Below are 133952 nucleotides of genomic sequence, written 5' to 3'. Positions count from 1 at the left end.
TACTTTTGGAGTAGAAATTCACTTCCAGAAGTGTTACCACGTGCACCAAGATCGTACTTCCCTCCTTGGGTTTGTCCATCTCCATTGATGATTAAACGGTGTTTGGACATGTACTTCGAGAATTGATAGAAGAATAGGGTTTTGATTTTCAAGAAGTATCTCACAGGAACTTGTGCAGCATATAGTAGCAATTTTCTAACATTTAAGAGGATTTCAATTTTAACTTTTCCACAAAAAAAGAAGAGGATTTTAACTTAATCATTTGCTGATCATGATGTTTTTTTTTTTTTAATTTTTGTGTGTGTCTAAATCCCAATTTACGCAGGTGGGTATTCGAAAGAACTTACCGATGCAAACGTGTTTTGACAATTCGGCGTGACTGGATCATTCGGATGTTACAAATCCTATCACAAACATCAAAATGAAAATTTCCAAATGTACAGTCTCTTGGCTGACGATTCTAAGTTCTTTTCGTCTTGTTCTTCTTACACGTTCGGCTGTTCTACCGCACGTAGTGTCATGCTTTACCGCGAAAGAGAAGATTCCCTCGTTTGCTTCAAAAGTACTAGCCTTCCATTTTGAGAGGGCCAGCGGGGGTGTCCATAACAGTGTTTTTATCGTTTTCCTTCTCTCTCTTTTTTTAGGCCAAAGATCGGATCGCGATGCCCAACTCGACAACCTCTGGCACTATTATAGAAATCTCTCACCCACTTACTGAATATCCAATTTGATCTGCATAACTTCGACCACACGGAAGATCTGGGGATACCTTCCAGAAGAGGCAAACCCTTCGTTCCAACGCATAAGCATCGTGACCACATTCGCAAACGGGTCGATTAACGTAGTCCCTTCTGGCAAGCGAGGTTGATTGGTTTCCCAGTGGATCGGTCCATGACATAGACCCCGAGAACCGAATCGGCGGCTTCTGGTCTTCGCCAATTCTTACCGGTTCTGGAAACCGACCAAGCTCCTTCGTCAACTGTAGAATTCGAAAGAAGAACAGATCTACTATATGGGATAGAGCCCTGTCCTCCAAACACGATTTGGGTCACGTGGTCGGGTAGGTGACCGGGGAAGGTGATCTTTTGCAATTGCAGAACAATCCATGTTCCTCCACGTTGGGCTCAGTAATTCACAAGGTCTTGTTGGACTTGGAAAACAACAACGTCCGGCCCATATTTCGGCTACCGAACCTTTCCATCGTGCTCGCTTTTCTCGATTCTCCTATGCAAGGTTCTATGGATGGTCAACCTGACATTTGCACGTATGAAGATAGGCTCAACGTGTCGAAACAAATGGACGAGAATTCATAAATAAAAGAACGTGCGGGAATGGACAAACTTCTCGAACAAAACATGGTCATTAAGAAAAAGCCAACGGCGTTTAGACCATAAGCCCGTCGTACCTACATAGTTAGTTCCAACTATAGAATAGGAGAAGACGGGTGGAGAAGCGAGTTTGAAGCTTTGGTATTGATTCCTTTCAACAGCGCCCCCCAAATGCACAACCTCAAAAGCCGCTTTGCCTTAATCTTACATTTGATCTTGTTTTAGAGGAAAAAGATGCTCGTTTGACTCAACACGGTCACCCCTCAAGATGTTATCATAAGGATCTCATAGCCGTTCTTGAACATTTGACTTGAACGTGAATCCAAATACATTTACGGATTCCTTATGACCCTGTAAATGTCGATTGCTGCAAAGCACAACTATTACAACCATATGCTTTGTGGAATTGCTCGTTGAATATTTTCTCGGCCGTGGTTTCTCAATTTGGAAAACATCTCAAATGGGAAAGCTCGTGCCTCGACTGGAAAATGAGGAGAGGATATTTAGAGTTTGTACGATGTTTAGAATAGCATATGAAGAAGATCGACTCTATCTTCCAAGTCTCAAACTTTATGAGAGGGAATTATTTTGGTGTTTACACAGTAGAATCAATCATAGTAAGTTGACTAAAAAAATTCTCGATTTGACTTTGATGAGTAATTTTGTTTTTGGTCGAATAATTTAATGAGGGCTTCGCCCTTTCTCACCAATGATGAGTAGAGACTCACCCCACACATTGCATGACAACTTCTGTCCCAATTCATCTCATTGTTGACTATGGACTTATTATGATATAATCGCGAGATAGATGCTAAAACTTTAGTCCCGTGCATTCAGATCCTAAGACTTACAATTCTGTATCTAGTAAATGACTCGGAATGTCATCGTAGTTGCAAGTTATAAGATTTGAGTGAAAGGAATATTAAGATTTAAACGCGAGAAATTGATAAGTTTTAGGACTTGTTTTATGATTTTCATCACATGTCCATCATGATAACCAATTTTGTTGTGATTCGTCTAAGCTTTTTTTTTAATTATTTTTTTTAATTCTTATGCTTTTTTCTTGTATCTATTTTCCCTTTTTTTTTATATCTTTTTCCATTTTAAAATTGTCGATTTTTTCAGGTGTGGCGCTTGGTAGACACCACATTTACGCCACGTGTATTAAGAACATAATTAGAAAGCCACGTCGGCATCCTCCGTTCCTCAAATTGGACAAATTAAATGGAGGGGCTTGTTTTTTTTTTTTTTAAGATTTGATTGCGCTTTTTTGAAGGTTTTAGAATTCGATTGTACTTTCGCGACAAATTTTATGGCTTTTGATGCGCTTATCTCACACGAATGTGGTGCACAAAAACTGTCATTTTTGGGCCGCATCTATTCTGGTCCATCATTTTGGGCGTAGACCAGAACAGCTTACAGCCTTATACCAGTTGGGCCTGGTGTCCAATATGATGGTTGCCTTATTTGTATGTTGGGATGACATTCTTAATCGTACTGTGATGTTTCCGGATACGAATGAAATGTTACTTTGACAAAAACTCCACTGCTCGTTCATTTAGCGGACGATTCTATTGTTCTGTCACCCGATGACGAATAATAATTCTTTAGTGCCGGAAGATTTCTGAAAGAGTTGGCAAATGTTAGAAAATATATTGGTAAAAAAGAAGTTTTCGTTACTTGATTTTTCGATCCACCGGTCATCCGGTTTCAAGTACGTTTGCTGATTGATCGAAAATAAAAAGACAGCGCCGAGGTCAAACATATCGAAAACTTATATGAGATGAGCTCGGGTTTGAATGATCAAGCTTAATTAGTCGGGCTCAAATTGAGTATCATCTCTTAAATGTTCGAGCAGATTTAAAGCACGAATATTGAACGATCTCGATCGGTTGCACCCGTACTTAAATCAACCCGGTCGGTTCAACTGGGTACGATTCCCGCTCTCCCATCCGATCTTCTTGACCCCGATATAGTCCCGATTCGACAGCATGTCGCTCACGAATTTTGCTACAAGAGATTCAAATCTCGGAGACGTAGGATAAAGAAAATTTTGTACCTGGATAACACGAGAACACAAACAATATTATTAACCTGGAAGAAGCAGTACATTAACACGCACCTAAACCTATGTGATTAACATAACAACCCACACGTGGAGAGACATCCAGCGCACGCGCACACGTCCAGTACGTGTTTCTGCGGGTCGGGAGGCTTATGGTCCGTAGCTTGCGATCCACTCCTTCGAATAACATTCATTGTACGTAATTCACATGAAAGTACTAAACGAAACAAAATAAAAGTCGGAGGTACTAAGATTTCGAGATGAAGTGGCTCGAGAAAAGCAAGAAATGCAACCCACCGAAATCAACATTCGTTTCATTCTTCCATCTTTCCGAGAGCTCAAACTATTAAACTTTTTCTTTTGTCGAAAAAAAAAATCGATTCGTATAAAAAAAGAAGAGGTACATAACTTCAACATAAAGATGCAAATTTCACAAAATAAGTAAATCTGAAAGGTAATTCAACTTGATACAGCCTATAGAGACTCGCTCATTCCACAAACCACGAATAGTGGCCGATCACCAAACCTCACATCATCATCGGTAATAAGTACACACTGAGAAATCCGTCTCTAATAGTTACGGCTTTGCGCGCCTAGATTCGGCATACCCAGTACCATTACCATATAGAAAACACAACAACATCAATATGTCGAACTTTTTTTCCTTCCCTTTTATTGGCACTATGATGCACAAAAATCTAGGGGGGTTACTATACTTCCAAATGCATGTATTATGATATTGACACAATTTACCTTAGCCACCAAACATTGAACCTATATTAATGGAATTAATTAATTTCAACTTGGGAAAATTGACTTTGCATAGCTTCAGGCTCACGTGAGAACTCTCGAAAGAAACAAAGGAAACGCAAGGGACGAGGAGTGGATTGGAGGTCGCTTGGAGGTTTCCCCTGCACTGCCCGCCGCTTACCTGGAACTCCTCGAGCAATGTCTCCAAGAGAAAAACGAAATCAAGAAAATATGTCCCCTTTTGCCAATGCAACTTGTAATTGGTTAGGGCGTAGGGATTTTTCCAAGTGACAGGGATACTTGTGGATATGATAGATTCAATTAAGCTGAATACATGCTTATAAGACTGTTGGGTTACGTCTGGCGATCGGGATAACGATTGAGATATGACGGGACAAACTATGATTAAAATGTCCCATGGATAGTAGCTGTGGACATACTTAATCCTATGGACAGTTTGGTACACTTCCTAATAAGATTGGATATTAAAAAAAAAAATCATTGAATTAAAAAAAATTGAAAAGGAAAAAGAGTAGATCTAGGGATTGTGGCACTAACAGTGACCGCCAACCTCGCCACTAGCGCACCTTTGCATCCGCCTCATAGCAATTGATGTCCGAGTCGTGGGCGATGCCAAAGATATCCAGCTTCTCCGTCACCATCTTCACTGTGCTCCTCGGGAGGTCTTTGTCCTCTTCGTGGTTTCTTGCTTCCTCTTGATAGAATATTTAACTATTAAATCACGTGTTTATTTAACATCTCAAGTTTATAGAATAGTTTGTAGTGATCCCAGAACATTTTTCAACTTAGAATCATTTTCAAACCCCATTTGTCTCCTCAATTAAATGTGATCACCATTTTTACTAGGCAAAAAGATCAGACTAAGCATGAAGGGAAGTAATGTAATACTTAAATATTAAACCACGCATTCTCTAATAGTTGATAGTGGTCTACAAAATCTCTCACCTTCTAAGATAGTTTGATTAAGCAGCATCGTAATTATTAGGCTATGTGGTTAAACGTAAATAGAAAATCAGAGATTTGTATAGTTTTGCTTGAAGGAAAATTATCAAAAAAAAATCCTAAACCTATTGCACTTTTGTCAATTCAATCCTAAATTTTTTGCATTGTGTCAATTCAGTCTAAACCTCTTTTTGTGTCAATTCAGTCATAAACCTTTTGAATTTGTGTCAATTCACTCCATCCGACCAATTTTATCTAGCCGATGCTAATGTGGACCTAGCCGGCACTGTCGTTGGGCAAGCTCGGCGTCGCCCCGATCTAGCGAGGCCGAGCCTCGCCATTGCCCAACCATGGCAACCTAGAAGCTCATTTTGGCTTGCAAGGTTCGAGATCACAATTACCGAGCATCGACAAGGCGGTGATTGAGTCGCTCCCTTTCTTCAGGTTTTCCTCACTCGGAGAAAGGAGGAAGAAGATAGACAATAAAAATAAAAAAATAAAAAGCAAAAAAATAAGAAAACATAAAATTTTGAAAAAATATTAAAAAATTGTCACCTTAGCATCGGCCGATTCCACGTCAGCCCGATCAAAGTTGGTCGGATGGACTAAATTGGCACAAATACAAAAGGTTTAGAACTCAATCGGCACAAAAAAAAAGTTATAGTACTGAATTAACACAAATACAAAAGGTTTATGATTGAATTGGCAAAATTAAAAGGTTTAGGACCGAATTGGCAAAAGTGCAATAGATTTAAAAAAAAATTGAACAATTTCCGTGCTGCTTGACAATTAGTATTGTGTCATTGTTGCGAAAGTGCAAATTCTTTTTTTCCGGAATAAGCTTTAAAATCTATGAGGAGTCATCGAAGAAGCAGAGACAAACCGATGAAGTCCTAGGTTTGACTCTCGGCGACCACGTCTTGTAGTACTTATATGGTGGTATTGGCAAAAACCCCCACCACCTCTAGGAATTGCACGTGAAAAACCTCGATTATAAAAAAATAATAATTAATATCAGTTTTGTTTTTCCTTTTGCAAACCGATGGGAGATGAGATGGATATTTAAGACATCTTGCATACTTAATTTTGCGCATGTTCCAATTAAGATGCACGGTAGAACATATCGACAAAAGTTATGACTGCTTGTGTGCGAAATTTATCCTCAACAGGCGGTCAACAAAAAGAAAAGCCGTACCTAAAAGAACACTTGTAAAGGAGTATCAAATTCCGACCCCCAAAAAAAAAATGAGTATCAAATTGACTCAACTGAAAAGCAAAGGAGGACAACTTTGAACTTTCAAGTACTTTACGAACGAAAGCATGAAATTAACATAAACTCCAAAAATACACCAAGTAGTGGTCTGGTCCAAACGAAGCTGGAGACCACATTACGATAGAGACAACTTGCGAAAAACCTCACATTTAATGACAAGATGATTGCCATGTGTGGACTTTTAGGAGTTCCTGAAGTAGGTCTTGGGATGGAACATACATATCTATGGGGATGGATATGTCCTAGACATTGACCCGTCCCTGGAGATTCTGGAGCTGGAACAGCCAGTCATGGCGGAGGATTGGATTCTGATCCGATACGCCAGCGGTTGGTGACATGTGCAGTTCGAACTGAAGTGTCCCTGTCCTCGCACCAGAATCTTCATTTACCCAACTGTCCCAAACATGGCCTCCTTGAAAACGTGAAACATCAAGCAAAAACCCTAGTTTAAATGATGCTTCCTGTCGCCAACCAGTTGCCCTAGTTTGGGATCACATGTATCATATATGGAAACTAGACCACCAGATTGTTCTTTTTTTTAACCAGAATGTATCTGGAGATTGACTTGCAGAAACAGAAATAATTGATATTGCTAGCTCGAGATAGTGACGTTATAAATGAATCAGAATGATTGGTTTATGGAATTAGGTCACAAGCGTGTATAAGTACTCAACTAAGTGGATTTCCTACTCAAGCACCCGACAAGATTATGTGCATCACTTTTGTGAATCCGGCTTGTGTACTCGCCATTGAAATATTGCTCTACTCTCTTATTGCAGCACAATTATGCACTGAATGTCCCGCCAACTAGTATATGCATGAATACATCGCGTCGGAATGAATTTGATATGAACCTCGCTATACCGTAGCACTACACGTTTGACCACCACTACTCTCGAATACAATCATGAGATTCTAATGCTTTTGGCACGACCTTAAAAGCCTTTACAAACTCCATTGTCGTAGATCGAATCGAAAACTCCCGCTTTTGACCATGATTCACAGAACACCACATCGGATCCAACAAAATCCAATCTCTCAAACTCGGGACTGAGGTAACATTGCCGGGACCATGTCCCCCCTCGCTTATTCTAATCCTCTTTGCCTCTTCTTCATCAAGCAACCCTCCTCTTTTCATGCTCCTTCAGTCGCACACTTTGCCACTTTTCTAATCCTCCCTCCCATCCCAGCTAATCCTTGATAACTTAAATTAATCAAAGCACGAAAACTTATGAATCTCTTACTTTGATACCACACCTAAGCATCAATCAAGCCACATTCACTGCCCCTGCATAGAAATATCTGCCAAAGCTTTGTATTATTCCCATGCAGAAGAAAAAGAAAGAAAGAAAGAAAGAACGCTAACTTTCAAGAAAGCCACTCGTTCTCTCCCACTCCCTTCAAGAACCTGGCCATTCTTGTATAAATACTTCGCCTTGCCCCACCACATGACTTCAAGCTCTGCGTCGAGCTTTTTTTCCTTTCTTCAGATACCCCAAGAAAAGTGTCCTGTCTAGGGCCCAAATCATATTATAACACACATAATCTATAGTCAGCCATGGCCGAGCTTAAGCAGTGCAAGTCATACAGCAAGAGGACGGGCAACGGTGGCCTCACGAGGAAGTGTGCGTCGTTGGTCCGGCAACAGCGGGCCCGCATCTACATCCTCCGCCGCTGCGCTACCATGCTCCTGTGTTGGTACATCCAGGGCGACGACTAGTCCAAGCCCAACCCAACCCAACCCTCCCCTCCTCTATATAATTTCCCCACTCTTTAACCTAATTAATTCATTCATGATATATGTCTTTCAGATCGTGGTCGTCGTCGTCGTCATCATCATGGGGTTCCTTTCTCATGTTTTTAAAAAGATTAGAACAGTGTTCGATCTTCTAATACTCGTCGGAGAGCTTCGTCGGTCCGAGGATGCTGGCAGCAGTCCCGGTCGGTTCAGGTGGCCTTTATGGGTGTGCCCGAGACATGTCTTTTCTCCTTATGCCGTGTTGCGCCTGTTTCGCCCTTTTTTTCGGACTCGAAATGGTGGAAATCCATTAGGGTTGCGTTTTTGGGCACGCGTGCGAAGGAGAGATTTAAATTACGGTGCGCTCAAGCTTTTTCACGAACCGGCTGGACCGAGGCAGTTATTCCGGAGATTTGATGGAGCTGATGTGAAGTGTTATGTATGTGTAACCTTTCTGTATGTGGATGTCGCATGTTATTGCACTAAGGGCTTAATGGAATAAGGGTTGTTACGTGAGAAGTCTTTCGAGGAACTGATTTTTAGCCCTCTTTCAGTTTTTGTTCTCTTCCTGAGAGAAAAATTAAGGATCTTGATTGACCTGATTTATAGTGTATTGGAGGTAACTCGTAATAAATGTAACGTCCGAGGTTCTAATAAGATGCAAACGTGAATGGACTATCCTTTTTTGAGAAAATTCATTGTGCGATCTCTTTACACCAACATCATTTTCACTCACTCAGTCACGTTGCGTGGATTTTTTTTTTTTTTTCGTGTAATGATCCATCTAATGTAGCTACATTTCTCCTTTTTCCAACCGTAGCTTATTTCCATATCGGCAATGCAAAAAAAAAATACCACAAGAAGCCGGAGGCGAGGTTGTTACGCGGGTCACATTAACGAGCATCCAAAAGATATTAGTTGAGCAAATACAATAAGAAAATGTCGACTCGAAAAAGTCAATTACACATGTCGCACAAAAGTTTGCACAATGCAATTTTGCTAACTTTTTGTTGATTGGATTGGATAGTTAGGTAGGGCTAGGGCCGAAGGACCCTGTTAACTTTCTTGTTATCACTTCACAAATTGGGTTTGCTTGGCTTAAGTTTTACAAGCTAAGGGGCAAGTCCTTTTGGACTATTCATGTGACAATTCAAAATACCTCTTTTATTTGGAGGAAATTATCAAAGCTTAGAGGTGCTGTGAAGTCTCACATCAAGCACCTTATTGGGGATGGGGGCAACGGCTAATCTGTTGCACGATGAATGTCATTTGTCTGGAGCTATGCTCAGAAGGTTTACTAGCAGAATGGTGTATGATTCTGCTTTGTCTATTCAGTCTTAAGAATTTGCAGATGTTATTCAAGGCCACAGCAGACTTTGGGCACCAACTAGGCCAATTGATCTGGTTGAGATGCAAGCTGCTCTTTGAAGCTCCATGGTGCCAAGCCAAATCCATCAGAGTCTCGATCGTGTCATACTACAACAATATTCGGTTGCTAGGAATCGATGCTTACATGACTCTTCCTTCTCTGTAAATGCTAGCTCAGATTGTGTAAAGCATAAAGGAAGTTACTAGAGGAAGGCTTACTTGGTAGTGTAGGTGTTGAAAAGAAAGTAAATGTGGATTGTTATAGAGCAATATGGTGTAAATGGGATCTTCCTGAATATTAGGTAAGCTCTTGAGCACGTAGCAGGAATTACCCTCTCCTGCTTTGGTTTAATTGGAATGAAATTCCGACAATTTGCGAAGAAAAAAAAATCCGTAAACTGGGTTGTTGTTTTTCAATATATAAATCTGAGTAATTCAAACTTTATACTGCACAACAGAATTTATTTCCGTTTTCAATTGAATTTTGCTGTTCATAATTAGAACTTTACAGAAATAGTACAAGAGGGTATTGGAGATTTTCCTGGCCATTAATTGGAGATTCAACTTCAGGTATCTTTCCTCCAGTATTCGCCTGACCTGCTTAATCTATAAAGGTTCATCAAATTTGTAAACAGAAGGTAATTTCATTCACATTTTTTTTTCTGCGTATCAGCCAGCATATGATACAAACAAATACTAAAGCATCTCAAATTTGCAAAGCCAACCCTATGTAGGTCTCGAAAATGGCGAAACCAATTCTCAAAATAGCACCATACGTGTCCACTCCAGTAGCATGTATAAGTGATTGAGGTGAAAATACATACAAACGTGTACACAAGGATGCAAATTCCAGAGCAGTCCAGTGGCCATACAAGAGACTTCCCAAGGCAAAAAACGAGACATCTTATGAAGTCAGATTCTATGATCCCATGGAACGGAAGAGGAAGCTCATTTTCTTTTATCTGGAAAGTCCAGTCCTGCGCGGCAGTAGCAACAGCAGCATCATGGAGAGTCAACTCTTCGATTTCCGAACATCACATATCATTCCAATCCTTAAAGAGTAACATCATGTATAAAGTAACATTTACTGCCGCGATAATGGTGAGCATCCATAGAGTACGGACCAGTCTCTGGACAATGATCTTAGTTCTAGATTTGTTTGTTTTAAGCGCTAGCTTCACACTAGAGCTAGCATCGCTATTTGTATCTACATTCATAGACACCTCGACGTCCTGATTATGCATTTTTGCTGTTGGTCGTATGACAGCACTACCCCTGCTTCAAAGTGAACACAAAAACCAGTTAGACTTATCTCAGCATCTATAGAAGGAAAGATTAAGGAAAGCTTGGCACAATAGGAGAAATTATGTGAATGTGAAAAGTTGAAGTTTGCGCAAGACATCATGAAAGAATGTAAGTATGATTATGTTTGTTCTTAATCACCTTACTACTGGACCTTTGTCACTTGAACGCATAGTAGGGCCATCCAAGCTTTTCTTGATAAGGTGCATTGTTCCTTCCGCATCCCAAATCTCTTCATAAACGAAGTTTTCATCTTCATTTTTCTCTTTCGTTGCTCCACCAGACAGATTAGACCTTATGAGATGTACGCAATGGCCAATATTCCCACAAATCTGATGCCAAAAGCTCTTGCTACTAGTTGGCCAGAAGAGGAGAGCAAGAAGAGTTGCAACAAACAGCAAAAGGTACCTGACAACATCCACAACTCTCAGAATGAGAATTAGAAAGCGCAACTGGAAATCACATTGTCACGGTGAGATAAGATAATTACCAGATGTAAATGTGAGTCTGCATAGGAAGAAAGCAGAGTTGAGTTAAAACTGCTGCTTGTGGATCGGACGCAGTCGACATTGTCACATTAGTAACAGACAACAGCATGAAAGATGGATGTAAGTTCCCCTGCTGCCAACTCACAGTTCCTACAGTGTGCTGAATGCCGCTGTCCATCAGATGTTATACGCTAGATGCCAAATGGGTAGTTCCAACCAAATACCATGGGCTTACCTCCACAACATTCCCAAACTTGGCTTTATGTACCACCATGCATTGGTCATGATCATGGCCTGATAGAACAAGCACCTACAAAAATACTACATGTGAGTTTGTTACCAAGTATAAATAGCTCCACTCTATTTTACAAGCTATAGCCTACATATTAACATGACCTTTCATCTAAGAATAAAAAAACCCTAAATGAATTACTGCTGTAAGTCACCGAGATCATGCACAACTCATCGTAATAAGCCAAAGAAACGAATTAACTAAAGCTTTTTTGGGTTTGGGCTGTAGGACTCACCCCCTCCCCAAGAAAACATAACCCTCACGAGACTGCTCGCTAAGCTCAAGCCATTTACCTTAAATGTCTATGTCTTTTCCTTTTTCATTTTTCTTGAGTTACTTTACTGTTTCCTTTTTCTTTTATATGCATATTTACAAGATTACTTTATCGCATCACTGATTCGATAGGAAATACATATCTAAGTACATTTATAATTTCCAGAAGTAAGACAACCTCTGACATATCTTTCTTTCATTTTAAGTGAAATATTGTATAATAATTAACTTTGGCGTCTTTTGAACAGACGAGACTTCATGAAAAAACTAAAATACATCACTAACTACAATTATTTCAGGGGGTTAATACCCTTAAAAAACCCAACTTGAGGTCCAATCCCAATTCTGCCTGGAACTTTATTTTTTCTAAAAAAATATCCTCAACATTCACTCGAGTTCCAAAACTGCCCACGCATCCCAAAATCGCCACTGGTTTTTTCACTATTATCGACATTCGGAGGCTGCCGTTGTTCCATTAATTAGGTGAAGGCGATGATGGAGACGCAGGTTCCGATAATGAACCTGATGTTGATAATCTTGAAGACACCAGTGGCAATTTTGGACACGTGGGCAGTTTTGGGACTAGAGCAAAAGTTGGTATTTTATTAGACAAAAAAGGTTCCAGGCAGAATTGGGACCTGAAGTACAAAACATTTCTACTTATTTTACTTTCTATAACGACTTATTACTTGGTGTTCGTGCTACATGCATATATAAACAAAAACCAATTAAACCCTTTAGTCAAGTACATTGAACATCCCTACGCCCCGTGCGTCCACCAGAAAAGAAAATAGAATTATAGCTCCTTCACACACCTGACAATTTGAAAAGGTAAACCCCTTAACCTTAAGGTGTTACAATTTCGAACTAAAGTACGAGACCAAAAAATCCACAATTCGGACGATTACAGCTTGAGACCCAAAATCACTTGAATCCTAAATTTTGATTTCCTGCATTTAGATCCTAAAACTTGCCACAATGTCCACTTTAGTCCTTTGTTATCCCCATTACCTTTTCGTGACAGAAAATCTACTTGGCATTTTTAGTTAACGGTCACCTAGTATTGCCATGATAATAAAGAAAGCCACGTGGCATTTTCCATGAACTTAAAACTGACGGAGTTAATGGGAAGACTGAAGTGCATCGGAATTGCAAATTTTAGAACTTAAATGCATGAATGAAAATTTTAACAGTCAAGTGCATTATCGTGACAAGTTTTAGAACTTGCCTTTGTAATTGTCCCATCCACAATTAGACCGGTGCTACCACAGATATGCATTAAGAAAAACTATTTGAAGGCCAAGTTACAAAAGATTATCTCATCTCAGATCTAGATAGCAAACAAAATCCAACTTACAGGTTTGACCAAATCCAGCAAGTAGTTAGATGATTCCTCAGTGATGTAGTTCTGGTACCTGTATCACTAACTGTCAGACTGATTATTCCTCAGTGATGAATATTCTGAGCATTGTAAGAAGCTAACCGAGAGGCTTACGCTATTTCTTGATTTCCAGTAGTTCGCCGGATCCTCTGGAAATTAAAGAGATTTATGTTAGTTCAAGTGCCAAGAACCATCACCATGATAGCATTAAATATGGACCCACAAGACTAAATCTGGACCGTACTTCCCAATTATCAAAAGCTCATTGGCTGACCATAAAATGCCCACATTGATGTGGCATTGCTCTTATAAGACCAGGCTGGTAAATAGTCCAAGCTAGAAGTTTTATGGAAAGAGACAACGCAATACTTATGCTACCGATGCTGCACATACTTTGATTGATTTCCTCTATACAAGAATCAGCTATGCTCACCTGATTGATGACCGGAGAATTACGATTGGGTCCGCAATAAGTCCAGTCACGCCGATACAAAGGAATATGAGTTAATAAAACCCTCGGATTTGAGTGTGAACCTAGGAAAGTGCAAATAATCTTGAGAACTCTTCCCAAAACGGATGGAGTTGAACTGTCAAATATTTCACTAATCATCGAAGGAAATAACATACCCAAGGAGACATTTTTAACCAAATCCCAAGATGATGAAGCCTTTCCTTCTCGTTGACGCCCTGCAAATGAGATACTCCACTGCCTTAACATAATATGAATCTAAAGGAATGGACCCATTCCAGAATGCTTTAGTTGCGTTGCGAAGTACCAAAAAAAAAAAAACAGCATGCATTATGATGCAGATGAGGCTAGGTAGTTCATATTTCACAAATTGTCTAAGAGAGACATTTCTTAAGTATATAAACTGAGATTATGCAAGGAAGACACATACTTGTATACAGCAAGTTATGCTAATTCAGGTCACTAGTTTTGAACTTTCAATCATATGGAAGAAAGCATAATATAAATTAAAACCACAAAAAAATATCTTCATGTACCATCTAATGTTTGGGCATCTACAGCAATAAAGTCCACTTTTCCAACCGTGAATCGGTGATTTTTCTTCCCAAATTCTCTTTCATACCAACTGAGAACCTGAAAATGGAAAATGAGTAAAAGCACGAACCTTTTTTGGGGTGGTGGGAGAGCAATACATAGACAAACCCTATATAAAGCAATACATATAGCCTTGATTTTCCGTTACAACCTGACGACACCAATTAAAGTGCCTCTCGTCCAGACTAGACATGGAGATGCACGTCACTCAGAACTCTATTACTGCTACTACTAAAAATGCATAAGAGCGACTTATTGAGATACCTCTGGCTTATGGGAGTGAAGGCTTGCATAACCAACATCATGGTTTCCAGGAATGTAGTAGACTGGACATTCTGTGTGCTTATCCTGAGTTTTGAGATCAAAGATATGCTTGAAGCGGTTCGATGAATCCTCCCATCTAATAGGGTAAAACATGTGAATGGCCTTTCTTAAGAAAAAGTACAGAATTGGAAATTAAATTACATCAATCCAATAAAAACAAGGCCGCACGAAAGAATTCTGTAATTTCACAGTGGGAAGCTCTATTAAGTTTACTCCAAAGGTGAAAAAAAAAGGACAGAACTGAATGTACTTCAGCAGCAAGATTTGTGCTCTAAATGTTAAGGGAATGAACAGATAAGATCTGTGTGGATCGCCAGAATCAGTTCTATATAAGGTCCCTTGCCTAAATAGCATGTTCATATTCCCAAGTGATTCTGTCGTATATTATATACGGAGTTGTAAATACATGAAGCAATTGATTTTTTCTAATATTCCGTAAACCTTCATACTTCTACAACAGAATTCAAGGTAGGATAGTCTAAGTAAACACGACAAGGAAATAAGCCAAATAAATAACATGCTGGAGTGGTGCACAAGTGCAAGCATTCCATAGTGAATGGTGATTAGCGCACACAACTTTTTCCAAAAGTAATACAGAAAACTACAGGCATTACTCTTCATCAGACAAATATGGGCCTCCATCAAAATAATCACCCAAAAACAAAACCACGTCGGGTTTGAAAGGCAGAATGGAACTCAAGTAGGCTCTGCGCATAAACAAATCCGTATAGAATTGCGCCATCTCCAAAGCAAAGGATTTAGGCGTCAGGCCGTGAGACGTTCTATCCATCAGCTGGCAACACACAAAATCAGTATGAGATGCAGGGGAACATGAACCGACACCGGCAGCAACAAATGGAGACACAACTTATGCAAGAATACCTGTGGATCAGCCAGAACAGCAACTTTGACATAGCTATTCTGATCTCCGACATTACCCATCTGAGATTAGCACAAACAGGACAATCTTTCACTATGTATTCGAGCGTTCTTAATCCCTAAAGGTAACCCAAGTATTTCGCCGAACCAACTATGTTCCGATCAACTAGGCATTCACACATGTTGAGCATCTGCAATATCTAATACATTAACTGCAGATTTACCTCCATCCCACAGTCAATACTTCTTACGAATAGTCAACCCTCGTTGCTCGAGTGACAAATTGGATAGATTCATACGGCAGTACTTTCAACTTCCAGCACGAGGCACTAAAGCATTGAATTTGATGTCTGTTATGAAATTAAACTTGCCCTCCGTAAAAAAAGGAGAAAACTTTCGGCGATTCCAACAGCCTAGCCAAGTAATTGAGACATATCGAGCTCGACGCAACTAACGGGTGCGCGACGATTGGTGAAACATACAATACGAAGCCTTGCATCAGGAACGGAAATGGAAGAAGCAGAAGAAGAAGAAGAAGAAGAAGAAAAAGAAGAAGAGGCACCGTGGACGTGGAAGGCGAATTGAGATGAGGCCATGAACAAGACCCGAGAGAAGGGACCCAATAAGCCAACATCTCGCCGTAGAGCAGACTGATCGCCCACGCCACACACAGCAAGCCCGTCAGCTCCGCCTGCTTCATCTTCTGTCTGTCTGTCTGTCTCTCTCTCTCTCTCTCTAGAGCGTTGCTGTTTGGAACCTGAAGCTCGAAATGGTAGCTTCTGGCATTCTGCCTTCCTCCTTCGATGGCAACAATCACGAAATTAGAGTCTGAGCTTTGACCTCCCTGCCTCCTTTGGGATTTGCTGCGGCCTAAATGCAATCGAAATCTCAAGAAATGGTAAAATTTTTAATTTGTGAAATCAAATTTGTAATATTTATATATTTTATTCAATGTCGTTTTGGAATATTTTCTCTTTATCTCAATAGTATTTTGCAAGTCGTTTTAGTCGATGTTAATTATTAAAATGCTAGTATGTTATGGTGATTATGCGGGTACGTAAGCAAATTAGTTAGTGCCTAATAAATTTAAAGTAATAAATAATCGCTTGAAAAAAAATAATCTCCGTAAGTTATGCAGAGCAAAAGCGGAGCTTTATTATCACACATTGCATCAAGTGTTCTGCGAAATATTTACCAACCTCGCCGTTACCTTAGGGTGTGTTTTCAACTTGTGATGATCAAAATGAATCGAGGCGGGGAGGACCGGCGGCTAGGCGAGCTTACCAGCGACCGGCAAAGATCGTGGGCGAGCCGAGCCACTGCGGGGATTGGATTGCAGCAGCTCGTCAGATTGCTCGCCGGTGTGGACAATGACCCGAAAAAGTCAGGTCCACCGTCTTTTTCCTGCAAGTTCGCGTGTAATGCTCCGATCGTTGGCCTCTCGTTTTGAAGTCTTCAAGGAAGACCCGTCATCATCTCTTCACTCTCCTTCTCTATCACCGAGTCTCCGCAGTATTCTTCTTCCTTTGGTCTTTCCCACTTGCCGTGACTTCTCGCCTCGTATGGAGTACGCAGTATGTGGGGACGTGAGACTCGAATAAGGCACGGGGAAATGATTGAGCAGTGCATGGATGTGATCGTGCATGTCAGGTTTCGTGTTGTAGACGAACGATGGTGATGTGGGTGCCGGTGGCTGCGGCTGCGGACAGTAGTGCTCAGGGGATGGCGTCGGAGCTCACTGCTGTCGCTGGAGATTGCCGGTGCTGGGCCGGAGAAACGCATGCATTCGCTGGAGCGGCTATGGGAAGGCCCGGGCGCGGCTGTCGGCGTTGGCTTGCCGTGAGCTGCTTTGATCCAGACATGACGGAGCTGCCGTGGGGACTCCGCCGGCACATGCTGGTAGCTCCGGCTGCGACAGGACTGACCAGGGCGCGACGATGGCGCCAGATCTTCCCATTGCCTCCGCCATAATCATTTCATTGCGCCCTATTGAGTACGCCCATTATTATCCAAATTCTTTCTTCCTACATTTACTCAGAGACGGATCCAAATTAGGCTAAAAATGTATGTGATGCATAGCCTCATCTGATCAAAGAATGACGATCTTTCCTAATTTAGAACACCCATGTGCTTGGCCATCTTCGGACATATGGAACTGATCGTGGGCTTGACCGAATTGCACGCTCTTGTGATCTTATTCCAGTTCGTTTGATTAAGCTCCGAACCTCTCTAGGCCAGTCTAATTAGGATGCAACTCATAACGGCTTATTACTACTAAATGCTCCAATTATGCAAATGCAAATTAAGTTTCAATTTTGTTCCGGGGGTCGGGATCGATCCCTAATTTTCTTGCGCGACTGAATAACCGAATGAGCTCATCAAAAATTACGTGTCGACAACAATCTAACCGAGGCACTTGATTTGCACCAACAAAAAATTTTTAGGGTTTTTGATTCCGTTTTTCCTGATTCGTAATTTATGGTTTTGGATATGAGCAAGATTCGTTTTCACTTCGACCAAGGTCCTCTTTCTATACAGGCAAAGATCACTGCTATAATAGGTTCTCCGTTGCGAAATAAAAAAATCTTCGGATAGAACTAAAGGGATAAGTACATTACAAGGGCTATAACTTTTGTATGGTGCTCACTTGAGTGCTATAACTTTTTTCTTGCTGATTTGAGTGTCATAACTTTGAAAAATCAATCGCTTAAGTGCCGTCGATTACATGGACACCGGAAAACCGACGTGAATATCAGAAAAACTGACGTGGCACCGGCGAAACGACTCTTTTGAATATTCTAATGTACACGTGCATTTTTTTCATAAATTTTTTTATTTATTTGCAATTTTTCTTTTTTACTTTAGTTTTTTCTTCATTTTTTGCTCTCTTGGCCTGCAACCCTAGGGATGAGGGCCATCGCCGCCCCGTCGGCCCAAGGCGAAGCAGCCCTTGCCCCCGGGGTTGTCGATTGTGGCCGGCGAGGGTTGCCGGTGACCCTCGCCGGCCAAGGCGTTAAAAGCAACAAAAATAAAATAAAAAAGAAAAATATCAAAATAAATAAAAAAAGATAAATTTTCAGAAAATATTAAAAAAATTTAAAAAAATCACGTGTCGCCGAAAAATAAATAAATAAAAATAAAAAGTCCACGTAGGATGATTCATCGGAAATGGCACTCGGGTTAGTGATTTTCCTCCGATGTGGCACTCAAATAGACAACAAATATATATATAGCACTCAAGTGAACATCGTACAAAAGTTATGGCACCGATAGTGTAGTTATCCCGAACTAACTAATTAGTCGATTGAGCTCCAACTAACTAAAAACTTACTTGAGAGGAGCTCGAGTTAGTAAGATCAAGCTTAATCGAGCTCAAATCAAGTATATGAGTGTTGCATAGTGGAGCCTAAATATCGAACTTATCTCGATCAGTTACACCCTTAATCGTAGCAGTTTGGTCGGTTCAATTTGATACTATTCATCTCTCCCGTCCGATCTTTTCGGGGCCGATATAATTCCTATTCAACCACTCATCACTAACGATTTGCCACTCCTTGCGATGCTCCATGTTTGAGAGCGTTTTGGAAGAAGGTGATCTATCAATTCCTCATCGGTGATCGGAAGAGATCATATGAACCTGAAGTTTCAGGTCCCCGGCACAGAATCAAAAGAAATTTCATCTGGCAACTATGAATTTAAGCCCATTTCAGCTCGTTCTTGAAAGATCGAAGGAAATTTCCGACTACCTTACTGAACAATCTGCTTCAAGTTGTCAAGCGTCTGCTTTTACTGAATCAGATACCGGCGAATTTGGATTTGATCCCATCTACTTCTTGTAAGAGCTTCGTAACGACAAGGTAGAAGAGTTCTAATGGATCAATAGCTTCTTTACATCCTAAGGAAAGAGCCAGGGTGAGTTGTGTTCTTCATCAGTTGAACCCCTTCTCCAGGTTAATAATACTGGACTGGTCTTCTGCTTTTGAAGCTCTTTGAGGCCTTCCCACTTACACTCTTGTTCCTTTAAGTATGCATCAACAAAAGAATTTAACATCATAGCAATTACAGTCGTTTCATCTAATCTACTGCTCCCGGTATCGATTGACAGAAGTTATGTATAATCTGGAAGATCGTCACATATTGTTGCTACACTACCCGTGTCGTTCCCGTTGAGTTCATGTTCATTCCACGAGAACAGAGTCATGTACTGTCAAACACAAAGGAGAAGATACACCCAAACAAATGAAATGTTCTGGATTGTCAAAACACTCCTTCCCAACTCATCTCCTTCACTTTCTTTATTAACATAATACAGTGTGCGAGCAGAGCAGAGCATCAAGGGACAGGGCACATGGTGGACAAAATCAAATCGTATAAAAGTTTGCTCATTACTTTACAGTAAACATGTCAAACGTTCTGTGTAGGGAAGTGTACCGTGACCTTACCTCTTACAAGCTCTGACATCCCCTTTTCCTTCAATGTAACCTTAAATTTGTATAACTCAAACCAAGCTGAGTTCGCACCACAAAAAAATTTGCATCGAAGCCATCCATCCTTTGAAGTGTGTATACATTCTGGTAAAAACATGTAAAGAAGTAGGGAAGAGTGATGGTCCTCGAATGACATTATTTACTCTCCAACTGCCTAGAGCTAGTGACCGAGTCGCTGAATTACACCTCCTTTCCCCTGTACATGTCCCCAGGAAATACATTCTCTAGTCTACACAAGCAAGTTACACGTATAAGAACTGAAAAATCTGCAGCAACTGCATTCCATGATATTTGGGCTGCTTTGGCGCCAAGTTCTTGCAATTTAATAAGATTCACTTCCCATTTGGGGTCAGTGAGTTGATGCCTACATTCTTGAGCCAATCCACCACTTCCTTGATGGTTGGCCTCTTGACAGGGTTGTCATTCACGCATAGCATTGCCACATCGAGAACTTGCAGCATCTGATCCTCGAATCCCTTTCCTCTGAGAAGAGAGTCGAAAATTTGCTCCTGTCTCCCCTGCTTCCCCATTTCATGCACCCACTTCACCAACTCTCTCGACTCTTTTGGCTTCGACACATCTACAGGTCGTTTCCCTGTAAGCAACTCCAACATGACCACCCCAAAACTGTACACATCGCCTCTTAACGTGGCTATCCAAGAATGAGCATATTCAGGGGGAATATAGCCCAAGGTACCGACGAGCTCCGTGGTAACATGAGTATGATAAGGAAGAATCAATCTGGACAATCCAAAATCAGCTACATGTGCTTCAAATTTCTCATCAAGAAGAATGTTGCTGGATTTGATGTCTCGGTGTACGATGTGCGGCTCGCATATCAGGTGCATGTAAGCCAGCCCGCAACTTGCGCCTTGGGCTATCTTCAGCCTAGAGGGCCAGTCCAGTTGAGCCGGACCGTCGCTCTTCTCATGCAACCAATAATCAAGACTTCCGTTCTCCATGTAAGTATATATAAGTAGACGAGAACCTTCATGGATGCAGTAACCCTGAAGGGCAACCAAATTCTCATGCCGAGCATTGGAAAGAACTTCCACCTCAGCTTTGAATTCCTTCTCCATAAGGCCCATGTCCCCTGAGAGTTTTTTCACAGCCAGCTTCTCCCCGTTCGGCAAGATTGCTCTGTAGACCAAGCCAAAGGCCCCACAACCAATAATATTTGCCTGGTTGAAGTTGTCAGTGGCTGCCAAAATTTCGGATATTGTAAGATCCTTGAAGTCATTCATGTTGTCCTGGAACACTATCACCAAGCTGGTGTCCTTGTCAAGCTCCCGAGCAATCCCGAGAGTGGAATTGATTGAAATGTTGTCCAAGTCGGTATTATCAGTATCCCTTCGGGGACTGATTCTTCTCTTGCTCAATACCCACAAGCCAAAAGTGATCATGAGACCCGCGATAAAACATGTCCCCACAATCAGACCAACGATGAGCTTCTTATTTGGGTGTTTACGTGGCATAGAAGGGAGCTTGGGTTGACTATTACAAGTCTTATTCTGTACGACTTCACCACATAATCCGGGATTTCCCATAAAGCTGGAATTAGGGAAGGTGTCAAATTGGCCTCCTGTTGGTACCGGCCCTTGGAGGTCATTGTCGGCAACGCTGAACGAGGACAAGAAATGAAGACCTTTGAGGGATGCAGGAATTGCTCCGGTAAGTTCATTAGAAGAAAGGTCTAGTTTTTCCAGGTTCGTAAGGAGACAAATTTCATTAGGGATGCTTCCCGAAAAATGGTTGTGATGGAGGTCCAGAACATGCAGAGATGTCAACTGGCCGATCTCAACTGGAATAGGACCGGTGAGGCTATTGTTAAACAAATAAATAGCAGGTGGGAGATTCGAGAGTTGATTATACTGCTGATTGGTCGCATTATTCGGCATGACAAAGACCGGCAGCTCGAGATAAGTCTGGTTCAGCAAAGCAATAGGATTAGCCGATGTCAAAGCCAGTGAACGTGTCAACTCAACCGGGAACCCGCCGCTCAGAAGGTTACTTGACAAGTCCAAGTAGAACAAATTTGGCAAGCCAGCAAACCAACCTGGAATGGTACCCTTGATGAAGTTCTGCGATAAGTCCAAAACTTCCAAACCTTTAAGCCTATTCAGCCAAATGGGTACTTCCCCTGTCAATTGGCAACCACCTAGGGCCAAAATCTGAAGACTTGGGAATCCGTCTGAATGAATTATATTATCATCTTGAGGCATGGCTTCGCCCCCGCCCCCGAAATTCATGGACAGTATAACAGCACTAAGGTTCTTCAGATTCATCAATATGCTGATCGCCCCGGTGATGTTTGACAGGGAATTGTTAGAAATCGATAAGAAAGTCAGCGATTGCAGCGAGAGTATCTCCGGCGGGATTTGCCCCTCGAGCCTATTAGTGGCAAATCTAATCGCAGTGAGTGATTTACAAGAGTAAAGGCTTGAGGGCAGTTTACCGGTGAAGTTGTTGTCCCCGAGGTCGAGCGTCGTGAGCTTCTGCAGCCGAGAGAAGTCGAACGCCGAGATATCTCCTCCCAAGTGGTTGACCCGCAGGATCAATTTCTTGAGGCTAACACAGTTGTTCAATGAAGAAGGCAATGATCCAGTCAAATTGTTGATATAAAGCAGCAAATACTCAAGCTTGGCCAACTTCCCAATACTGGCAGGTATGGAGCCACTGAAATTGTTGGAGTACAGAAGAAGAAACCGGAGATTGCTCAAATTCCCAATCCCATCGCCAATCGGTCCATTCAATCGGTTCAAATGCAGAGAAAGTTCCACGAGGGAAGTAGCGGCGTACAAGTCGCCGGGGACCTCGCCGGTGAGCGAATTGAAGCCCGCGCGGAAGACCGCCAGGTCCGAGCAGCTCCCTAGCCCAGACGGGATCTCGCCGCTTAGGTTGTTGCCCGAGAAGTCGAGCGAGCGGACGAGGCGCGAACTGTTGGCCATCGCGGGGTCACAGATCGGCGAGGGGATTGTGCCGGCGAGGCGGTTGTCGCTGGCGTTAAAACTGATCAGGTTCCAACCGAACTGGAAGATCGAGGGCGGGATCGCGCCGCGGAAGGCGTTGCTGGACAAATCCAGGGCCTGGACGGCGTTGTCCCGGGGAAGGTAAGGGATGTCGCCGGACAGCCCGTTGAAGCTGAGGTCGAGGACCCGGAGCACGCCGAGCGCAGCGAAGAAATCGGCGGGCAGGGCGCCAGAGAGCCTGTTGCGCGAGAGGTTGAGGTGGGTGAGGGAGGTCAGATTCCCGAGCGATGGCGAGACGGTGCCGTTGAGGAGGCGGCCGGGGAGCAACAGGCTGAGGACCCGCCCGGTGGTGGGGTCGCAGAGGACCCCCTCCCAGCCGCAGCAGTCCGGGTCGGCGGCCCAATTGAGGGGGTCGGCGGAGGGGAGGGGGGAGACGCCGGAGAGGAATGAGCGGAGGGCGTCCCGATCTGAGGGGTCGCAGGCGGCGGAGGAGGAGAGCGCGTGGCAGGCGAGGAGGAGGAGGAGGAGGAGGAGGGCGAGGTGGCAGAGCATGGCTCTGCGGGAGCAAGGCGTGGTGGGTCCGGGGGAGTCTGGCCTCATGGGGGAGGTGTCATGGATTGGAGGAAGGGGTGGTGGGGATGGTGGTGATGGTCGTGGGGGGTGGTGTGGAAGTACAAGATGCCGGAGTCGCAGAGAAAAGCCATTGACCACAGAGACAACAGAGTGTCGAGAGAGAGAGAGAGAGAGAGAGAGAGCGTGTGCGTGTGTGTGTGTGACGTTGATACAAACAAGCAGCGATAATTAATGAATTGAAAAGGAAAAAAAGAGAAAAAAACCGAAAGGGAAAGCGGGATTAAAAATCTAATAATGAGATCGGGGAAGAGACGAAGAGAGAGAGAGAGAGAGAGAGAGAGAGTGTCTCTCGTGAGGCGTTTACTTTCTGGGGCGGCTGGCAGTGGCGGGTGCGCGAGTGGGGATGGTGGACTTTCTTCTTGTTTTTCCCAGAGGATGAAGATGATGATTGATGGATGACATTACCCCCGCCCCCCCCGCCCCCTACCCTAGTGATAGAGAGAGAGAGAGAGTGTGTGTGTGCGCGAAGCCTGCAGAGACTCCCTCTGTAAAAATTCCTCCTTTTTTCTTTCCTTTTGTCCTTCTGCAGCGGTTTCTTTTTTACACGGTGGCCATTTTTGTCTTCTTCCTTCCCAGTGCAGACACTGTGGATCTCTCTCTCTCTCCTTTCCGCTCCGTGCGTTAACTCCCATGGAAATTTCCAGCAGAGAGCTCGGTCCCTAGATTTTGAGTGTCCGTCAACCTATCACTGTTGAAGACATAATCTTACTGTGCTCCACGCCTCGATTTGCTTCTGGTCCCCGTACGCCTGAACCCCCTACGGGAGCAGATGGAAGCGGGATTTCGGACGTGTTTCCACGTTTAAGTCGGGGTTTTCGTCCTCTGAATTTAGCGGGTTTTTTCGCGGTTTATTATCGGGTGAGCAAAGTCCTCCTTTAACGGCTGCGGGCCGGCATTGCTGGATTGGCGAAGCAGCGATGCCGATCCGGCTGAGAAAATTGATACGTGACGCCGATGCGGCACCCGATTAAGCGCCGCACGGACAAAAAACCAAGCACCTAATGAGTAAGAAAGGGCGGGAGAGAATGAGACGAGAGAGTGAACAATAGCGTGAGCCTCACACGAAGAGAGGTAATGGGGAGGTAGGGGGTGTCTCGACTTGCCCTATGGCCACCGGCGACGGTTGCCTAGCCCTCATCAATGGCAAGTGACCACCCCGATAGGGTCACGCAACTCTTGTCGTGGCGGTGCGAGACCCTGGCAAATGACGGTGCTCGGGATATCACGAGCCGTTGCCTTCGATAGCGACATTCACGCGACCTTTGCTGGTGGGAGGCGATATGATCGTCGTGGGTAAGCAACATGATAGGACGCTGTATTGCTCGAATAATCAAATAAAGTCTAACTAATGAAATCTAATGTAATGCCACTTGAGGCAAATATTTAAGAAATGAAGGGAGTGCCCATCGCGGGTGGCAATGACAAATCGATGGAGAGCGCAATACGATCTCTTTAAGTCAACGTCAAGAAAATCACCCGCATCAACTACCAAAGTTTGATTTTGACCACACTACCAAAGTTTTATATCTTCAAAGCACCTCTTTACTTCGATATTACTACCCCTTGCAAATATTCCCAAAATCATGTTAGAAAATTGGTCGGTCCTCCCGCCCGTCTTCTTTGTTTTTTTTTTTTTAATTTAATTTAACAAAAAATTAGATTAAATTTATATTTTTACAAAAATGTCCTTAATCGGTCGGGAAATTTAGTCGAATATCGGGCCTTTATTTAAAACAACCATAGCCACTTCAGGCTCTTCTTTGAGACAATAATGACACTTGAGCCTCTTATTTAAGACTAATATAATCACTTCATGCCATGATTTGAATTAAGATCCATTCCATGTCTTTATTTAAGAAAATAATGGCACTTTGGATTTTTTTTTTTTTTTTGAATTTTTCCCCGAAACTTTGAAACATAAAATAGTAAACCCATAAAATAAAATAAAAAAAGTAAAATCACGACATGGGCATTTGGTGATAGAGCCTAGCTTTATTCCAGGGGGCTGGATCACTACAGACCATATCTTTTCCAAATCTCCCTTTAAGTATGCGATTAACTAACATAATCATTTCTTTCCCTAGTGGTGCTTTTGGAATAACCCAACTTTTCAATTTTCCCTCCAATTTCCTGGAGAATATGTGAATTTTTTTTTCATTGACTAGAAAGATTATTTAATGGAAGGGTTTCTGAGCAACTTGTCGACAGATTATGGGATGATGATCAGATTGTAGTACCTAACAAGATGATTGATTAGTGCTCTGTTTTTTTTTTTTGTTGCTTTATCGTGCATCTTTTCTGAGTGCTCTCCATGGACCGATCCGGGGGCGTGAAACGTGTACCTTAAACTAAGTTTGTGGACTTTGAGGATGTTTTATGGCCATGGCTGAGCTATCTTTGCTTCTCTGACATTGGAAAAGATTTCGTATAATATACGTCCCACTTGCGATTTTTGGGGGGGACTGTGGATGGTCAAACAAAAATTGTAAAGTCAACAGTAGAGCTTAAGCATTTTGTTTTGTTCGGGTCGGGTATCTGGCGAGTGGTTGATCGCCCGCGAACAGAATATACATTCGTATGTAAATCCGGTCGGTTTTCGAAATACTCGAATGTAAGCAAATCTAAATTAGTCGGGAATACCCATCGCACCCTTGATTATATCTTAATAAAGTACGATGTCAACCGGATGGAGAGATGATCCCTCGTTCCCTCTGCTTCTCTCTCGAGTCACACCAAGGTCGCTATTCGATCAAGGCGACCGAAATATAATTGGTTTGCAGCATCGCCATCTCGTCCATAAGTTAGGGTTTTTTTTTTCGTCTGAGATCGAAGTCAACCGAAATCGTTCGGAGTGATTTGCAAGTATGATCTGAATCATCTGTCAATAAACTTAGGGAAAATGTTAATCTCCTGCTATATTTACTTTTTTTTTTTTCCTCCATTTCCTTCCTATGAATGAGAAGCAAATGACCTCTTATTCTTTTTCATTACAAGTGGCAAGTTCTAGACCCGAAGTGCGAAAGTTCGTGGAAACAAGAGCAAGTGGTGGGGTTATCCGAGGGGTCATTTCACCTGGTGATTTCACTCGATTTAGAGGTTTGACTTTTTGCAGTTCAAGGCATTAAAAAAACTGTGGGGGTAGACTCATCTGGAGAACACGGGATGGGAATGACCACCCAAAGTTGAGAGATCTTTAATTGCACGCAATTAATCAATGACGATGATTTATTATTCCTTTATTTTGTAAAGACTAGAAGGGTTTAATTACATTCTACGTTTCGCGGTTTGCTGAACGGGACATACGACCTTGGTTTGAATGCGCAAAAAGTTATACTATTCGATATGATATGATAGAAACTCGATCGTGGCTCGATTCAAAGATCTAGAACATACACTGCACCCGTTAATGGCTTCCTTGCCATGCGATCACGGTCCACCACACTCAATCACTTTTTTTTAATTTAATTTCTTTCAACATTACCCGAACATGAAATTCCCCCTATAAAATGGAAATGATGATGATGATGATAATAATAATTACAAGAACGAAGTCGAAGTTTGCTTTTGGTTTTTCGGACAATTTTTTGTATGTACTCACGACATCGGAGGTTGGGAGTTCCTATCGTGTCATGGATGAGTCGAGTGTCAATTGATCGCGCTTGTCATTGCGAAAATCGGGCGTGAATTTGAGTCGAGAACGGTGAAATTTTTCTGGTCCAAAGGCAAACGGGTCAAAATAATGGACCGTGGCTCGTTCGTTTGATCATCGATCTAGGCGAACATTGGCCTCAGACGTGCGTGAAGTGTTTCTCATTTGACTCGCTCAAAATAGGTGTCTGCTCGCGAATCTTGACCATCATCTCCTTTCAATAGAAAGCACGCGACTGGATTGCTACGGTCTTAGCTACTCTGTTTTTTTTTTTTTTTTACTATCATTTCTACAAGTGGCCCTACATAAAAATAATGATTAATACCATTAGAATTCCTAAATTAATACATCTGTAACAAATTTATTATAGTTATTTTTTTAACCATAAAAAATTTCACATTTGTACACCTATGACAAATTTTACCGCCAAATTATTTTTTTTTTTACCAAAAAAAATACCCCAAACTAGTACACATGTAATAAATATACCCAAAACTAGTTTTTGATCACCAAAAATCTCGAGCTGGTACACCACTGACAGATTTACTCCAAATTAAACTTTTTGACTAACAAAAATCCTCTCTTGGTATGCATGTGCCAAATTTACCTCTCGCTAGTTTTCATTAAATCGGATTAATACCACGAAAAATCCTAAACTAAAATATCTGTGACAAACAGAGGGTAAAAACCCAAAACCCATACACCCGTCAACCGTCACGTATCATCCAACTTGACAATTTAGTGAGAGTAAATTTGTCACAAATATATCGATTTAGGTTAAATTTGTCACAAGTATCCCTATTTTGGATTTTTTGTGGTAAAAAAAATAATTTGTGGTAAATTTGTTACAAATATACTAATTTGGAGTTTTTCGTGATATTAACCCTAAAAGTAAACCCATCCATCATCCTGGCAAACCGGTAATTTTCACAAAAGGAAATTGCCAATCTAGAAAAGTAAAATTAAAAATAATCATATTGAAAGTTAGGACTCGAAAGACTCGATTATGAATGATGAGAACGGGAAATCAAACCGGCTTGTTCCCGAATCATCGATTCGCAATACCTAGAACCGGGATCCCCGCTCGAGCAAGCCGATGATTCACAATACCTAGAATCAAGATCCCACTCGAGCAAGCCGATATTCGAGCTTTGAAATCGAGAACCAAACCGTTTCTCTCCGAAGTCGGCCTAGAACCGTATCAATTAGGCTGGATTCTGGGTTGAATCAGATCCGGTGCTCACTCCCAAGCAAAAATCGATGGGATTTGAAAAGTTGGTGAATGGCGTGAAGAGAACTGTTGAGGGTAGGCCCGTAGGCTGCAATGGAACATGGGCTCCTCGAGCCCTATCCAAATTATTTCCATGACAAGACAATGTGATTTATTCTGGAAGGACAATAGGACGTCATCTTGCTTTGTGAGCAATACTAACATAGTGGCTATTGCTGGGCAGCCGGCTAGTGGCAGGGGATGGCCAAAAAGAAAGAACAAGATTCCATCATCTAACAAAGATCTTACCTAAATCCATTTGGAGCCAGCATCCTAGTAGTTTGATATATTTTTTTTTTTCGAAAATACTGCCTCCGAGCTTGCCGCCTAATATTGTCAATTGCTATAATTGTTCTCTTCTAACGATGGCAACATGAGTCCACAACCCATATTTGACTCGTTTTTAATGATAGTGGGTCATAAATGGGTTGTTGAAACAAATCAAGTGGGTCATAAATGTGTTACTTAGAATCTTAACGGGTCATAAATAGATTGGCTAAGATAACTATTTTACGTGAGTTCGAATTTTTTTAAAAAAACTATAAAAAAAATTATTTTAGCAATATATATTTAAAAATGCATAAGAAATAATTTTCTCTCAACTTGATTTTAATAATGAAGGTTTTTAATAATATGAGTTGGATTGGGTATGGGTCTGTAAATTTTGTATAGAATGAAAATGGGTCAAGACGGGGTTAAACGGGTCAATATGGGTTGGACCATTTTCGACCCACGCGAACTGACCCACCCATTTAACGGTTCTATTATCTTCTTATTGCAAGGAAAGTTTTGGTATTTTTTCCACAAAAATAGCTGCTACCTAAGCGCCGCCTATGGACAAATTAAGTGAATAATATGCTCTACAATCTATAATCTTATATATTAAGTGAATAATTTATGTATAGACGTGATCTTCTGTGCATTGGCGGCGGCCATGGGCGAGGCTCGGCTACTGATGGAGGAAGAAGAAACGGGAATGAAGAAAAATAAAATAAAACAGAGAAATGTGAAATATAGAACACAAATAATATAAAAAATTAAAAAATTAAATTAAAAGTTAAAAAAAATTGAGATGGACAGTTCCGAAAAGTGTTTTCACTTATTCGAATTTCGAAATTCACTTTTCATTAATCGTAAAGTGTTTTCTGTTAATTAAGTCATTTTTGAGAAACCAAACTAGTGAAAGTCCGAAAAAATCAATTTTCGAAAAACACTTTTACCGAAACAAACGCACCCCAATGGTTGTCATCAAAGTGTTTTCTTAGCAGCATCGTCATCATCATTATCTGTGCATTTGTGGGAGGTTTTGCAATTAGTTTTTGTCTTTGAAGTGTTTTTCTTATCCGTACGTACATGTGTATGTATCTATTACTAGTATCATCATTATCATTATCAATAGTTATGTTAAACATATCTCAAACTTAAATTGAGTGCTTTTGTGGAAGAGGGTTTTCGTGCAATAATGAGGTACAATAAATTAATCGAACTTTTATATAGATAAGATACTCTGTCTTTATGTCACTAATATTATCTTGTATATAGAGATGGATTTTTGTGGAGTATAATGTAGCTTTCCACTACGGGAAGAAAGCATTGGTGCATCGTGGATCAAGAGGTGAAGAGCGACACGATGTGATATCACTTGAATATAATATTTAACAAAGAGACCAGTGCCCCAGATAATACATGAACTCCATGAAATCTTCATTTTTCTTCCTTGGATAAATGAGAAAATTGCCCGATCAGTTCTAAACTTATCACACGGCTGTCAATTCATTCATAAAATTTTTTAATTCTGCCAATTTAATTCCAAATTTCTATGCGAAATCCTAACGTAATCCTTAATGTATGATTTCATATTCGCCATCGCAATTGCAAAAAAGAAAAGTCCCATAGTCATTGTGATTGCTTCCATTTCCAAACTTGGTCCGATGAAGTTATTGGAGAACTAAAGGTAAAAGTACAAAAAAAAAGAGTCATAAATATTGCATTGATATTAATTGGGTAAATCTTTTCACATTGATATCAATTTAGTCCACCCGACCAGCTTAGGCTAGAGATTGCCGACGTGACTTAATCTTTAGATGTTGTTTTGAATCTTTTATTTGTTTTTTCTTTCTTATTTCATTATGGCCCGCGAGTCTCACCGTGGCCTAGCTGGCCATGGGGAAGGTGGCCCCACCAGCAATCGGCGAGGCCATGGCAACCTTCGTCGCCTTACCCATATCCGGGCGAGGGCCGACCCTCGTCCGAGCTCAGTAGAAAAACCACCAGAGCTTAGTAGAAAAAAGAAAAGAAAAGAAGGAAAAATAAGAAAAAAATTTATAAAAATTTATAAATTTTTGGAAAGCTTCTCCTCGTCTTGGATCGACATCCTTGGTGCTGCCTTGGCTAGGGATGCACAACCCCAACGAGCATAGTCAAGGTCTTGCGGTCTCTGATTGACGCTCACTAGCTCCGGTAATACCCGCCCTCTCCTTTTTTTTTTTATTCATTAAAAAAAATACTTCATTTTAATTTTTTTTTTTACGAGAAAGTACCACAGTACCAACAAGGCAATTATTAAGACAGTATTTGTTTTTTTAAACACCTTGAGTAAAATAATCTTCGATATTATATCGAGAATCGATTTTTAGCTTTTTTCTATTTGAAAAAAATGATCCATATGTTCGAGATGAATTTCAAGCCTAAGAAGATTAGGGAATTTATTAATGCATTTTAACCACTATGACACATATTGTTCGCATGGTATCTTTTCCAAATGAATAATTATATGACTCAAAGTGAGCCCGATAAGGAGTCGATCCTTGAATTAGCCATCAATCGATTGATTTTGGTTCCAAGCCAATTCCTTAAAGAGGTCGGTCGGATCCCGGCTCCAAAAACTGGAATTGGCTCTCCATGGTAGATTGTTTCTTAGACGTGGAAACTACTCCTAAGATTTATGGTCCGATTCATCCCTACCTGCTAATCCCAATAATGACATCGTCGATTTCTGCCTTTGGTAGGCATATCACCAAATTTTGTGTAGAAGGTGAAATATACGACAACATATGGATGCTTAATTTCTGTACTCAACGCTTCACTATTTTGCAAAAAATGAATAATTTGAAATATATTTTTCTGAAACGATTGCTTGTACCGTTTATAAAATAAATCAGCGATAAATATGTTCATAGAAGATATTGAGACATAAATAATTAAAAGAAACGAAAATATTTTTTATTGACTAATTATTTTAACCAATATAAATATTTAACGAAACATATTTGAAATTATTTATTTTTTGCGAAACATATAGAGCATTAAAATATTATTATCATTATTATTATTATGTATATTTGACCGTATGAAACTCAATGAGGAAAATAATTCGAGGGACCTGAAGAGTCAAGTACGGAATTTGATGATGGACCAAATCCAACCAATCTTCTAACATAACCTCGGAAGTCCAAAACCCGTATTCGGATACATTCCTCTCCCCCCCCACCCACCTTCAGAGAGAGGCGAAGAAGGGAAGCCCTTTCGTGATCGGCAAGTTCTCGTTCGAAATGGCGAAGAGGAAGATGGAGTGGGCCGCCAGCGGGACCCACTTGCGAGGAATGCCGAGGAGGGTGGTGTTCATGGCCGTCGGAGCGTTCGCCAAGGCGGTGGCGAACCTCCTCAACACCACCACCGTCCACAACGCCGACACCCTCCTCCGCCTCGTCCGCCACCGCCCTCCCGGCGTCCCTCTCCTCACCGTCAGCAACCACATGTCCACGTCGGTACTCAGTCCCTTTTCCATTTTTCGTTTCACCATTTCTTTGTTGTTTGTGAAGTCGGGGTAATGTCTGTTGGATTGCTATGTGGGGCGCCTGTTGACGAGTGGTGAGTTAAGTTTGGCACCGATAGATTGTATAATCGATTGGTGAAGAGTCTGCATTGGACTGTCGGGAATTTCTGTAGTTGTTAGCTAACGAGCCTCGGTGAATTCATGTACAACCGAAGATGGAAGGTTGCTCGCATTTAGACCCCACTGAGGAGCTGCATTTGAATTGTATTGCATAAAATGAGCAATCTTGGCTCAGTTGAACTGTGGATCTGTTTGCTGTATCGGAGCTTTAGTTTAACTGCTCGTTATTGATTCCTATATGGTTGTTTTACATGCTATTGGTTCGATTTCATAAGGAGACTTCAATGAAAGTTGCTTAACTCAAGGGTGATGCCCATGATTTGGCACATGTTTTGGAAAATTAAGGTCGATAAATTAGGGGGATTACTATGGTAGTTACAGCAATGTCATCCTTGCGTGTGATGCCAAAATGTGATAGCACCAATTAGTGGTTGGCACGAAGCTTATTTCAGTTGTTGTCTGAATGTACTCTTTCATTGTATTAGCTGGCTATTTGTCTCGAGGCTTTTATCTAATTGGTTCAGGTTGGACGATCCTGTGATGTGGGGATTCAAGGGATTTCCCACCATGGATGCAAGAATGGCCCGATGGGTACTAGCTGCTGAAGACATTTGCTTTAAAAATGCAGTGCTCTCATATATTTTTCGACTTGGTAGGTAATATGTTGTTACTTTTGATGCTCTTTGAAATAAATTTTCGTTCCTATACTTTTAAGTTGACGTTGTCGGTTTCTTGCTCCTATTCACGGGGAGCTTGCTTGGATCAACGATATAACAGTAGCTGACTCTTACATTGTACTCGAATATAGTTTATATCAGCCCTGTGAATGTGCCTAAGATGCTTCGTTTCCAGAAGAAACTTCATTTCATTCATAGGTTGCCAACCTTTCTCTTCTGAGATCTGCTTCCTTTGTATCTTTCTAGCTGGCGATGTTGACTTCAATGGGAACTGGATAAGTATTGGCATGAGAGAGAAATTTGGAGAACTAGAGAACACACTTAGTTCCTCTCTCGGTAATTTGTTGATTAAGTTTTTTTCCTGCCAGAAAAAAGTCTCTCCCTCTCTCTTCCCATCCTCAAACTTCTTTGGCAAGCTTTTTTCATTGATTTTTTTTTCAACTTATGTTTGAGGGGATCGCTGTTCATTCCTCCACCTCATGCAAAGAACGAGCAAATAATGCAACATACCTTAACCTTGCCTCATGGATTTTCAAGGGTGTGGCCTGATGGTCATTGATTCACTATGGTTGTTTTCTGGTGCAAATGACAGTTACTTCATAGATTTGTATCGTTAAGCCTATAAATACTTCTTTTGATCTCAATAATAATTATGCTCTTTTTGACCAACGACAGTATCATATGAAAATTGCAGCACAATGGTTCTTCAAAGTAGATGTCAAATGAACCCAAGCTGGTCCTAGAACAAAAACTCAAATGGTCATGATTCCTTACATTCAAACCCACGTCAAGGGGAAATTTGTCTTATCTTAATTTATTTCTCCTTCTTTCTTCAATACTGGCTTGGTTGTTCGGGATGTACAAGAATTGGGCAAAGCTGTTGTTGCCATGGTCTTACAGAGGTCTTATTCAGATTGTAAACTTAACTATTCTGCATGTGTGGCTAGTCTTGCTGACATATTGTTTTTTGGCTTATGGTAGATAATATCGCGAAAACTCTTTACACATGCCTTGTTTCTTAAGTAGTCAACAATGCAGGGAAATGCGTACCTATCACCAGGGGTGCTGGTATATATCAAGAACACATGAACGAAGCTCTTGAGCGATTAAGTGATGGAGAATGGGTATTTATTTCTCACGTCCCCCTCAAGTGTTATTTATAGTTTAATTATCCTTCAAGTATTTAATACCCTGTCAAGTAAGATGGCTGATCTGTGGACTTAATTTTATGTGTACCTGGTCAATGAATGTATCCGAGACAACTTTCATTATGATGCTTTTTCAAGAAGGTATATGTGATTGCTGAGGTTTTTCACTAGACTGAGTATGCATACATACGATCAAACTCTTAAGGTTTGCCTATATGTCCAGGAAAGAAAATCAGGCTCTATTGATTATTAATTTTCTATGTGTTAACTAACGGATGCAAAAGGCAATTAGTTGCCTGTTGTAGTTAAGAAGGCAATCTTCTGCATAGTGCAGGCATTAAGGAGAGAAAAAATGTTTTGTGGAGCTTTTCTGTATAGCCTATATCACTGCACTATCAATAATGGTGGACAAATATATTTTTGATTTCTGTGATTTTTAAACTCCCTCTCCCCCCAATCACGTGCATCTACGCTGGTAGCCTTACTGAATATATTGCTGATCTGCAGTTGCATACATTTCCAGAAGGAAAAGTGTCCCAAGAAGATGGACCTATACGACGATTAAAGTGGGGAACTGCTAGTCTAATTAATCGAGCCCCTGTAACTCCAATAGTCCTGCCGATCGTTCATCATGGACTTCAAGAGGTAATTTGGAGATTAGCGTGGAAGTAGTGATTGTGTACCAGTCTATTGCATGCACCAATTTACTAATAATATATCAGGTCAACTTGTTGTTCCACCTGTTAGGTGTCTATCTATGCTTCTCAGTTTCAGTGATGAGACACATACACCTTTTTGTCCCTGATTCACTTCTTCTACTGATAGAATATCGGTCCTTGATAATGATTTCGTATGTCAATCTGTTGTGAGGACATGGGCATGCTTGACTTGTTGTTCAGTGCTGACATAAGGAGTTCATTGTAGTTACTGTTGTTGCGCATTATCTTCAAAACTTAGGAGTTATGCAAACAAAATACTAGATGGTGATATCCTGTGCTGGGGGCTTGTATTTCTTGGAATACTGAAGGATCACTTTCACGTAGCATCCAACTTCGGCTTCCGATCCAGACACATAAGGGAGAAACATTATCAGTACATGTGAGAGCGTACTGATCACAGATCAATTTCTATTAGCTTCACTTTCTAATTTTTTGAGATTACCTGGCTGTTAGATGAGCAGCAGACCTCATACGCCATATTTAGTGTTGCAACATCAGGATTAAATGAATGTTTCTGTTTTTGTCAATATTTCTCTCTCTGTCCCTTCTTTGACGAATTTGGCCTGTCTAATTGCAAGAAATACGAACAATATGCGCAACAACAGTAACTAAATCTTTAACAATCAAATCAAGGTGGACTGATAAGCACCATCTGACAAGAAATACGAACAATATGCGCTGTACCCTGCCATTGCCCAAGGATATTAACAGATATATCTGTTGTGAACTTAGGGCTTGCCTAGATTAATTTTTACTTATTGCTTAATCGAAATCTTTCGGTGACACTCACTTTGTGTTCTTTCAATGCGAAGTACCTGGAAGCTTTCACAACATATAAATGTTGACTCGTACTTTGGTGGGAAAAGTAAAAAGTTTTGCTGAAGCGTAAAAAATTTTGCTCTTAATGAGAAAGAACCCTTGTTTGACTTGATATGGTTGATTTGTTTTTTGGTTTGGACATTGTTTCCTCATTGATTTTCAAATTCTTTTCAGGTTATGCCTGAAAACTATTTCCATGGCAGAAGACCTCTTCTCCCCCTATGTAATAAAAGAATTAATATTGTTGTAGGTGAGCCAATTGAGTTCAACCTTCCTAAAATGAGGGAAATGGCAATAACTACTTCTCGTGACTTTTCGCTTCCTACTTTGGGATGGCCTAGTGCATCTCCATGTGGACTTGATGAGGCAGCACAGAGATCTCTGTATAATGCTATATCAGATCGAATTCAAGCTGTTATGGAGAGCTTACGCATTTTTGGTAAAAAAATTTTAATGCCATAAAATTAAGGGCTGCCCCTTTTTAGTTAAGCCCAGCCAAATGAGTTTTAACAATTCGCCGGAATTTTGACGGCACCGGTATGTTCCCTTGCAGTTGATGATAGAATAAGAATATTTTTTCCGTTCATTTTGTCTGTCTAATTTATTCATATACTTTAGTTGTGGCTCAAGAAGCGGCAGATTCTTTTTGGTCATGCCTTCTAAATTATGGAGTGCATCAGGCTAAAGCTCCATATTGAAGGATAGACAAAGCATGTCTTGAAGAAGCGGGCAACAAATCTTGTTCTACATTTCTATCTTCGTATGTGCTCATTTTAGATTTCAAAATTCATCTCCATATCAATCTCTTGTACTGCTTTTTCTAGCTATGTGTTTCGTCCAGTGTGTGATATTCTACGTGGATGAAATTTGTTTTCTGAATACCTGTTGTTGAGCAAAAGTTCGCCAGAACTCATGTCTTCTGCCCTCAGCTGAAGTTAGATGCTTCTAACTGTTCTTCTGCACGGTAGGTCAATGCTTATCGTGGATGCATTCGGAAGCTTATCGTAGATCACTCGCAATATTTAGTGCAATGATCAAGCCCATGATTTCTTTTTAGGTGCGGGCACATGATTTGGGACCCTTGTTTGGGACTTTTTGCAAATGCGGTTTGTTGGGTGGCTTTGGTTTCATGTTACAGAACCCTTTGGTTATCATAGCACAAGGGAATGAATGCATGCTTGAATTCAAAGAACAGATGATTCAGAATCTCGTCTCGTCTCACTTCAGCTTTAGACTCTTCCCTGCAGAGCAGCGAAAAGAGAGAGGCATTCTTGCATTGGAAACTGGTGGGATTAGCTTTTACCTCACCCCCTCGCGTTGCAGTGCCATTGAAAAGCTTAACTACTGGCACTGGAAACTGGTGGGATTAGCTTTTACCTCACCCTCACGTTGCAGTGCCATTGAAAAGCTTAATTACTGGCAAAGAAAAATCCAGAACTGAGAGCCAGAACCGCCACATGATTAGGTTGTGGGCACAGAGACTGTAGTTTTCAGTAGAATGAGTGGTAGGTGAACCTTGTTTTTCTTCCTGAAGAAGCATTGTGGCGGCGTTTCACTGTCCTTCGATCATTGTCCATTGACATCTACCCAAATTTTCCCAGAAAGTTTTCACATCGAGGTTGGTGCCTAAAAACTGGAAAAAAAAGAAGAAGCAGCTTTGCTTTATGAGCTGAATCATTTGATCTGGTATCCCCCTTTTCTTTATCCCTATCCCTAAACATGGTTGTTGGCTGCACGTACAGGCTCGCTGCCATTGCTGCCCCAGATTTTTCCTTCAAGAGGGAGAGAGTTGAAAAGGGGCAAGAAAAGATAAACTTGGTCATGGGTGTCTTAAATGCCACAATTGTTTGACCTGGTTGTGGTCATTTGTTGCTTGGAGCTGGTTCTTGGTTGTGGCCCCTTCACAACTCTGCTGACGCGGGTATTAAGTTGGCGTCCATCAATAAAGGCTGGTGAACAGTCAATCTAGTCTTTTCTCGTGAGCTTAATCAAGACTACACGTCATCATCCGCCAAACCAAACCCAAAAATTGAAATATAAAAACAAGATACAAAAGCCCTATTTAATTACTCTTTTGGCCACCACTCCTCCTCCTTCTCTTCCTCCTCCTGCTGCTTCCCATTTGGAGAATTCTGCCTTGAGGCGCTTGCCGGCAAGGGCCGGCTGTTGGGCTTTCCTTGCTACGGTGCTTCCGGCAACAGACGCTTTGTTTTCCTTGTTCTTTTGATAAACCCAAGATCATCATTAGGCAAATTATCTAATTAACCCTAAAGGGTATCCAAATTTACCAACACATGGGAATAAAGAGCCTTGATCCTCCCGCCACTCTACATTTGGCGAAGCACAAATTGGGGTGGCCGGGTCCCTAGGAGGAAGAACAAACAAAGTGACCTGGATGGGGGCCTACAAAAGGAAGAAAAAAAAAAAAATCCCCTCTTCCCAATGTTCTGGGGTTCCATCCATGCCATTGACTTAGCACGTGAGATTTGGTACAAGGCCATGGAATCCGAAAAAGGGGCATCGACCTCAACCGGCCATGACGAAAATGCAAGAACCGTTCGTCGAATCGACATCAGCCCGCGCTCGAGAAAGCACGGGGACGCAATGCGGGTGCCACTCACCTGTGCCGAGAACCGTCCCTCTTGGGCCGGGACCTCAGCGGCTCGGCCGGATCGATTAAGTACCGCGAGGAGCCCGAAAAGATCTATTTCCTCCGCATTTCGAGTTAATTATTTTGCGAGAATAATCGCAACACGCATCGACCCGCGTCATATAATCCATCCAACGAAATGAAAATTACAATCAGCAAAAGGGCAAAAAAGAGAGAAAAAAAATTAAAAAAAAACAAGAAGAAGGAAAAAGTGACGGGGCCCACATGAAATGTATTGAAGCTGAAGGGTCCAAATCTCTACGGACGACGCCATTTGGAGGTGCCTGCAGCACACGGAAGGTCGCATCTTCGGAGCTTTCCCGCCTTGACGCCCCTCTTCTCTCTCCCCTCTTTCTCCTTTTTTGTTTTTTGTTTTAAACTTTTTCTGCCCTCCCTCGTCCGTATATAATTAAGGAACTTAAATAGATTTGTAAGATTTTCAACTCAGGGGCAATCCCCGTAATTAAACGCGGCGGCAAGGGCGATTCGGGAGCGTTCAAACAAAGTTTGCCATTTTCTCGACATTTTTTTTTTTTAATAAGAAAGGTTTCCTGACCGTTTTTGTTTTCTTCTGCAAAAAGGCAGAAGAACAAATCGGACAGCTCCAGATTGAATAATGTTAATAATGATTTTTTTTTTTTTTTATTTCTTCGGGGTTTTCCACGTTTTCTCCTCTGGTCACAGTTATTCACTGCTTTCCACGGGACGCCTCTGCCCTCTCCCCCTCTTCTTCTTCTTCGATCTCGTTTCGTTTTTAAGATCTGAAAGGTAAAAAGCCCGAAACTTGCGTGGACACGGACGCCATTAACGACGCCATTACACTCGTGACTATCTACCCCTCTCTCTCTACCTGCGTCGCTGTTTGAGGTGAAGCTGATAGAGGCTCAGATGTCAGATCTCTCTCCCCATTCCGCGGAAAGCTTGCTTATGTTGTACCCCTTCCGTGGTTTCCTTTCTATTCTCCTTCTTCTTCTTGTTGCTTTTTGTTTCGTTTTTCAATCTCGGAGCTGCTTCAATGCTTGCATTTTGCACGGCGATTCTCGTCTTTCCTTGCGCGCAGACGAATCTCGCCACGTGAATGGGTTCTTTCCTGCTCGTTTTGGATTTGGGAGTCTTTCTGCTTTCTTCTCCTCCCTTAGCTCATTCCGTGTCTGTTTGCCGGTAATGCGAATGAATGGCGTCCGCGGAATCTGCGTATACGTGGATCTTCGATGACTAGCTGGCATCGACCTCGTTCGTCCTCATGGGTTCTCCATTTCCGTGTCTTTTCGGTGGGATTTGAGTTCGATTTTACGGTGCTGTGTGGAATTTTTGGTTCGCGTCTTCTTTGTGGAAAATATTGCCTCGCTGCATATACGGATGGTTTTTCTGTCAAAGATGGTTCTTTTAAGCTCTGGAGATTATTAGCTGCGGTAGTTATAATCTGAACCTCTGTGTTTTCTGTTTAATTTGCACTTTAGAGTGGAAGCAACTCATAAGCAGTTTGAATTGATAAGCGAAAAATCATTTTTGGTAGTTCCAGTGTTTCCAGTCCAAATAATATACAAATTGTTCGGGTACCAAAACAAAAGCCTCTCCTATAATTTGATAATGTCGGAACTTATTATCATGGTTGTTCTAGGGATGTTTCTAGTGTTCGCTTTTTAGACTTGTTTGAGTAGAAAAAGAAAACCGAAAACTGTTTCGATGACAAAGGAGCCTTTCATTGTGCAAATTCTGATCCTTGTATATTTACATCTGCAGTCTTTATTAGGCTTTTCAGGAGCTTGAATGTGTCAAGAAGCAACAAGGAACTGTTTGGTCATTTGAAGAAGAGAATGGGAGGCGTTCTGTGAAATGACAATTGATACGAAGACAAGTATGGCACAGAGTTTCAGAAGTAACAGGTCTTCTTTTAGCTCCCTTATTGGAAATGAAGGATCCCCTTTGCACAACTCAGCTTTCTCAACTGGAGATGGCTATGACAGTGATGGCTCCAATTTTGCACCCCCGTGAGTTACATGCATTTTTTTTAACATCTCACTTACTGAACATGTATATTGCCTCATCCTGCAACTCCAGAATCATTTGCGGACTTCTTGGCCGTTCACTATTAGCATCCTTTTCTCATTTTCTATTCTTTCCTTTACAGCCAAAACGACTGGGATTTTGTTTAAGTTGAGATGATTGTTGATGCAACATTTATTACGATAGAGAAATGATGATTCGATCCATATGTTTTGAGAAAAGAAGTGTTGATATACTTGATATCACTGTCTACATTCCGACAGCTTGCTGTAGGTTGGCATTTAATTCATATTAAATTATCTCTCCGGCGCTTAAACTGATTTGTATATATTTCATAGTGAATCAAGTAACCGTGATTTCGGTGGACATTCTTAACAAGTGCATTATAGTATTTTCTTTTCTCTTCTTTATTTTTGTTTCTCGACTAGACTCTTTTGACGGTTTTTTTCCTCCTTTACTAACCTAGTTATATTAGCTCTTACAAGGCCTGTGAATTTTTAGGAGATAAATATGAATCGCGCTCATTCTCCTTAGTAATTCTATGTTCTCTCCCCTGCAGCACACCAACTACTCTATCAAGGGCTATTCCACCCGAGCTTGCTGGCGCTATACCCTTGTTTGATAGATTTCAGGTGCTTAACCGATTCTTCTTATTTATCCCTTTTGGTTGTGCCTTCTGATAATCAAGCAAATAATTGCCATTTTCTCTAGGTGGAGGGGTTTTTAAGGTTGATGCAGAAACAGATTCAATCTGCCGGAAAACGTGGGTTTTTCTCAAAGAAATCTGTGGGCCCACAAGTTCGTGAAAAATTTACTTTTGAGGACATGCTGTGCTTCCAGAAGGTGAGCATGTGTGGTTTTGATAATAGTACATACTTTTAGGTGATATGAACCCATGGAGAGCTAAGTATTAAAGTTTGCAGGATCCTATACCAACTTCATTACTTAAAATCAATAGTGATCTAGTGAGCCGAGCGACGAAGCTCTTCCAGATAATCCTGAAGTACATGGGCGTTGATTCATCAGATAGACTCTCTCCACCAAGCTTAGATGAGCGGATTGAGCTAGTCGGGAAATTGTATAAACACACATTGAAGAGATCTGAGCTCCGTGATGAGCTTTTTGCTCAAGTTTCAAAACAAACGCGGAATAATCCTGAGAGGTGTAAACTTTATCTCCCATAAAAGTTTAAATGTTGTTTTGCTTGATTAATTTCACTTTCAGCTAAATTTGCCAAGTTTAAATTATTCCAGGCAACATTTAATTAATGCTTGGGAGCTGATGTACTTATGTGCATCTTCAATGCCTCCTAGCAAGGACATTGGTGGTTTTTTGTCCGAGTATGTCCATAACGTGGCACATGGTGTCAGCACTGATTCCGAAATCCAAATTCTTGCATTGAATACTTTGAATGCTCTAAAGCGTTCTGTGAAGGCTGGCCCAAGGCATACAATACCAGGACGTGAGGAAATTGAAGGTCTTCTGACAGGCCGAAAGCTAACAACCATTGTATTCTTCTTGGATGAAACTTTTGAAGAGATTACATATGATATGGCAACAACAGTGGCGGATGCAGTAGAGGTACTTTTGGAGCTTATGAATTTCTAAGTAAATTGAATGTCGTACAGAAATATAAAGAGATAATTTGATGACAAATAGGAGGAAACATCATTGAACCGAACTCGTTGTTAGTGTTTTTACATATGAAACTGGAACATGGTTGTTATTGGCATTTCCTTGGCGTCTATAAGCAATTCTTGTCTTTAATACAGAAAGAAATGGCTGTATAATTGCTACCTATTATGCTGGACAAGTTCTTTTTTGGGAGCCTTAAATAACATTTACCGAAAGTTAGATATTAGGCAGCACAGCACCGCTCATTCGTCACGGTAAACAACCATCAATATTGAGAGAACTGAATGGTTCTGGTGATAATCACATGGTTAACTTGGAAATCAACATGAAATAGATGCTACAGAAATCAACCTCCCAAACTTATTTTTGTACTCCAAAGTGTCAGAATTCAGCTGATTGGTCTATATATCTGCAAATAGCTTAGAAGATTACTGTTATGGTATGGATGCAACACTTGATTTGATTGCAATCGTTAGCCATATTCTCATTTCCTCGTTGTAAATTTAAGTTAATCTTGGGTGATATTGATGGGAGTGCCTTTTCTTTTCTGTACTTACTCATCCTTTTCCTCTTCTGAGCTTTTTAAGCATGGTAATGATCCAATTTTGTAACTGCTTCAGGAGCTTGCAGGGATTATCAAACTGTCAGCATACTCTAGCTTCAGTCTTTTTGAGTGCCGCAAAGTAGTTACTGGTTCTAAATCTCCAGATCCAGGCAACGGTGCGTACTCTGATCAACTGTTGCTTATTAAGCACGATTAATCAAAGTAGCTATCTGATGTTTATTTTTGGTTGTTTAGAGGAATATATCGGGTTAGATGATAACAAATACATTGGAGACCTTCTAGCTGAATTTAAAGCAGCGAAGGATCGGAGCAAAGGAGAAATTTTGCACTGCAAATTGACATTCAAAAAGAAGCTTTTTCGGGAGTCTGATGAAGCCATAACAGATCCCATGTTTGTGCAGTTGTCCTATGTTCAAGTATGGTATCCAACCATTAAATTATCTTTTAGCTTTTGGAGCTACTTTTAGTTTCTATTTGACGATGGTAAGGTTGCATCTCTTTTTTTGACGAGTCTTTGCTACTTCATAACAGTTGCAGCATGACTATATTTTGGGAAATTATCCTGTTGGAAGGGATGATGCTGCGCAGCTTTCTGCATTGCAAATTTTGGCTGAGATTGGATTTGTTGGTAACCCTGAATCATGCACGTGAGTAATAATTTTTCCATATCCTTTCTAACTAAAAGCCCTACTGCACATAATGTATGCGGTATTGCTTACATTTCGTTTCTAGTTGATCTGCGTATTTTTGGATCAGCAAGCTAAGTGGAACTTTAAATGGATTTTCCGTGTCTTAAATTTTTAGCCACTTGATGAGTCTTCACTTTGTAACTTCAATTTTCTCAGTGATTGGACTTCCCTTTTGGAACGTTTTCTCCCTCGACAAATTGCAATTACCAGAGCAAAGAGGGAATGGGAGATGGATATTCTCTCACGATATCGGTCAATGGTGAGTTAGTGGTCTAGATGAAGCTCTTCAACTAGAAATCCCTTGCTGTCCCATCCCTTGCCCTCTGTCACTTCAAAAGCTTGATTGCTTACCTGAATTGAATGGCTCGCTTTCCTTTTCTCTTCTTCGGCTTCTATACAATTGCTTAGTTATATTTATTGGGCATGCTTAATACTTAAATTGCATGTGTAATATACAGGGAACTCTTGTCTTACCAGCACTTTAACTTCTTACTTATTCTTCATGACTATTGGCTGTTGTATAGGAGCATTTTACAAAGGATGACGCAAGGCAACAATTCCTGCGGATCTTGCGGACACTTCCTTATGGAAATTCAGTTTTCTTTAGTGTGCGCAAGATTGATGATCCAATTGGACTCTTGCCGGGCCGTATCGTTCTCGGCATCAATAAGCGTGGGGTATCTACCTTGCCTTTGTGTTGATGCTCAGAATCAACTTATCTTTCTGGTTCTAACGTCCTCTTGATTTTCCTTGACTTGTACACAGGTTCATTTTTTTCGTCCAGTTCCAAAAGAATACTTACATTCTGCTGAATTACGAGATATAATGCAGTTTGGCAGCAGCAATACTGCTGTTTTTTTCAAAATGAGAGTTGCAGGAGTTCTCCACATATTCCAATTTGAAACAAAACAGGTTCTAGTGACTTCTTCCATTTTTTTTTTCTTTCGGTGAATTGCATATTTTCAAGTTCCTATGGAATCCGTTGTTCCAAAGATAGACTGCTAAATCTTTGTACTTCATTTTCATGCAGGGTGAAGAAATTTGTGTTGCTCTTCAGACACATATAAATGATGTCATGCTGCGACGATATTCTAAGGCTCGGTCCATAGCTAGCGGTTCTGTAAATGGGGATACTTCTAATAATTTAAAGCCACCTAGTGTGGAAGTTCATGAAAAACGTGTGCAAGACTTATCTAAAGCTCTGGAAGATTCTCAGAAGAATGCTGATCAGGTAAGCGGCTAAACATCCTACATACAGTAATTAATCACCCAGTTGTGTTTTCAATAACAAAATAATTGGAGTAATTTTTTCATTGTCACTATAAGAGCTATATTTAGTGCTTTACTAAGGGCTTTTTTCTATGGGTTCTTTTCCTTCCTCTGTCTCTTTTTTCTGTGGGGATGATGAAAGTGTGCTTGTAACCTCTCTCTCAACGAATATGATAAAGCTGTACCTTGTGAAATTCTAGTTTGTCAATTAGCAGCCCCAATAATTATGTAATTTGATAGCATTCTCAGCGATATTCTTAAGGGCATTAAAGGCTCTCTATGCGGCTAGCTTGGCATGATGGACTGCTTGTCTATTGCATGTGATTTGTCTGCCTTTCATTATTGTTCCGTTTGACCCATCAAAATTCAGATTTAGTGTATTAAAAAATGCAGTCTATTAATTGAAACCCCATTCTACAACTTTCCAGTTTAAACTTTTTGCAAAAGAGCCCTCCAATTAGGGGTAAATGGCGAAATAAAATCAGTGTGGGAACAATCCCAGAATCCAGACTTGTCAAGTTCCTTGTTAAATTCCTTAATAAATGGAAACGACTCCGATTGATCCAAAAACTTTTCACGAGATATATTGGGATCTTCCAAACATTTTTTGTGACAAGCTTGAGTTCTGTTTCGAACTACAGTATTCTGTAAAAATTATGGAACGCCACAAGATCAAACTGAACAGCATAATTCATTACAAAAAATTTCCCATAACCCAACATAGAAACATGGAATGCACTTGCAAATGTTAGTTTTGCTATCTGTACTTGGTACCGTTCTCATCTTTTTCTTTCTCACTGTCATGAAAATTCATATGGTTTGCTGTCTTATTAGTTGCTGGAAGAATTACGTGAAAAGCAAAAGCAAGAAGTGATCCTCCAGGAAGAAATGGAGGCTCTGAGAGATTCTTTGAGATTGGAGAAGCAAAACTTAACTGAAATGACGCTGGACTGTGATAGGCTAAAAGCTCTTTGTCATGAGAGAGACTCATCTCTTCAAGTACAATTTGCTTGCCTAATTATCATTGTGGTTTTTTCTCTTTTTTCTTTTTAATAAGTTCTTTTGTCTTTCAGGCTGCAATCTCAGAGAAGAGGAGCTTGGAAGCAAAATTGACCAAGTTGAGCAGTCAAGCATCTGAGAGTACTGAAAAGAAAGATTTCCTCTTAGCAAATAATCAGGTATGGAGATAGATTACTCTGGTTATGAACTGAGATCCAACACTAGTTATCATTTATGAATTGTTATGGAAAATGGTGGATGTTACAAATAGGTGGTGCAAAAACTCCAAGAAGAGCTAAAAGCGCGTGATGAGGAGGTACATGAAGCAGAAGAAAACATTAAGAGACTGGTAAATGAAAAGGCATTGTTGGAGCAGAGAATGTCTAGACTGGAGAGAAAAATTACTGATGAGGTGACACCTTCTATAGTGAATCTTAGCTCCACCATTCTTATTCTTTTTCCTTGGAAGATGTCTTGACTAGTTCCTGCAAATGCAGACGGAAATTCTTAAGAGAAGCTTTGAACAAGAAAGGAAGTCCTTGAAGCTTAGAGTGTCTGAACTTGAAAAGAAATTGGAAGTGGCTGCAAGAGATTTGTCTACATATGAGGCAGCTCTTTCAAATAGAAACACAGAGCTAGCTGCCTTACAGAATAATCTAAAGGAACTCGAGGAACTGAGAGAGATGAAAGAGGTAATTAATCTTCACTCGATCGTTTATCACGAGTACTATTTTTCCCCGGCTACTTTTTGTTGGAATATATAAATATTAAACCATGCCTTCTTCTATCGCCTTAAGCTTTTAGAGCAGTTAGGCGTGGTCCCATCAAATCTTACATGGTATCAGAGCAGGTGGTCCCGAGTTCAAATCTTTCCAGGCCCCTATTTGCCTCCCCAAATGAATATTTCCACGCTTAGTACTAGGCAAAAAAGACCAGACTAAGCGTGAGGGGGAGTGTTGGAATATATAAATATTAAACCATGCCTTCTTCTATCAGCTTAAGCTTTTAGAGCAGTTGGCTGTGGTCCCATCAAATCTTACACTTTTTATGTTCGTTTCTTTCCGATATAACTTATTTCTTGTGTCATTGAGTTGAAAAGAGATTTATTATTTACAATGACGCTCCATCTTCCAGGATATTGATAGAAAGAATGAGCAAACAGCTGCCATCTTGAAAATGCAAGGGGCTCAATTAGCTGAGCTGGAGGTCCTTTATAAAGAAGAACAAACTTTGAGGAAACGGTATTTTAACACCATAGAAGGTTTGTTTGCCTACTAAACCTTCTCAGTTTGGCTTGAAGGTCATTAAATAGTTTTTTTATTAATGAAAGTCTTGCAACTTTATTATTCATGTGTGCATAATTGGTTTTGGAATGCCTCAGATATGAAAGGCAAGGTCAGAGTATATTGTCGATTGAGACCTCTAAATGAGAAAGAGATCATTGAAAAAGAAAAAGATGTGCTCACAAATGTGGATGAGTTCACCGTTGAACATTCGTGGAAAGATGATAAAGCAAAGCAACACATATATGATCGAGTATTTGATGGCATGGCGTTGCAAGAAGAGGTGTTTGAGGACACAAAAGTAAGTCTTGATGCTAGTGTATTTGTTGAAATATGTGTATGTATGGAGCTATGCTATTTAGTAAGATATATGTATGCTTAACCTATTTCCTATGTTGCAGTATTTGGTTCAATCTGCGGTAGATGGGTACAATGTATGCATATTTGCATATGGTCAAACTGGTTCAGGAAAGACTTTCACAATTTATGGATCTGACAGCAATCCTGGTCTCACTCCTCGGGCTACTACAGAACTTTTCAAAATCTTAAAGCGTGATAGCAACAAATTCTCGTTTTCATTGAAGGTACATTTAGGAATGCTGCTCAAGCAGTCAAACCTAAGTTCTATTGATTTTGCTTCTTGTGGGAACATGCGACTTGTTGAATCTTGAGAATATATCATATGTTCAAGTGATGATTCACTAGTGGCCCTAGTCCTCAAATACTTTATATGATGTCAATGCCAATTTATAGGCCTACATGGTAGAGTTGTATCAAGATACGCTCGTGGATCTTCTACTTCCAAAGAATGCCAAGCGCTTGAAATTGGACATAAAGAAAGACTCGAAGGCAAGTGAAAAATAACTGGATTTGGTTGGTTAATTGGTTATCTTTTAATGGAGTTAGTGGTAATTTTGGTACTTCTAATTTGCAGGGCATGGTGTCCGTTGATAATGTCACGATTGTATCAATCTCAACAATTGACGAACTGAGGAGCATAATTCAGAGGGGATCTGAACGGAGGCATACTTCTGGGACACAAATGAATGAAGAGAGTTCCAGATCTCATCTGATACTTTCGATTGTCATTGAAAGTACCAACTTACAAACTCAATATGTTGCACGAGGAAAGGTATCGCAATAATTTATCATCTTTGTATGTATGGTGTTTACTTGTGCAATGTCAAGTCCTTTTTGCGAAACTTGGGAGTTTTACTCCTTTGTCTTTTGGATCTGAGTTTGGGTTTTAATAATTGTAAATATTATAAAGTGACACTGCGAATCTTCTGCAGCTTAGCTTTGTTGACCTTGCTGGGTCAGAAAGAATTAAGAAGTCAGGCTCTTCGGGAAGTCAACTTAAGGAGGCTCAAAGTATCAATAAGTCACTTTCTGCTCTTGGGGATGTTATCAGTGCTTTATCTTCGTCTAGTCAGCACATACCATATAGGAATCATAAGCTGACAATGTTAATGAGCGATTCACTTGGGGGTAATGCGAAGACGCTTATGTTCGTCAATGTATCTCCTGCCGAGTCAAATTTGGATGAGACTTACAATTCTTTGATGTAAGTCTTTATATTTCACTATGTGCTTTTTCGCTCTCTTTAGATGATTGCTTACTTATGAAATAATCATTTACCAGATTGTCCTTTCTAGTAAGAGCTGGGTGGTGTATGCAACTGTTAGGCGTAAATTCTTGAGCCAAAATTGGTGATCACGATTGCAATGTATTGTTAGATTGTTTCCAATACCTGTGTATAGACTGTTGGCCAAAGACTTGTTGGCTGCTACTTCTCTACTGGCTCTTGGTTTGTTGTTTTCCCTTTTTAAGTTATCTAAAAAATCCTGACAAAAAAAAAAAAGTCTAACAATGTTCCTAAAATATGCGTGTTCAGGTATGCATCAAGAGTTCGGTCAATTGTGAATGACCCAAGCAAGAATGTCTCGTCAAAAGAGGTCATCCGTTTGAAAAAACTGGTTGCCTACTGGAAGGAGCAAGCTGGGAAGAAAGGAGATTCTGAAGATCTCGAAGAGATTCAAGATGAACGACCTGTGAGAGAACGGACTGATGGTCGTCATTCCTTGTAGTGTTTTGTGATGGTTGTAAGAATAGCATGCGGAACAACCTATCCTGCAAGTCAGATATTGATTATGAGCCACTGGAAGGTTAATTTGTTGGCTTTCAGCCCCGCTCAGTGACCGGTTAAACTGACTGCCTCCCGCCAAACCATCTCACAGCAATTCTGGCCCCAACCCTGGTGACTTTTGACTGGCCTAAAGATAATCTGTATAGTCAAGAATATCGTGTATATATTTATTACATTTGCCAATTGGATATCTAGAAGCTAGCTGGTTGTCTGTAGAATTTAGTTGGTGAAAATTTTGTACTTCAGGATGGTGAGACCACCAATGTATTTATTGTCAGAGAGAATGGTGTTGATTGTAAGATTGCTTCTGTTTTTTATGCAATGGCGAAATTGTCAAAAACTGTTGATTTCCTGAAAGCTAATCAGCTTATATTGACGTGATGGGGGCATACGTAGCATGCCTACGCTTGTTCACACATACTTCATCCACATTACGAGGTTCAGTTCTGTAAGACAGCGATTTATTAGTACTCAGAGCAAGTTTCCAAGTGTAGAATTTAATGAATGCATCAAATGTTCTCGTGGCATGCTTTGGCAATCATGTTATTCATTTTCACAAGATTCTCAGACCTCTGAACAGGTTCTCTGCGATGATGTTGTGTATTAGAACAGGGATTGCATTTTTCATCTTGGTTCGTGCTCTCATACAAGCTGGCATCTGTTATCTTGATGAGACCTGCTCTTGTTTTGATGGGCTATCGTTATTTCTTCCTTGTAACTGGTTCTAACTGGTGTAGGCCGAAATGTTTCTGAATAGGCACGAACCCTTGAGCCGCTCACGTTCATGCATTATGTTGCTGCTCCAACACACTCAAGAAAAGCAACCTACCAATCACTTCAGTAGCTTTCTTAAATCAAAGATCACGCGTGGTGGCAAGACACTAGAAATTACAGAAGCAACTGGGCAAAACATCACCGGCCAGGCTTTCGGCCCTTCATTTCTGAGAGAACGAAACGCACACGCCACGCCCACTCGCGTCCTCAAGAACGCGACTTGAGCCAAACTTTCCTATTGGATGACGAACGCGATGAAGTCATGGAGGCAATATGGGCGTCGCGAGACTGAAATTAGCCTCCCGTGCCAATGCAATTTCCCTTAAGAAACGCAGAAACTTGTCCACGAATGCCTTAAATAGTAAATGAGTCTCAATCACGGCCCCTCCTAGCCCTAGCAAGCGGGTCCTACTGGCTGCATGAACACAAATCAAGGTTCAGGAGATGGGACCCACATGTCATCCGAAATGGCAGACAAACAAGAACCGTGTCGAATTTCCCAAATCACCCATCTGGGTTCAATTCAATTCCAACCCTTTAAATAATGAGGATTCGAAAAGAGAAGTCTTTCACAGCGAAAGGAAGAAGATCCCTTTTGGTTGTGAGAGAAAGCAGAGAGAGAGAGAGAGAGGGGGGAAAAATGGTGGAGGGACGGGTTCCTGCAATAGACATTCAGGATTTTCCAGGGCAATATCAGAAGCTGAGAGAGGCATGTGAGGTTTGGGGTTGCTTCAGGATAGTAAACCACAAGATTCCACTGGAGCTGATGTCAGAGATGAAGGCAGTAGTGAGGTCTTTGCTTGATCTTCCCTCTGATATCAAGAAGAGGAACTCAGACGTGATAACGGGAAGTGGGTACATGGCACCCAGTGAGAAGAATCCTCTGTATGAGGCTCTGGGACTCTATGACATGGGCTCACCTCAAGCTGTCCAAGCGTTTTGTTCTCAATTGGATGCATCCCCTCACCAGAGGTGCCCTTCCTCGTACTCTACACCCCTTCCCCATTTCGGTTGTAAGAAGTTGATTGACTCCCTCTCTCTCTGTCTTTAGCCGAAGTGGACTGAAAAGTTGGTATTTTTCTTGAATGCCTTTCACATTGATTCAACTTGTGTAGAGATGATAGCATATGCTGCTGGTTCTGGTAGTGTAACTGATTGCTTGTGCTGGCTCATCTCGACATTAAAGCGTCAGGTGATCTCTAGGACTCATGACAATTGTGGATGGTCTCTAGGACTCAGGATAACAATTCTCATTAGTTTCTTGATTGTAGATGAGGATGGTTTTTATAGTCATGTCCATCAAGTTGGTTGCCATCAGGGCTTAATCTGGAGTCATCGGACAAAATAATGTTTCGAAATCGGCATTGACAGGCTGGATTTATGATAAAGTCATGGGCTAGTCATAGACATCATATCGTTTTCTTTGGTAATTTGGTAGGATGGGTTGCTATTCATATTATCTCAATTCTCAGTGATGGTGCTATTTAGATGGTTTTACAGCTTATTTACAGAAAATGGTAAATCGATGTATGCTTATGTCAATCTGTCTGAACAGTGGTTTCTTTCTTATATTTTTATTTAAACCCTTCTTTTTTAGAGAAATAATAGAGAAGTATGCCCAAGCAATACATGAACTCATCATGGACATCGGGGCAAAGCTGGCTGGAAGCATGGAACTAGACAGTAAATTGTTCATGGAATGGCCCTGCCAGTTCAGGATCAACAAATACAATTTCACTCCTGAAACTATTGGGTCTTCAGGGGTCCAAATACACACCGACTCCGGATTCCTGACCATTCTTCAAGATGACGAGAACGTTGGTGGTCTCGAAGTGATGGACTCATCCGGCGCGTTCATTCCAGTTGATCCCTGGACTGGTACATTCCTCGTCAATCTAGGAGATATGGCAAAGGTAAGCACTTCATCATTTCTTTGATGATTCCATCGAAGATCTCAAAAAGAAGAAAAAAAAGACAAAGAATTGGCAAAATTCGAGGGTCCCCCCATTGCGTTGGCCAGATTGGAGGAAACGAGAACATCATGTTCCCTCATAAAAAAGCCCTTTATCCCCTATTTCTATGGTTTTTTGTATGTAGGTCTAAATTAGAGCGAATAACAGGTCTCAGAAACTCGATAATCAGATGTTTAGATAAACCTGTGAAGTGAAGTCATAAGCACCGATTACTGGAACTTATATTCAGGTTATTCCAATATGAGATGTAATGTCGTATTATGTAACCATAGCAAATGAGGTTGAAGTGCAATTTTCTTTCATAGATTTTCTCAGATTTTTCATTTGATGTTCATGTGTTGTTAGATATGGAGCAATGGAAGGTGGTGCAACGTAAGGCACCGAGTTCAGTGCAAAGAAGCGACGATCCGAGTGTCAATTGCTACTTTTCTTCTGGGACCGAGGGAGGAAGTTGTTGAACCACCTCGAGAATTTGTGGACTCCGAGCACCCGCTTCTCTTTGCTCCTATTACTTATGAGGATTTCAGGAAACTAAGGTTCTCCAAGAAACTTCAGGCAGGTGAAGCTCTTGCGCTTGTGCGTGCTCTATCCTGAGCAGATGTGCCGGAGCTGCTGAAAGTTTACGGTGAAATGATGCCATGTCAATAAATTGCAAAGGTCCCCACTGATAAGAAGGAATTCATGTCAATGAATGCTATCAGCTTCACCATTCTTGAGGAACATTTCTAATTGAAGGCAATCTTAACTTCACCTGTAGCCTTTTACTTGCATACGCAACATTATGCCAATCGAAAAGTAGAATGACAAGTTGCTTTGCTCTCAGATAGATTAGCTGTCTCTCTTTCTGCTGCATCTTCGTTTCTGTTGCTTCCAAGAACGAAATCAGATATACTGGTTCAATCACATTTTCGAAAAGTGGTTCACTAGAACCGTTTAAGACAACGTTAATCTCACGTGTCTTTCGTCGAACCGCGTCTGTCACGTTGGCAGCGGAACAAGTTTAGAGAAAATTTTCGCCCGACTTATCTTTAACTAAGAGCCCGAAGATATTAGTAATCACCGGCAATCTCTTTTCATGTTTGAGAAGAAAAACAAGTTCTGTCGAGGCAAAACGACCATATTTGTCGATTGATACTTTCATCAGGGTCTTGTGGCCTTATGAGAACTTCAGAGCTAATACCCAAGATTGTGAACCACAAGATCCCATTGAAGCTGAGGGCAGAGATGAAGGCAGTAGTGAGATCTCTGCATGATCCAACCTTTGACTTGTAATGTTCTGCTTTAATCCAATGTACTGTCAATGTACATGGTTCCTCTAATCTTGTAGAGAGACAATGGAGAGCTATGCCACGAGCATTACAAAACCTAGTCCTGGACATAGCAGCACAACTAGCATAGACAGTGGGATTAGGTGGTGAGCCATTCAAGAAATGAACTTGCCAACTCAGGATGAGCAAGTGCCAACTTCTCTCCTGAGGCTCTTGGCTCTTCAGGAGTCAAGTGCATACAGACTCAGGATTACTCTCCAACCTTCAGGACGACGACAATGTGAGCAGTCTCGATGTGATGGACTCCTCCGGCTCGTTTCTGGCCCTCGACCCTTGGCACGGTTGGGCAAATTCGGCTGTAGTTTGTTTCAAAAGCCTGCTCACCGTCCTGTTGTTATGGTTTCTTAAGGCAACTTTGAATAGTCCGCTACTCTCAAGCGTGTCCAAGCTCTTTAGTCGTTTGCAGAACACAAAATTGTCACAGGAGATCAAAGCGCAATATTTCTTCATACCTACAAGATTTGACCGATATTTTGTCTGTCGATGTTCACTATTGGACTGCAGATATGGAGCAACGGGAGGTGGTGCAACGTGAAGCCCCGCGTGCTGTGCAAGGAGGCCATGGCTCGGGTGTCGATCGCAACATTCCTATTAGGACCGAAGCAGGGAAGCTGTCAAAGCGCCCCCCGGAGCTTGTCAGTCCTAAGCACCCACGACTCTACAGCCCCATGGTCTACGAAGATTTCAGAAAGAAACCTGAGGATTTCCAAGAACATGTGGGCCGGCGAAGCTCTTAGGGTCGTGTGTGCCCAATTTTAATCATATCTATGCTCGCGGGCGATTTCATTAGCTGCAGATATAACCGCCAACACAACATAGGTAGTCGAAAGGACCTCGGAGACCCACCAAAGCACGAAAGCTAACAAACGGGCCACATTCGCGACTCATGTAGCACGAATTACTAAAGGGAAGAAAATGCTTGATGTTGAAGATCAGAATCTGACGCCATTTATCATTACAGATCGTATGTACACCTCCTCCTTTCCAATTGAAGAAGCAAAAGGTGATTTAACAGAAAAATAGATAAAACATTTAGACGACGCTCAAATAAAAACAACTAAATTAGTAAATCGAACAAAAAAGAAGTAAAATTTACACTCCAATGGAAATGATACAGAGGAAACAATTAAAAAGGAGCAAAAAAAACCTTTTCTTTTTCCCGCAGAACTGTTGCAGTTCTACTTCTACACAGGAGAGCTGTTATTGTACCCTGCGTCACTTTCTTTACTCGCGTATCTCGGCGTCCAGCCCGACCCGAACTGCGACGACGTCATCGGCGTCACGTCCGTGGTATCCCCGATTTCCATCAGCGGGCTCGCCGAGGGCCAAACGAACGCGGGCTTGAACGGCGGGACGCGCGGCGCGTCCACCGACCCCGAGAGAATTTGCACGATCGCCGGCGTCTTGGGCCTCTCTGCCGCGGTCGGGTGGGAGCAAGCCAGCCCGAGGAGCAGCAACCGCCGGGCCTCTTCCTCCGCGTAGTCCCCACCCAGACGCTCGTCCACTGCCTCCAGGATCCGCCCCTCGCGGTGGAGCGACCACACCCAGTCCACCAAGAACTGGAACCCGCCGAACCCGGCCCTGTTCCACGGGCGCTGGCCGCACACCACCTCGAGGATGACCGCGCCGAAGCCGAAGACGTCGGACTCCCGGGTGGCCTTGCCTGTGTGGAGGCACTCGGGGGCGATGTAGCCGACCGTCCCAGGGACGCCCTCCTCGAGCTCGGCGTAGGAGGTCTTCTCGTTGTCGATGGCGCGGGCGAGGCCGAAGTCGCCGAGGCGGGCGTTGAAGTTGGAGTCGAGCATGACGTTGCTGGCCTTGAGGTCGCGGTGGACGACCTTCTGGTCGTACTCGTCGTGGAGGTAGTGGAGGGCTGAGGCGACGCCGGAGACGATCTTGTAGCGGTGGCTCCACCCAAGGGTCTGCCTCTCCGGGCCGCAGAAGATGTGGCTGTCGAGGCTCCCGTTCGGCATGAAGTCATAGACCAAGAGCAGCATCCCCTTCTTGTGGCACCATCCTGTCGATCAGCACACTTTTTCCATCAAATTTCAATTGAAAACTATGTCGCATCCCATCATGATAAAAACGATTAATCGATAAGGATACGACGATAAAATACGAATTTTCCGACATTACAAAGTACGTCGCCAAATTATTTTTTTATTGCACGTTCGAGTATGGCGTCAGATGTGACAGACCGTGCATGTGCTAAGATTCGTGACCAGCCTTTGCTCAGGACAAAGAAGAAGACGAATTTTAGGATTAATATATGGTGCCCATTGGACCGTCAAACCCTTCTTTTTTTCTCGTACCACGTTCTTGGATTAGATTTCTGCCAAACCACCCACCAAAACTCGAGGTTTGATTTGGCAGACTAGACTAAAATTTCGAGATCGGTGGGCAGCATCTTCTCACATTCCTTTATTTCGAATTTGATTTAACGATCTTGACGTTAACGAGATTATAATTTTCTACGTCGATCCGTACGGTCGTGCGTGTTATGCCCGATTGACTTGATAGTCGCGACAAATGACAAATTTTCCGGAACTATATGGTTTTATCCGGTCTTCTCTTATTTCGAAAAGGAGAATTATGCAATTTTTTTTGAAAGATAATGTTTTGACTTTTTATGCTAGGGTGCCAAAGTCTCGAATTGGCGTGCAATTTCGCTTAAAGAGGAAAATAAATAAAGAAAGGGTGGTGGGAGGGGGGACCGAGGACGGGGATTTCAAGAGTCAAACTATCGGAAGCTCTTACGGTCATAATATTGCTTCATAATTACTCAAAAAAGATTGCTGATTTTTGCAACGTGCATCATCAGATAATGCCACGTGTCTTTGAGAATTTTCCTAAAACCAAATTTCCTCCGAATTTTTCCAAAATTCCAACGTTAATGAACTTTCCAGGAAGCCATATGGAACATCATCTAATTCTATCTTACCAAGCAGCCATAGTTAGTTTGACCATTCAAGAAAAGTCCATCAGCCTCTCCAAATGTCACTAACCCCCCCAAAAAAAAAAAAAAAAAATCAAAAACATATATTTCGTTGATTAAAAAGCATCGTTTTTTGAAACGTGCGCTCTGTCAACTTTCAAGAAAAAAAAAAAACGCAACATTAAATTTTTTTAAAAAAAGGTAATAAAAAAAAAGAATGGAGAAAAAAAAGAAAAGAGAAATTCAACAAAAATTTCAAAACTCACCGAGCAAGGGGACGAGATGCCGGTGGCGCAGGCGGTTGATGATGGTGAGCTCCGCCAAGAAGTCGTCCTTGCTCTTCAGGTCGCCCCTCGAGAACTTCTTCACCGCCACCTGCCGGTTCTCCGTCGCCAACACCCCCTTGTACACCACCCCGAACCCTCCCTGCCCCAGCTTGTTCCTCTCGTCGAAGTTCCCCGTCGCCCTTTTCAGATCCCGGAACTCGAACTCCTTCGGCGTCCCCGGCAAGCTCTTCAGCGTCCCAAGTATGTTCGGGTCGTTCGCCGCCGCCCTCCGCCGCCTCACGCGGAAGCCCAAGACGGCCGCCCCGACCAGAACTGCCGCCGCCGCCGGGATCCCGACGGCCAGCCCGATCACCAGCCCCGCCGGAAGGTCCCCGTCCTTCGGCAGGTCCTCCACCGTCAGGTTCCAACTCAGCACGCAGTTGAGCTCCACGTTCCCCCCGGTCGACGCGGCGAAGCCGAAGTAGGAGTTCTGGCTCACCACCTTGCTCGTGTCGAGGCTAGCCTTCATAATTGGAGAAGCCGGCTTGGGCTTCGTCGGGGTGGATTCGTCCTCGTCGATCATGTAGACCTTCAGGACCTTACCGCCGCCATCGTAGTCGATCCAGACGTGGAAGAATTTGGTAACGTTAGGAGCGAGCTGGAAGCCCAGGCCCGCCAGCGAGACGTTCTGGCTGGACCGGACCGAGTTGATGTCGAGGCCGATGTGGTTCGCGTCCGGGTCATAGTCCTGCTTGAAGGTGTCGAACTCGACGGCCAGGAGGCGGTTGCTGTCGTGACCGTCGGTGGTGGCGTTGGTGAGCCCGAGGTAGCCGCCGGAGCTCCCCGCCGGGAGGTTCAGGTCCGGCGCGACGATGAAGGCCAGGCCCTCGCCGGGGGTGCTGTTGCCGTTGACCCGGAAGATGTTGATGACGAAGGAGGTGTTGAAGGAGGCGAGCTTGGTGGGGGCCGTGGAGGGTCCGTCCCAGAGCTTGAAGCCCTGCCTGTAGAGGATCCTGCCGGACTGGTTCTGGAGGGTGAAGTTGCCTGCGGAGTCGGGGGTGACCTGGAGGGCCTTGTTGGCGATGGTGGCCGGATAGACGACCTCCAAGGTTTTGTAGTCGGAGGAGGGATCAAAGGGGCCGAGCTGGAAATCTAGCGCTTCGAGGGGCCGCAGCCGGGCGGCGAGAGGGAGGAAGAGGAGGAGGAGAGAGAGGAAGGTGAGGTTGGCCGGGAGAGGCGCTAGAGCTCGGCCCATTTCACGGAAGCCTGAGGGGTTTGGTGGGTTGAAGAAGAAGATGTTGCAGAAGAAGAAGATGAGGATGATGAAGATGGAGGATTATGTGGCGGCCCCGTTTTCTTTTAAACAAATACACAAAACTCTCCCTCCCTCCCTCCCTCCCTCCCTCGCTCATTGCTTGGAACTTTCCATAACAATAATCCCACCACGAGTTAAAAGGCCAGGGACCCAAAAAAAAATAAAAAATTGCTTTCTCTAGAAACAATAATATTTAGACCTGTAATTCAAATTCAACTTTACATAAATCGCAAATTATGCTCCTCCAGCCCGCATTAAACTGTCCAAAAATTATAAGACGCGTCACGTCCGATCGAGCACGAGACAAACACAAACCCGAAACGAAAAGGAAAAGCTGAAATTACCAGCTGATCCTTCCTCATTTTGTCTGCAGGGAAAGATGGCACAGGAGACTCCGTCATTCTCATCCTCGACGAGGTCCAGGAGGATAATTCTATTATAACTTCCGCGTGCTCCTCGAGAGGCCGTCTCATCTGCCCCTCGTGAGCAGTCAAAATTCTGTATTTTTCTAAGCGTTTAACTTTCCATGCATTTGAGGGGCGAGATGACCTGTGCTTTGCACTTCTCTTCCCATCTAATTACATCATCATCAGGCATAATCTAAGAATGACATATGGTTTTGATCTGGACCGAGTCCCGTGTGATCCTGGCCGTTGGGACCGTTTCCCTTGTTTGAGCTCTTCTCAGAAGAAACTGTGAAATCCTTTGCTTCAGCCATTGACGTGAACAAGGTCAAATGGCTTCGCAGGTCAAACAGCCGATCGATTCGCTGGGCACATGGGGCATTCTTTGGCAACTATATCGACGATTACCATTTTTAAGCTCGCGTAACCATCCAGGACATTATTTAATTTGCCAGTCGTGCGGAACCATCTTTGTGCGGCCATCATGTTAAGGGGTTCTTTCGAACTTCGTTATTTTGACATAAAGAAGAGAAAAGACCAGATTTTATCGGAGACAATCGGTTCAGACAATCCGTAGTTCATCGATTCGCTCGAGGTTCGGAGTTAATCCCGCACAAGTAGCGTTTAGTATGACAAGTTCTGCTGGTGCGAACAGATTTGTTGTGGAAGATGATGTGGCTTGATAAAGACACAAATTGTTATCCACACTAAAGAAAGCTGCCAGCCTGGTTACTCTGTGATTCCTGCTTAGTATTGAAGTTCAACCATAGTTAACAAATATTCTCTCCAAGCTCTTGCTCATGCACCTGTCTTCTGTCTTTACAGATAACGTGCCCTCCCTATAAAGTAACAAAAAGGCGGAAAAACTAATATAGGGGTTGGTGAGTTCCCACTTGAGAAACGTCGTGATATCATTCTCCTGAGAATTAGATCTCTTTCGATCACGGGATCGGATCGAGAAAAGGTTAGCTTTTCCTTGTGGGTATCGGATCAGTTCTGCTTTGTGTTTGTGATTATCGAATAAAGACAATTATTGTTAAGCAACTTTATAAAGATGGTACCTTTAAGCTTCTCTTCTTTTGATGACTTTCCAAAGTTGGCCGTTGGACACAGTTTCATCACATTAATAATGAAATGAAAAGATTGATGCTCGCATATCAACCTAATAGTCAGACAGAAATGTTGTTCCTAGAGGACTATCAGTCAGTTTATGCACTTAAACTGGGAAGCTTGAGGAAACTGCATAGGCTATTTCCTCATCAAAGCTTCAGGGGATAAAGATTTTAGACCAGTAAAATCTGCGGTGAGCAAGTCTGACTTTGTTAAAGTCAAAGCTTCATAGTTCAGACTTCAGAGTGTATGTGAAGCTTCCCTTATATTGCAGAGTAGCTGCAACAGCAATGAATGAAAGAATTCAAACTGGTATCAAGAAATTGACCAAAACCTTTAGAGTCTAAACCTTCGTTGCTAGATCCACTCCAAATCAACCTAGCAAAATGTCCATCCAATCCGTACAGAATGATGGCCCAAAGGAAGGAACTTCCTGACATTTTTCGGCCGGAAAAAAATGAGGATTCAGTTTAAAATTTGTTGTCACGGCGTCTCGGGTTTTCTGGCTTAGTCTCATTTTTACCAATTCTGCAGAGATGAAAAACAATCCAAGAATCCTTTTTACCAAAAAAAAAAAACCAATCCAAGAATCCTTGCCAAAAAAAAAAAAAACCATTCCAAGAAAACAATGAATGACAGAGTAAATTCTTGAGCCTGTTTACAGAGGAGCAGACAAGCGCTAGTCACCAGAAGAACGTACAAACTGTTTAACACCAAATGGAAGATTGTCCTTTTTGTGAAGAGCAAAGCAAGATTCAAGATGCCCATGTCAGGGCTGAGGTAAACGCGGATTATAGATTTCTACAATTCCAATAGTTGACCATTGGCCAAGCACAAGATTTTTCGATACCTACGACACGAAACACCTTGTTGGAACCTTCTGATGTGAACTATACGAGAGTCGTTGTCCTAAGCCAGATCAAGTCGAAGTCTTTGCAGATTTTTATTGCTCTGAAGGAGTTGCTTCTTCTAGTGAGAGGTAAGCGGTCCTTTTCGTTTCTCCACCAGAGCTTGCACGTCAACAACCTTTGATTCAGTTCCACAGATCCACACAAACTTTCAGTATCCACGTTGGAATCTAGAACCTATCGCGAAATCCCGAGTAAGTTGGCCTCGAGGAGGGACATTTCTAAAGAAAACGTTGTTAAAAAACATTATCTTTCTTGTCTTCATTGGTTTGTGCTCATCCAGGATCCAGAATTGACACAGAATGATAAGGACCATTAACATTAGTTCATGAGTTGGGGGCATCGACAAACTAACTCTGATCTGTACATATACAAAAATCTTGTCTTGGTTTTCAGTATCTGCAGCTTGTTTGGCCTTTTATGCGAGAATAACAATGAAGATGTATTAAATCATGTCACGTGCTTGAACTCCTGGTTGCCAAATCCGACCCGACTTGTGTCATGAGGACAATCTCGGAATTAAAGGAAAAGAAAGCAGAATTTTGGCTTGAGTCATTTGATTCGGCTAGAACAAATGTTTGACTTCAACCTAGTTGACCTCCGAAGAGATGCTTGGATTCGTTGTCTAATATGTGCGGCACTTAAGTGATCGTTTTTTCTCTAATTTGATATTTAATGAGCTGACAAAAACTTTTAACACTAAAGTGAACGTCGTGCGAAACTTTTGACACTTCTAGTGTTCTTATACCATTTTGTTCGTATGTTACGTCATAGAACTTTCATTGAGTGTGTAGGTTCTCTTAGTGAATTTGAATATTGTGAGGGATAGTGAGTTGCAATTGAGAATTTTTGGTGGAATCTTGGGGCTTGGGACGAACTTTTTTTTTTTTTGGGGACAAACTTGAGTGATGGTAATTTGGTAACTCCATGATCGATAGTGGAATCTTTGCAATTGTCTCTCCCTGTGAAGTAGGTACCCACACTTGAACCAAGTTCCTTATTGTCTCTTGTTGATTTCTCTTGTTTTTCTTCTTATCAAGTTAGATTTGAATTGCAAGATCTATTAAGGTTCCGTTTGTTTCATGGAAAATAACTTTCAAGAAAAAGCTTTTCAAATTTTTGTCGTTTGGTTCACAGGAAAAAAAAAACTAGTTAAGGAAACTTCCACCGATGGAAAAACACCTTCAATAGTGGGGAAAATCATTTCCTATTTTTGAAAAGCCATGATGATGGCCGATGACCAGATAGCAGGATGGGGTGTACTACAATTACTTTGAAAAGAGATAAAATCCGCCTCGTTCTCTAAGGAATGATAGAGTAAGCTGCGAAATTACAGTCACTTGTGATGTAACCTAGGGACTAGTGATTTGCGGTAGAAATGAACATTTTTTTTGGGGGGGGGTGGTTTAACAACAGAGGTAAAGGAAGGTCAAAGCAGTGTTGTAAGAAGTCTAAAGATCGTGTCTAGTGCTTTGAATAACACAAGAAGGGGCACATGAGGAAAGATTGTCATTAAAGGTATAGGCAAGATGCCACAAGCAGTGTGACAAACGTTGCTAAGGAGAGCATAGATAATGAAAAAACCGTCGTGCATGTGACCATAGACGATTAGGGTGTTCTTATCATATGATATTTATTGTAACTGGTTTACTACTTACAAAAAACGTAGATTATGGCTGGGTACTAATCGTACATATTACGGCCTGCAAGGTTGTGTGATTAGGAACAATTTGGTTCTGGATAATTTTATAGTAGGCCCGCCGGCTTAGTTGTTGGCCCTATTTCAAGTTATGAAAAAATTCAATGCTATGTTGTAGCAAACACATCGGGGGTTCTGCCCAAATTGATGCTGGCTAAAATTTGTTTTAGTGATGCAGAGCTAATAGAGAAATGTAGATGGACCAAAAAATAGAGGAATATAGAGATTGGACACGACACGCCAGCTCCTCACCAACCTTTTCACTTTAAAGATGGGCATGACAACTAAAAAAGTCTTAAACCTATTACATTTGTACCAATTTAATTTAAACCTTTTTAATAGTGTCAATTCAGTCCTAAACATTTTCATGTTTTGTCAATTGATCCCATCAAATCAATTTTTGTCAGAACCTGTGAATTTCGGCCATCTTACGTGACATTATTGATGTTGATGTGGACATTTTTCAATAATGTTTTAGTGATTTTTTAAATTTTATATAATTTTTTGGGTTTCTTTTTATTTTCTTTTTACCGAGCGTCGGCAAGGGCCTTGTACGCCCTCATCTAGTGGCCTGCGATGGCGTAGCCGCTTGATGCCCTTGTCGGCCTTCATCCAAAAAAATAAAAGAAAAAATATAAAAAAATATTCAAGAGAATACCCTCGAATTTTACGTCCCAAAAAGTACATACAAAGTAATTTTAGGACTTGTTTAGGTCCAAAATATCCTTCATATATACAAAACTTTTGTATTTTTGGTCGAAACATGTACACAGAATTTCACGGCCCACAAAACAAAGACCGTGATTACGTCTTCGTCTTTAAAACTTTGAGTCGAACTGTAAGAAGGATGGGATTTAAAAACTAATCTGAAGCTTACGTCAAGTCTCATTACAAAATTACACGTGCTGGAAAAATAAATTAGTAAATAAAAAATAGAGATAATTACCAAAAAAGGCAAAAACCTATTGCATATATGTCAATTTTGTCCTAAACAATTTGGTCCATATCTTGTGTGAACCGACAATCATCTTTCAGCTAACCTAGCCTCCTCCGTCCCTCACCAACAAGAAGTAATTGACCAATTCAGTTATAAACCTTTTGACGATTGCTAATGTAATTCTTTCAACTAATTTTGGCTGGAAATAACTGACGTGGAAGTCAAGTTTAACCATTCTTTTTACGTGGGATGACTAAGATGTGAACAATTTTTGTAATTTTGTAATTTTCTTTTCTTTTCTTCTTCTTTTTGCCCTTTTTTTTTCCTAGTTCCTTTTGCTGGTCGTAGGCCCTCGGCAATGGTTGGCAATTGGCCATAAGCAAGGGTCACCCTCGCCACCCCCTCTGCAACCATCACTTATGGTCGACGGACACTGGCCATCATTGAGACCTCAATGATCGGCGGAAGAAAATAAAAAAAAAAAGGAAAAAGGAAATGGAGAAAATCTTCCATGTCAATGTTGCTGTGCCACATTTGATTGCCGTTGTCTATGTCAATAATTTCAGCTGAAATTGACCAAAAAGCTTTTTTGGCAACTTGTCAAAAGATTTAGAACTAAATTAAAATATTGACTTTATGTGCTTCTTCAATACTGTTTGGACTTTATGTGTTTTTTGCTAAATTTTCCATTCAAAATATCCTTATTAGTTCATAGGTCGTAGTCTAATATTTAAGTTTTTCACAAGTAAATCCGCAGGGTAATAAACTCATGATGGTATACGTTTAGATCTATCTTTTAGCAAAACAAAAAAATATATACATGTTTAGATATGTCACATTCGTTCTCACCGTATAGAGACACCGAGACAAGGATATAAGAATTCGATTTGTCTAGTGAGACGTCGTAGGTTCTTAGGTATTTGATCTAACCGTTGCATCCAATGCCAAAAATTGTCGAACAGGTTTTAGGGATGCTGTTCCTCTGTGCTTCATGCTAGGAAACATGCTGCAAAACATTGGGAGAGATCAATAGAACTTTCAACCAAATCAAGGGGGGAAAAAAGAAGAACAGAGAAAAAGTAAGATCGCCGGAAACACCACATGTCTATAAACAAAATCATATAAAATCGTAAATAAGTAATGCGAGATGCTTTGATACCTATAAAAATCGGATTAGGAATGACAAGAGGGGATGTTCAACACAAAATGTTACATTTATAGATGAAGGGAGATCACATGTATGTAAAGAACGCGTAAAATTCGAAATTTCGTGTCTGCCACTGTATCAATCCTTCTCATATGCTTGCATCAAATTATTGTTGGGGAAGCGCGTAGCTGAAATCTAATACATTTACCTGAGAAGATCATCAAGATGGAGCTTGATCCGAGCCCTCTAATGTACCCAATGAAATACGCATCAACTCAATAGCTTCACCCAATGAGTTATAGTCCAATTATGATATATTAATTTCCCAATTTCAACTCTTGTACTCCTTGTAAAAATTACCAAAAAACTCTTTAACCAATTTAAATTGTGTCAATTCAGTCATAGACCCTATTTTTTTCACTAATTTTTCCTAAATATTTTCACATTTTGCCAACTAAGTCGTTTTGGCTAAAATCAAAAGACGTTGTTGTGGTTATTAGATATCCTAAGTGACACAATCGATACTGACATGGATAAATTTTGATAATATTTTAAATTTTCTTGTAATTTTTTCCTTTTTATATTCTTTTCTTTACTTTATTTTTCCCCTTATCTTAGGATCGACGAGGGCCGCGGTGCCCTTGCTTGGCCTGATTTGGCAAGGGCGTTTGCTTTTGGGCCGACCCTAATTACAGGGAAAAGAAGAAGAAGAGAAAATGCACAAAAAAAAAAGATAAAAAAAAATATTTAAAAAATCAAAACACCATTAAAATGATTCCAAGTCAGCATCGGCCTTGCATGTAGAATGATTGACGTCCACGTCAATGATTTCTAGCTAAAATTGGCCATATAAACGGAATTGACACAAACGCAAAAGGTTTAGAACTGTATTGAAAACACAAAAAAATTTAAGATCGAATTGACACAATTGCATTAGGATTATGACTTTTTCGCGAGATGATTTTCAAAACACGGGTGAAAGGGGGAATATTTTTCACAAACGTACTCGTATGCTTCACATCATCACTATAACTATTATTACTACCATTGCAGCATTGCTATGTTCTGTCTATGATTATTCAGCAATGCCTAACTGAAAACAGGAATGCCTTGTGTGGTTTACACCGTTTCTGGACTTTAGCAAAAGAATATGGTCACTTCTTACCTCGTTACTGATGAGAAAATGTCAGGTAGGCCGTCCCAGGTTTCGGCATATTATGCTCTCGGACACGAAACGTGAGTTTTCTGGTTTTATTTTCGCTTAGAGCTCAACGTTCACGATTCTGCTTTTTTGTCCGCTTTCACGCCAAGCCGTCACCACCTAAGCAGAGCTTGTGTGTCTCTTTCATCTTCTCAAACCCACGTTGTCTTCTTTATATGCCCACCACGCGCTCGGCGTGTGGATTCCAGAATCAGGCCACACTCTCCCTCCTCCACTCAAAAAGACACTTCGCCATCGTGCTCCGAAGTTGCTTCTCATGGACCTGTCGCAGACGCCTGGCGGGCAGAGCAAGCTTCCGACGGTAGCGGAGGGGAAGGCTGAGACCCAAGCGCGGAGGACTGAACTGTTTCGGCGAGCTCAGTGGCTCCGAGCCGCCGTTCTTGGGGCTATTGATGGGCTGCTCTCGACGACGTCGTTGATGCTCGGGGTCGGCGCTGCGAAGGATGATCGTCGGTCCATGGTTCTCTCGGGCATTGCGGGGGCTCTCGCGGGCGCTTTCAGCATGGCGGTTGGCGAGTTTGTCTCGGTCTCGACGCAGAGGGATATCGAGCAGGTGAACCTCAAGAAGCGCGACTCCGTGACAGAGACGGAAAAGCCAGAAGAGATCAAGATCACCGTCACTGCTACTAAGCACGACGAGACCGGCTCGGCTGAGCCCACTGGACGGACCCCATCCAGAAGCACTCCATGCCGGAGGATGTTGATATGCGAAATACCGGAAAAGGGGTCCCCGGTGATGGTGGTGGAGCCTCAGTCGATCACGCTATTCTCGCCCACCTCGCCTGCGCTTAAGGTGCTTGCCGAAAACGCTGCGAAAGCAAAGCAGGAAGCAATCGACGGAGAAGAAGCTTTACCCAACCCTTACAAAGCCGCGGCTGCGTCTGCCTTGGCTTTCCTTTGCGGGTCGTTGTTTCCTCTGTTGCCGGCCATCTTTGTCGCTCAACAAACGCTCAGAGTCGCGATTGTCGCGGCGGTTGCATCCATAGCTCTTGCTCTGTTCGGAGGCATCGGAGCTCATCTCGGTGGCTCGCCAGTGAAAGTCTCCGCGGTGAGGATTTTAGTGGGTGGGTGGATTGCCATGGGAGTTACTTACGGGTTGCTCAAGCCTTTCGACGGAGACGATGATGCTAAGTAGTTTCAATGGTGGCCATTTCTGGGTTGTCAAATTATCTATGTTGATGATAAATACACTGCTTCCTTTCTATTCTTTGTCTTCTTCATTGATACTTGGATACTTAATAGATGATGCACATAGATGCACCGCTGCTTTTCATATTCTGTCTTCTTCCAAAGACGATAACGAGAAAATCGAGACATAATGTCCTTAAATTAAGACTACATTCAAAAGTTCATTTTACTATAATTAACATTCTCAATCACAACTCTCAATTATAAGAGAGAGATTATATTCAATAATAGCTATTTATGGACCCAACTCAAATTACTAATAAAATACGGGTTTAAATTATAAAAGTGTCCAAGCTTTCTGAAAACGCTACCCCTATAACCAACCGGGGTGACCCCTTAACCTTCATGTCAATGGAAAATATGAATCACTCCTCAACAAACTTGAGACTAGAGATTTCATACGTAGTGTAATATACGATATGAAAGAGAAAAATTTGTATATATAATATTAAATAAGCTTTTTGTTGCGCAATATATCTTGGGTGAATTAAATTTGATTCAAGGACTCTCCCTAGGCCATCAAGTCCAATGATCTAATATAACAAGGCATCAACAATAAGGGCCTCCATAGTAACCATTATGGTTCTCTAATTCTGTTTTCCAGAATAAAAAAAGATGAGAATCATATTTCGTAGCGTAAATGATTCCGATTTTGTTCTCGAAAACAGTTTTGGAGCAAAAACAAGAACAAAAAAAAAAGTTGATTCCGGAAAAAAAATCACTTTTGAGTATCACCAAACAGAATAAAGTCTCACATCTCTCACTTTTTCTTTTCATTTCTCTCAATTTTTCCTTGACCTAAAATAGAACGAGGTCTCATTTTCAAAGAAAAACTATATGATAATAAAATCTTACATAAAAAATAAAAAATTCTAAAATTCTAAAAAATTTGAAAAAATTCTAGAAAATTTTCAAAAAATCCCTAAAAATAGAAAAAACTTAGATTATGCTAGTTTAACCTCATTTTAAAAAATTTGGGCCTAGATTTCCTATATTGCATAGATTTTGTTCTTTTTTTTAGAAAAATCATAAACACCTTTGCAATTAAACTCGAATTACATTTCTCTAAACCCTTAGGGCTTCATTAGGATTTTATGATGTGATTTATCAATTCTATGATTCCTTGATTGCACACTTGATTTCATTGGTTGTAATTTGCCTAGGTTCATGTACTTTAGGCTTAGTCTAGTTTTAAAATTTTTTAGATAAGGACAAAAATAATCATCGTGAACACTTAGCAAGATCTCGTTCTTAAGTTTTTGATGAATTAAGACTGAGATTTGATTTCCTAGAATAAAAAACGCACACAATGCAGGGCAATGAAGTGCATTTTTCTTATAGAAATGAATGTGTCACTTCTGTCGGTTGTCCGCTTGCTCAAAAGAGTTCAATGAAATACCACAATAAATGATGAAAATGACTCTTGATGATTCTTGATATTTATTTTTACATTTCAATATGCAATATGTTATACAATAGAATCAATATGAATTAATCTTCGATTAATTCGAAATGTATGATGAAATTTCACAAAATAATTAAGTAATTATTTGACTTAAATGACAAAAATTGGAAAGATCAATTATTTCTGTGAACAGAAATTTTATGTAGTTATCAAACTCGTTTCTATTTCAGAAACAAAAATTTTGAATAGTTATCAAACTCGTTCTCATTCTCTAAAACTCATCCAATGAATAGAATCGAAAAAATTTATTTTAATCAGAATCACCTTTTTGGAACAGAATGATTGTCCTAAGTGTTCCATGATTGATTAGTTGGTCAGAAAGGACATGTTTGTTTGGGATTAAGCACAATCGATAAGTGGGTTTTTACCCATTACTTTTCCGTTAAAATTTAAGAATATATTCTACAAATGAAGAATAATTTTTTTGGAAAAAAAAAAAAAGGTGTACGTGCGGCATTCTTAACCTTCGTTCCTTTTTTTTTTTTTTTTTTTGACCTTTACAATTGATGCATTTTTAATCGAAATTCAAGCAATTCTTCCACCAAATAATCGAAATTCAAGCAATTCTTCCACCAAAGCGTTTGACGTGCGGTATCAGTGACGTGGATCCAGAAGAAAGTTTTCCTTTTTTTTAAGGCTTAATTCTAAAAGAAAATACCCAATATTTATGTCCAATCTAAATCATGTCAAGAACTTCTTTTGTCTAAACATAAAGGGAAAAAGCCAAAAAAAAAAAAAAGAAGAAGTCAAACTATGCCATGGTTACAGATGCATCTTAATTTTTTTGTTTTTTACATCATAAGTTCCAAAATTGTGCTCGTACAACAACCTAAATTTTTTTTCTATGTCCAAAATTCTAAATTTGTACGCATGTGACAATTTTTTATTCTAAATTCATACTCGTACGATACATTTACTCCAAATTTATACTCGTGTGACATATTTTTTTCATGTAACACGGACGCGAGAGTGAGGGCCAATTTTTTTGCTCGTTGGACGCGTGTCAGTGTCCGACACACTCAGACACTCGGTGCTTCTGACACACAGTCAGCGAAAGGGACACGCTTGGACACTCCTGTCCCCGGGATAATTTGGGAAATTCAAGTTAAGTGAAACCAAAAACTGAAAGCCTCAAATCGCTAACCTAATTTCATCTTTCTCTCCTCTCTGTCTCTTTGCTCTCGGCTCTACCTTGCCTCGCAGCCTCGCCATGGGAGGCTAGGGTTTCAAAGTGGGAGGGGTCGGGGTTGAGGACCATCGCGAGCTACGCCTGCTGGAACTGGGTGGATTGGGGATCCACCGCGATAAAGAATTAGGGTTTCCTGCTATCGGCTGCGATGGCGACGAGGACGATGGAGGAAGGAAGAGGAGAATGCAGGGTTACAGATGAGAACTTTGAGAGGGAGGCTCCCACGACTCTTATCTCTAATCGTGCAGTGGCCCGAAGGGCCTGGGCTGGCAATTCTTCCAACTGAATAAAAGTATGTTATGACAACTGAAACAAAAAGAGAGAAAAGGGTTTAGAGTTATAGAGAGAGGCTTTAATTTTTAGTGATATTTTTTTGAATTTATTTTGTTTTAATTGGGTTTTCATTTCTGTATTAGTAATTTTTATAATTTTTCTTTTATTCTTTTTTAGGGAATAAAAAACGAAAAACAGATGGAATCATAAAAATACTAATTTATTATATATATTTATATATTAAATATATAACGTGTCCTAACGTGTCAATTTTTTTTATTTATTTAGAAATCACGTGTCGGCGTGTCGTGTCGCGTGTCGCTTATCGTGTCAGTGCAACATAGCATTTACTCCAACTTTGTACCCTTCATCAAAATTCTATTAACAAACACTGCTAAAAGTTTTATGTGGTTGCCTATATGGATGACGGATATCAAATGGTACTAACGTGGCAATCACGTGGCAAAAGTATGTCAACTTAATGTATGATTTTCTTGTATCGGTTTCTTTTTCTTTTCTCTTTAAACTCCCTTTTTGTTTTCTTCCTTGGTTTAACGACGGTGAGGACTGTAGCGGTGACAATGGCAAGGATGCAACCAATGAAGGAAGAAAGAAAAAAGTAAAAGAAATCTTGACGGACGATAAATGTGTAGCATGGGTCTAAGTTTCAGATTTTTTGTGTCATAAATATAAGTTTGGGGTATTGTGTCAAATGGATATAAGTCTAGATTTTTTTTTGTCAAAAAAATTATTTTGGAGTAAATATGTCACAAGAATACAAGTTAGGGGTGAATATATCGCATGGGTACGAGTATGAGCTTTTGGATGTCACAAAAAAAAAAGTTTAGGTTGTCATGGTGGGCATAGTTTGAGGTTTTTGGTGGCTTTTAACCAAAAATAAATTCATCAACTTGCACACTAGTTCTAGATTTTCCCATGTTAATCCTCTGTCCAAAAATCTTCTTTGGTTTCTTCAAAATTATGGCAGTCGTTGTCTCTAAGGATGGTGATTAATATGTGTAACGACCCAAGCCGACAAGGGTAAGAAGTGGTCGCCGGGGCTAGATAGCATGGACAAGGATCAACTCCTAGAAGGTTTCCGGGATAGCAAATAGGGCAGGAATGAATCGAACCATGCACCGAACAGGAGGAATGCAATTTTGGAATGTGTGTGTGAAAACTTGAATTAGAGGCGCCTTTTAACATAACTGCAGTGCTTAGCTTTGGAGTTACAAAATTAAGCATGCTCAAGTGAATGAATCGAACCATGCACCAAACAGGAGGAATGCAATTTTGGAATGTGTGTGTGAAAACTTGAATTAGAGGCGCCTTTTAACATAACTGCAGTGCTTAGCTTTGGAGTTACAAAATTAAGCATGCTCAAGTGAGAGCACTCCCAATATGGGTAACCGCCTGAAAAGGCGCTCACCCGTACGCCAAAAGATAAAGCTGTGAGGCTTGACATGGTACGGGCCAAAGCGGACAATACCACGGCGAGTTAAATTCACGATGTCACAATATGCATGCTTTGATAATGAATCTTTGACTCGCCATGTTGCTGTTATTTTTTGGAAACCAGTTGTGATTTTTGAACAGTGGGTTAATAGAGGAAAATTTGAGGCTAAGGGCCTATTTGGTTCAGCATTTGGAAGGGGCTTTGGGGCTCTAAAGTCCTTTTGCCAAATACAAATAATGTTTGGTTAGTTTTTTGCTCAACTTTGGAGAAATGCAACTTCATTTTCAAAGGCGCCTAAAAGCCTTTAGCCCAAAGTAGCTCTTGAGATACTTTGCAAAGTTGCATTTTCGAAATACAACTATAATATTTTATTTATTTTATTTTCTTCTTTATTTTTTTCTTTTTCTTTTCTCCTACTTCCTTCTTCCTTTGCTGACCGCAGACCTCGGTGAAGGCGGCCAGCCAACAATCAGCCATGACACGCGGGCAGAAGAGCTTGGCCACATGAAGAGGAGCTGCTGGATCTCAACAACGCAAGCCTCGGCCACACCGGATCTCGGTTGCATGGCCCAAGCTTGTTCTCGACCGAGCAGGAGCTACTGGTCTCGAGGACTGAGATGGGGCTCAAGGTTTGGAATTGTTGGAACGAGTCCTTGTTACTGCTGCGGACCTCCGCGACGCGAGCCTCGGCCTCACTCGATATGGCATGGGGCTCGCAAGATCCGGCGAGGTTGGAGCGAGGATGAGCCTGGCCTATGATTGGTCGCGGGCCATCGCTGTGGACGGCGACCGGTTGAGAAGAAATTAAAGAAGGAAGAAGGAAAAAAAGAGAAATTTTTTTTAAAGAAAGTAATTAAAAATGAAAATTATTAAAAATGAAAAATAATTAAAAAAATCTAATTATTTACAAAGGGTATTTTTTTTACCAAATAACATTTACGTCAAATTTGATTTCCAATGTATTTTTAAAATACACTTTACTAAATATTATTCAGATTTAGGAAATCCCCTTTAGCCCAAAAATATTTGCATTTTTCCAAGGACATTTTTTCAAAACTGAACCAAACAGGCCCTTTAATAAAAATTGGTGATTTTCTTTTTGGAAAAAAGAAAAAGTTCCAATACAGAATTGCAATTGTACCTAGAGCTGGTTTTTTTTTTTTTTTTTTAAGGATTTATGCATTTTTTTCAAGGAGCTAGAAACTATTAGATGAGTGTAACATACGTACTAATAGTGGGTCCACTTAGATTTCGCGTGACTTCAATTAACATCATTCAATAAATTCAATCTGGAATACATGCAAGTTTACTATTGTTTCTTTGGGGAGAATGACGAAAACAGTCATAGTCCATTGTAATTAATCAATTCAGTCCTAAATCTTTTTTTTCCAATTTAATCTTAAACATTTTTATATTTGTATTAATTCGGTCAATTTAGTCTATCGGCATTGATAAGGTGAGCAAAATGAACCAACCGAACCGAGAACCGCTTGGACCGAACCAAACCGGCCGATTTGGTCCTATTCCCAGTTCCTAGGCAGTACGGTTCTCAATTACAGTGGGGGAATCGGACAAACCGGACCGATATTTATTTTTATTTTTAAAAATTTCAACCTCTAAAATCGCTCTCCTCTTTCGATCTTTTTCCTTTGCCCCAGACACGAGTCACCCCGTGTGACTCGAAGTTCATGAGTTTCTGCTCGACAAATAACCGATTTGTCCCCCGGCAATCCATACCTCTTCTTTCCTGCTTCTGCATCTTCATAATCTTAAAATTCTGGGGTTCTTGATTTCTTTTCTTCTGTTTTTTTTTTTTTTTTGTGAAGATGCAATGGAATTTGGGGCCCACAATATTCATGGCTGCTAATTCTCCCGCGCCAAAGCTTGACATGGAGGATTCTGAGGAAACTAACACCTGAGGCTCAGGCATCCAAGGGAAGGCAAAGAGTCTTGATGAGCATGCATCGGGAGAGACCGCAGTTTTTAAGGGAAATCTTCTTCTGCATTTGCCTTTTGAGTCTTCTGATTTGTTTCGAAACCAAGACTCCACTCTTATCTTTCTTGGAGTAATGGATCATGGCGTGATTTGTTGCAGGAAGGTGGTCCATATGACAGTTGTGAGGGTGAAGATGGAAGCGAACGAGGGGAAGCAAGAGAACGACGGGCCACCTTTGATTTTTGGTCTTGGAGAAAACATGGGCAAAAGCCAACTGAATATGGTACCGATCCACTGGACTGCTAGAGAATCGGACCGGAATTGTCAGTTCGGCCTGAACCCCGATTCCAAAAACTAAGAACTGGGACCTCCGGTCCGATCCCCGGTTCATGGGGATTGGACCGGATCAGAAATTGATCACCCTTAGGCACCGATGTGGTGCTATCGGCACCGAAGTGAATTTTTTTTGTCCAAATCTGATTTTTTATTTCAATTTTATTCAAATTAAATTTAAAAATGAAGGTAACAAAAACAGAGACAAGCGAGCGGTGATGGCTGCAAGCACTCGCAACAGCCCTTCTACCATTGTTGAGAAAGGTCGACAAGGGTGGGAGATGGTCGGCGGGGTGGGGCATGATGACCCTCACCGATCGCAAGCGAGGTCCGCTACTAGCGACCGACTCTTGCTAGCGGCGGTCATCGGCCAAGTCTAGGTGAGGGCCGGTGACCATTGCTTGATCCGGATGAGAGCCGCCACCCTCTCTAGCTGCGTCTCTCTCTCTCTCTCTCTCTCTCTCTCTCTCAATTTTACCTTATTTTTGGGAATAAATTTGATCAACACCGGCAATGCCACATCGGCGACGGCCGGTCAAATGGACTGAATTGATACAAATGCAAAAGGCTTAGGACTAAATTTAACAATATGATTGAATTGACACAATTGTAATAGGTTTATGACTTTTTTGGTAATTTTTCCTTTTCTTTGTCATCACATCATACCTAATATGAATGTTTGGTTAATTTTAGGACTTGATGTTATATAGAGAAAATTGATCAAAAAGTTCTAAACTTATTGCACTTTTACCAATTCAGTCCTAAACTTAATTAAGCACAGTAATTGATATGCAAAACACCGCTTTTAAAACATCCATATTTCATATATTCTTAACTCCAACCTGAATAAAACAATGTCAACATAGACTACTCCCTTCATTTCTCCCATCCGCAAAAACATCTAACACGTATGTCGATGCACTTACCCCATCTTAAAGAGCACCCGTAGAAAACACGTGAGAAACGAAACCTTTTTACGGTTCATCAATAGAGTCCATCAAGTCAATTTTGGCCGAAGGCCACCGACATGGATAGATTCTAATACTATTTTAATTTTTTTTAGATTTTATTTTATTTTTCCTTTTTTCTTTTATTTTTTTTACAGTGGCCAGCAAGGGCGTGCCGGCCCTCACCTCATACCTTCATCGGGCCAGAAATAAACAAAGATATGAAAAAAGAAATGGAAAAATAAAAGAAACACATTAAAATTAGATGAAATGTTATTAAAATTGTTCATGTCCTAGGTCGACGTCCACGTCGGTAGTCTCCGGCCAAAACTAGCTGGATGAACTTAATTGGTCAAATATGAAAAGTTTTATGACTTAATTGATAAAATTAAATATTTAATATTGAATTGGCAAAAAAATGCAATCGGTTTAGGACTGTGAATAATTTTTATGTCATATGTTGCAGGATGACTGCATGATTTTACTGGATCAGCGGAGGAGGGTCGAGTTCTTGTCCTCCCGTCGGCGAAACGGAAGGTGCCAAACGAAAGGTGAATCTCCAAATTCTAATATCTAGAAGGAGCGAAGCTTTCCTCTGTTGAGTGTCGTGGCCACTTGGTACTCCGAGATGAACAGCGACAACAGAGAAAAACAATCGTTGCTCATCTTTTGCTCCTCTCATAAGTTTTTGTCTCTTCTCGACATTATTTGCGTCATCGATGATTATGCGACCATGCATGGAGGAGCGTGGGAGGACCAAGTTTCGTCTGGAAAGCCCGAGACGCCTTCTATATAACTTCTCCAGATGGAATCAACCCCAACAACGTCGCCTCTCGGAAACCACGCTGGGGAGCCAACAATCTCTTGAGCAAGAACTGTAATTCTGTGGTTACCTTTGGCGGTGATGATGGGTGACGAGAGCGAGATGAATCATGGACAGCAGGCCGAGAAATTTCGAGTCTTTAACGGGAGAGAGCAATTCCCGTCGTCGAACGTGCTCCACACGGTCACGGCGCTGCTGATATGGCTCGGCGCGATCCACTTCGACGCCATACTCGTGCTCTTCTCTCTCCTCTTCCTTCCTCTCTCCAAAGCCCTCCTGTTAGTTCTCTCTGTCTCTCTGCCTCTTCTTCTTCTTCTTCTTCTTCTTCTTTTGGGGGTTTAAATATGTTCGCTTTCTGCTCGTGGGTTTGCTTGTTGCTGGTTCTCTGATGGACCAGAGTGGTTGGGTTGCTCGTGGCTTTTATGGTGATTCCCATAGACGATCAGAGCAAAGTGGGTCGGAAGTTGTCCAGGTGGGTTTCTCAGTTGGTCCCTCTGTTTCGATTTCTTTGTAATGATGCAGAATTGTTGATTCATTGCTATTGTTAGTTTCCTGGTTTTTGAAGGCGGATTTGGAAATTTTCTTTTCTGCAGGTACATATGTAAGCATGCTTGCCGTTATTTCCCGCTGACCCTGCACGTGGAGGATATGACAGCCTTTGATCCTAGTCAGGCTTATGGTCAGTTCCAGTACAGTCCTTAATATCGTAGTTTCCTCTTTTTAAGGTTGAAAATCGGTCAATTCTTGCCTTTTTGTGTTTCTTAAATTCTGTGAAAAGAGAATTAGGGAACCTCTACTGCCCGATGAGATGCTAGGGGACCGATGGAGAGTCTGGTAGAATATAGCAGTGCACATTTCTCTTCTCATAGTTCTTGAGCATTAGGTATTGTGTTTCGCTTGCTTGTTGTGAAGTAATATATTGGGTGCTCATCTGTTCCGTGTGCCACAATCTGATGCTTTCGAAGACTCAGTGGCTTTGTGAGTCCATGTTCGCATCACTTCTGAAAATGGGTATGGCTCTGCTTTTGAATCCCACAGTCCTATGAGCAGCCTGATGACCATTTAAATCTGTTTCTCCTTGTTTATCCAATGGGGTGACTGAAGGCGTAGTGCTTTTACCTTGCAGTATTCGGCTACGAACCTCATTCGGTTCTGCCGATTGGTGTCGTTGCGCTGGCTGACCTTACTGGGTTCATGCCTCTCCACAAGATAAAAGTCCTCGCCAGTACTGCCGTAAATATTTCATCCTCGATCGTGTGCAGACTGTGTTTTTACGAAACCTTTCGCTATGCCTCTCAATATCTGCTTAATTTCTTATTAGGTCTTCTACACACCAATTGTGAGGCACATCTGGACATGGTTGGGTCTCACACCAGCAACGAGGAGAAATTTTGCTTCCCTTTTGGAAGCCGGTTATAGTTGTATCATCGTGCCTGGTGGCGTTCAGGAGACATTTCTTATGGAGCACGACTGCGAGGTTCGAGTCCTCAACTCTCTCTTTTAGTTCCGATCGTTGTCTCATGTACTTGGATTTCCTACTTATTTAGAATTCTCTTGCCTGCAATCAACATGCATGTTTTAGGTTTCAGTCTTCGAAATAACTTTTTCCTTTTGGGTAATGCAATTTCCATGCCGCAGTCAACATGATTCTGCAAGTTTCATGTTACTAAGTGCCTCACTTCCTATGGAGTAATAGCTGATAGCGGATAAGACTAATGTGGATCATGACCTGAAATGCCTTGTAACAGATTCTCTTCACCTCTGTCATAGCCATTGTTTTGACTGCTATTTCCTCAAAAGGGGGACAGAAAAAATTAAACACAATCTCGACAAAGAGAGAGAAAGAGAATTGTTCAATGAAAAATTGGTGGAGTGGAGTCGTCATAGAAGCATATTGAAGGAGGTTTGGTGCCTTACATCAACATACAAAGATGCCCTTGAAAGAATCATTTGGAAATTTACTGCCTTTCGTGATTGATATCGCAGTACTGTTTTTGTTTAGTAGGGAGGTAATTACATTGCAGGACATTCCACGTTCCAAGAGTACCACGTTACCTCTAGTTCTAGGATTATCTACTGTCTGACTAGATATATGCTGCAAACAGCGTGAACAAAATATCCAATTAGCGTAATTTGGTATGCCAATCATAAGGATTTTCTGCAAATTCGTGCATACATCGACCCCCCCCTAGTGCACAAGCATTGAAGGATGATGAACAGTTCAGATTTTCATGTGACTTTGTGGACTCGAACTAACTTGGCCTCCAACTGTTTAAAGATTGCATTCCTCAAAACTAGAAGAGGATTCATCCGCATAGCAATGGAGACGGGCCGACCTCTGGTTCCAGTTTTCTGCTACGGCCAAGTACTATTCTTTATGCTTCTCCTTTTACCCTTCACTTCTTCTCTTTTCCCATGTTTTGCATCTTGGAATTTGATCATGCTTTCCTTACTCTTCTGCATCCATTTGTTCGACTGATTTCATGCTTATGTGCTCCCATCCAATCCATGTGCAAGCATTGACTAACCGGTGATTGCACATTGTGCTCCTTTCCTCTGTCTTCCTTTCCGGTTCTCTTTCCAAATTGGAATTGTTCGGCAAACATGCAGTCCCATGTCTATAAGTGGTGGAAGCCCAGCGGGAGGATTTTCTTGCAAACGTCCAGGGCTATCAAGTTCACCCCGATTTTCTTTTGGGGAATTCTTGGGTAAGTTTTATTGGAGACGTGTACGTTGTGCGCTCAGTTCGCCTCATCGTCTTTGACATGGTTCTCTGCTTGCATACAGGACTCCTTTACCCTTCCAGCGGCCGATGCACGTGGTGGTAGGGAAACCGATTGAGTGCAAGAGGAACCCGAACCCCACCATTGAAGAGGTATGAATAGTAATTGCACTTTGCTTTGTGATTACCTAATGTTCATCTCTTTGTTAGGAATGCAAATAAGAGCATGTTTAAAACCAGAGGAAGGATAGAATTCGAGACCGTTTATGCAAGGTTGGCTACTGTTTTGCCACTTACCAGGACAAGTAGATTAGTCCTTGTTTCGCTGTGTTTTCCTGAAGGCCGGCTTCTCTCCGTTACAAGTCGCCGCAGTCTCCACTGTTTTTGGAGGCGCTTTCATATACATTGTTCGATGCATCACTTATGTGCTCTCACTTAATTTCAGGTAAAGGAAGTTCAGAGTCTGTTTGTTGAAGCTATGAGAGATCTTTTCGAGAGGCACAACGCGCGACTTGGGTATCCTGATCTTCAGCTGAAAGTTCTTTGAGCCGATCGCAACCGGCAGCGCACTTTGTGGGGATGCTTATCAAGTCACCGTAGTAAGTCGGAACATTTACCAAAGTCAATAAGATCCTTCAAAGATTATCACAATAGAAGATAATACTGCACATTTGGGAGAAGCAAAGGCAGTCCCTCTCTTTCTTCTCATGAATAAATCTATGACAATGGTTTGGAGGCAACTTAAATGGAAGTTGGTAAATTAAAACTTTTAGATAGCCCAGTGAGAGAAAGCTGACGAGTCACATAAATAAATGTTTGTGAATTTCTATTAGAGTGGATAAATTTGAGGTGTTCATAAGAAAAACAGAAGTTGGTAAATGATGACGGAGGTTGATAAATTGGATCAAAACTAAATGAACGTGGTTCAAATGAAAATCCGTAATCTAATCACAGTTGGTAATTTAAGCTAAACAAATTAGTAACGCGTTCACATTAAAGATTGATAAATTTATATCGTTGGAAAATGATTTTAAAAAATTGATATTTTACAAATTTGATAATTGACTGTTAGTAACCAAAAAGTTACCCAAAATCTAAATAACGGGGTAAATTTTTGGTGTTTGTTTGGTTCCAAATCTTTCAATTCCGAGGCGGAAATAGCCAATGTCTTACATAAGGTATTTGCCAACAGTAGTCTCCTCCATGAAACTGGAAATAGAGAGCTGTTCTATGGATATCTTTCATAGTTGCCTCTCTTACATAATGTCTTAAGTCCAGCATGAATGCACGATCCGCAGCTAAACATGATGCATGGCCCGACGTTCCGCCGAAGGAAGTTCACAGTCGGGTGATACACAGTCGAGCCAAAAAGGGCGCCTTCCCAATGCTACTGATGAGGGAGGGCTGATTTGGTAATTCAAATCAAGTATAATGTATCAGTTACCCTCGCTTGCCAAGAAGGGAAAAAAAAAGCCCGAAATGACTTCTATGTCTCTTGAATTGTCAATCTCAAGATGGGAAACCAGTTCTTGGAAATTCATCGACTTCATTCTAGCAAAACCATGCAAAAACCGAGAGAGAATCCGACCTCGGATGACAATACTTACGCTGTGTCCGGCTGAGAATTGAGGGTCCTCGGTTACTGCAGAACGAGGGAATTCTTGGTTTGATCTTGATCATGTGTAAGGTCACCTTTCTTCTTACCATTGTTCTCTTACTTGGAAAGCATCATTGTACATGACAAAATATAGGCCAAATAAAAGAATGTTCTTACGACACAAGCGACATGAAGAATGCCGACCATAGTGTCAATGAAACTGCTGCCAAAACATAAGTCCACAGCAGAATGACAGAGCATTCGGCCTCACCAGCTCTGAATAATTGGGTCATTGTTCCTGCCGATCGAGAATATCGAGTCTGTTCAGACGAGATGGTTTTAACTAAATCTATTGAACAAAAAAACAAGGCTGAAATTGAAGGAGCATAACCGAAAATGATCACTATTGAGGAAGGAAAAACGTCCACAAAGCCGGATGGAGAATTGTTTTCCGCCCATCTCATTGTTTGAAAAGGACAAAGGCATGTTTTCTTGTTCAACAAAAGGATGATAAAGTGAACGTTAAACAGTGAATTGTCGTCCTTACCTATATTCATGGCTGGAGGCAGCGCAAACTGAAGCAGAAGAACAAACTGATACAAGGGATCTGATTGCACCAAACCCAAATAAACTGCCCCTCGAACAATCACCATGCCCAGCAATGGCAAGGCAATGTACCGAACTGCTAAGATCCCAATGACGACTGGCAGATGTATACTTGATCCTTTGAGACCTAGATACCAGATATATTACTATGACTTCCAAATACAAGAAACGAGAAGAGAACCAGAGAGCAGAGAAGTGATCACAGATCAGATCATAGAAGCGTTTACCTCTGAGAAGATTAGCTCCCAGTAACAATGTGACAGTTGGAATGGCTGCATCCCTGAAGGCATACAAGGACTACATATGAGAAAACCACCCATGGTGATAACTGCGTTTGCTAGATTTTGACTGCTCAAGGAACGCAAATCCCTTGGTTTTTCCCAATACAGAGGGGATGAGCAATTAAAGGTGATGTGAGATTCTTGGCCCAGAAATAACAGTTCTTCAATTTACCACAGTAAAGCAAGTAAATAATACAAAAATGAAATTGGGATTCCAGACAAGTGGATTGAACTACCGAAGAGTCAGCACACGCGCAAAACAGATGCTAGGAACCACTAAGCAGTACTGTGTAAGCACTTCATCACTTAAAGCACTCGCAAAAATTCCCAGATCGTTAATTTTTTTCGTTGCTAAATTCATGGTTTCCTATAAAGCAATTCCTAACATTCAAATAGAAGACATCAGACTGAGCATACACCACCAAAAGCGTTGGAAACACCCATCAGGAAAGGATACATAATACATACCCCAAAAGAGATGCCGAATCCTGAACCACATGAAGAGGAGCACTATCACCTATAATTGCTTTTCGGAGTGGAGGCGTAGTGCCAATTATGAAACCTCCAATCTGCACAGAAGTCTCGTGTTAAATCTGAAATACACAGTAAAAACTCTCTCGGAGAAAGGAGAAGGATAACAACAGTATCCAACAATAGCTCTGTTAATCAAGAATGCATGACACGGTTCAGTCTCTAATGTGAAAAATAAATTGCATCCGAAATAACAACCTATTGTTAATCAACACCTTAGGCATGTAATGCGATTTATTTTTTTCTCCCTCTTGCCACCTTGCTTCTCTCACACTAAAAGCCTCTATTATGAGCTGCATGAGAAAGTAGAGTTTCAATCGCTGCATAATCCTAAGAAGGTTATAGAACGCATGATGTTTCACCGACTCCAAAATTATCGGTTACTTCTCTAGGAAATCAAATTGATTATTGACTGTTAGGAGGTAATGCCATTCAAGGGATATTCATTGTGCAGTAACAGCGAGAAACTTTTAGCATAATCTGCACAAGGTTGTCTGGAATTTAATTAGTTGACCCTAACTTGCATATGGTCTAGATTTATGCAATTTTATGCCTCTCATCATCTACTATCTACGAATATGGAAACTTCAACACTACAGACAAATAGCATACCGCTCCAATAGTTGAAGGTGCAAATAGCGTTCTTGGGTTGATGTTTGTCTGTACCATTCTCAGAAATGTCTTTACCTTGGCTGGAACGTGGACCTGATTATGAACCCTAAAAGAGTCAGAGCTTTGCTGCTAGCTACTGCCATGCAATACTGGAAGAAATAGAAAGAGGCAGTCGAACAGCTATCAACTTCTTCAAAACACAGTCAAGTCATTTCTAGGCGGTATTACTCATTCTCTGAAAAGAAGTGCTTGCATGTGCAAACAGTTAATGCTTTTCACTTTACATTGTCTTGTGAAACCCAGTTAAACTGCCTGCAGCCTGGAGGACATGCTGGAGGATTATGCCATAACAATTTCCATTGTAATTGTTTTCTCATTATTAGAATACCGGAACTTAGCCACCAGCAGTTAACTATGGCCTAATAACCAAAGAGGCTCAACTATCTCGTGTGCTTAGATAGAGTACCAAATGAGGATTTCTAGTCTTTTTCAGACAGAGGCAACTTAACAATTGCAGAAAGACAGGCAGCAATTGGGAAGGTGGATGAACCTTTCTCGTTCGCTCAAATGTTGACACATCAACGTCAACGTGATCTTCCACAGACGAGAACTGTTGTAGAGGAAGAAGTTCCGACCTTTGAATTTTCGATAGGTTTCTGTTTTCTCCAGCAGAGTGAATGCAGGGCATGGAAACATCAGGTTCAGATCCCTGACAGTTCCTACTTGAAAATAGGCGCATTATGTTGTATACATATGACGACATGTATATGGCTCCAATCTGAAATCAAAATATAAGGTAGTGCGTCTGATGAAAAATAATTTGCTGTGCCTTATGCTAGTTCATATAACACAGTGAAAATAAGGAACTATAACCCTCTTATTATTGTTATGGCTAGCAATATTAAATAGAGCAAGATTAATCAGTCATACGGCCATAGATAGAGAAGCATAGGCCATTCCATGTGTATTACAGCTTTCAGGATCACCAAATGGACTGCCTTTTTCTCGGCAAACTGCTGGAATGATAATCAGCGGCATGTTCCCCAGATTGCCTGTTCAAAGCATACTATAAGTTGAATGAGAGTCCACTGGAATTAATTACTAGAGAACGAAACATTTATAATGCAGTATGTAAATTGTATCGATATCATGGTTTTATGCCACACCTTAACAAATACATCCAAGCATTACAGCAATAACAAAGCTCAAAAAGAGGGCAGCCACTTTTATTTTCTTTGTCCTCTCTCACTAAAAGTATCAGATAAAGACATATGGATCTTATTATTTCTACGAGGAAAACCTATCGCCGTTAAAACATTAATTACCATTTGCAAAAATGTGGACTTTTCTACTTACATATCAAGCATTTCGAAGCTGCATTTTACTAAACTTTTCTACTTACATATTAAGCATTTTGAAACTGGATTTTACAATTCACATATAATCTTGTTTTCGAATTTAAAAACAAAATATTCTAAATTTGTTCTAAACACTTCAAACCATAATACACCAAATTATATAGTTTCGTTCACTTTGCTTCAGTTTTGTTTGGTTTCTGTCTGAATTTTTCAGAAAAAGACATTTCACTTTCGTTTGAAAATCGCTCTTCTCCAAACAAACAAAGCAACGGATACCGCTGAAGCAAGAGGATGTCGTCTTTTAGTTGGTGAACACTTTCCAATTCCACTGTCGGTGCTTTTTCACAAGTTGTACACCGATTGTTATGATAATGGTTTTCGAATCTTCTTCGTCGTACTGGCCCAAAGAAAAGTTCATTCTGGTGTAAGAGTCATAAATCTGACGAAAGCTTACCTGCTGCACAGCATCCCAAGACAAGGCCTTGCAGATGGTCAGGAGCCCTACTAAATCTTATGAGCATCCATCCAAGTGCTGAGCCAAGAATGAAGGTAAGAAGAACGTTGCATGGCATGAACCACCTACATGGATTTGCAGACAGTTACTCCTGAAAAACCATCATAGAAGAACATGTATTTGGAAAGATGAGCACTGGTAGTGTGCAACTTACAATGAAGCCATGCTTTCGTATGTTATAGATTTGGCCAGGTAGCTGAACACAAGCGCGGGATTGAAGACAAAAAACACGATCTGTAAGATGAAAACAGCATTCGAATCAATCTTGATTAGGAATTTTGTTGCTTAGTCCAAAGGAATGGCGCCAACAATTGTTCAGTATTCTGTACATAAGATTCGGAACGACACTTCAATTGTTAAATCATGCCAAAAAGCTTACTCTACCTTTTGTACTAGACAACTTGTGTTATTACGAGAACATCTCTCTATCCAAAAATTGACAGTAGCCTTGATTTCCACACATCACGCATGTTAATGTATACTCATAAAGGAGCATTAATAACAGGTGTCTTGTCGCTAACTTGATTTCCAGAACTATACTGTTTAGTTACCATCCTTTTCTAAATTGTAACGATCATAAAAAGTGCTGTAGTCGATCAAGTAGTTACTCTGGGCATGCAATCAACAGTACCCAATTAGGTTGGAAAAAAGGAAAATCTGGAACTTACATTATTCAAATGCTTTCGTGCTTCTTCCCCCAGTATATCTACTTGCGCGATTGCAAGGAGAGAACCGAGAGCAGTAATCAGAAGGACCTTCAAAACCGGCATTAGCGCAACGACGAAGAGATCCAGCAGCGCCATGGAGGAATTTCCTAGGTCTCAATCTCCTCCTGTACTTCCTTGGGAAAGAAAACACAGTATCGAGTCTTGGGCAGTTTTATTCTTCCACGGGTAAATCAGTAGAAGTTCGATCAGAAACTCATCCTCAGTCGAGTGTACAAGTGGGCATGGATCCCAGAGCAAAGCACAGAACTTTGACCCGACTGCATGAGAAAACTGGTAGAATGGTACTAAGATTCCACTCTAGCAGTCAAATAAATGTTGGGAGAGTAGCTGCTGGACCACCTAAGAGCCCAAACTAGGAATGGAATCATAATCTGGCAATATTAGATCGAACGACTTGATGCAAATTTACTCGGGGCACCAATTTGAACCTCATCCACACTTTCAAGCAGATGCAACAGAGAGATTGTAAGTCCAGGTAATACGCAGAAATATGCAGATGGTCTGAAGTTTAGAACTGCAAGTTACCAAGCGACGAGCTACCAGCCAACAAACACAGGACAGTAACTCCTAAAGCGAAGAAGTCGCTACTTCCTACATACCATTAACCATGAGCGACGGACGATTCCAGACTAACACACGCACATTTTTCCACGTCTCGGCGAGACTGAAGAGAAGACAACCCATTAATATATTCATGTGCGCTGACATCCAGTTTTCGCCTGCATGCGCCACTCGTGCCCGTGCGAACGAGTACCATCTCGAGGATTCGGGCGAAAGCCAAAGTGCGGTGGGATAGAAAACGTAGCAAAGGGGAAAAAAAAATAAAAGAAAGGAAAGGCAGCAAATGACAGCGAATGACACGCCGCTCGAAGGTGGAACGGAAGAGATGATGATTACCGTAGCAATGCACGCCGTCCGAAATCGAGCTCCGACGGAGTCCAAACAGAGCGGAAGCGCTAAACTGAGACGGCCACGGTCGAGTTACAGACAGGAGGAGTACCACAAAAACGCTTGCGAGGAGGGCCCTCGAGAGTTCACATATGGAGAAGAGGACAAGCAGAAAAAGAAGAAGAAGAAAGAAGAAGAAGAAATCGGCGGGGACGAAGAAGATGAGCGGAACAAGAGACGCATGGACGGGGTGGCTGAGTGGCACGTTGGCACCACCGCGTAACTGAAAATGTTGCAGAGCCAAAAGGCAAGGAGGGAGTTAGTTACGGCAGGCGGGTCGGGTCGCAGTGCCGTTCCTGGGCCGGGCTTGGTTGGGTTTAATCAAGTTATTTTCTGAAAAGAACCGAAATTAGAAATTAAAGTATTTTTTAGCAGAAAAGAAAATTTATTATTCCATGTTACTTTTTATATAGTGATTACTTCTTTAAAATGTCACTCTAGGATCTTCTATTCTTCCATCAAATATTCTGATTTTTCTCGGATACTCGGGTTTAAATCCGTGGATTCATTGTTGCAGCTTTCTCCAAACCTCCAAGAAAAGCATGAAAAAATCTATTGGAATTAAAGCAATAAGTAAAAAGGTTCCTCCGTGAGTACACCATATTAATACGCCTTAGATGATTCACATCTCAAGGTCGGGCGATGATGAGCACATTGAACTATCTTGGAGCATTATTAGTAGTCTCCATGTGCAACTACGAATGGTACTGATATGCACCTGGCTCACTACATAATCTAGTGAGTACTAGTAGATAAATAAAGATTCTATGAAATCGAATTGATGGAAAACATATCGGTATTCCAGTCACTTAAAAAAACTTCAATTCAATGCACAAATAGGATTTCATATCTCTTGATTAATCAGCATGCTATGATAATATTATAAATAGTACAAAGACTCAGCATCAACGATCGATAAATCTCAAGATAGGTAGTCATAAGTAGTTGCTTCTTATCGTCTAACCTAGTTGTGTGGCGTCTCGTGCCATTTCTTGTGATTATATATCATCACCTGCGAAATATTACCTCTCTTGAGCTACGGGTAGTGCGAAAATGTACCAATCAATCCGTAGGCCAAGTTTATGCATTGGCCGCTATCCAATGTCCGTTTTAGTAAGAAACTTAAGTAGGTCTAAGTTTGAACATCTACCTCCTAAGGCGAGGTGTTCGACTTCAACTGTCTTATACAATCAAATAACAAAGCTCCAACCGCGTTGATATCTTCTCTCCATTTAACTTATTTCAACATTTTGTCCTTCTCTCTGTGTATTATCACTTATAAGAAAAAGTTAATTGTTTATTTCGATCACGCATCACGCACATGTTTAGATTGGCCATTCTCGTTTGGCTCAAGAGCCGGCTCGAGAGAGCGAAATTCGACAGAGGCAAAATCGACTCTATAATTCGGAGATTTCAAGGGAAGAAATTATAGACCGTAGGCAAGATATCGGAATTTAAAGAAAGATTCACATGATTCCCATGAATTGAACCATACAAAATATCACCATCGACTCATCTTTTGCACTGATAAGAATGCCCGTGAATCGATGAGCTTCCCTCGCTTGTATTGTATGTGGTCCCCAATTCCTAGTGCCCCCCATAACATGTGATTTTTTAGGGAAAAAAAAAAGAATTGAAAAAACCCAAAAAAAAAAAAAAAGAGAGGTAATTTAAGTCAAACCCAAAATTCGGAAAGCCACTCTGGTGTCAAAATAAATTGCGTGCGAAAATAAAAATGAAAAATCAGGCCACGAGCCATATGAAGAAGGTTGACCAAAGAGTCAACGAGAAAGCTGCCATGGCATAAGTCCACAGCATCACGACCGAGCATTCAGCCTCGCCAGCCCCGAACAACTGTGTGATCGTACCTGCAACATACAAGAAGAGAATCACGTATGAATCCAGACATGAAGAACTGGATCTGCAAAAGCCGTAAAAAGCTTCCTCGGAAGTCCCCGTACCGACGCTCATAGCGGGCGGCAGAGCGAACTGAAGCATGAGAACGAACTGGAACAGCGGGTCGGACCCCACCAGCCCGAAATGGGACGCAGCTTTGACGACCCCGACGCCGATGATCGGCATGGCGATGTACTTCACGAGCACGATCCCTAGAATCATGACGACGCTGACTTCCGATCTCCGCAGTCCTGAACAAGGAAAGGGGGGAAAAAGAAATGGCAATCAGTCCAACGGTAATGGTGCAGAAAAACTACGAACTGTTTAGGAGGAGGAGAGTTTTGACAGAAGGCCTTCATGCATGTGTAGATGCACGGAATTGGTTACCTCTGAGGAGGTTCGCTCCAACTATCAGAGTCTGCGATGGGATCAAAGCTTCCCTGCGGATCGGAGAAGGAAACAGACGGTGAGTGTCAAGATCGATGTATAAGTGTCTGACAGCTACATTTTGGTCGAAGACAAGTATGCCCGTCAAACGGGTGAGTCGAGTCGGGTCACATATGGTTCAATCCAAATTGAAGAGATGCTTTACTGCAGCAAGCAGGGCGACATAGCTCGAGTTTCAAATTGAAGATACAGCAATTTGAAATCTGAGCTGATCAAGTAGCCACGCATTGTCGCCAGGAATAGAAGTAGACAGAGCTTTAGACAATCAGAAGAAAGCCGTACTATACCCCACTAAATATATGGAGCTCTCGATGAAGCGGAGAGGAGCATCATCGCCGATGAGCACATCGCGGATTGGCGAGACTATCCCGATGACGAACCCAATGATCTACAGAGGAAAAAGCGCATTATTAGATGCTCCCCCACACTTAGGCCGATCCAATTCTGTCGCTTCAATCGTGTCCAAAGGAAATATTTCCCAAATCCAGAGTAAGTACATCCTCTAGTATTCTTCGTTTTCGAGCACTGTTACGACAGTTCAAGTAAAGATTCAAATGGGCAGTAAGAGAGAACCCGGGATGCGGGCATTTACCGCTGCAATCGTTATCGGAGTGAGCAACATCCTCAGATCGATTCCGCAGGTGCGCATCTTGGCCTTCTTCCTAATTCTCTGGAGAAAAGTTTCCTGCAAAACGGCAGATAGGACCTGTAAATCGCTATCCCCCTTGAACCAGACGAATGCACTTCATCCAATACAATGACTATCTTCATGCTTGAGTCAAAGAACTAAGCAAGCAGAGTTCTCAGAGACAGAGCTGCCTTATAAGGACATTCGGAGGCTCTTTACCTTTCCCTCGGGCTCCGTGATAGAAGAATCGACTGGGTCTGAACCTTCTTCGAGGGTAATGGAATGAAGAAGCGGTTCAGTAGTACTCTCGGCGCGGGTTTCCGATGTCTGACCAGAAGACTTTATGCTGCTCCCGTTCTCATCACTCGTGCCCGTGCCTTTATTTGCAGATATGCGTATGATGACATAGACATAAGACCATATATAGATCACTCCTATCTGCACCAGCAAAGAAGTTGCAGACTGAGATGATTAATGTCGAAAGGCGGAGACTTGAGTGGAAGTACTTGCTTAGAAATTTGAAGTGCATGGGCGGTGCACCGTTAGCATTTTTCGCAGCTCCATGGACACTAGGTCAGACTTTTAAGGAAGACACTTTCGAGACAATTCGGCGAATTTTCACACAGATCATGGCAGAGCATACTGACTAGCACCCACATCGGTCAGAACATACCGACATGGAAAGTGAAGTGTAAGTGTCTCCGTTGGTAGTGCACGTGCTCGAATCTCCAAAGGGACTATCCGACTCGTCGCAGATGGCTGGGATGATGATCAGAAGCAGGTTTCCTAAATTTCCTGCATGGTGACAATCGGATCATTCATCAGCTAGCAGCAGAGATGGAGGGATCAAGAGAGATTCAGCGGATGCTCTTCTCGGGAATACATCGTCTTTATGGGGCTCAATTTTTCTCATCCGCTCGATCATGTCAGGGACGACGACCCGAGACAAACATAGTCCAACTTTCTTTCCAGAAAGGTTTGGTTGCTGATAACTTTGGCTTCGGCAGGCATCACTAAATAGTCCAAACTGACTATGGGGAAGTATCTTAGAAAAGGTGTGTACCTGCAGCGCAGCACCCCATGACGAGACCCCGCAAGTGTTGAGGAGTCCTGGCGATGATGTTAACTATCCAAGCGAGAAACGATCCGATGACGAATGTGAGCAGGATGTTCACCGGCATGAACCACCTATGAAGCAGAACGAAAATATCGGGAAAGTGAGAAGAACGCGCGAAAATGACACTGCCATGGAAAGAATGATCTGAACCGAACTTACAGTTCCTCCAAGCTTTCCAGGGTAATTGTCTCCGCCAAGTAGCTGCACACAAGCGCAGGACTGAACACATAGAACACGAGCTACCAAATAAAGATTGGCTGTTGTTAGTCCTAACCTGAAAGCAAGCAAACCAAAAACATCCAACGCAACAGTCTCCCGGGATAATATCCAATTCAGGGAGAGGAAAAATAAAGAGCATTGGAAAGATCCTGAGATTTTCCGGTCGCTCGAAAAAATCGGGGGCTTATAGATGTCTGAAGACACTACTTACTTCATTGAGGTAGTGCCGAGCATTTGGTCCCAAGAGATTTACGCAGTCTAATGCGAGCACTAGGCCGATTCCCGTGATGATGAGCACCTTCAAAACAGGCATCAGCGCCACGACAAAGATGTCCCAAAATCCCATTGCTGAAGTTTCTTCAGGAAAAATAACAGAACAGCTTAGAGACAGGATCGAGAGTCAAGAGTAATGACACGGACAGAGTTCCTGGCTAAAAAATCACACCGTAGCGTGCATTTTTACATCACAACCATGCTCGTAAACTGAAGAGACATTCACGGGAGATGATGCAAAACATCAGTAAGCAGAGGCAATCATCTAAAGATGCGTATGCTTTGCTTTCTCTTTGATATCCAACGTATCTAGGAGTGCCATGTCGTTTTCGATCATCCGAAGAGCGCAGAGAAGAATAAACGTGATATAACTTGAAACCATGTCGAAGAACAGACTGGAGCATGACTAGATGAAACTCGTTCCTCCAAAATCTAACAGCAAACCGGGGGCCGGCGCATCAAATTTGTCAAGCACAATTCTGAAACATTAGCTTCCCAACACTGAAATCAATGGGACCTTAAGTTTTCGGAACTCAATTTAAGCAGAGCTTACTCTTCGGGCCACTTCACTCAACCGAAGCTACTTTTAAAGTGATCAGCGAGACACGAATACAGCAACGTAGTACGTGATGCGCTCCCGCTCAACACCCGCAAAGATGCCGGTCCGTCACCTGCGTGGTCACAGATACAACACTACGGTAAGGGAGACAAGCCCGCATCGACGACGATGATGAACGACTGGATTGAACACCTCGCGCTTGGTCAAACACCTGCATGTCCATCACAGACAAGCAGAGAAAGACATGGTCACTTTGTCGCGGGTGGGAAAAATGCAGAACTGCAAAATCGTGGGAAAGAGGAAGCGGAAAACCCAGTTCGGAAGCGGAAGCAACCGCGCTACGGCTACGGTCCCGCTTCTTGGATTCGACCGAAAACGGAAGCCATTAACAGTTAACACACACCTTCACCGGCTAACTGTTCTCTGGTACCTTCCCAGCACAGAACCACTTTAAGCTTTTCATCAGCACGACGACACTTTTATTCTCTCTACTTAAAACTCAATTTTCCTCTTTTGAATCCGGCCGGGAGCCTTCACCTTCCCATTTTGCCGAGTTCACGCGAGTTCCCCGTTTCCTTTTTTCTTTTTTGAAATGTTCTAACTTGGGGATGGTTGGTTCGCTTAGGGCGGGCATGGTAACACTTCTCTACGAGAAATCAACTTCTAATCAGAAAAATTCGTTTGATAACTGTTGAAAATTTCTACTTTTAAAACATTATTAACAAAATCTTCGGCGACGATGGTCGATGGCGACGGTGGTGGCGATAGTCGGCGGCGGTAGTCGGCGGTGGTGGTCGGCGGCGGTCGGCAGGAGGCGGCAATGGTGGCAGCGGGAGGCGGCGACGGTGGCAGTGGGTGGCGGCGTGTTGTCGGCTAAGTTCGTATGTAATAAATTGCAATTGAACGACGAACAACTAATCTGAAGCCAATGCAGATGAGTATGCAGAAAGTTGATCCGAGCCCAACGTATTGTCGTTGTGTCCTTAAGACAAATTTGTCCCCTCAATTCAGATAAATTTCGTACCCGAGGACGTTGGACAATTGTCTCCCGGGATAGAACGGATCGCGTTCCTCCGAAGCGGTACTTCTTCAAAGGACTCCAACGAACGTAACTTTGCAGAATTATCGCACCGAATGTATGAGGGGAAAACAGGTATGCAAGATTTGGAGGAAAACCGAAATGTATGCTCGGGAAAAAAGAAAGAAAAACCGTGTCCCGAAATGGCCTATTCGAGGACTATTTATTTTGGAAGAACGAAAAGTCACGAAGAGTCACGAAGCTTGAATTCGGGCGGTAGTTTTTTTTCATAACCGACCAACTCCTTACGAACAATTGTATTCGTTCGTTATTCTTCGAATCCGAACAATTGCAACTGTTCGTTCACGGACGAATGTCCAGAAATTTCCGAACAATTGCAACTGTTCGTTCGGACGAATGTCCAGAAATTTCTAGACAATTACGTTCGGCTATGTGTCTGTTCGGCAAAAAATAAAAGATTGATGGGCAAAAAATAAAAAATGGAATATAAGAAGCCCGGACCCGAACCGAACCGAGCCGGCCGGACGGACGGCGGCGGCGGCGCGCGCGCGTGTGGACCGAAATCCATTTGCGTAGGTCCTCCCTCCTCCACAAAAGTGGGGTGCCCCTTGGGGCCCAAACCCATTTGTGAGGTTCCACTTAATAAACCCATCTCCCATCTACCTCTCATCCTATGTGGGACTCCCACATTTCCTTCTCATTCACTCTAGAGGGATAAATTCCCCAACAATCCCCCACATGAATGAGATATTCGGACATCACGACTCTTCGTATATGCATGAAATGCAATGTGCGATTATTCCTTGAGAGATAGTTACATCGGGATAAGTAGTCCGAAACTTTGAACTTTCCCTAGTGAAACCTATCGGACTTACTCGGTCAATCGTTAGACTTGATGTCTTTAAACCGTCGACCTTTGGTGTAAGCCTAGACAATAAAAATCACATAACTTTCTCTCGAACAAAGTTAGTTCTCACCTTGTTGTGTTCGTTTTGGCCATGAACACCGCCTTGGTCTCATGAGTGTTTTAGAGAATTCGGCCTTTTCAATTCTCACGTAGCGGCCCCTCACTTCACACTCACATAGGTGATTTCGAACATATAGTATATCACATACTCAATTCAGAATCATTAAAAGCTTTTCGCTTAACCTTTATATATTAGTACTTGTCTTCATTTAGGAATGAGTAATAAATTACAGTACTCTATACGGTCTTCATAACTTGGTTGTCCCTTTGAACCTAGATCTTGGGATCTCCAATCAACAAGGTAGGGTATCCGCTATGAGGACTTAGTTATAGGCCTTAAACCCATTCCTTTCGATGTTTTTACAACTATCTCTCTAGTTAGGCCTTTTGTTAATGGATCTCGCAACATTATCTTTTGACTTCACATAGTCAATGGTGATAATTCCACTAGAAAGAAGTTGTCTTACGGTGTCATGTCTTCGACGTATGTGTCGAGACTTACCGTTATACATGACATTCCTTGCCCTTCCTATTGCCGCTTGACTATCACAATGTATGTATACAGCAGCCTTTGGTTTAGGCCAATTAGGAATATCTTCCAAAAAGTTTCAAGCCACTCGCTTCTTCACCGGCTTTATCCAAAGCTATAAATTCCGATTCCATAGTGGATCTAGCAATACAAGTTTGTTTGGATGATTTCCATGAACATTTGCTGCCCCACCAAGTGTGAATACATATCCACTTGTCGATTTTGTGTCTTTGGTGCCGGTTATCCAATTTGCATCACAAGATCTCTCAAGTACCGCTGGATACTCTGTATAATGCAAAGCATAATCTTGAGTATGCTTCAAGTAGCCCAATACACGCTTCATAGCTTTCCAATGATTTTCATTTGGACTAATTGTAAATCGGCTTAGCTTGCTTACCGCACAAGCTATGTTCGGTCTAGTGCAGTTCATGACATACATTAAACTGCCTAGTATACTTGCATACTCATTTTGAGCCTTACTATCACCAGTATTCTTTGAAAGATGTAAATTAACATCTATCGGTGTACTTATCGGTGATATGCCTAAATTCTTGCTTTTTTCAAGAATTTTCTCAATGTAATGAGATTGTGATAGAGATAGTCCTTCAGATGTTTTACGGATTTTAATTCCTAAAATGACATCTGCGATCCCCATATCTTTCATATCAAATTTACTTGTGAGCAAACATTTGATCTTCTTGACAATCTCACTATCACTGCCCATTATAAGCATGTCGTCTACATATAGACATAAGATGGCAAAGCTATTATGAGTGTTCTTAACGTATACACATTTATCACACTCATTAATTTTGAAACCATTCGACAACATAACCTGGTCGAATTTAGCATGCCATTGTTTTGGTGCTTGTTTCAAGCCATATAGTGACTTGATAAGCCGACATACTTTATTCTCTTGTCCGGAACAATGAACCCTTCAGGTTGTCTGTAAATATATTTCTTCTTCCGGATCCCCATTTAGAAAAGCTGTTTTGACATCCATTTGATGAATTTCAAGTCTATACAAGGTCTGCTATAGCAATTAACATCCGTATAGATGTAATTCTCGTGACAGTGAATAAGTGTCAAAATAATCCGGACCTTCACGTTATCAGTAACCTTTTACGACAAGCCTAGCCTTATACTTATCAATAGTACCATCCGCTTTCATTTTCCTCTTAAATATCCACTTACATTGTAATGGCTTATTGCCAGGAGGAAGGTCAACCAATTCCCAAGTATGGTTTGACAAGATGGATTGAACTTCACTATTGATAGCTTCTTTCCGCAGGCGAGGCTTCGGAGATGTCACGACTTCCTTATATGTCCGAGGTTCATTCTCTAACAAATATGTCGAAACTCGGTCCAAAAGACGTAGAAGTCCTTTGCCTTTTACTACGTCTAGGTTCATCCTCCATTGGATCACTTCTAGATGTAGTATCTCGAGACCTCTTATTATTTTCAATTGGCTCATATACTATGTTATACGGAAATATATTTTCAAAGAACGAAGCGTCCCTTGATTCAATGATTGTATTAACATGTATATCCGGGATCTCGACTTATGAACAAGAAAACGATATGCATTGCTATTCGAGCATATCCGATAAAAACACTGATCAGCGATCTTTGGTCCTATCTTAACCTTTTTAGGCTTAGGAACCGCAACCTTAGCCAAACACCCCCACACTTTGAGATAATTCAAGTTAGGCATTCTACCTTTCCACTTCTCATAGGGAGTTTGTTGTGTCCTTTTGTGGGGTACTCTATTTAAAATAAAATTTGCTGTCAAAACAGACTTCCCCCACAAATTCTGCGGTAAACTGTAACTATTCAACAATGCATTCATTGTTTCTTTTAAAGATCGATTTTTCCTTTCCGCCACACCATTCGATTGCGGTGTATAAGGAGCGGTGAATTGGTGAATGATGCCAAACTCGGAGCATATTTCCTTAAAAGGAAATTCATATTCACCTCCTCTATCACTTCTTATCATTTTAATTTTCTTATTTAGCTGAGTTTCAACTTCGATTTATAAGTTCTAAAAGCATTAATCGCATCATCTTTGCTACTAAGCAAATAAGCATAGCAATACCTTGAACAATCATCTATAAATGTGATAAAGTACTTATTACCACCCCTTGACGGTATTGATTTCATATCACATATATCTGTGTGTATTAAATCTAAAGGTTACTGTGATTCTATTGTCTACGTAATGAAAAGGAGGTTTAGAAAATTTAGATTCAACACACACTTGGCACTTTTCACTTGGACAATCAAACTTCGGCAATAGTCCCATACTCATTAATTTCTTTATTGATTTATAATTAACATGTCCTAGTCTAGCATGCCGGATATTAGGAGACTCAAGCACATAAGTAGAAGCAACTTTATTCATATCATCCTTGGATACAACAATATTACATTCAGCTTGAACAAACCATCACTCGAGATAACCCTTTCCTACATACATCTCATTTTTAGAGAGTACAAACTTATCGAGTACAAAAACCAACTTGAAGCCATTCTTACTAAGGAGAGATCCGGACACTAAATTCTTGCGAACATCCGGCACATGCGGAACATTATTTAGTGTCACAATCTTTCCGATGTCATCTTCGAGCAATCTTTCCGACACCTTCAACCTTAGAGGTTGACGAATTACCCATATAGAGTTTTTCATCACCCCCGACAAGAGTGTAGGACGAGAACATCGATCCGTTTGCACGTATATGACGAGTTGCTCCAAAGATCAATCCACCACTCTTTGGGGTTTCCCACCATGTTGCATTCGAGATATCATGGCGTAAGATTGATATCATCAACGCCATTGGAAACTGTTCCATCACATTCGCCCGAGTTTTCTGTCTTTTCTTGGCTCTGCGATCTTTGGCTCGATGTCCGACTTTCCACAGTTGAAGCACTTGCCAACGAACTTCTTCAGGCCTTGGGTGAATCCCTCTCCGGACTTGCTAGGCATTTTTCTCTTCTTGTTGGGTTTTGATCCTTCTTCAACAACATTGGCCCTTGAATTCTCCAGATTCTTGCCAACTTTCTTCTCGAGAGTCTATTGTCTTCCTCAATCCTCAATCGAACAATCAAGTCTTCAAGTGACAATTCCTTTCTCTTGTGTTTGAGATAATTTTTGAAATCTCTCCAAGACGGTGGCGGTTTTTCAATGAAAGCGGCCACTTGAAATGATTCACTTAAAATCATACCTTCAAAGATGAATGTCATGCATAATCACTTGAAGTTCCCGAACTTGACTTAAGAGGGTTTTATGATCTACCATCTTGAAGTCCAGAAATTTACCGACGATGAATTTCTTCAATCCAAAGTCTTCTGTCTTGTACTTCTTGTCAAGACTTTCCCATAATTCCTTAGCCGTTTTCAGCGGACTATAAACATTGTAGAGGGAATTGTCGAGACCATTAAGGATGTAATTACGACACAGAAAGTCAGAATGCTTCCACGCATCTATTGCAGCAAACCTTTCCTTGTCTACCTCTCCTTCATCCAACTTAGGAGCATCCTCATTGAGGAACCTTGCCAGATTCAAAGTCGTGAGATAGAACAACATCTTCTGTTGCCATCTCTTGAAATCGGTTCCATTGAACTTTTCTGGCTTTTCTCCATGAGTCGAAACCGACGGAATATGTGCGGGCGTTATCGATGTTGATGCCATTTCTATCACAAAATCTATAAAACAGAATGTATATACTATGAAATAACTATATGAACGAAGTCATAGAATTTCGACTATGGAATATACAAGATTTCCGACTCAAAGAACAACGCATAAGAATACGCACTGAAGCCAATCATTATACGAACAGAACCGAAAGTAATTGAAACAGAATATTATTTCAAGAAAAAGGTAGAAAAAAAAAATTTGTCTTAAGATTGTTGTCGGCTAAGTTCGTATGTAATAAATTGCAATTGAACGACGAACAACTAACCCTGAAGCCAATGCGGATGAGTATGCGAAAAGTTGATCCGAGCCCAACGTATTGTCGTTGTGTCCTTAAGACAAATTTGTCCCCTCAATTCGGATAAATTTCGTACCCGAGGGACGTTGGACAATTGTCTCCCAGGATAGAACGGATCGCGTTCCTCCGAAGCGGTACTTCTTCAAAGGACTCCAACGAACGTAACTTTGCAGAATTATCGCACCGAATGTATGAGGGGAAAACAGGTATGCAAGATTTGGAGGAAAACCGAAATGTATGCTCGGGAAAAAAGAAAGAAAAACCGTGTCCCGAAATGGCCTATTCGAGGACTATTTATTTTGGAAGAACGAAAAGTCACGAAGAGTCACGAAGAGTCACGAAGCTTGAATTCGGGCGGTAGTTTTTTTCATAACCGACCAACTCCTTACGAACAATTGTATTCGTTCGTTATTCTTCGAATCCGAACAATTGCAATCGTTCGTTCACGGACGAATGTCCGAGAAATTTCCGAACAATTGCAATCTGTTCGTTCGCGGACGAATGTCCAGAAATTTCTAGACAATTCCGTTCGGCTATGTGTCTGCTTTCGGCAAAAAATAAAAGATTGATGGGCAAAAAATAAAAAATGGAATATAAGAAGCCCGGACCCGAACCGAACCGAGCCGAGCCGGCCGGACGGACGGCGGCGGCGCGCGCGTGTGGACCGAAATCCATTTGCGTAGGTCCTCCCTCCTCCACAAAAGTGGGGTGCCCCTTGGGGCCCAAACCCATTTGTGAGGTTCCACTTAATAAACCCATCTCCCATCTACCTCTCATCCTATGTGGGACTCCCACATTTCCTTCTCATTCACTCTAGAGGGATAAATTCCCCAACACGGCGGTGGTCGGCCGACGATGGCGACGGGCGGCGGCAAGGGGGTGGGCTGGCAGCAACGGCGACCGGTGGTCGGCGGGTGCGGTAGGCGGCGGAGTTGGTCAACGATCCGCGGCGGTAGGTGGGTGGTGGTCGGTGGCCGGCGGTCGCAGCAATTGTAGTCGGCGGAGGCGGGTGTGGTCTAAGAAGTGGATTTGGAGCCGAGAAGTTAAAATTTTTTACTTCTCAAAATTAGCTAAAAATTCTATCAAAAGTGAAAAATATTACCAAAAGTGAAAAATCTTACCATAAGTCAATTTTTTTACCAAACGGATTTCTAATTCGATTAGGTTTTTATCACACGCATTTCTCTACCATATAAGCTTCCGGCGGAGAAATGAAATTTCTGAAGTGTTTTCATGCGGGCCCTTAAGGACTAGAAACCGTTCAAATCTCTGTCGGCATCGCGGAGGAAAGCGACCGCGCGATGCGTGTTCGCGACGCGAGTCAGAGTCGAATGCCACCCTCAAAAGCACAAGGGAGGGCGATGCTGGAGTTGTCGCGGTCCGCTCCTTGAGAGCCGATGTTCGTCGCCATGATTCTCTTCTTCACCTACTCTTCTTCTTCTCCTTATTCCATTTCTTCTTCACCATCCATCGTCCACTGCCGAGAGCACGAAACAGCTGCGGCCCCATAAAAACAGAATAATAATAAAGAAAAAACAAAGAAAGTGTCGAATCGTCCGGCTGGCTCGTGTTCCACGCTCGGCGATGGCGAGAAGGGCGATGTTTGTCCGCTTTAAGAATTTATTGCCGCGACATTGGCAAAGTACATATGCTTGACTGTGGCCCCTCTCGCCGTAGGTGATCGATTTGAAATTGGGTAAATTCCCGGTCCGGAATGTGGAACCCAATTCGAAACCTACTCTGTTTGTTCTAGAACCAACCCCGAAAGTTATCGTGCCTTTTTTTATCCGGTTGTAGGGTCTATCTAAGAACTTTATTTTTCTTATGTTCTTTTTTTAGGTTACGCTTTTTACAGCAAAATAATATGAGCAACAAAACGGTTCAACATAAAAAATGAACAGGCGATCAAAGGTGAGTAGTAAATGAGCGAGGGTTGTGAGGCTCGAACGACCGAGGAGGAGGATGAATTGAGAGAGAGAGAAGGTCGTGAATTGATTGAGTGAGGTTAGAAAGAATAGAGAAAAAAAAAATGGCAAGAGAAAAATTAGGATTTTTAGGCTTTATGAAATGGGTTCCAAACTCAGTCCGGTCAATCCTATTCTGGGTGGTTCTTCACTTGGAATCAGACTAGTTTCTAGAGTGGTCAGGTTCAATTGCACAGCCCCAGCCCACACCACGCGGAATCCCCAACACGAGACTCTTCCGACACAACTCATCGTGCATTGAATCGAATTAGCAAGTGAAAAAATAACATTTGAATAGGGCACAAATTGTCAATAGGCATGCGGCTCTGCTGGTAAATTGATTGAGGGGTGGGAACGCTAGCATCGTAAATGCGGGATTCGACTCTCGCGCCCTACAAAAAGGCAGAGTAAAAATAAAAAAGAGAAGAGTTAAAAATAAGGATAGAAAAAAAAAAAAAACCACAAATTACGTCGCTCGTGCGGTGATTGGATACAAAGCTGACAGCCTGTAGCCACATACCAACTGTTCAACGTGGAGATCGAAATAGACGATGCGATTGCCGGTGGTGGAAAGACAAAATGAATTTAAAGGGCTGAATACGATGAGTAGACAAGGACCAAAGGTTAATAATACTCACGTTTCACACCCTTACGTCGAGGACCTTATTGAAAATCCACACTTTTTTGGATGGGTCCGCTCTGAAAAATTAAAAAAGGAAATCGGACCGGATCAAATAAATTAATAATTTTCATTAGCGAGAACCATCACATTTTTGCATGTTTACATTCATATCTCGCCGGATCGACAAAGAAACCGGTCATCCGTAAAATACATCACAATTATCCATCCATTTCTCCAAACAACTGTATGATATTGGAACAACTCGGGAGCCATAATTCGGTCAATTAATCGGAGAGAGTGATGTACGACAACGACGAGACGCGCAAGAGAATCTTATCCCAATTTGCCTGGCTTTCTTTCGGGGTAGTGGATGCAACCTCGATGCCAAGGTCTAAGCCCTCCTTTTCATCAATCTTGGTCCCTAGCAGTTCCAAATTGTGCGCAGCAGGGACCTAAGTAGCTGTCTATTATTACTATAAGTACAAACTTGGATCGACCTGTGACGTGGCAATCACTCCTACACGTAACATTGTATATCTTCTAGTACAATTTGGACCGTTTTCGTGACGTGCACAATCATCCATGCAAGTAACTCGATATGTAGGAGATCGCGAAACTTTATTATTTTGCTGGCTAGTTTAAAAGCGAGTGCATTCACGCCCCTCGGACCGGCACAAAATGGAATATAAATCTTCGCTGGTGCTCTATTTATTTCGCGAAATTTGAATGGTTTGGAAGATATTTTTTTCAAATGCGATAGTTTATATTACTTAAAAAAATGAATAAACGAACAATATTTTCACATTCTACGAAAATGCTAGATCGCTTATATATTTCTTCCATTTGTGAGGAAAACTATTTAGGTCCCATATAGTATTTCATCATGTGCCAATTTGAGGTTTATTTGTAGAATTCTTGATTTTTTTTATTTTTATTTTTTGCACAAGAAAATTGCTGGGTCCACATCTCCCGCTAGTAAGGTCCACATCTCATTGGCGATGGCAAGAAGCAACTGGAAAACCCTTGGAGCAGCGAGGACCCACCTGTAATTGGCAGGTCTGTCTTTTCAGACACGTGATCTATCAGAATCAAACCTCGAATTATAGGACTGCAAAGGGCAAAAAAACAATGCGACATTCGACAGGAGGGGGTGTGTTTTGGATTTTGTGAATATTATGTTTTCAAGGTCATTTGCGTAAATATGCCAGGAATTGTGTTGGATTTTTGTGGTGCACAGCTATAATATGCTAAAATCTGCTAATCTTATCCTAAAAACTCCCTCAAGTTTCGAAAATCTATTAAGATCAATCATTTCTTTGTGATACGAAAATTAGTTTACGATAAATGTGATATTGATGTGCCTGTTACGGGATTTTTTTTTATCATATTAACCCAAAATATTATTACTTGATAAGGATTATGATTAATTGGGTTTTTTGTGAATATTTTATAGAGACAATCTTTTGGAATGTTTGGGATAAAGTCGGACATAAGAGGATATAGCCTGAATAAAAATATTCCATAATGGAGGTGGAGATGGGTATGATTTCTTATATTCATGGTATAAAGGTTATTTTTCTTGAATAAAAAATTTCTTAAGTTAATAAAATTAAAATAATATTTAAATATAAATTACATTTGAATTATAATAAGTAAAAGTAAAAATACGAGAATTTCATCTTTTATTTACTTCTATTTTTTATTTATATATTTGAATTTATTTCTACTCTTAATGTATTTCATTATACATATATATATGTTAGAATTTATATTTATGACATAATTTAGGTATATTAGTGTAGTTTATTATTTAATAAATTTTTTTAGTAAGGAACGATTAAATTAAAAAGAGATAAAAAAAAATAAGTAATAAAAATAAAGTAGAAGAACCCAAATTCACAATGAACAAATCAAACTTTAAAATGATTTTTTTGGATTCTTGAAAAATGAGGGCCAATGAGATTTCTAAAAAAAACCTACCCTTTTCGTCTCATATTCTTCCGTATCTACTATTCATGTTAAAGCTTCATGGCTTCTTCATAGTTCTTTAGTTTACTTCAAAAAAACTTCACGATAATGGCGAAAGAGTTGAAGCTCCTTCTCTTTTGTAACTTTTTGATTCACATTAAAAGTCCACAAAAGCAGCAAGAGAGTGAATACTCCTTCCACTGCTTAGTTCTGTGGTTCACACTAAAGTTTTACGAAAGAGAATCAAAGAAATATACTTTTTAGGATCGCAAAGGTGAAAGATCATATATTCTTTCTTACTATATTTGGTAGGCTGATCTACCTCATTTATATTGTTATGGCCCATTTACATTTCTTGTCATAGTTGAACTTGTGAATGTGGATTGCTCCAATGAGCTCATTTGCTGTTTAAAATTTAAATCGTGTAATAGTTATAAATTGATTGATGGAGGTTATCTCTATTTCTTCGGCAGTGAATCATGAGAGATTCTTACAATCTCGGTTTGTATATTTTTAGGTCCATTTACACTGTTATGTCATTTATACCGAATAATAAACAATGTACAATATTAAAATATTCAGCTTTATTATTGCGATTCACTAAACAATGGTTATGATATAGTAAAAATCCTAGATTTCACATACTATTCTATCCAATCTCATCTCGGCTAGAAATCCAAATGGTCAAATGCAATCTTAGTGTTGAATGCATAAGACTTTTTGAATTATAAGAATATTGAAGTGTAAAAAATAAACTTGTCACGAAAGTACAATGAAGTCCAAAAATTTGTCAAATTTGTGCAATCATGTGAATCCTTTCAACTTCACTAACGGAAAATGTTGATGTGATTTTTTTAATATTTTTTCTATTCTACATGGCAATGACGTAGCTAAAACACGAAACATAAATCCAAACGACGTTGTTTTGATCTAAATATTATTTTTTGTGCATATTTCATTTAAATTAAATAAAAATAAGTTAATAAATAATTAAAAATAAAGAGAGTTGGAAATCAAGGAGAGAGGGCAAGCCCTTACTGCTGCCCAGGCAATGGTGGGGGAATGATCGGCGAGAGGGGCCCGGCGACCCTTGCTGGCCCCTAGCCGAGGACCAGTGACCACTGCCAACCTTTCCCCACCAAGAATCGACGGTGGTCAACGAGCTTGTTCATGGCCCAACATAGGCAACATACATGTGCACGTGCCTTTTCCATTTCCAGACACTCTAGCTTGATGAAAGCCACACCACTATCCGCCTTATGGTATGTACAAGTCATCTCCATTGATTCTAAGTTTTTAACATTAGGCGCAATCTCTTGAAAAGAAAAACTGAATCTCGATAAGCTCTATATTAAAAACCCTTCTTCGACTCGTGCTCATACCTTTGCTAACCTTTTGAAATTTACGAATAACAGGTATCATAGATTTTGAAATCGACGTGTTTGGCCAACAAAGTTACGTTCGACCTCAGGCGACGCCTCGGCTCGGTACAACCCGCCCCCAATTGACGCCCCGGGTTCGATTCTGCAATGTCTAAGCTCGGGCGCATCTTTCAATGGTTGGTTGCGTGCGTGCGTACGTACATCTAGTGTTGTCTCCACCTATGTTAGTGCACCCACGAAGTGACTTTATGACCACGACCGATCCCACTTTATTGCGCCATTATTGAGCATTTGGCAATTGGCATATGGATCAACAACTCATGGGTCCAAACTCAATGACCTCGGACCCTTCTTTTTACGTGAATGCGAAAGCAATTTTGGTACCCAATATCTGCCGCCATTAATTACGGGACCGACGCGTGTAAAAGAAGGCGGTTGGCATTATTGTTCCGCAAGCGTCTCCTGCACTTTCCGTTCGTTGGGCAGGTTCATGGCCTACATTCCCATGGCCCAGCGGTTCACATCATGGCTCGTTCGTCTGGCTATTCTCGCGTGCTCAGGACACCGGCGCCCTTGCGTGGCCCAGCTTTAAGGGCGCATGTGACAATATTTTTACTTCAAAAACTTTAATGTACTTTTATTTTAGAAGTTGATTTTTAATTAGAAAATTTTATTTGCTAACGGTTCGAAATTTCTACTTTTGAAATATTATTAACACAATCTTCTATAAAATATTATTGTCGGCGACAGAAAATTTTTTACTTCATTTTTAAAGATTTTAAATTTATTATTAAAATATATTATTTACTTTCAAAAAATAAAAAAAAATAATTTTTACTCCGGTGGTTGGCATGGTGACCGATGGTTGGCGGTGGTGGTTGGCGGTGACCGACGATGGGCGGTGGTCGACGATCCGTGGCTGGTGGTGGTGGTTGGGGCGATAATGGGCAGTGGCTAGCAAAGGTCGGCGGTGGGGGGCTATCGGTGGGTGGCGGAGGTCGCAGACGGCGGGAGGTGGTGGCCGGCGGAGGTCCGCAATGGGTGGCGGTGGGCGATGATCGGCAGAAATCCACTTCAAAAAGTGTTATCATGGGCACCTAAGCTTCTCCGATTCGAGAGGCGCGTTTCACTTCTTCCTATTGTATTTGGCAATGACAACATCTACTATATCGGGAATATCAATGAACCCGCACTAAAGAAGGTGTGATTCAAGTGTTCTGTCGAAAACGGAGTTGAATTGTCGTTAGACGATAAAGCTCCATCGTATGCTTGGGGCTCACGCTTTTATCAAGTTAAGCAATGTTTGAATACTTTGTTGATCTTACAATATGATAAGCATGGATTTTGTTGAGTTGCACGCACGAGTTGTGTCAAATTTTCACATCGGAGAATTAATGTGGTGTGTAACGGTTATTATATTCTAATTGACTCATAATACATTGATTTAAGATTTTGAGTGACATTTAATCCAATCGCGGGGGAGGAAATTATTGAGTTACACACGTGAATTGGCTTAGAAAAGCCTCGTGTCAGAGAATTAATGCAATGATTTCGATGCAAATTTCTTACTTTATGGAAAGCATAGTGGGTGGAAGCATATAAATTTGCCCTGCCACCACCCTACACCCCGTGCGAGGCAGGGAAGGACAGCTCACATGGGGGCCCTGTCCCGCCGCGCCGCGGCTAAAATTCCAACTATGTATATGTCCGGCCCACGATGTCGGAATCCCTACCACCCATTTCTCATGAGGAAAATCCGTCCCGCCCGGGTCGGTATCCAGCAGGACCGGCCCGCCGATCGCTACAATAGCAGGAATGGTCTTGTCACCTGAGGACAGCAAAGTAGCGTGATTTATGAACTTGTGACCCGGCTTCGGCGAACATGATTAAAGTAGCTACCATTATTTTTTGCCTTTGAGTGCTGGTCCAACGCTGTTTCTCCCTTTCCTTTTCGAGTCTATTCTCAGAATTTCTTAGGTGAACATAGACATTTGCTTGACGGGGTCAACAAAAAATAATAATAATAATAAAAATCAAAACAAAACGCGACCTTTCTTTTCCCGCCTTCGAGCACCAAATAATGGTCTTGCAAAGCATTGAATCTCGACCCTCGAGAGGGTCATATGGCCACGTCCCAAGATGGGGAAAAAAAGAAAGGAAAAATAAAGTCGGGGTCATAGGAATTAATTTACTTGGGACAATTAAGGCATATATGGTAACAATTTTAATTTTCTGATTCTATTCTTTGAAACAAAAAAGATGAGAAACCTGTTTAGTAAAGTACATGATTTTGATCCTAAAATTTTCTGATTCTATTCCTGGAAACACTTTTGGAGCAAAAACAAGAATACAAAAAAGAAAAAGAAAAAGTTATTCTCTATTTCAGAATCACTTTTTTGAGAAACAAGACGAATAAAGTGAGAAGGCTCTCTAACTTTGTTCCGCCCGTTGCCGATAGCTGCAGGTAGCGCGGAGAAAAAGGAAAACAAAATAAAATAAAATAATTTTTTTAGTAATAAAAATAATATTTTTTTAGTAATAAAAACAATAATTTTTTTATATTAATATAATAAATTAATAGAAATATGTAATTTAGAAAAAGTAGTAAATAATTTGTTAAATTTTTTTGAAAAAAATTAAAATAAATTTCTCTAGATTTGTATTGCATTCTTAACAAATTATAAGAAATAAATATGTCATGATTTTGTTAAAATTAGAAGTGTTTAAGTAATACGTGTCGGATCGGGTATTGGTTTGGTTAAATACATAAGTGTTTAAGTGCAAATTCGTGGCAAAACTTCAAGTGTAAATTGCATATTGAGCTTATCTTCTTTCTTATGAATTTCGCATATGTCTTTATGCTCCACGAAATAAATAGACTAATTATGGATTATGCATCATCCATGTACATTTTTTAGCAATGTTATATAGGTTGATTTTGTAGTGACTAGACGTAATTATTTGACTTAAATAAAAAATTTGGGAAGAGAAATTGTTCTTAAGAACATAAATTCTATTCAGTTACTAAACACATTTCTACTCCAAGAATAGAAATTTTGTGCGATTACCAAACGCGTTTTGATTCTCTAAAACTTGTCCAAAGAACATAATCAGAAAAAATCAATTCTGATGAAAATTACTTTTTTGATCGGAATCGTTACCATACGTGCCTTTATATGTGTCATTCCAACTTTTTAAATTCCCATCTTCTTTCAACCAAAAAAAAATTTTTCCTATTTTCTTTAGAGGAATTTAGATCCTCCAGACCTTATACGGACTTTATTGGGATTTATCGATTGACTTTTTCTTTCTTGTTGGAAAAAGACTCGAATTTATTATATGTCCATGACTTTAGTTATTTTAATGATAAGCAATCCTTACAGTTAAATTTGTGATAAATTTACCCTCCGTTAGTTTTCGTTAAATTGGCTTATTACCAAGAAAAACTATAAATCGATACACATGTGATAAACGGAATGTAAACATTCAAAACCGATGAACCCGTCAACTGTCATATGTCATTCAACTTAGTAATTTGAAAGTAAAAAATCAACCGAAACTAACATAGATAAATTTATCACATGTGCACCAGTTTGAGATTTTTCGTGGTATTATCCCTAAGATTTAAGGATATTTTAGGAAAAAGAATAAGTCAAAGTCCTTTTAATATCACCATTCAAATGTCTTATCGATTTGGGACGGAATTAACCGAAACGATGATAATCAATGTGCTCCATGTGTTGTCCATAAAAAACGCTCATAACGATGAAGTGTTCGCAATAGCTTAAGATCCAAAAACACGTATCTTGAGCATTGCAACCCCGCTCTACCCTCTCGTACTCTCCCTTCCCCCTTCATCTCCTTCACATGATATGGCGTCCGGTGAAGTCATTGGCCGCGCGCGACGCCATAGGCCAAGTACAGGTGATCTATTGGATCATACGGGTCCTATATGGGGTCCACACGATCCAAGGGACAACATACACCGGCCTCAATGGTGAATGCGCCTCCTTGAGTAGAAGATCTTGCTCCTAAAATCGTAGGATCGTTTGTCGCATGCCATTGACCTCGTTGGTGGGTTTGAGAAGCTCTCGAGTTTGATCAGTAGCTCCGATCGAAGTGAGGTCGTGCCATGTAGCCGGTTCCTTTCTTGGCAGTGCGGTGAGGGACCATTATTACTAATGACGGCGTTTTTCTACAAAGCGATTATGTTTGATTGGAGAGATGAATGCAGCAAGAAAGTGATCCGTGGTCATCTTACTCTCCTTGCCCTAGAATCTCACAATATAACCCCTTAAAATTACCGTACGCCTATGACTTTTTGAACGATCACCTTTAAGTTTGAATGCATCAATCAAGCATCTCTAGTAAATATTCTAAGCTTAGAAAACTACGGTTGGCTTCTTCTAACGTTGAACCTGTCCAGATTGGTCTTTTCACACTTAGACTTCCCAAACTGCGATGTCGCGGTATATCGGATCCTCCAAGCCCAATTGATATGGATCTTGTCAGGCCCGGCCCAAATGGCACCGAGTGAGCGGCTGCTGACTCGGCCTTATCAACAAAACCCGGAAACCGCAAAACGTCGCCGTCTTAGCTTCTCCCTCGGTTCTCAACGCCTGCGTGGCTCTCTTGACCGGAGAAAGGAGAAGAGAGAGAGAGAGAAAAAAAAAAAAAATGTAACTGCTGTCTCCCGGGCATGAAAAGCGCAAGTTTTTCATTTGGCAGATCTCTCAGAACGGAAGCACCATCGCCCTTTTCCTTCCTCTTCTTCGTCTTCCTGATAAGGATACTCTCTAGGGTTTTTGTTGGCATTTCTTCTTGCAAATCTTCCTCCTCCTCCTCCTCCTGCTGGACGCTAGCTCTCTGCGAAACTCTGCCGCTGCATTTTCCGCAGCGCAACAGGTCAGTCTCTCTCTCTCTCTCGTTCTCTAGACATGCAGGGCACGCGCTTGTGGTCCTGGTGTGGTTTGTTGCCTGTTCTTCCGTGTGTTCGTTCGGTTGGTTTTTGTTGCGGTCCTGTCCTTGGATAGGTTAGGTTATTGAGTTGTGGTTTTAGCTGGAAGCCCTAAAGCGCTCGGTTCGGTTGCTTGGGGGCTCGGAAAGGGGATGGGTATTCGCATTCGCCTTAGCTGGCTTGGTGAGAGAGTACCTAGTTCAGTTTGGAGTTGAAGAGGAAATTGGCAGAAAGTGCATGTGCGCACATACGTAAGAGCTTGTGATTTTTTTTTCCTTTTGTTTTTTTTTTTTTGGTCGCTGGAGTTGACAGGGGATGTGACTCGGGGTTTGGCTGGGGAAATTTTCTGGGGACTGAAATTGGCTCCGGAAATGTTTTTGCTGGCATGCCTTGTTGTGGTTTTTTGGTGACTAGGAGAACGTTAATGGTTATTGGCAGAAAGTGCATGTGCGCACATACATAAGAGCCTGTGATTTTTTTTTTGGGTCTCTGGAGTTGACAGGAGATGTGATTCGGGGTTTGGCTGGGGAAATTTTCTGGGGACTGAAATTGGCTCGGGAAATGTTTTTGCTGGCATACCTCGTTGTGGTTTTTTGGTGACTAGGAGAACGTTAATGGTTATTTTCAGCTGTTTCTCTGTGAAATATTAGAAAGAATGAAATCCCATCAAGTGGTTTTTGTGTTCTGCTGATGTTCATCAATTATGTATTTTTTTAAAAAAATGCCCAAGCTTCTAGCAAAAAAAAAAAAAAAAAGATAGTACCCAAACAAAAGTCCAAAGCTAAAAACACTGAATAGTTGAGGCCACAGAAGATGGAATAGTTCCCAGAATGGGAAGTGCCCTACATTTGCCTTCTTTAAAGTTTGGAAAGGAGTGAGCTCTGTGAACATTAAGGCCCTTGTTTTGATAGGACTGTCTTTAGAAGCACAAGATGAGCGGTTCAAAGGAGAATGAGGAGATGGATAAGGAGGTGCCGCCAGGCCCGGCTCCAAATCTTGTCGATGAAGGGCTACCAAATGAAGTGCAAGTTGAAGCATCTCACGAACAATCTCCTCATTCAGCGCCTGCAGAGGAAACTTTGAAGCCAATTGAGAATGTGCATACTTTGCCTTTGGAAGATGCTTCAACTGATGATAAGAAAGTAGAACCTGTCTCCGGTACTCCACTCTCTGCCCCAGATAGTATAGCTATCACAGAAAATCAGCAAGATGTACCCGAGTGTGATAATGGAAGTGCTGAATCTGTTGCTGCCGCCAAGGATGAGATACAGAAGGAAGCCACTGATTTGCTTCAGAAGGATGCCACTTGTTTGCCTAAGGAGGAGGCCGCTGATTTGCCTCAGGAGGAAGCCACTGATTTGTCTCTAGAGGAAACCAAGGGTGATTCTACCACCCTACCTCAGAAGGAAGCCACTGAGTTGCCTCTACAGGAAACCAATGTTGATTCTATCACCCTGGCTCAGAAGGAAGCCACTGACTTGCCTCTGCAGGATACTAAAGTTGACCCTACTGCCCTGTCAACGGGTCATCCAGAACCTGTCGAACCGATATTGGAGGCCAAAGCTAAAGATACTGAGATGGTGGACAGTAAAATGGGTGCTGTTTGTGATGATTTATCCTCAGTAGGAAAAGACCATATTGTTGCACCTAATGAGGCATCCATTGGCACTAATGCTGAAATTGAGAAAGTGGAACCGATGAAGGTTGAGGAGCATCAGACTGAGACCCCTGTAGCTAAGGATAATGGCAACTCCAGTTTGAAACATTTATTTCTTTTAGACGAAAATGATGAAGGTAGTGAGTCCGGGACAGAAGAGGACCAATCATTATTCATGAAGGAGCTGGAGAGTTTCTTTAGGGAGAGGAGCATGGAATTCAAACCACCTAAGTTTTATGGGGAAGGTCTAAATTGCCTCAAGTAAGTCAACTGTGGTTTTTTATACCGAAATTTAGGAGGAATTGTCCCTGGATATTGCCTCTGTCAAAACTTATGTTCTTATTCTTGAAATGGTGATGAAGGTTATGGCGAGCTGTGACTAGACTTGGAGGTTATGATAAGGTACATGTCTTTCTGGATTTTTCTCTTGATGTTCATTCTCATACATTGGGCAACCTATGATTGGTCAAAATAATGTACTTTCTAAGGATTGTCCAGTCTATAAGAATATTTGCTCTAGTTGTAACATTTTGCAACCGTATTCATGAGAAGAGATATTTTGCAGTGCATTCTCATTCTGTCTCTCCTATGTTGCACTGCACTTCACGGGTTTTGAAGTGACCCTTTTTAGCAAGCAATTGAAGTCTTTTCTATGGTGTATAGGTTACATCATGTAAGCTGTGGCGGCAAGTTGGAGAGTCCTTCAGACCCCCCAAGTAAGGAATGGCTTCTATTATCAAGCCTAGGCTTGAGCTGTTAATTCTGCTTATGAGAAATGACTTTTGTCCTGTGTGATTTCTTCTCTGTATATCATGAACTTGTCATTGTCGGGTTTTTATCTGTATTGTATATATGTTCAAGCTCTGTGGCTTCATTTGCCCGTCTAATTTGCCTGTCTAATTTGCCTGTTACTCTTTAGCGGTAGTTATAGTGGTTTGTCTCTCTACTTTGAAAATTTGTAAGTTGAAGCATTTAGGCCAGTCATTGACAGACAGATTCCAAGGATGGTCATTTGAAGTTTTCATTCTTTCCTGCTTATGGACAAGTAATTGCATTCTCTACTTGATACGTGGATAATCAGTCCAGTCCTTCCATGCAGGACATGCACTACAGTGTCTTGGACATTTCGTGGTTTCTATGAGAAGGTGAGTCTTAGTTTGATACTTTGTGCTCTTTAGTCATCTATGATGTATTGAACTGGTTCTGCAAATTTGTGTTAAACAGCTGCATGTATGATTTCTTAAGTATTTTGCTCATTTTGTAGGCACTCCTTGACTATGAACGGCACAATATGCGTGGTGGGGAGCTTAGTATAATCGCTGCTTCTCCCACAGAGCCTATGGTTGGTGACAATCAGGTAATGTAGTTATTATTTGAAGATTGACCATTTTGTTCTGATCTGGCTTCATGAGAGGTTGGTATATAGGATGACTCAGACTAACCTTGTTGTATACTTCATAAATCTTGAACAAGAGTGGTGATTGTATTAAAAAAGGACTAAGAACGATATAGAAAAATTGGAACCATGGAAAGTTTGAACTAGACATCCTCGGTTAAGATTTTGTAATTCCATTTTGAGTCCTCTTTCACTCTGAAATGTGATTAAGGATTCTGTTGAAGTAACTCATTACGGTTCTGTGTGTTATGTTTGATACTTTTTTAACATTACTCAACCAACGGAGATTAAAAAAATAATAAAAAAAAGAATGTTCAGGAGCCATATTTTCGCAGCAGTAATAAGAAAAGAAACAAGGCAAACACTGCGCACAATAGAGGCCGCCCCCTGATCCTTGCATAATGGGGAGCCGCGTGCACTGGGGTTTCCCTTTAATTTTTGTTTGTGTGTTTGATCTTACAGATTTAACTACTTCCTCCATTCTCTTCTAATTATTTCCTAACAAAATGTAGAGCAGGAGTAATTTTGAGCATTTAACTTGTCTTTCTATGCTATAATTAGGCATCGGGATCTGGTAGGGCACCCAGAGATGCTGCAGCTCGTGCAAGGCAGGGTTGGCACTCGCAACGTCTTCTTGGTAATGGTGAAGTTAGTGATCCTATTATAAAGGTATTTACCATGTCTTACTGGATCCTTGCTTTTATGTTGTGATTAGTTTTAGTTTCCTCGTGCTTGTTTTTTCTTAAGGCTCTCTAAGCTTTAGTATTCTTGTAATTGTAGGATAAAAATGCCATGTCTACCCAAAAACGTGAAAAGCAGCTTAAAAGCGTTGGTATGCTACATATTGGAATTTGTCTTATCCCTTCAAATTTTGTTCTTTTCTTGTGGATGTATCATTACTGCCTCTACTGTTTTATAGCTATTTAGTTTCTTATTGTGGAGTGGTCACTGCAGGTCCAGTGAAACGTAAGAAGCAACCATACTTGGAAAGTTCTATTAAAGCTACACGACCAAAAACTTCTAAATCACAGTTAAGGCCCTCTTTCAGTCTGTGTCCTTTTCAGCCATGGTTTTTGTAATGTGGCTGCTATTAAATTAGTTTGTTATATGTTTGACCAAAAAAAAGTTTGTTGTATGTTTTTTTTTGTAAAGAAAGTTTGTTATATGTTTGTTTCTCTTGGTTTAAGTATCACCGATAGTCTGATGATTCTTTCTAATTAGTATAACCAGCAGTAGTATCTTCTATATAATTTTAGGTTTTGGCTCTATAGAAGCACTACCCTGTTTCTGGTGTCTCAAAAGGGGCTCTTGACTCAACATGGTTTCACTGTCTTGTCTTTACTGTAATTTCTCTCGAACCGCATTAATTGGTGTCTATATTACTGATCCTTGGTTTATATTAATTAAAAAAAATGAACAAATTTAAAGAAAAAATATTTGGGCTCCCTATTCATCGAAATCATGGAAGATCAACTACTAATCACTTTACTTTTGTGAGTGGTTCTGAGTGTTGAAAATCCTTCAGTAAGTCATATTTTTTGCATACCTTTGTCTAGTTTATTAATTTAATAGTAGACTGGTTATAATGTGGATCTTTCAATTCTTTGAACCATTCTAATATGGTTACCATTTGCCAGATTGGATATACCAGTAGTTGACATTGGACCACCAGCGGATTGGGTAAAAATCAACGTACAGAAAACTGTAAGTTTATTGATTCACTTGCCTCATTCTCCTCTTCAAGATTCAAGGTCTTGCTAGAATTTCATTTTCAATATGTGCAGAAGGATTGCTTTGAAGTCTATGCCTTAGTCCCAGGGCTTCTAAGGGAGGAGGTCAGAACATCTCTGGATTATATTTTCATTATTGTTATTAGATTGATTCACGAACTTTTACAATGAAACCAAGGTAGTAACCCATTTTATCAGCCCTTTCATGTTGATTTTTTTATGGACTGAGGTTTCTGTATGGCCATTTCTGTTTTCGCAACTGAAAATTACGAAAGCGACATCACTCTTTCCTTCAATGGGCTTTTAATACTGAAGTTAATTAGTAATAATGAAAATGAAACGGCAAACTTCAATGGTTCAAATGCCATAATATTGAAGGTGTCATATGATATTTGTTACCATTGATGGTGGTGATAGTTTCTTGTCAAATTGAATTAGTCATTTCACTGGAAATTTAGAGAGACAGTAGGCTCGATTATGAAAGCGGGTAGTGGTACGATAGGCGCCAATTTAGAGTCATCCATAGATACTTTCCTGACATTACTATTATCGTCATGTTCTATTGGCATATCCCTTGCCTTATGAGGCCACATCCTATCTCTTGAGGTCCATGTGAATCTGGTTATGAGTGCATTTAGAATTGTGGGATTAAACACGGTTTGATGGGGCAGTGTCATACAACTACTATTCCTTAAGTTTGAGTATGTCATATTCACATATCCTTGGTATATGATTGGGCAAGCCTCTATAAAACATATTGAGATAGCCTCATGAGAAGTGCAAGTACAATAGCCAACAACCTCCTGCCATTTGTCAACATATTCTGTGGGTCTTGCACATGAAATTACTCCCAATCTTTTGAAAAGCTAAGATGCCTTCACCGAAACAGAGAAATATCTGATGTTTCTGTCTTTAGTTTTCTTTTCTATCTTTCTCCTGTTTTTCTTGTGTGTTGGGCTTTTGGTTGGCTGCATGTATTTACTTCATCACATTTGCTTTTTGGGAATATCCAGGTCAGGGTCCAGTCTGATCCTGCTGGGAGACTGGTTATAAGTGGTGAGCCGGAGCAACCCGATAATCCTTGGGGGGTGACTCCTTTTAAGAAGGTATATTATTTTCTCAGTAGGCGATTACCTTCTGAACTAGTGATTTGGCTTTGAAGGATCCATCCTTGTAAAGCAACTTTTGCAAAATAGACAGTGGCAGATGCTTCAGCAATGCCTCCATTTCCTTCTTGACTCTGCTTTCATCAGTGCTAGTACTTGGAAGCCAACAATGAGTCTTCTTCTAGTCTCTGTCTCTAGCCAACCCCCTGACACTAGGCTATGGCCTCACAATGCCTGCTATTTATTGCTGTTCACTAGAGGAGCTATTAAATCTGGATGACTTGGTGATGCTCATGGATCATAGTGCTATTATAGATGCCTACATGATGTAGATTGTCTTGATATAGTCACAATTGTTTACTTTGTGGTGTGCTTCCTTGCTGGGTAGATGTTCCTCTACCTTGCTGGGACTTATCATTCTCAATCACTGACCGTATTATAGTTTAAGATTGGGAATCATTTGATGGAGAAGGAATGTTTTTTTCTTTTGTACAGATCGTCAACTTACCTTCCAGAATCGATCCACACCAGACATCGGCAGTGGTCACCCTGCATGGGCAGTTATTTGTTCGGGTCCCTTTCGAGCAATCGGAATAGCGACTTTGGCGTGCTTATGCACATCATGTTGATTGGAACTAACTGTAGGTGTTAGCTTCTGTAGCTCACTAAACCATGTCCCCATCTTCAGTTCACTCTGCTTTGTACTCCTGTGTAGCGGAATCGATTCAGCTCTGATTAATGTTACCTATTAGTCGTTATTTCGCATGCAGTTCTTGTCTGTTACTGTTTTGAGATCCTGCTCGTTTCACCTGAACCTCCATGTGGCTATGCTCATCCAATCATTTCGGGTCTAGAATATGATCTCTGTAGAAGAGGGGAAGAAAGGTCAGAAGAGGCAACTTGTAGGTTCCCGAGATCTCCAGCTTCTTGATGGCATGGACTAATAATTCTCTCATGCTGTGATGGACTGTCCTTTCTCACTTGTCTGATTTACTGATGTTCTGTTGGATCTGAGTCCTCCTTGTGTTCTAAGCAAGCACTGGTGAGAGTGATGCTCTTGACTCCGTGGGCTATTTCATGCATCTAAGGGCGCGCATAGTAACACTTACGCTTTAGAAATCAATTTTTAGAGAGAAGTAAATTTTTTTTTTATTTTTTTAAGTGGCTTGAAAATTATTTTTAGAGAAAAAAATTGCTTTAAAAGTAGAAAAATAAAGTTAAGTAACCAAATAAATTTTTACTTCATAAGTATTGTCGTGCAAGAAGTGTTGGCACGTCAAGCACATTTCTTGGCTCTGGTTGAAGGTGTTCCGGGGAAAGGTGTCTCGCCTGACGCGGTTGCCCAAGGTCAAAGAGACTAATGTTGCATAGCTATATATCAAGTCAGAAGATTCAAATTATCTCGAGAGGCAAAGGTGTGGTTACTTTATCCGACTCCAATAAAGTGATTCCACGATTTGGAAGGAACAGCTCATACGGCATCCAAACAGCCTAATGCGCCCGCGACAGAGTTGACAAGTCGGGTCTTGTCTTGGTCTCCTCGAAAGCCCACTGAATGGCCAAGACTCTGGAACACATACTTGGATTTCTGCGTGCCGTTTAGACCTTTCCTTCCGTTGTCACGTCTGCAACTTCCATCACAAGAATGGTTGATGAGATCTACCCGTTACCCAAAAATGGATGGAGCTCCTTCAACTACCGATCCCTTCTATTGCGAGATGGGATCTAATCAAAGTTTGCCCAAAACAACCCAATTGGAGAACCACGGACAGATGTTGCCATTCCCAGCACGAATCCCCAATTCCGGAAAAATCCTTCTCTGAGCCACGCTACGAGTCCATCAATTCAGGTGAAAATACGGGACTTTTCGCGGCGCACATTGGAAGGTAGGCTTGTCGCTTGCTTAGCAAGCCGTCGTCGGTCCGTGCAAATGGTAGTCTAATGTGATTGCCTTGCGATGTTTAGGTTTGTGATGTTCTAGGAATTGTCACATGCCTCGGGCAAGAATGGCGATTTCTCAAGAGTCAAAGAGACGCTTCTAACGGAAAACATCTTCACGAAGTCGAGGAGGGTGATGGTGGACCGGTGGTGGTGGTGGGGGTTAGCTTAGCTAAGAAATCTATACTTCCATCGGAGGTGAACGGAAAAAAAAAACATGAAGAAGCTTAGAAACACTCGCATGGGGTTATTGCTTGCCACGTGACGACCTGCCCTTGAAATTTTCTCATCCGACGATTTTAGGCACACGCATTACAATTCCGGCTACCTACTCGCTCCCAAAATCACAAATCGAATACAGCCGCCAAGGATTTGCACCGGGATTCGGTTTTCAGCCCCTCTGGTTCCCGCGGGGAGTGTTGCTGAAGTCGATGGCCTACATCACCTTCTTCCAGAAACGCTATCGAGAGCGTGAGACTAAAACTGTCAATAACATCGGGCGAATCAGCGTGAAATTTATGGCGAATACGTTACGTGTCGATCTCGAATTATAGACTTCTTATCGTCTTGATTATCGTATTCGAATGTCCAGCTTGTTTCGTTCGATTCGGTCATGACCGATGTCGGTTTCCCACGCATAAAGCTCAACTTACGTGCAGGACGAAGCTGTTCTAGATGCCCGGTGAAGTGATGATTCGACATTCCAGCTCGACCCGAAAGGTTCCCAGTATCTCAAAGGACGCAATTGGAGTTTGCAAAACGAAAACAAGCTGCGACGTATCCTTTACATGGGAAATGGTCGCATTCAAAAGAATACGGCCCTTCTTCATCTTCAATTATGTTACATCGCATGTCAAACAAAATAACAACCGCTCAATTAGACGAAAGTCGCCACTCTTTTCCACAGACAGAATATGTCTGAATACAAAAGAGAAACAACACCAGTCCTACTGCCAGATAATTTCAAAACAAAACAAAACAAGTTTCAGACGAAAAGAGGATATCATGAGAACATGATATGCTCAATGGACATATCTATGATTTCTTCAAATTGAAATCGATAGCTGACCACCGAATCCGTATTTGCGTAACAACCACGTACCGAAATCTTCAACTGTTGCGCCAGTCTATTCAATATTTCTTTTCTTGTCAGGCGCAAATGACAAAGGCGAGATACCATTTGATAATTTCTACCATTTCTTGTCCCACGAGGCCCCACCATGTCCTCGTACGATGCGTGTATATTCCGATTCTTGTTCTTTGCTTCTTCTCTGCTCAAAATTATAAATTTTGCATTGGCCAGCGTCCCCATTCCCATTCACACCCACCGTGTTTAAAGAACAAGTAAAACGAGCTAATCTCTTATAAATCCGCTCGCGAGCGGCCACCACACAAAGCCAAAGGCTCGAACTACCAAGAGAGAGTTGCAGACATTCACCACCGCCTCTCGTGTCCCCTCCCCTGTACATATTCCCCAACTAATCACCCCGGTTAGTGCCCGGTCGGTCGACTCGTTTCGTCATGCCGTGGCCTGTTTAGACATTGTTTAGCAGCCCATATAGCCCCCGGAATTTGTGGGGTGGGGGGTGTTTCCGGTTGAGGTTTTTGTTGTCATGGAGGGAGTTGGTGATCTGGGCTACGCTAGTTTTGGACGGAGAGGCCGTGGAATCACCAGCAACAGCAACAGAGGCTTCAAGGTGAGCTCGAGGAGGTTCTCGGTACAAAGACTGCGCACCAAGTTCGCCTGCCTGTTTAGGGCGTTGAGCAAGTGGAGATGCAGATATGGTCGAGCTCTCAGAGTCTTCAAGAGAAGCATCTGTTGCAGAGAATGCAGTGCCGACAGTTCTTCTTCTTCTTCTTCTTCTTCTTCTTCTTCTTCTTCTCTGAATAGGAATAGCAGTAGCAGGAGGAATCTGGTGAAGGGCGACGCATCTCGTTGTACTTATTACTACGGCTCGGGCGTCTCAGAGAGTTGTAGGATGCGGTCCTTTGAGCGGTCCAATACGGTTTACTCGGAAGCCATTGCGGATTGCTTGGAGTTCATCAAGCGGTCCTCGGTTTCGGTCGATGACTACCGGGTTCAGCCAAAGATAGAGTCTTGTTAAGTCTCGCATACATAAAAGGAGTGTAGTAATTATTCTGTGCATAAGAACATCTCTTGTTTTGTTTGGTTTATGTTCTTGTTTCGGGCCACTAGACTACTCCGGTTAGCTCCGTTTGCAGCAATTTTAGGAGCGCTCTCTTCTGCTGTCAATATGATGTATGATGATGGTCCAAAGGTTTTTCAAATGCCATGCCGTAGAACTTGCTTGAGAGTTCCAAGTAACCTGATCATGGATTCATTCGCTTTGTTTCACTCTGTATTACTAGGATGTTTTGGTGACGTTTTAGTCAATGAGAAATGCGAGTGCCGGTACAAGAATGTTACAACTCCTGTTCAACATGAGAAAAAGGTTGATTGCAAAACTTCCCGAACTGAGATTCATAATTTTCGCGTCGAAATGACAGAGCCCGTGCTGCATCACGCAGAAGTTCTCTTTCTTTCGACGATTCTCTGTGATGCCGATTGCTGAACTTCCTGAAACTGAGACATCAGAATAACAGAGACCATGTTTACATCATGCATAAATTTTCTGTCTTACGGCGATTCCCTGTGATGCGGATTGCTGAACTTCCTGAACTGAGAATGATGCCAGTCAGATCTATTACTTCCGCGCATCGAAATTAAGCCCACCAGCATATCTCGGTACAACCAATTTGCTAAGAATTATTTCTGCGGGCTGTGAGATCACGCCGAGCAAATATCAAAACCCAGATCAGACGCTTCTGCAGAACATGCGAGTCTAAAATCTCTTGCGCCAAACTGGCAAATTCCTCAAGAGTTAGCAGCTTATTAAGACTCCGGAAAAAGTAATATCATCTAACAACACACATTTCTCTAGCTTGACTGAAGAGGAAGCATAAAAGCTAATGTAAAAGGATGGAAAGGTGGAAGTTCTAGTTGGAATTCTGAGAATCAAAAGGCCAATCATTGTTTTAAACTTTAGCACAAGGCACTTGTTTGTGTCTCCGGGAGGCGGCCTACCTTTGTTGAATTCTTACATCTTCGGATCGACAATCATATGGTTTAAGATATTGATCGCAGCCACTTTTCGGCTAATCCGTTTCATACTATATTAAGTGATGGGCCAAGCTTAATTGGAAAGAGCCAGAGCGTCAAATTTGCAGATTAGTTTTTGGAGTACTGTCAAAATCAAGGGGAAAAGGCAGCTCAAACCAAATACTTAAAACTTTAGTTTATGTTGGTCATTCTCAGCTTGGAGAGAGAAACAATTCGGATTAGAGAGCACATCTGAACTATCCCTAGCCAGTGAACATGGGAATGGCTTACTTTGTGAAGTAAGCTGGAGAGATGAGCTCAACCTCTGAAGCATTGCACAGAAGATTCAGAATTTCGCACCCGACATTAACAGTAACCTCTCTCACTCCCTCTGAACAAATATGTTCCTCCAATCGATCCTACATGGGTTCGCAACGGTTAGGCTCTTGGACCTTTTGTCTTCGGGGAGCGGGACATCTACGGCGCCGCCCCCACGGCCCTCATTCTAGGCCACGCACCCAATAAGTTATCCGGTATACGCTCTCCTTCTCCTTTTCGCATATCGAAGGGATAAATAGTAGATAAGACATCTAAGAAGAGACCAACAAGACAATGTGTTATGCGTTATGGAACAACAAACAAAGGATTACACTCAGTCCACATGTTCTTAGGTTCATTGTCCTCTGCTTAATACTTTGAACATTACATTTAAGTCCATGTACGATGTACCTCTGTGCGCTCGCCTCAAAAAGCACACGCGGGTCTTTTTATTCAATTGCTGTTCCCCAAATTACTTCATCTGTATTTGGTGTACCTGCATGATTTTGCTGACAGTCATGCCAGGTTTTCATGATGGGACAAAGTCTACTTTTGAGCTCTCATTTGATGTGATCCTTGAACATTACTTTTTAATAAATCTCGATCATAGAAGAACCTGTGAGCTATCAATCTCTGTATGTTATGATACCGATATATATAATGGGGCCATGCGAACCCTTTATTGGGAACCCTTGGCATATTTGATGTCAAAATCTCTCAGATTTGCTTGTGGATGGAGTTTCGACGAGCGTATATTTCGCTGGAAATATGATGAACACGAGCAAACATACAAAGCACGCAAGAAGCGCAAAAAGCACATAAAGACTCGCTCTTCTGATAAAAGTAGCAACAGATGCCAAAGCTGTCCAATGAACAAAACATGATTGATAAACTAAGAATTATTAACTTGAATGAAAACTAAATTTTCAGAAAGTGATTGAATAAACGGCTAATGGGCCAAGACAGTGGCCTTAAGCAGCCCCTATACCCATGACACATGATGGATTTTGAGGAGGAAAGTGGCATCCAACGCCTTCCTAATTTGGTTACACTAGTCTCCTCTGGAGAAACTTTTAAGATCCGGTGACCAAACCGTGCGCGTGTTCTTTGTTTGAGCCCGCCTTTCAAACTTCTACCTTTTCAAATGCCTCGGAGATTCATTCGAAACTGCAACCGTGTCAATATTTGCAAATATAATTATCTTCTAGGATACCATATCCTTTCGAAATCTTCATTTGAATGGTTCGAGTAAAGAGTTCTAGATATCAGAAAGGTAGCAGTAGCTGATGATGAATAGGAACGCCACCACCCTCAGAAAAATGGAAAAACTGGAATGATGGTGAATATCGGAACTGTTGGAGTTGGCGAATATTTCGGGACCCTTGTTTCTCACACCGGGTACGCCTACGTGAGCTTAGGGAAACCGAAGTGTTACCCAACGACATGTGACCCTTGCGTGTGGGATGCGGGGGTTTGGGGGCGGTGCCCCCGACATGGGTGTCCCACTGCCCGGTCAGCGGGCGGGGGTTCGGGGGCGGCGCCTCCCGACGGGGGTTCCGCCGGTGAGTGGGAGGGGGTTACGGGGCAGCGCCCCCGAAACCTCTATGAATTTGGGTTTTTATTTAAGCTGGCCCGTATGGTTGGAATTAAGAGGTTTTAGGTTTTTTAGCCCGTTTTTGGGGCATATATATTTTGCTCGGTTTTATCATTGTATGTGTAAGAATTGGCTGCAAACCGAAAAATATAGTGAAATCTCTTTGCGGGATGTAGCCCTAATCTTGGGTTGAACCTGAGTAATCTCGTGCGTCATTCCAATTTTTCTTGATTCTCTATGTGATCGTCTAATTCGGTTTCGATAAATCCCTTCAAGAACTGCTGTCGTTAGTGATCTTGGATTCAACCCATGAATTCGGTTCAGGAAGAACTCTTTTCCAAGAAAAGGATACTGGTTTTTTCCTTGGGCTGATGCTACTGTCAATGGATGATTGGACATTTGAAATTCGAACAGACAAAGTGATTTGTTGTTTATGCCTGCATAAGTTCTTTTTGTCTAACCCTCCTGGTCCATCTCGCAAAACTTGAATCGAAACATACTATCACTATGAATAATCATCATCTTCCGCCATCATCTTTCTGTCTAACCCTCCCGGTCCATCAACAAAGTCGGATCGAACTGTTGGGGCTAACAATACGACTTAGAGGGGGGTGAATAGGTTGTTTTAGAACTTTGAAAAATATTTGCGGTATAACAAGTTCAACTTCAAACATCAAGTCAAACATCTACAGAGATATTGTAAAGATCAGGTCGGTAGATATTTGAAATACCATGAGAAAATTATGTGCTAAATTGTATGAAAATCAGGAGAAATAAGCGCACACAAAACAATAGGTGATATAAAAAGATGTGGTGAGTAGATGTTTCACAAAACAATATTTGAATGAGTGCAAGACTATGTAAAAGATCAAGTAAAATGCAAGCACACATTTGCGGAGACATCGTAGAGATCAGGTCATGCTTTTGTTTGACGGATGGTGATGTTTACGAACATTTAGTGCTCAAAAAGAGGAGATAGAAGGTCTGCAAATAGATATTTAGTGGTTCAGCTTTATCCCCAAGCCTACATCTACTCTCACGACTAAATGCCACAACTTGGGCTGGAATCCATTAAAAATCTTCAAGACAAGTTACAAATAGTAAGTACAGCCTTTTCAATAGATCACGCTATCGGGACTCATATCTTGCTCTCATTATTGTACACTCGATCTCTCACACGATTACGGTACATAAAGATTACTAGAAAGGATCTTTCGGGAGAACAAAGAAACAACGATAAAATAGTAACTCACAACAAGTATGCATTTTATATTGTGCTCTCTCTCTCTCTCTCTCTCTCTCTCTCTCTCTCTCTCTCTCTCTCTCTAACATTTTGGCTTGGATAGTCTTCTATTATATAAGCAACTTCATTCTTTTTGTTGGAGGGGCTAGAAAAGCCCAAATAGCCGTTCGAGATCTGTTGGAACTGCTGCAGCTACTGTTTTTGACACTGTTCTGAAACATTTGCTATTCTGCTACTGTTTCGAAAAAACCGACAAATGTCAACAGCTATAATCCGCCCCGATAGGCTTCCCGATCTTTCTCTGCGGATCTTTCACCCCGTTAATGGCTATATTTTCTTCTAACGAAATATCTGCACATGTCCGTCGTTCAAACATCACCGAACTTGACATCGACAAAAACATTATCACACCCGATCTTTAGGTCCATTGGTGCTGTTTATAGGAAAACCATGGAAACAAATTGCGATCAATTATTGAATGATTCTCTTGAATATCCCGGTTTCCAAAGATATCACCTTGATGATAGATCGACCATGGTACCTCTGTGACGCCCTGAAAATTAGACCATTTGTACGGTGACCGAATTCAATAAAAAGGATTATTATTGAATTTCCGTTGGTATAAAATTTTGGATCGTAAGGAATTAAGGGACGAATTTTGGACGGTTCTCGATTTGTCGATCGGTTTAGATTAGGTTTCGAAATCGTAGTCGCCGCAACTTAGGATTTTTAACCCTTGCACCTAGGCCTAGTCCGAACCGAGCCTAATCCGTGATAATCCAAATTTTATTCTCAGCCGGTTGAGCTAAAAATTCATTCAGTCCCGATTTATCAATTGACCCTTTTACCCCTCCTTTATGTGCTAAAGACAAAATTTTCAAACCTAGTGGGCCCCACCTTTGGTCAAGTCCCTCAACCACCAATCAAGTCAACTAGTCAACCACCCCTCCTCACATCAATCTCTCTCTCTCTCTCTCTCTCTCTCTCTCTCTCTCTCTCTCACATCTGCCCCCACCTCCTGTTCACTGTGCGAGCACCCCCCAACAGACCACTCCTCCTCCTTCACGCCCGAACAGCCTTCTCCTCTTTCATCCTCCATCGTTTTGCGCCACCACCACCTCCGATCACCCCCTGCCTCCTTCGCCCGCCACGGCTCGTCACTCACCAGTTACTCCTACCGCCGTGCGTCACCAAAAAGCCTTGAGGCGGCCTCTCGTGCATCAGCCCTTTTTCAACATCCGTGGACTGCCCGAGCTTCGGTAGCACTTGTCGTCGCTTCGGACCGCCACCATCCACCGCGTCGTCGTCCTTCGCCCTCACCACGCCCTCTTGACCCTTTCCAGCCCGTCCGTTCCCCGCCAAATCGCTGCGAACAACTCCCACGGCCGATGTCCCCTGTTTCTATGTCGCCACGCCACCGTGGCTGCTGCGGCTAGACTTGGCCGGTTCCGGTTCCTAAAAAAGGTGGAACCGCCGGTTACGGTTTGGCTTCAGAACCGCCGGTGCCAAGGCCCAACGACTCTTTCACCCGGCCTCCTCCCTTTTTTTTTTTATAAAAAAAACGGGTTGAAATCGTGGGCCCGGTCAACGGGCCGGTTCCGGGCCCACGGGTCCATTTGGCCACCTCTAGCCGTGGTTGCTCCGACCTAGTTACGGCCACCCCGGACCACCCCTAGCGACCGTTCTTTACCCTTCGCCGCCCCTACAGCTGTTGGAAGCCGATCAACGCCCGTGGAGCTCGGAACAAGCCCGGACCGGACCTCCACTATTCTGCCCGACGTCCCTTGTTCGGGTCCCGGGTTTTGTCCAACTTTAGTCCGCTACCTTACGCCGCCTTCAGCAGCCACCAATGCCACTCGCAGCAACCCCGAGACCCCCCCAACCCAAGCCAACCTTCCCTTAGCTCGTGAACCACCCGAACCCCCACAAAACCTCGACACGGCCCGATTCCCCTGTTTTCGCCGCTGCCACGTTCTCGTGCCGCCCGTCTAGCAACCAGCCGCTCTTGTTCGGGCGACCACCAGCCGTCTTTCCGAACCTCTTGCCGCTGTCCCGGAGTGTTGCCGCCTCATTGGATCGCCTTTGGCCAAGTTTGGAACTCGAAGTTTAAGTTTGACCGCAAGTCGCTAATAGTCGTCACCGAGCCATTCCGTTGTCACTGCTCGAGTCGAGTCGGCCCGAGCTTGTTGATTTGTGAGTTAGCCATTAACTCTTGGTTAGGACGCCAATTGCGTTCGGAATTAGATTAATTAGCTAATTAGGGTGTTTAGGTAGTTTAATTACTTGTCGATTAGATAGAAACGTGGTTTAAGCTAAATGACCGTAATCGGTTCGGTTAGTCGATCGGCTAGGTCGTCTGTGGCTAATTGGTGATTAGAATTGATTGATCGTGTTTGATTGATCGAGAGCGAGCGATAAGTTGAAACGAGCGCACGATTGATCATCAATTGGAATTGAAATTGTGATAGAAATTGATTGGCTTCAATTGATTAATTGATTCTTGAATTATTGAATTTGAATACCGAATTTGATTGTTGATTGTCATGGGGGTCCGATTAGAGGTTAATCGTCCTAAATTGCTTGATTTTTCAGTCGATAAAATTTTGCATTCATGTGACCACGTATGAGATCAAATTGCATGATTTAGCACGAAAACGGCCTTGGGCCAAGTATTTGAACATGCAGGTATGAGCATTCGACTAAATTCAAAGAAATGAACTGGATGGTTTTCAAAGTACTTGAGTGGTCATATAATTGGATAATTCCAATAATCATTGTCTTCTGGTTGGTCGGTCCTTGCAATCATTATCTTCCGTCTGCTGGATGTGCATCAGCAATTGTCTTTTGACTGTTCGTTTGCCGGTCGCAGCTTGTGAAGGGCCGAAGCCTTTTAAGGATTCCTGTTAGCTACGTGCCGTGTCCCTTACTATCATTGTCTTACGGTTGGTCGAGCGGAGTCACATGGACTATCAGAAGCCGTCGCCGGAAGTAAGGGACGATGCCTAATCTTGCTAGGAAAGTACCAACCGACTAGTGTGCTGGACTTACAGGTTGTTTTTGATAATAAATGGACTTCGTGTGGTGTCCTGTGCATGCAAGTGATGTGATGCTTTGCCAATGAATTAGATTGGTTGGTTTGATTGTTGAGTCGTGTGCATTGCATTATGTGTGGCATAGAGGGTAAACTTACATGTGGTAGAAGTATCTGCTCTTTGATGATGTGACTGGTTGTTAGGACGTTCGAGCGAATCAACGCCCTATCCGAACTTAGGCGTTGACTCACCGAGATTTATTTCTCACCCCATCGTTTAACCATTTCGGGTCCCAAGTGATGGAGCGTCCTATTAGGTTTGGGGTTTCGTCCGACCCGTCGTTTCATATCACATCCTATCCGATTCCGGGCACAAAGCATGTCCGGGAGCATCACGTCACGACACTCTAGGTCGATGAGGGGATGCCACACTTGGTGGCACACCTCTTCAAGGCCCGGTACTTTCGTGACGTAGATGGTCTCTTTGGCCCTCTCCGTGAGTTTGAAGGGCCGCATAATCCACCATTTTATACCCCCGCCTGGGACTCGATGGATCTTGATACTCCCGACGGGGAGATAGTGGACCTCGAGTCCGATATGGAGTCAGAGCTCTCTTCGGGTCAGAGTTCTACGGCTTAGTTGTAACAGCCCTCTTTTGGGAGCCCCGTAGAGGCTAGGTCGTGGGTGTTAGAGTAGTCTTTTGGAAGTAGATGATGGTTTAATCTTACCCGATCGTGTATCTTTTTGAGGTCTTAGTGAGCCGCCCCGAATAATGGGATTGTATTTATCTTCCGTAGCTCAGTAGGGTTAAAACTCATCTGCCTTTGTTTAATGGATGAAATTGTATTTTGTGAAATGATTGTTGTGGCTTTTCCTACTACACTATCCCCGTTGATCTTGTTGTCTGGGAGTGTTGTACGTTTCGCATACGCCGTAATTTTGTAGGTCGATAGTGTACCCGGAACTCTATCATTCATAACCCGAGGCGAATTGGTAATGATGTCATGAGCTCGAGAGTCGGGCCGTGACAACCTCCAAGTCATCATGAACATCTTGTCATTTTTTACTTGTTCCTTGTCAAGATCTTCATCTTTGTACTCAATCTTCACCGAACTCAAGTCACCGATATCATCACAATCTTTGTAGCGGTTATATCCTTCTTGATCAAAAATCTAGTCAGTTGATCAAGTGACCGTCACCTTTCAGCAGTAAACATTTGCACACACTCTTACCCGCAATTAGGACGTTCAAATCTTTACTAGTTTGTTGATGTTGTTCACTCGATATTCCACCCGATCCGTATAAGGCAGCTACTCTTTGCTAATGATTTGCTGCTTTGATAACAATCCGCTCAACCCGATCTTTCTTCTAGTCCTTCTAAGCATATTGGCAATTTCGACTCTACCAAGTTATTCATTTTCATGGCCCTTCCAAGCTTTACCAAACATGTTCATTCTAGGCTTGTTCACCATCACCAAGGCCCATCCACTGTTCACCTGATCTTTGTGCCTCAAAGCCATCACAAACATCTCCATTCTTCTTGGCTTGTTCACCTTGATCAAGGTCCTTCCAGATGTTCACTTTATTTGAAGATTCTTCCAGCTTGTAGACATCTTCAATGCCCGATATCCTATTCACCTCGAATATCGGCTACCAACCCCAAAGATCGGCAGAGCACTCTAAAAATTGATAGAGCAGACTTTTGTCTCGGGAACATCTAGTGCATCTTCTACATATCGGCTTGTGTATATATAACCTGGTATAACTCAACAAATGCACATATTAATATCCTTTGATTGTATTTGTTATCATCAAAACAAGATTGAGGATTTTCAACAACCACCATATTGGTGATATTCCCAACAAGCACAAACAACACAAATTCAGACGCCGCATGAATATACTGAGCTAGCTTTTTGTCTTGTAGGATGGGGGAGAAAATAATTTGGCCTGTGAGGGAGGCTATTCTACTTTGTGGGTCACATGCTCGAGCATCATTTTCAATTCTGTCAGCGACTCAAAAACAATTTGTGAAAAGGTGATGCACAAAGCCGGATTTCTACTTCTTGTAAAGCAAAGCAATACTCGGGTCTTTGCTGTTTTCTGGTCTAGGTGCCTGAGAATGTTCAGAGAGAAGTTGCCGAATAAATAAACATTAATCCCAGATCCCACCCCAATAAACAAGCATACTGTAGGAGATGCCAAAATAGTTGCACCAGAAATGGCCTAGGAAACATTTCATTTGTGATTAAGGCCGGTCGATCTACTCTTATACCGAGAGCCAACAGGTAGTCACTGTTTCAATTAGCATTGATGCATTTTAAATGTCTCGCTGAACTTGGATGTATGAAGAAAATAAAAATTTCTGACAAGAACATTAGGTAGGAGACATTTAACCAATTTGCCCTGTATCCAGATTAGGCAGAGGTTGGCAGCTTTGTGATTTCGAATTGTCGATGCTCTGGACAGACAGTAGTGACATGTTAATAGTATGCCTTCCCCAGTTAGCTCCTGCACTGTATCCAGGATATGCTTGGTATCCAATTCATCAACTCATAACTAAGTGACCCTTTTCTTAATTTGATTCACCTGTATAGGTATCGAGGTCCACATCATTCGTATTGTAATTGTACTATCTCGGCTAGCAAAGGCCCTTCGTCTGATACCCGGAAAGGAACTAGAAGTCCACTGTGCATGAAACTACGGCATCCTTCAGCTTATTCATTCAAATAGATGGAACTAGAAAGAGAGGGCAAAAGAAATATCTAAAATTTCCTCTGATATGTCTTTCTTCTGAAAAGACAAATCCATTATGCTAACAAAGAAACAACATACAGATCAATGGAGATTACAAAGAGACAAGGCGAAACAACATACCGCCGGCAACAGAGAAACTGGATTGCTGCTCTAATCTCGGTCAGATTGAAAGGAGTCACAAACAGAACCGACCCTTCATTAAAAGACAGGATCTAATGTACACAGGGACATAGAAAGATCTTATTTTTCGTAAGGCTTTCACTAAATGTTCCAATTCCTAATTCTTTGCCTTCTTGTTTTCTCTGTACCCACACGCCCTTGTATAAATCCTTAAAATGCCTGCCCTCTTCCTAATTCTCTTTGCCATGTCCTACACAGATGATTATTTCTGACTTCTCCTAGCTTTTATTCTCCCCAGTCCCAATGTTTTGTAGGCATGTGATGTCACGAATAAAAGCGGGGTCATCTTGTTCTCTTATTGGCACTCCATTTTGGAGACATCCTTGGAAGATCTGTTGTACTTCATGTGGCTCTTGACGAGTTGACCAGCAGCCAAAGCGGACATGAGTGAAAGCTCCCCGGCCAAGACGGAACCAGCCACAATGGTGGCCAGAAGCCTCGAGTTCGAGCCAGGAGAGTCTTGGCTCGCACCCTTTACACCGAGTAGGTTCAGACAAGCGGATTGTGATGCAAGTTGGGTGCCCCCTCCCACTGTACCCACCTGAATCACAAAAAAAAAAAAAAAACAAATTTTAGAAAGAGCGCGTTTCGCAATTTCATAGTAGATTTTCAAGGACTTCCTAGGATTCAAAAGGAAATAGCTCTCTTGCCAATTTTTTTAATTCAACTTCCAGGGGACACCAGATTAGATGCAAAGAACTTTGCCTGGAACCCCACTGAAACAGGACAAAGCATGTTGTAATAATTTATTGCGTTGCATGACTTAGGCTGATAATCTCAAGGAATCACTCATGGGCTCATCTAGATCTGCAAAATTTTGAAATCTACAAAGAGTCATGGAAAAGCAAATTGTCTTCAGGGGAACAAGACAAACCCACAAAAGTAAAATATCTGGGGCCTTGGTTTTGGGAAAGAGTGGATGCGTTGATTCTGTAGTAGATTCATCAAAGTTAGGGAGGAGAAAAATTGCAATTTTTGAGTACTCTGCTAATCAACTAACCTCTTCATCTTTCCATTGTTTGCCTCTAAAGTCCTTCAACAAAAACAGATCTCGAGCATCGTGAGCAACTTTTTGTTAGGTAATATTCGATCCGTACACTGTTCGCCTAATTGCTTAAACTTTTCGGAAAACGATTTGTCCAATATGGTATCAAAGCGCAGGTCACGAATTTGAGTCTCAACACTCGCTCTTATATTAGCTTTTGCTCGTTACTCTTGTCATCCTGTCTGTTTTCGCTGCCATGGACTCTGTTTGATGTGCGGTTCATGTCCACCTCCTGTGTTTCACATGTAAGGCTATTGAAATTTTGGGATTGAAGAGGAATTAATCACCTCAATGGAAGGCATGGACACGGAAACGTGAAGATCCTTGCCGTCGTTGACGGCCTCCATCATGGTGATGCAGTGAGAGCTCTCCACATTCTGTGCCGGATCTTGGCCAGTGGCGATGTAGATGGCCGACACGATGTTACTGGCATGGGCGTTGAACCCGCCAAGCGCGCCGGCCATGGCCGACCCGGCCAGGTTCTTAAGCATGTTGAGCTCCACCAGCGCCGGCACGGTGGTCTTCAGCACCTTCTGCACCACCTCCTCTTTTATCACTGCCTCGCAAACCACCGACTTCCCCCTTCCCTCTATCCAGTTGATCGCCGCGGGCTTCTTGTCCGAGCAATAGTTCCCTGCGTAACGCGCACATCATGTGTCCCAAATTACATAGTCCTAGAGATTCATCAAAGAGAGAGAACTGAACTTTTGAACTTTGAACCAACTTGCAATTGCGCATTTTCTTGACATTGCTTCCATGAATTTGGCTCTGATTTAACAGATGTGGATTACATGGCAGGAAGATAGGCGGGGAAACAGAAGTGGACCCGTTCGCTAAGGATTTTGCTATAAAGAATGCTTGATCTCATAAGCATTGGCAGAGCACGCCGGGGACAATGACAGGTTATTTACCGGATATGCCGATAACTTCCATGTCGGGGAAGTCGGTCCGGAGGAAATCGAGGACGTTTTGGACACCTTTGGAGACCATGTTCATCCCCATTGCATCGCCTGTGCTGCAGACGAATCTCATGTACAAATTTCTCCCCGCGAGCGCGCACCTAATGTCTTGCAATCTGGCAAACCTGCTCGACCTGCAATTCACAATCGGAAATCGAGTTTAAGCAGAAACATCACTGTCGAAAATGCTTGAAACACAGAAAGAAACGAACGGTTTTAGCAAAATCCAAGGATGTAAGCAAGCTTCAATCATCAAGCGAAAGGAGTTCGATCACTTATGCAGTAAAATATCGTACAAAGAAATGCCGTCAACAGAAGAGAATAAATATAAGATCTACGTACTTTTTTCCTGCACTAGTTAAGTCAAATTTTCCTTCACAATGACGCTAATCAACACTAACCTGTTGAACACAACCGATATGGTATCCAAGTTGCCGGGATCCTCCAGGAATAGCTTGAGCTCCGCGGCACGCTTGGCGGAGCGGAACCTCACCACAGGCGCTCGAGTCATCCCATCCCTCAGCACGACGCTCGTAGCGCCGCCTGATGTGTTTATCGCCTTACAACCCCTGTTGGTGCTCGCCACCAAGCAACCCTCCGTCGTGGCCATCGGGACCACGTACTCAATCCCGTCGAGCAGCAGCGGCCCTGCAACCCCCACGGGGACCTGCACGTACCCGATTGGCATCTCACAGCACTGGCCTAGAATTGAGGCATAGTCGAACCCCTCGAATGCCAGCCCCTCCATGGACCTCCCCGTGGTGCGCTGCACTGCCTCTCGCCGGATCGCAGCCGCCCTCTTGCAGTCCCCGAGCTTCGACTCAAGGGAATAGGACGGCGTCGTCCCCGCCACCACAGACTCGATGACCTCCTCGTCTTCCTCAGTCAGGGCAACAGACGTGGAAAGGGGGTCGGCAAGCGGCCCCGCGGTGCACTGGGTGCAGGTGTCGCCACAGCCCTCGCGGTCCTCCTCCTTGATGATGAACTTGTCCTCCTCTTGCTCCATGACTTGCCAAGGACCGTTAGCGTGGCCGCTGACGTCGTGCAGGGTGGGGGCCCGGGAGACGAAGGACTGCACGAGGCCGATGCCAAAGAAGCCGAGGAGGTAAACGAGGGAGGCGAGGAGGGAGACGAGGGCGGCGAGCTCGGAGAGGGTGAGGACGTGCAAAGGGGTGGAGTCGCGGATCTTCTCACGCCACCGGTGGTGGAGGAAGTAGGCGACGGAGAAGAAGAGGGCGAGGAAGATGGCGTTGGTAAGGTAGAGAGGGAGCGGGAGGGCATCGGAGGCGGAGGGGAGGAGGAGGAGCTGGCCGGCGGCAGCGGCAGCGGGGGCGGGAGGGGGTTTCGAGGATGGTCGACGTTGCCGGCGAGCTTCCATGTGAGGAATGAAAGGTTTAATACAAGGAGGAGGAGGAGAGAGGAGGTGAAGTAGATTGTGTGGAAGGAGAGAGAGGCGGGACAAGAATAGTAAAAGAGGGCGGTCGTTGAGAGGAGTAGCGGAGGTTCAGGGGCCCTTTCAGTGGGAGGCAAGGTCTCCTCTCTTCTCTTTTATAGAGCGCGCGAGCGAGAGGGAGAGAGAGAGAGAGAGAGAGAGAGAAGAGGCTTCGAACCCTGGTCCGCACGTATGGCCTCCATGCGAGTTCGATGCATGCTTTCACATTCGGGGAAAAAATATTATCGAATAAAGTTCTAAATTTATTATACAGATGTCGATATTTATCGTACATACGATAATTCAGTCGTAAATTCTTCAATTTGGTCAGTTTAGTTCTAAACATTTTTGACACTTTTGCCGATCTCGTTCTTCCGATCAATTTTGATTGGAAATCGCATATTTACACGATCAATTTTTTTTTTTTGTAATTTTCTTTTCTTTTCTTTCTTCTTTTTCCTTTTTCCTCTATCAGTCATCAAGGCCTCAACACTGGCCAACCACCGACGACGGCACCGGTCGACCTCTCCTAACTACTATGAAGGTCCAACCTCGCCACCCTAAGGCAAAGCTCACCCTTGCAAGGTCCAGAGGAGGGTCGAGCCTTGTCGGCCACTGGTGAGGCTTGAAACCTCGCCAGGCAAGGCTCAACCCTTGCTGGCCCTTGCTTGTGGCAAGTGAGGATCAGTGACCAGGCAAGGAGGAAGGGAAAAAAAGAAAAAGAAAATTCAAAAAACTTACTTGAAAATTTAGAAGATTTAAAATGAACACAAAAAAGTTATCCACGTTAGTGGCATTCGAGCCATGTACAACGGGTGACGATTACATCAGTAATTTTTTATCGAAATTGGCCGGAAGGACTATACTAACAAATCGTCAAAAGGTTTAAAATTAAACGGGTCACATGAAAAGGTTTTGGACCGAATATGACTTTTTTTTTTGGGTAATTATCCCATTAGTACTTTTGTTGTCATATTATGTGCTTTTTCTATAAAATCGTAACATTACATGTTGGATACATCGAGATCGGTCTACAATTTTGGTGAAGTGAATTCTTTAAGGGGGTGTTGGGTAGAGAAGGAACTCTTCTTGGGCGCTCTCGTTTGAAGACCAACTAGCCGCTCAGGTGCATTTTCGACATTTGCGCGATTCGGTCTTTATGCCGCCGCAGTGACAACGAGGGGCTAGCTTCCTCGCTAGTGGCCGGGCGACGCGGTTCGCCATTTCTAATCGCCGACGCCCCCGGCCACCCTCATGTGCACATCAGCATAGAGTGAGGGCGGCACTGCAAGAAAATGAACCTTTCGCTATATTAAAAAAAAAAAAAACGGTAAGCGGAGACAAAATCGGTCGCCACCGAATGAAAATTCACTTGTTGCAACCACATTCTCTAGTCTTCTCTCTCTCACACACACCCCACACCCGTTAATGAATATTGCGGCCACACCCCCTCGGCCATCCCCCTCTACCATCGACCATCACATTCTGTTAAGATGTAGATGGACGTGTAAGTTGTGTTAGCGAAATGCAATTACTTTGTTCTAACCGACCCATAATTTATTGGCTTAAGTTTTTTAGTGAATGTGGATTTGATTGGATATGGTGATGGGCTCGGACTTGAGCTCCCTTTTAACGGACTTTTCAAGTGGAGGTATCGAGCTTCCGCTGCACACTCTCAAAACTTTCGACGTCCATTGAGAATGGAAAATCGAGAACCAAACCGCTCTACTTGGGGACATTTGTTTCAGCATATGTAGGCTTGTTCCCCGTTCAAGAGTGCTAAATTCATCGTGCTAATAATTCTATCTATGGTCACCTGCACAATCGAGTCCCTTTTTGTTCTCTCAAGTTAAGGGACCAAGGTTTTACTTACCTATGGTGATTTTTCCCTCTACTTCTCCAGAAAGGTCGGTGCTGTAGTCAATTTGCTTCGGACTAGCTTGGTCCCTTTACAAATCATTCTCTCTATCTGTTTTAATTTGAATGTGACATGTGAAGTTTTTACCAAGGGGTAATCAAGAAAAACAAGCCATTGGGATTGCACCACGAGGTGGAAAATTTATGTCATGCTTCCATGGATGGAGATCCTCTTGCCCGGCGCGGTACTCTCGTCGGTGTCTCAGCCAATTTTCAACCATCTATGTATGTAAATGAGGCTGTGGATCAAATGGTTATTGGGGAAACAGCTATTTCAATCCTTAACCGATGTATGATCGTTAGTGCATTTTTAAGCCTTTCAATTAATCAAATGTCGTTCTAGACGTTTGCATGAAATTTCAATTTCTTCTAGCCATATCTCGTCTGAAATTATTCATGCGATGGTTCGGTATTTATCAGTTGCCCTACGTGTCACGACCTGTAATGCTACGTGGGCATATTAACTCAAATCAATGCGGTTTTGCTCCTTAGCCCTCCTATACTTTCAATCTTCCAGGTCAGACAATTTTCTATTTCTCTGATTACACCATTTGAGTGTCACTTTCAGTAGCCCCTCTCACCAAACATTTCCACCTCTCCATTTAATTTGATGTACAACGATTGCTTAGTAGCCATGCATGCATGTTGCCATTTTGGTTAGGTTGAATTGACCCACTTAAAAGAAGCTGGATAAGTACATTTGAATGATACGAACGTACAATTAAGTTCTAAAATTTTAAAAAAAACGTAATTAAGTCTTAAAACTTATCAAATTGGTGTAATCGATACATTTTATTAACTCCGTTTTTTTAGACTAACAAAAAATATTGATGTAGCTTTTTCTAATATTTTCTCTCTCTTACTTGGCATTACCTTGCTAAAACGTGTAGTCATTTCGGCCTAAACGGTAATTTTTTTAAACCAAAATCTAGATTAAATAAAAATAAAAAAGGTATTTAAAAAACACAAAAAGGAAAAAAGAAAAAAGAAAAAAAAAGCAAGGCAAGGGGCCACCGCCCTACCATCTCCGGAAAGAGTTGACCGGGGCTCTGCGAGGGCCGGCGACCCTCAAACAAAGGCATTTTGCCAGATGTGATTATGATCACAACATAGTTATCGAGTGATTTATCAAGAGAAATTGATTTATTCCGGTTTGGCTGAGTTTTCCAAGACAAGAAGTTCCGAGGACATCATCATAATCTCAACACACACAAACCTAACCCCCACCCCCCCGGTCCCCCCTTCCTCCTCCTCTCCCAAACAACCAAAACAACCACCTTAATTACTGTTCTTCCAACGAACTCGTATTTCCGTTGGCAATCTATTCCTCGACTTTACGCCATGGAGACTATGTACTATGTTAATGAAAGGACAATCAATGCTAAAGAAACTCTACTCGAATTCTGTTATATGTTTATGACGCATCATCTAGAAGCACGAAAAGTTTGGCTTAGCTAGTTCCCAACAAA

The 133952-nt window shown here is 41.7% G+C and overlaps 12 protein-coding genes across 25 annotated transcripts; 6 read left to right on the top strand and 6 right to left on the bottom strand.

Moving 5' to 3' along the window:
- Positions 1-10252: 10252 nt before the first annotated feature.
- On the bottom strand, positions 10253-16312 carry LOC115736372 (uncharacterized protein C630.12). 6 transcript variants are annotated; one of them, XM_048272604.1, is made up of 14 exons: positions 16050-16312; positions 15491-15550; positions 15223-15401; positions 14549-14684; positions 14227-14323; positions 13849-13908; positions 13655-13755; positions 13336-13370; positions 13198-13255; positions 13072-13128; positions 11511-11587; positions 11278-11367; positions 10929-11195; positions 10253-10763 (listed from the first exon to the last, which is right to left on the bottom strand). In XM_048272604.1, the coding sequence occupies exons 1-14, from the start codon at positions 16185-16187 to the stop codon at positions 10520-10522; spliced, it is 1599 nt and encodes a 532-aa protein (XP_048128561.1). In that variant the 5' UTR covers positions 16188-16312; the 3' UTR covers positions 10253-10519. The 6 variants fall into 6 exon arrangements, with proteins under 6 accessions (XP_048128561.1, XP_048128558.1, XP_048128559.1 ...); XM_048272601.1 differs by having other exon boundaries at positions 11278-11435; positions 13072-13102; positions 16050-16310; XM_048272602.1 differs by having other exon boundaries at positions 10253-10760; positions 11278-11435; positions 13072-13102; positions 16050-16307.
- Positions 16313-19836: 3524 nt separating this feature from the next.
- LOC115736369 (tyrosine-sulfated glycopeptide receptor 1) lies at positions 19837-23696 on the bottom strand. The gene has a single exon (XM_030668054.2). The coding sequence runs from the start codon at positions 23541-23543 to the stop codon at positions 20307-20309; it is 3237 nt and encodes a 1078-aa protein (XP_030523914.2). The 5' UTR covers positions 23544-23696; the 3' UTR covers positions 19837-20306.
- An 8294-nt stretch (positions 23697-31990) lies between these two features.
- LOC115736380 (N-acylphosphatidylethanolamine synthase) lies at positions 31991-36557 on the top strand. 3 transcript variants are annotated; one of them, XM_030668068.2, is made up of 5 exons: positions 31991-32258; positions 32915-33042; positions 34106-34191; positions 34723-34860; positions 35928-36557. In XM_030668068.2, exons 1-5 carry the CDS (start codon positions 32047-32049, stop codon positions 36213-36215), a joined length of 852 nt encoding a protein of 283 aa, XP_030523928.1. In that variant the 5' UTR covers positions 31991-32046; the 3' UTR covers positions 36216-36557. The 3 variants fall into 3 exon arrangements, with proteins under 3 accessions (XP_030523928.1, XP_030523931.1, XP_048128603.1); XM_030668071.2 differs by having other exon boundaries at positions 36004-36176; XM_048272646.1 differs by lacking the exon at positions 35928-36557 and adding an exon at positions 35086-35463.
- Positions 36558-39078: 2521 nt separating this feature from the next.
- LOC115736368 (kinesin-like protein KIN-14E) lies at positions 39079-49331 on the top strand. Of its 3 annotated transcripts, none has more exons than XM_030668051.2 (24): positions 39080-39321; positions 40145-40394; positions 40970-41042; positions 41122-41253; positions 41334-41572; positions 41664-41991; positions 42666-42765; positions 42845-43026; positions 43142-43257; positions 43456-43558; positions 43824-43976; positions 44065-44211; positions 44330-44530; positions 45403-45567; positions 45642-45746; positions 45839-45979; positions 46065-46259; positions 46702-46828; positions 46949-47151; positions 47252-47434; positions 47604-47699; positions 47785-47982; positions 48143-48414; positions 48745-49331. In XM_030668051.2, the coding sequence occupies exons 2-24, from the start codon at positions 40240-40242 to the stop codon at positions 48935-48937; spliced, it is 3807 nt and encodes a 1268-aa protein (XP_030523911.1). In that variant the 5' UTR covers positions 39080-39321; positions 40145-40239; the 3' UTR covers positions 48938-49331. The 3 variants fall into 3 exon arrangements, with proteins under 3 accessions (XP_048128537.1, XP_030523911.1, XP_030523912.1); XM_030668052.2 differs by having other exon boundaries at positions 39091-39227; positions 40147-40394; XM_048272580.1 differs by lacking the exon at positions 45403-45567 and having other exon boundaries at positions 39079-39321; positions 44330-44479.
- Positions 46582-52569, top strand: LOC115736378 (2-oxoglutarate-dependent dioxygenase DAO-like). The gene is made up of 4 exons (XM_030668066.2): positions 46582-46590; positions 50394-50742; positions 51368-51683; positions 52089-52569. Exons 2-4 carry the CDS (start codon positions 50411-50413, stop codon positions 52335-52337), a joined length of 897 nt encoding a protein of 298 aa, XP_030523926.1. The 5' UTR covers positions 46582-46590; positions 50394-50410; the 3' UTR covers positions 52338-52569.
- Positions 52570-54228: 1659 nt separating this feature from the next.
- Positions 54229-57624, bottom strand: LOC115736371 (probable L-type lectin-domain containing receptor kinase S.5). Its single transcript, XM_030668056.2, has 2 exons — positions 56273-57624; positions 54229-55088 (listed from the first exon to the last, which is right to left on the bottom strand). Exons 1-2 carry the CDS (start codon positions 57525-57527, stop codon positions 54256-54258), a joined length of 2088 nt encoding a protein of 695 aa, XP_030523916.2. The 5' UTR covers positions 57528-57624; the 3' UTR covers positions 54229-54255.
- Positions 57625-65270: 7646 nt separating this feature from the next.
- LOC115736465 (vacuolar iron transporter homolog 4-like) lies at positions 65271-66220 on the top strand. Its single transcript, XM_048273029.1, has one exon. The coding sequence runs from the start codon at positions 65271-65273 to the stop codon at positions 66147-66149; it is 879 nt and encodes a 292-aa protein (XP_048128986.1). The 3' UTR covers positions 66150-66220.
- Positions 66221-74401: 8181 nt separating this feature from the next.
- LOC115736389 (diacylglycerol O-acyltransferase 2D-like) lies at positions 74402-77951 on the top strand. The gene is made up of 9 exons (XM_030668082.2): positions 74402-74902; positions 75022-75096; positions 75218-75303; positions 75751-75857; positions 75946-76101; positions 76903-76989; positions 77235-77332; positions 77412-77499; positions 77792-77951. The coding sequence occupies exons 1-9, from the start codon at positions 74706-74708 to the stop codon at positions 77891-77893; spliced, it is 996 nt and encodes a 331-aa protein (XP_030523942.1). The 5' UTR covers positions 74402-74705; the 3' UTR covers positions 77894-77951.
- Positions 77952-78852: 901 nt separating this feature from the next.
- On the bottom strand, positions 78853-84761 carry LOC115736394 (protein PIN-LIKES 3-like). Of its 3 annotated transcripts, none has more exons than XM_048272622.1 (11): positions 84470-84760; positions 83514-83734; positions 83000-83079; positions 82786-82910; positions 81904-82025; positions 81524-81751; positions 80974-81066; positions 80299-80399; positions 79777-79829; positions 79491-79676; positions 78853-79241 (listed from the first exon to the last, which is right to left on the bottom strand). In XM_048272622.1, exons 2-11 carry the CDS (start codon positions 83646-83648, stop codon positions 79117-79119), a joined length of 1248 nt encoding a protein of 415 aa, XP_048128579.1. In that variant the 5' UTR covers positions 83649-83734; positions 84470-84760; the 3' UTR covers positions 78853-79116. The 3 variants fall into 3 exon arrangements, with proteins under 3 accessions (XP_048128579.1, XP_048128581.1, XP_030523947.1); XM_048272624.1 differs by having other exon boundaries at positions 83514-83843; positions 84471-84760; XM_030668087.2 differs by lacking the exon at positions 80974-81066 and having other exon boundaries at positions 83514-83830; positions 84471-84761.
- A 1423-nt stretch (positions 84762-86184) lies between these two features.
- LOC115736492 (protein PIN-LIKES 3-like) lies at positions 86185-89899 on the bottom strand. The gene is made up of 11 exons (XM_030668220.2): positions 89700-89899; positions 89040-89187; positions 88769-88848; positions 88556-88680; positions 88166-88287; positions 87712-87930; positions 87457-87549; positions 87152-87252; positions 86805-86857; positions 86483-86668; positions 86185-86389 (listed from the first exon to the last, which is right to left on the bottom strand). The coding sequence occupies exons 2-11, from the start codon at positions 89172-89174 to the stop codon at positions 86265-86267; spliced, it is 1239 nt and encodes a 412-aa protein (XP_030524080.1). The 5' UTR covers positions 89175-89187; positions 89700-89899; the 3' UTR covers positions 86185-86264.
- Positions 89900-106777: 16878 nt separating this feature from the next.
- On the top strand, positions 106778-113777 carry LOC115736388 (AT-rich interactive domain-containing protein 6-like). 3 transcript variants are annotated; one of them, XM_048272597.1, is made up of 13 exons: positions 106779-107028; positions 107992-108998; positions 109100-109139; positions 109401-109453; positions 109837-109882; positions 110002-110094; positions 110695-110802; positions 110914-110965; positions 111088-111163; positions 111771-111837; positions 111918-111968; positions 112877-112969; positions 113465-113777. In XM_048272597.1, the coding sequence occupies exons 2-13, from the start codon at positions 108013-108015 to the stop codon at positions 113564-113566; spliced, it is 1767 nt and encodes a 588-aa protein (XP_048128554.1). In that variant the 5' UTR covers positions 106779-107028; positions 107992-108012; the 3' UTR covers positions 113567-113777. The 3 variants fall into 3 exon arrangements, with proteins under 3 accessions (XP_048128555.1, XP_048128554.1, XP_048128553.1); XM_048272596.1 differs by having other exon boundaries at positions 111088-111169; XM_048272598.1 differs by lacking the exons at positions 111771-111837; positions 111918-111968; positions 112877-112969; positions 113465-113777 and adding an exon at positions 111286-111416 and having other exon boundaries at positions 106778-107028; positions 111088-111242.
- Positions 113778-126835: 13058 nt separating this feature from the next.
- Positions 126836-130649, bottom strand: LOC115736489 (3-hydroxy-3-methylglutaryl-coenzyme A reductase 1-like). The gene is made up of 4 exons (XM_030668217.2): positions 129536-130649; positions 129087-129268; positions 128463-128809; positions 126836-127671 (listed from the first exon to the last, which is right to left on the bottom strand). Exons 1-4 carry the CDS (start codon positions 130510-130512, stop codon positions 127426-127428), a joined length of 1752 nt encoding a protein of 583 aa, XP_030524077.1. The 5' UTR covers positions 130513-130649; the 3' UTR covers positions 126836-127425.
- Positions 130650-133952: the final 3303 nt, after the last annotated feature.

The sequence above is a fragment of the Rhodamnia argentea genome, chromosome 11, assembly GCF_020921035.1.
Source record: "Rhodamnia argentea isolate NSW1041297 chromosome 11, ASM2092103v1, whole genome shotgun sequence".
NCBI lineage: Eukaryota > Viridiplantae > Streptophyta > Magnoliopsida > Myrtales > Myrtaceae > Rhodamnia > Rhodamnia argentea.
This window is presented reverse-complemented; position numbering and strand designations above follow the sequence as displayed.

Bases quoted from the DNA above. Each gene is read 5' to 3' on its own strand.
- LOC115736371 (XM_030668056.2), bottom strand. From the start codon at position 57,527: ATGGGCCGAGCTCTAGCGCCTCTCCCGGCCAACCTCACCTTCCTCTCT. The intron at 55,089-56,272 runs GTGAGTTTTGAA...GCTGATCGACAG, and splicing joins GCATCTCGTCCCCTTGCTCG to GATGGTGCCACAAGAAGGGG.
- LOC115736380 (XM_030668068.2), top strand. From the start codon at position 32,047: ATGGCGAAGAGGAAGATGGAGTGGGCCGCCAGCGGGACCCACTTGCGA. The intron at 32,259-32,914 runs GTCGGTACTCAG...TAATTGGTTCAG, and splicing joins GTCAGCAACCACATGTCCAC to GTTGGACGATCCTGTGATGT. The intron at 34,861-35,927 runs GTAATTTGGAGA...AATTCTTTTCAG, and splicing joins TTCATCATGGACTTCAAGAG to GTTATGCCTGAAAACTATTT.
- LOC115736388 (XM_048272596.1), top strand. From the start codon at position 108,013: ATGAGCGGTTCAAAGGAGAATGAGGAGATGGATAAGGAGGTGCCGCCA. The intron at 108,999-109,099 runs GTAAGTCAACTG...ATGGTGATGAAG, and splicing joins GAAGGTCTAAATTGCCTCAA to GTTATGGCGAGCTGTGACTA. The intron at 109,454-109,836 runs GTAAGGAATGGC...CCTTCCATGCAG, and splicing joins GAGTCCTTCAGACCCCCCAA to GACATGCACTACAGTGTCTT.
- LOC115736489 (XM_030668217.2), bottom strand. From the start codon at position 130,512: ATGGAAGCTCGCCGGCAACGTCGACCATCCTCGAAACCCCCTCCCGCC. The intron at 128,810-129,086 runs GTAAATAACCTG...CGCGTTACGCAG, and splicing joins GGAAGTTATCGGCATATCCG to GGAACTATTGCTCGGACAAG. The intron at 127,672-128,462 runs GTGATTAATTCC...TTTGTGATTCAG, and splicing joins TGTCCATGCCTTCCATTGAG to GTGGGTACAGTGGGAGGGGG.
- LOC115736492 (XM_030668220.2), bottom strand. From the start codon at position 89,174: ATGGGATTTTGGGACATCTTTGTCGTGGCGCTGATGCCTGTTTTGAAG. The intron at 88,681-88,768 runs GTAAGTTCGGTT...TCTGCTTCATAG, and splicing joins CTGGAAAGCTTGGAGGAACT to GTGGTTCATGCCGGTGAACA. The intron at 88,288-88,555 runs GTACACACCTTT...GTCACCATGCAG, and splicing joins CATGGGGTGCTGCGCTGCAG to GAAATTTAGGAAACCTGCTT.
- LOC115736378 (XM_030668066.2), top strand. From the start codon at position 50,411: ATGGTGGAGGGACGGGTTCCTGCAATAGACATTCAGGATTTTCCAGGG. The intron at 50,743-51,367 runs GTGCCCTTCCTC...CTTCTTTTTTAG, and splicing joins GATGCATCCCCTCACCAGAG to AGAAATAATAGAGAAGTATG. The intron at 51,684-52,088 runs GTAAGCACTTCA...ATGTGTTGTTAG, and splicing joins ATCTAGGAGATATGGCAAAG to ATATGGAGCAATGGAAGGTG.
- LOC115736394 (XM_048272622.1), bottom strand. From the start codon at position 83,648: ATGGCGCTGCTGGATCTCTTCGTCGTTGCGCTAATGCCGGTTTTGAAG. The intron at 83,080-83,513 runs GTAAGTTCCAGA...TTCATCTTACAG, and splicing joins CACGAAAGCATTTGAATAAT to ATCGTGTTTTTTGTCTTCAA. The intron at 81,067-81,523 runs GTTCATCCACCT...GTTCATAATCAG, and splicing joins CATTTGAGCGAACGAGAAAG to GTCCACGTTCCAGCCAAGGT.
- LOC115736372 (XM_048272601.1), bottom strand. From the start codon at position 16,187: ATGAAGCAGGCGGAGCTGACGGGCTTGCTGTGTGTGGCGTGGGCGATC. The intron at 15,551-16,049 runs GTGCCTCTTCTT...TGCTAATCTCAG, and splicing joins ATTCGCCTTCCACGTCCACG to ATGGGTAATGTCGGAGATCA. The intron at 13,256-13,335 runs GTAAGCCTCTCG...TTAGTGATACAG, and splicing joins ACTGGAAATCAAGAAATAGC to GTACCAGAACTACATCACTG.
- LOC115736465 (XM_048273029.1), top strand. From the start codon at position 65,271: ATGGACCTGTCGCAGACGCCTGGCGGGCAGAGCAAGCTTCCGACGGTA.
- LOC115736389 (XM_030668082.2), top strand. From the start codon at position 74,706: ATGATGGGTGACGAGAGCGAGATGAATCATGGACAGCAGGCCGAGAAA. The intron at 75,097-75,217 runs GTGGGTTTCTCA...TCTTTTCTGCAG, and splicing joins GTGGGTCGGAAGTTGTCCAG to GTACATATGTAAGCATGCTT. The intron at 76,990-77,234 runs GTACTATTCTTT...GCAAACATGCAG, and splicing joins CAGTTTTCTGCTACGGCCAA to TCCCATGTCTATAAGTGGTG.
- LOC115736369 (XM_030668054.2), bottom strand. From the start codon at position 23,543: ATGAGGCCAGACTCCCCCGGACCCACCACGCCTTGCTCCCGCAGAGCC.
- LOC115736368 (XM_030668051.2), top strand. From the start codon at position 40,240: ATGACAATTGATACGAAGACAAGTATGGCACAGAGTTTCAGAAGTAAC. The intron at 41,573-41,663 runs GTGTAAACTTTA...AAATTATTCCAG, and splicing joins ACGCGGAATAATCCTGAGAG to GCAACATTTAATTAATGCTT. The intron at 46,829-46,948 runs GTTTGTTTGCCT...GGAATGCCTCAG, and splicing joins GTATTTTAACACCATAGAAG to ATATGAAAGGCAAGGTCAGA.